The sequence below is a fragment of the Plectropomus leopardus genome, chromosome 11, assembly GCF_008729295.1.
Source record: "Plectropomus leopardus isolate mb chromosome 11, YSFRI_Pleo_2.0, whole genome shotgun sequence".
Lineage (NCBI taxonomy): Eukaryota > Metazoa > Chordata > Actinopteri > Perciformes > Serranidae > Plectropomus > Plectropomus leopardus.
The window spans coordinates 28,933,800-29,077,978 of record NC_056473.1 but is presented as its reverse complement, the minus strand read 5'-3'; the positions used below and the strand labels follow the sequence as shown (position 1 = coordinate 29,077,978).

General features: G+C 39.4%; 4 protein-coding genes across 5 annotated transcripts in view; all 4 read right to left on the bottom strand.

Annotated features, from left to right (window-relative positions):
- The window catches only part of tead1a (TEA domain family member 1a), a 52,231-nt gene extending 23,833 nt beyond the window's left edge, over positions 1 to 28,398 (bottom strand). Inside the window, exons 1-2 of the mRNA XM_042496097.1 lie at positions 28,230 to 28,398; positions 9,066 to 9,535 (exon numbers count right to left, since the gene is read on the bottom strand). Of these exons, the coding sequence (XP_042352031.1) occupies positions 9,066 to 9,270 (205 nt within the window). The 5' untranslated portion in view covers positions 9,271 to 9,535; positions 28,230 to 28,398. The remainder of the gene's footprint in view (positions 1 to 9,065; positions 9,536 to 28,229) is intronic.
- A 12,554-nt stretch (positions 28,399 to 40,952) lies between these two features.
- On the bottom strand, positions 40,953 to 64,850 carry parvaa (parvin, alpha a). The gene is made up of 13 exons (XM_042495973.1): positions 64,458 to 64,850; positions 58,176 to 58,265; positions 56,730 to 56,800; positions 55,424 to 55,526; positions 55,035 to 55,175; positions 51,493 to 51,608; positions 51,333 to 51,391; positions 48,456 to 48,475; positions 48,291 to 48,352; positions 47,086 to 47,154; positions 46,824 to 46,925; positions 42,410 to 42,482; positions 40,953 to 41,920 (listed from the first exon to the last, which is right to left on the bottom strand). Exons 1-13 carry the CDS (start codon positions 64,591 to 64,593, stop codon positions 41,844 to 41,846), a joined length of 1,119 nt encoding a protein of 372 aa, XP_042351907.1. The 5' UTR covers positions 64,594 to 64,850; the 3' UTR covers positions 40,953 to 41,843.
- Positions 64,851 to 67,441: 2,591 nt separating this feature from the next.
- On the bottom strand, positions 67,442 to 129,643 carry mical2b (microtubule associated monooxygenase, calponin and LIM domain containing 2b). Of its 2 annotated transcripts, XM_042495419.1 has the most exons (37): positions 129,469 to 129,643; positions 109,174 to 109,576; positions 106,116 to 106,323; positions 104,158 to 104,274; positions 103,405 to 103,506; positions 102,614 to 102,769; positions 102,355 to 102,455; positions 100,417 to 100,674; positions 100,189 to 100,304; positions 99,008 to 99,134; positions 98,272 to 98,362; positions 95,690 to 95,837; positions 93,770 to 93,969; positions 91,233 to 91,327; positions 90,746 to 90,814; positions 90,446 to 90,574; positions 88,992 to 89,183; positions 88,160 to 88,432; positions 87,917 to 88,051; positions 86,750 to 87,268; positions 86,327 to 86,428; positions 86,081 to 86,173; positions 84,989 to 85,175; positions 84,606 to 84,679; positions 83,395 to 83,476; positions 76,214 to 76,369; positions 75,240 to 75,290; positions 73,862 to 73,983; positions 73,418 to 73,651; positions 73,044 to 73,213; positions 72,562 to 72,929; positions 71,202 to 71,275; positions 70,994 to 71,083; positions 69,765 to 69,858; positions 69,193 to 69,301; positions 69,000 to 69,073; positions 67,442 to 68,361 (listed from the first exon to the last, which is right to left on the bottom strand). In XM_042495419.1, the coding sequence occupies exons 2-37, from the start codon at positions 109,435 to 109,437 to the stop codon at positions 68,141 to 68,143; spliced, it is 5,601 nt and encodes a 1,866-aa protein (XP_042351353.1). In that variant the 5' UTR covers positions 109,438 to 109,576; positions 129,469 to 129,643; the 3' UTR covers positions 67,442 to 68,140. The 2 variants fall into 2 exon arrangements, with proteins under 2 accessions (XP_042351353.1, XP_042351352.1); XM_042495418.1 differs by lacking the exons at positions 86,081 to 86,173; positions 86,327 to 86,428; positions 86,750 to 87,268; ... (1 more) ...; positions 88,160 to 88,432; positions 88,992 to 89,183.
- A 5,360-nt stretch (positions 129,644 to 135,003) lies between these two features.
- On the bottom strand, positions 135,004 to 142,396 carry ccnd1 (cyclin D1). The gene is made up of 5 exons (XM_042496186.1): positions 141,503 to 142,396; positions 139,098 to 139,313; positions 137,902 to 138,061; positions 136,495 to 136,643; positions 135,004 to 135,784 (listed from the first exon to the last, which is right to left on the bottom strand). Exons 1-5 carry the CDS (start codon positions 141,704 to 141,706, stop codon positions 135,623 to 135,625), a joined length of 891 nt encoding a protein of 296 aa, XP_042352120.1. The 5' UTR covers positions 141,707 to 142,396; the 3' UTR covers positions 135,004 to 135,622.
- Between the last annotated feature and the right edge of the window lie 1,783 nt (positions 142,397 to 144,179).

Genomic DNA, 144,179 nt, shown 5'->3' with positions numbered 1-144,179 from the left:
TGTGAAACTGTCTGATGTGATCCCATTTTGTGGTGACTGTGGCTTTAGGTGAGGTGTTCTCATCCAGTGAATGAACGACTCCCCGAAACCGAATTTGTGAAATGTGTTGAATAGGAAAGTCCAGTTAACTTGGTCAAATGCTTTTTCTGCATGTAATGATAAAATGATTGTTATTATTAATTTGTTGTGAGAGGTTAATGATATTAAATAATCTCCGTACATTACCGTATAATCCGTACACAGCATGTCTTTTTTAATGAAGCCTGTCTGATCGTTGTTTTAAAGTGGAGATGACTGTTTCTAACGGATGTATTGATGTGTGAAGGGATTTGTGTTTTTTGTATTTCTGTTGTTTGTTAGTAAAATTGTGGGGATAATATGTGCCAAATGTGTTTCCAGAATTTGGGAGGGAGGCCATCCTGTCCGGGTGATTTGGAGTAGGGCTGTGTGAAGTTCATCTGATGATAGTGGCGCATAAAGGATGTCTGCTTTTCGTTTAGATAATTTGGGTAAATTCAGGTTATTAAAGAAAGACTGGATTTGTGATAGGTCGGGGTCTGCATGGTGTATTAGGGGGATCTTTTTGTGTATTAAAACAGAGACACCTCTCTGTTCACTATTATAACTTGAAGAGAATAATTGATTTAATTGCAGAGATTTGAGGTTATGCAATTCTAATTGTGATTAATTAATTTCTTGGAGTAAACATGTGTGTGTGTGTGTGTGTGTGTGTTTTGGACAGCGTAACACTTTTTTTGTCAAGTGATACATAACTGCAAAGACACAGGATGACGGTGAGATTGTGTGATGACGAAAGATGGTGTGTGCGTGTGTGTGTGTGTGTGTGAGAGTGCGTGTGTATGTGTAGCTACACATGTAAGTGGTGCGACAGTTAGATTATGTATGTCATTATTTAGTCTTTGTTTTGTTTGTCATTATTTATTCTTTGTTTTGTTTTACCTGGCTGCAAAACAAATCTCCCTTAGGGGACAATAAAGTTGAAAGTTTAAAGTTGAAAAGTTGAAAAAGATTGGGTGTACTCGCGCATGGGCGAGGGATGAGAGGACACGAGAGGAAACGTGTAAACAGAAAATAGAAAAACCGGAAATCAAAAAGAAGAGCAGAGGGTGTTGGGAGGTTCATTATAGCTCTTTTTTTACACCGTTTCTACATTTAGAATAGCCATGAAGCTTACTTTGAGTTTCGGATGAGTTGTCCATCTGTGTAAAGTTTGTCTATCACCGGTAAACTCGGTCGTTATTTTTCCGGCTTCAGGATCGGGATTTATCGGCGTTCGTTTATTTTTCGTGGAAATCGTCCTTTGAGACCGTAATTAGTTACTACTTTAAATTTTAATTTTACTTTATTACTTTATTTTTTGTCTCTGCTTCGGGTTTGTAGGTCCAGGACAGTTTGCGCTGTTAACGTTTTCAATGACGAAAAGATGTGATGCGATTTCCAGGCGTGATTTTGTTATTTTTTCGTGTAGTGAGATGAGAAGGTCGAGTTTATTTATTGATACTGGAAAGATCACTGACCTCGATTTCGGTTGTCTGCTAGTCGTCTGTGTCTGTGGATCAATCTCGTTTTTCCTTTTGGCGGCGTCGGTTTGCACGTTGTGCTGCTGGTAGTAGTACCGGTCAACGAAAGCTACCAAGTCCGATAAATCCTCCACTGTGGCATCAATCCGTTTCGTGTGAAACGCGGGTGGAAAAAAAGGGAAAATGCAGTTTTTGTAGATGAAGTTTAACGTTTTACACTCCGAGCTGCTCTTTCTGTTTACACCGGGCGCCGCCATGTTCGAGCTCACCTCCCTCCGATTCTCGCGATACTTACTCCGCCATTCAATCTTACGTGCTTTACGTACTACAGGTCACAGTTTCTTCCTGTGATAAATGGTTAGATTTTGGAGATTTTTCCAAGAAAACGTGCCTCATCAATGGAAAACAGTGCCACAATCAATTCCCCGTCATATCACACATTTAGGTGTAATGTTAAAAAGTGATTTATTTACCAACGATGTCTGCACTGATTCTAGGCTGATTTTATCTCATTTTAAAATCACTGTACTTACATCATCTGCTATTTAGTTTTTATCCACTCATATTGTCTCTTTTTGCACCACTCCCTGCCCACTCATAAATAATGAACAGTCCCTTGTACATATTACTTGATAATGTTGCACTGCAGTGGCCTCCAAAATCTGACCAGATTGCAACTTTAGAGCCACCCAAACTCATATATGACAGTTAGCTTTAAATATTTTATGGAACTATGTAATTTGTCTGTTATTTAATTTGCTAACAAGCATAGTTTGGTTTGTCTCCTGTTGTGTTTTCTGTTCCGACCAAGTGGAAAACCAAAGTCAGGCCAGCTGGCCAACTGATGGTCAAGATCAGCACAAAGCCAAACCTCTCTACTCACTACCCAAATGGCACGCAACAATAGCCCTAACTAACTAGCAGATGGTGTGTGTGCATGTGTATATGTGCATATGTGTGTGTGAGTCTGTGTGTGTGTGTGTATGTGTGTGTTCTGACCAATCCCATTCTCACTGAGATAGGGAGCTTAGACTGATAACATCTACAGCTCCCCATGCAGGTGTTTTCCTTCTAGCAGTCAAAAGCTGCGACTGACGACAGCACACGCGCAAAAACACACACACACACACAAACACATGTATATACATGCATGAGTGCCAACACACACACACACACACACACACACAAAGACACACACACAAAGAGTCCTGGCTGCTGAGGCTGACATCTGACTCCAGAGGGGCCAGCTGGTCTTTCTAGGAGGCTTAACGGTGAATTATCATCCTTCACTAACCCTGCGGCACACATCCCTCGCCCTCCCTCTTTCTCAAAAACTCTCCAGCACACACACACACACACACACACACACACACACACACACACACACACACACACACACACACACACACACACACACACACACACACACACACACACACACACACACACACACACTTGCTCCGTCCATCCATCCATCCTCTGTTCTGGCTGCTCCCTTTCTCCCCTCCTTGTAGTGAATGGGCTTCCCTTCTGCTCCCTCCCTCTTCCTCTCCCTCCATCTCTCTCTTTCTCTCTCCACTTGCCCAGTGAAAGACTTCAAGGCCAAAGTCAGATGGTCATTAACCGTGACGAACAGAAGCAGCCACACATCGCCCCCCCCATCTATCTCCAGGCTGAAGCTGCTCTGTGTGCAGGCAGATATTAAGGGAGCAGACGCAATTGAAAAACACATAATTCACAGGTCCGCTATGTGATTTTTAACCACAAACAAACAAACAAAAACAGAAGGCAGACTTGTGGTAATATTATACAATCAAGTAAGGTGAAGTGAATATAAAGTCCAAATAAGGGGAGAACAAATCCAAAAGTCAAATAAAGTGACTGAAATGCAACCATGCAAACACCACACTAAAACAAAATGTTGACTGATTTGTCACTTGGCACTGAGAAAGCACAGAAGTACCTGTGAGGAAAAAGTACACAAAGTAAAAAGCTCTCAAGCTTCCCGTACATTTTTTGGACTTGAAAACATTTTCTTTTCAGGTCATCCAAAGAAGAACTCCTGCATTAGTTTACTGTAGCTCCCCACGCTCAGTTAGCAGAGTGATTAAGAGCTCAGCTGCTTTATGGAACAGCTCGAAAACTCCTTTCAGAGTAAGTTCAAAGCCTTGTTGACCGCGCTCGCTAACAAGGCTGCAGAGAAGTAGTGTGTATTGTTGTGTACCCTGGGAAGACCTCATAGACCACAGGGGCCGAACTCTGGCCCACAGCCTGGCTTCACTAACACGGAGAATCAGTTTGTGCTTGTTACACAACACCGGACAATTTAAGTGTTTTTAAGTTGCAAGTTGCATTTGTTGGGTCTCCATCTCGTACAGTGGTGCACCTTCCACAGACCAAACATACAGCATTCAGCAGTAAGAAGCTCAATTACAATAATTAGTGTTTCTCTAGGTGGCACTGTTTTATTGTCTTTTCAGGTACAATAGAAAGAAACATCAGTGCTCCTGATAACCACACAGTTCATCTTTCATTCACGGCAAACAAGATGCCAGTTTCTTTAAACAATTACCGAACCTGTTTAGACATGTTTGCTGCCCGATGACGTCACCTGCAACAGGTGGTGACATTACCTCACATTAAAGATCAGCTAAGTTTGCAGACACATTGGCTGCATATGTGAAGTCATCTGAAGTCCGAGAAATGTGACTTTGAGTTCACACTTTTGTCTGTTTCTAGGAGCAGCAGACAGCTAAGTTAGCAACTCTAGTGAAGCATACTGGAGCTAAAGAGACGGGTGTTTCTCTTTGTCGTTTGCGGAGCCCAAATTAGAGGTGACAGAGAAGTGAATATTAGACTTAATATGACTTCACGAAACTTGCAAAAAACTCTCAAATAAATGCTAATGTTGCTGGGTTTGTAGTGTATCCAGGCAACTGTTTCACCTCTCAGCCCTGATGAAAGATGTGAGGCAACTCGTCCAGTCAGAGGAAAATAAATTACATTTCATTGAAAGGGAATATAGGCATGTTTCATACAATATGACAACACTGGATAAAATATTTTAATAAGGCTGTACTGAAGATGTTTGGAGATTTCTGTGACCCGTGTCACTGTTGCAGCCTACACTTCCCCATTACTATTCACAGTATGTTACAGCCCTCTGTAATACATCTGTTATGAACATGTCCCTGATCCACAGCTTAAGAGACACACAAGGGTCAATACTAATTAAATTACTTTCATATCCATCCAGTAGATCCATACAATGTTTCTGTAGGGGACAAAGCCACTGCCCATTACATTGTACCTCTGCTATACCTTTGCTAAGGATAATAGCGCCATTATTCACCTTTTTATTCTTTCTCCCTTTTATACACATCCATTTATGATGTGTCAACACTTCTCTCCCACTAACTTCACCACTTTTGCACATTTCTTTTCAATTTCAGTCATTTTTCCTGCAGCCAGTGGGGGGTATTTTAGACCCACACACGTAGCTTCCCCACCATCAGATATCACCTCTTTCTTATCTGTTGGAATACTCACCTGCCACTCATTTTTCCATTAATGTAATGCTCAAGGAAACCACAAAACCACCACTAATAACACTTGGGTTTTCTTTGAATAGAGAAAAAAAACTACTTTTGATAACCCCAAGGTTATGTGCATTCACTATGTTGCTTTTGCATTTGTACAAAAACTAAATTCTGCTTTATTTCTTGCAAAAAAAAATCAATAAGGCCTCTAGTTTCTCAAAAAGTCAAGTTAAAAACATGCACGTATAAAAATGTGAGCTTGTCCTATTTTGTGAGCATCAGGAGCCAAAAATAAGAACAAACTAGATGCTATTCATGACTCTGGCTTGTTCTTATAACAATTAAACCATCTCTATGTCAAACGCTGCTCATCCCTTCTTGCCATTTCTCCTTTCATCCTCTGAAAACAGACAGTAGCCCTTTTTACACTGCTTGTTCAAGGCAGAAATGCTGCTGGGTTATTCTACCTCACCATTCTGTATAAAAGCCAATAACATGGACTGGTAGTACAGAGTTGCTCGACCATAACGGCAGTAGCAGAGGTGATAACAAAGCTGAATCTGCATCTTTGTAAAAGTGACAGCTGGCATGACGCTACATGCATGCTTACATTAGACGCTTGTGTTAAGGCCCTGACACACCAAGCTGACAGGTGGGCAGTCAGTGAGCTCTGGCCACCCTTGTGTGCGAGGTGTTACCCACATCTTTGGCCCTCACATGCCCTTATTGGCTGTTTTCAGCAGATTCAGTGCATTAAATCAGCATCAGAGGGAGTGGAGCCCATCAGTGAGTGAAATCACTCTGATATGCAGTTCAGCTCAGTGCACGAGAAGAGAAACTGAAGTGAGGAGAGTAAACAAATGACCAAAGCCTAGAGGGTTTGAGATCGACACAAACCTGTTTTAAAAGGTAAGATTGTTTTTCTTTAGCCATTGAGCTCCTCAGCAGAAACGTTTCCTGGTGGTTTGTGTTATTGCTCACTAAATATTCTTAGTTCTTTCAACATTGGATGGTGTTGATGTGTTTATTGGCTAACTAGTGTCATAAAGGTCTTCCAGTTTGCAGACGGCTGCCATCTGCTGGTATGGAGTTATTTCCTCACACGCAGGTGCAGAACATACATGCACGTTGGGCATTTGTTTTAGTCTTTGCAGTGTGTTCATGAGCAACTTTTTGGCTGAGTGACAGAGGAAACGAGGCGTCACTGCAATCGGCTTTCATCGCCACTAGTTCTTTGTTGATAGTTTGGTGCGTCTGGGCTTTTACACGTCAAGCCTCTTTTGCTTCCAGAACACCAACATGCTATCTAAAGTCCCACCAAACCTTGTTTGGTTCATTGTGGAAAAAAAAAAAATTTAAAAAGCAAAGCCGGCATAATGGCAGATCTTCTTTAAGGCAGTATTATGAAATCTCTGTGTAAAAGGGGCTTCTGTCCAACTCAAATGAACCTGCACTAATCTCTGCCCCTTTGCTGTAAACCACTGCTACTCCTTCAAGCTGTTGGAGCATGTGTGGAGCACACTGTCACTGACTGCACACCCTGAAGAAATATCTAATTTTTTCAGGAGAAAAAAGTGTTTTCAGAGAGAAGGAGACAGAGGAGTAAACATTATGCATTTAAAGGATATATCCAGGATGTCACACTGATTTAGCAGCATAAACTCGTTAGAAAGATGAAGATTCAGCAGCCTAGCATATAAGTGCTAACTCAGTAACGTGATGCACCAGAAAATAAACTGAACTGAAACAATAAAAACTAGACTTTTGAAAAAAGAAAAATAGTGTTTACTTACAAAACTGACTGAACTGCAAAAAATTAAAATATTGAAGAAATTGCTTTAGTTTTTGATTTAGAAAAACATGAGGAGGCACTGCTCATATGGTTATTGAGACTGGGATGTCTACATGACTGAATGTCAACTGCCTTCACAATGTTCTGTGTCTGTATCGTAATACCTGTTGTGAACTGACAAAAACCCCTAATGTTAGAAGAAAAAACTAAAACTAAACTAAAACAACACCGTTTTTAAACAATAAAAACTAAACTGAAATGAGCAAACCCATTCTGGAAACTACCTGAATTTAATTAACAAAATAAATAACTAAATGAAAAAATACAAAACTATGATTACTCCACTGCACAGACCCCTGATTTCAACCCAATCGAATGCCTTTACGATGAACTGAAGAGCTGACTGTGAGCCAACACAGACGGCGTCAGCGCCTGACCTCACTAATACAACCGTGGCTGAATGGAAAATGTTTGAAACAAACACATATGGTTGAAATCTTCAAGTGTCCAAAAACTTTTGTTCATCTGGTGTGTGTGTAAATCCATCAAAGTCCAGAGGCAAGACTTTATCAACAGGGAAAAAGCAACAAATATCTGGGTTCTAATTTAATACTCAGAAGCCTAAAACTCTGGAGGAATCATAAAGAAATCACTAAATCGCACTCTGCATACAAAGAGAGAGAGAGAAACGACAGAAAGAGAGAGGGGAGGGAGGCACAGCTGGTGGCAGCCAGAGGACCATCTGTTCATCACTCTATTAGTTCACACACACACAAATACAAACTCTCTTCTCTAGTGTCACGCTCATTCTAGTGTCATGCGCACTCACACATGATGCACCTATAGCACGCTTCTACTTCCTCTCTTTAACAGTTTATCTTTCTTTCCTGTGTCTCTGACACTCGGGGGCCTGTGAGACAGCCCTCCAACACACAGCCACCTCCCTAGTAATTCTCACATTCTGACACACCACAGCGAACGTTTTAACAGCTCGTCCAATCGCTGGATGTGTTTATAACACTGTGCAGAGATGTCACATTCAACCACAACACACCGTGTGAATTTGTGTTGAACAATCACAAATTATCCACATTCTTTAAATGGTGCAAAAAACACAAACAAGCGTCCTCTGCTATGCAATGTGATTGTCCTTCTGTATGAAATGTTAGCAACCAGAAATACATTAAACACAGAGTACATCACAATTGTGCTTTATGATGTCATTATTTAAGCAATTACATGAAATACTAAAACACTAAAACCCATTCTCTGAACCAAAAGCTCAGAGGCTAAAACCCATTTATTGAGATCCTTAAACAATTCTTACCTATTATATACAATTTGTAGACCTCATTCTTTTTTAATATATAGTCTCATTTACTAAATCACATTTTGCACTGCGATGCACTTTTGATGCATAACAGTAACTACAGGTGGCAAAAGTTGAAGACAATTACAGCACAAGTGTCAAAGCTTACACACAACTCTACACTGAAAACACTTAGTGCTAATGATGTGATGAAACCATATAAGCTGGTTCAGAGTGCACAAGTAAAGTTGTTATCGAAGATAGGTGGAAACAACCAGGCAGAGGAGGAGGAAAACCAAGAACAAGAGCAGTAACATCAACTGTGATAAAACCATGTTGTTGTTCATGGAAAGACAGTGATGGAGGCAGGACAAAGAGTATAAACCAATCTCAGCAGATTCTGCCTGTCTACTATAATCAGGTGACTCAGACAACTGTTTTTGTTTTGGGGTTTTTTTAAGGTCAAAATTTTACTGTATTCAGATTTCCATTAATGTTTTGACTGCATCTATATGTCTATAACTGCATGTAGATTTGCAAAACTGCCAGTTATGGGTGGAAGGACTCCTATATCCTTCAACAGCAAGAGGATCTCATTGTTGACATGGTCCTTCAAAACAAGCCATCAGACTGCAATAATGTCTGGCCAAACCCAGCAAAAAGACGCTGTGATACATCGTGACTAAGTTGTGAGTATATCTTTAAATTTAGAATCCATTTATTCGCATAAAATAATGAACTTAAGACTTTTACCTGGTTAAATAAAGGATATACTGTATATATGAAAATCTAAAACTCTTGGCCTTGTTCATTTCTTCGTATTTTCTGACAACACAAGTAAAGCTTCTCACAGCAGTTTACACCCGACATCTCCCATTACTCACCGTACATCTTTCCTTCATCTGACAGAATAATCTTCCTCCTTCCACAGGGCGGATAGATGGCCAGGGCCTCCTGGAAGCTTTGCTCGATGTCAGGGCTCCAGACCCCTTCAGGGTCCCCATCCATGGTCTTATCCCCCCCTGAGTCACTCAGTCTTTCCATGTCGTCCCCTGGACTCTCACTGCCGCTCCAGCTACTGCGTTCCATACTGGCAGCTAACTGTAACTAGCCACCAACACTAACGCTAATGGTTTGATGCTAAGTAGATGACGTGATAAAAAGCTAAAACAAACCCAAGCTGACTAATGCTGATGCCAATGATTAACTCCCAGTGGGGACAGCCAGCTGAGGACAACTAGAAACTAGATGCTAATGCTAGCTGCTGCTTCAACAAAAGTAATACCAAAAGTGGCAGGTGGACTGGAGACAACCCCGCAAACTGGTCCAAATCCAGCGTCAGACAGCAGGAACCCTGAAATACATAAAAGAAAAAAGAATTTTATTAGCTACAATTAAAGTTGTGCACAGCAGAGCATCTTGGTACAAGAGGTTACAGAACATGCCACATCATCACAGGTTCAATTGCAGCCTTGGGACCATTGTTGCATGTCATATCCTTTCCTCTTACCCAAAATATCATAATTGTAAAGAGTAACTAAATCCCAAAACCATTTTCAGTTCAGCAATATGTGTATTTATAAGTGTTGTTGATTGATTCAGATGAAACTCTTGACATTGGAGCACAAAGTATTAAAATTCCACATATTATGTATACATATGCACAGTGACTGCCCTCTAAAGGTTGAAACCTGGCAATTGCAACTGAGTTTTCATTATTGGCTTATCATTGTAGCAGGAGCCTGCTTTCGTCACAAACCAAGTCCTCTGTCACCACCCCATCAACCGCCCACTCACCAAGTCCTTTATGTGTATTGGAGGCAGGGAGGTGCTGTGGATCGAGAGGCGGCACACTTGATTGACTGGGCTATCTTAGTGCCCCTTCCTAGCCCTGCCCATTTTATTAGACTTTTTACACATTCCAGGGAGGAGGCATTCAAGCCAAAAATGGGGGTATTAGTTGCTCTTCAAGTTGTTCACATTGGTTGCTCCTTTATTAGCTCTGTGGTTCCTGGCTATTGAATATTGTTTCAGGATGAGGTATGATTGGTTAGCAAACTGCATTTCCTCGGACAGCAAATGTATGACCTATCCTACTCTATCTTACCCTGCTTATGATTGTCTTACCCTGACATTCTTACCCTGACACTAACCACCCTCACACCTGTTGCCGATAAGTGCTATTAGCTACTTTTTAAATCTCCTGTGATTGGCTGCTTAGTAACAAATCATCAAAATGTCACACCAGTCCAATGATCCCGTCCTGCCCGCTGTCCTGTTTACACAGCTCTGTTACAACCTCCTATTCCCACTCAAAGGCAAGACCACTCTGTCCCCCCATTCTGCAATCGTACCTTATATACAGAACGAAGACGTGGCATAACGGCATGAGATTCCCGCCCAGAATAGGCAGTGTAAAATGGGCTACTGACAGATGAGGCTTTAACATGCAAGTTGCAACAGTGTTAGTCACAAATACAGCATAAAGTTTTACTGTTCTATATAGTAGATTATGCCATTGTGATTTCCACTTGTGTCAAATAGATGCAATCACTGCACAGAATTTCATTTCAGAAAACAGGGACAAATACAATTGAAATGGGCCATTCCCCTTTATTTGGAGCCCACTCTGTGATTCATGCTGATATTAAGTCTGTATTTTTTACCAGGAAAATGTTTTCTAGTGCAGATTTAAGTTCTCAACAACACATTGTAGGCCTGCATCCCCGCTGCTAGAGGGCAATTATTGCTTCTTTTCATGTAGGAAATTGCCTATTTTGTTAAACTGCTGTGGTAGCCCAACATCAAATCCACATGCACTTAAGTGGAGCAAATGAATGAGGGACGGACAGACAGACTGGGACCTCTACTACACACAGCTACTAACAGACTTGGGAAGAAAAAAAAAAATCAGAAACTGAAGGGGCTTGCCAGCTGCCTACGATTCTTCTAAAATCCCCCACAGTAAACAGCAGGGTTGGCGAAGTACACCAACATATGCACACATGCACAAAAACTCACACACACAATTAGAGTGCCAGTTCCTTGGGCGAACACATGTCATTTTGTCTGGTCTTCTACTGTTCACACTTCCCATGCACTGTCCCTTGCCACAGCTTGCACAAGCCCGCAGTGTGAAGTGTATATCAGTTTGTGTACTGGGTGTGTGTGTGTGTGTGTGTGTGTGTGTGTGTGTGTGCCTGGCTAATTTTAACACAATTACACTTGACAGCGCACATGCACACACATGCAACTGAAGCCTATAAAGCAGCAGGCAACATTTTGGACACATTTTAACCCTGTACACTTGAGCCCAGCTTAGTTATTTTAACACCTGGGGCAAAACACTGCGAGGCCGCAAGAAAACATCCGTTGGCTTAGACTCCCAGTCATGTGTAATGAATGAGATCTGCTGGTTTTACTAGAGTTTGTCCTCTGGTTCTCTCTTCATGCTTATTCTATTCACCCTCATTTCCGTTTCCTCTCCAACTTCCCACCCTTGCTTTCTTCCCCTCCTGCCCTCCCCAAGTAGTTTTCCATTCAAACAAGGATTCATTCATCCAGCAGGCTGTATGGTTGTTGAGCACCAGCAGCAAGATTTGTTCCCTCTACAGCGAGTGTGAGTGTGTTTGCAAAAATGCAACTGAGTGCGCTAAAGTGAAGAATCCTTCTTCACAAGTAGCAGAGGCTTTGATTATCTTAGATTCATTTTACAATGACTCCACTGATGACAAGTTTTAATGGTGGAAATAAAGGCTTGCAGTGAAATCCAGTTCTTTGCTGTCTATTAGTATGCTCAGTATGTTCTCAACAATCAACATTTCATCAAAACAGTGGGGATGGTCTCCTAAAAAACGTGCATCATTCTAAATGGCGTTTGCTTTAATAACTCATGAACTGGTTGTCATAGGGAGGTATCATTGGAATTGTGACAAGTGTTTGATGTTTTATGTGTGTAAATGCATGTGTGGATGCATACATGGACATGGTCGCAGCTAATCCAAAATTGCACTTGTTTGCTAAAGGCCCAGATGGACCAAACTGACATCAAAGAACTAGCAGGAATGAAAACCGACTGTTCAGTCACCTCACTTCACCTGTGTCATGACCAAAAAGCTGCACTTGAATACACTGCAAAGACTACAAGCAACAACCAACCAGCATGTATGTTCTGCACCTGTGTGAGAGGAAGTAACTGTCCATACCATTAGATGGAGGTAGTCTGGAAACTGGGAGGGAAACAGGAGGTATTCATACTGTTTGTCATTTAAAAACAACATAAACCACCATACATGATCTGAGAATTTCTGCATCTTACTTCAGGAGCATTCACAAAACATCTGACCTCTTTGAGGCCTGTGCTGAAGCCATGACAATGAATCACAGGTCGCCAGTCAATCACAGGGCTTATTGAGACTGGCAACCATTCACACTCACATTCACACCTACAGACAATTTAGAGGAGCCAGTTAACCCTATTAATCGGGCCTTCGTGTCTTTGGACTGTGGGAGGAAGCCAGAGGACCCAGAGAAAATCCATCCTGACACAGGAACCCCCTGAGTCCTCTTGCTGTGAGGCAACAGTCACCGCCATGCTGCACCATGCAAATGTTATGATAAATTCCATTGTTGAGTTATTATACTCTTATATGTGTGCGGTTTGGGTGTTTAACGAGAGAGCTGATATCACACTCAAATAAACTGGGGCCTGTTGCACCAATTGTGTCCGTTCACTCTTTAGAAGTTCAAAAGTTTAACTGGTAAATGGCCTCCATTTATATATGGGTGACTGAGGGGTAAAATTGTTGGATAAATAAAAGCAGATGGTAGCATTGAGCTACTATCCACAGTGTTAGCCAACCAGTGTAAGTAAAATTGGGTTAAGGTGTGATCTCAGCCCTACATGTAATATTTTGACACTTGGGCAGTTGAATCTTGATGCAGAAGAGGTCTGCAGTTGGTCACGTGACTCAACTTCCATGACTAAGACAGAGTTAGCAGGTTTACTTCACTAGGGTTAGGAAAAGATTGTGGTTGATGAAAGTCACACAAGTCGAGTTGCAAGCAAGCAAAATAACAAAAGAAGTGAATAATGGCTTTTTCATAGGACAAAAACACCAGTCTCCTGGTTTTAAGTCCTGTGCTTGTTGGACACTGCCAAAACTGTTAGACCAGGCTGAAAGTTTAGTGTCTTGATTAAGAGCGCGTCCAAAATGTGGACAGGAGGACAGGTGGATCACTCAAAGCCTTGTTATATCTTAAGTAATAACTATGTGGAGATCAATGCATCACTTAATTAAAGGAGTTGCAAAACACAAACTAGTTCTTACTTAAGATAATGTGTTACTAAATTTAGTTACTAAATACATACCTTCACATCCAGCATGAAGCATTAGCATTCATTCAGACAATATTTGGACTTTGGTCCCAACTCTTGAGAGAAATATCTGCTTCTTTTCCTTCTGAACTGTGCTTACCAGCTATTTACTAACTTTGTTTGCTGTTTGGCTGGTGAGTACTGTGGATTTTTATAGCTTGTTCTCTGAAAACAGTAGTGTGCTAAATGCAACACATTACTATGAGAGCAGTTGGAGTGAGCTTGCTAAAGCTGCACGCCAGGAAATCTAAACAATGAGTTAAAAAGATTGAAAAAAGAAAAGAAAAATTGTGTTGGAGTTAGAGGCAACTGAAGAGCCAGATGATAATTGTATATCTGCTTTTACACAGAGACCACACTATAGGGCCGACATGAAGTCCCCGCTTTCGCTCCTATGCGTGATTATTCACTGCATCGCTGCATCACACAATCAAATTAAGCACGACCGCCGAGACCTTCAACACACAAGCATCCACCTTTAGTCTGATAAAACATATACGTCGGCAGCACTTTCTAAACATTAACAAAGTCATAACATCTCAATCACAATCATGTAGCGTCCCTGTCACAGTGGCTTATGTAATCCTCTGCTCGGAGGGTAAGGAGCTCCAAAATTGCATTGTTTTCCCAGTTTGCAGACATTTACCGCCATCTTTCTTCTTTTTTGAATTAGCCACTATGTCAACAGCTGCTTTTTAAATCTCCCGCAGTGGGTCCCACAAACATGTCGTCAAAATGTCACACATGTGCCACCCATGGTCACATCTTGTCAGCTTTATGTTTTAAACAGACCTCATTTCAGGGCGAGACCACTCTGGCTCCCCTTTCTGCAATTGGATGATTTATAGAGAATGGCAAGGCGGCAAGGCGTCATAGCAGCGTGATATTCCCGCCTTGAACTATCAGTGTAAATGCGGCTTATGCACATTTGTCAGATTTTTAACCTTAAACATAGTAATCTGATCTATCGTTATTACAAAAATATTGATAACTGCCACCTAACATTAAATTACTCCAAACTAACTGTTACTTAGAACTTAGGAAAGGACTTTTTTTAAGTTTATGCATAATCTTTGCAATGGATTTATGAAAAGCTGGTAAAACTGAATTCTGATTATTAATTAGACAGAAATGCCACTGCCATGAATGCACCTTGGGACTGCAGTGACTTTGAAGGTGCTTATAATGGTGAAAAGCAGGGCTGAGTAGGTGGAGGAGCAGAGGAGAGAAGAGGTTTCACGGTTAACAGAAGATTCACGATGAGGCGGAGGAGATGTGCACATGAGAGAGGCCCAGCAGCAGATGGACGCTGGAGAGAGACATTAGTCACACAACAATCAACTCTGACTGAGCGACTCCTCTGCACCCTGGGTGCCTCTCCTCTCTGTGTGTCTCTCTGTCACCAGGCAGGCCTGGGCCACTCCAGCCAGGACAGCAGGCTTCATGGTGTCAGTGCCAGCCTTCAGGAGAACACGCACAGGGCATACAGCCACAGCCCTGCAGCTGCCTTGGACTCTCATGCTCTCCCACTGTGTTGCCTTTCTTCCTCTCTCATTTCAGTCTTATAGCACTCACTGCAGGCTTCCACTACATGCCAGCTACATGTATGTGTTTGTGAGCATGCAATGTGCATGGCTCTCAGCCTCCTTGTTCTTAAAAGCAGGCCAGTGAGGTTGTAATGAAATGTAATACCATTGGTGTGAGAGAGCCTGAATTACCAAACAGGTCCTCAGTAATGAATGTGTGTTTGTCCAGTTATTCTTTCTAAAAGTGAGGACTGAAACACGATGACCACAGAGTGAGGACATTTTTGGAATGTGAGGACATTTTGGCAAGTCCTAACTTCTTCAAAGGCCTGTTTGAGAGTTGACTTGGTTTAAAGCTCCAGGTCAGACAGAGGTTAGGTAAGGGTTAGGCTGTTAGCTGTGATGGTTAGGGTATCAGGCTAGCACATAGATACTAAACTTGCTCTGCACAAAGGGACAATTCTGCAAAATTGCAGGGGGGGGGCAGGGGGTAAAAATAAACATTAATTGTTTTTGTTTTTTTAATTTATCAGGTAACACTAATATACATCAGGTTGTTTTTGGTTTTTTGTTTTTTGTTTTTTAAAAAAGCCTTTTCTGTTTACTGGCATCAATTTATATTCACTATAAATTAGCAAATGGTCAGCACCAAATTCACTGGGCTAGGCAATGCAGTATGTCAAAGGGTATACACAATGATATTCAATTCTTATTCTGAATTATTTAATATTTTGAATTTGATAAGACTCAAGTAAATGGCATACTTGTTTGGATGTAACAATTTAGGCCTTTCTTTTTGCAGAATGAGGTATTATTTGATTAAGCCATGTGGGATACATCAACATAATTGTTTTACATGTATTCTTTGCACATATATGCAGTGCATTAATTATTTGGGATTTTTAATGCAGTTTGTGACAAACGACATCTTGCCTGTTTATGGTCAGCTATGTGAATTTTCTAGTAAATGCTGGATACAAACCAATTCACCAACAAGGCTACCTACCTTAAACATAAAAGACTTGGATATTAAAAGCTTTTTCATTAAGTGGAAATATCGCAATGCTGGCCTTTGCAGAAAGGTAGCTGAAGGAATGACAGAGGAAGGTTGTGTTTACATATTTCAACAAGTCTGCCAATGGTGGAAAACTGTGAAAAATCATTTTTTTACAGGGAGAAGTAAAGTGACACAAGTAGCTCCAGCCATTGCACTTTTCCATATTTTGGCGTGATAAATTGTGCAATGCATGGCTGCATGTAAACGGGAGTATTAGTTGAGTATTCATTGTCATTCATCGTATAAACAGCTTAGTAGGAATATTGTCTTTTTGGGACTAGGGAAAAAAAAGAAATATTTCCTGCATGTAAACATAGTCAATGAGGGTCCTCACAAAGAGGCATGTAGTGTGTGTGTGTGTGTGTGTGTGTGTGTGTGTGTGTGCGTGTGTGTGTGTGTGTGTGTGTGTCAGCAGGGGGTCCTGTTGGTAGACAAGTTGAATGTGTTATCACAGGCTAGTCAGTTCCTTTCACTCATTCTTCTATTGGACCACTCAATGGCATCTGTTTTTACTGCTTCCAACATGTGCACACACACACACACACGCTTACACACACACACAGACACGTTTTATACAAGAGGATTTTCTCATAATCCTCAAAGCAAACATTGTTCCACTTTACAATGTTCTGCCATGTTTTAATGGTCCCTTACGGCCCAAAAAGAATTATTCAGCATCTGAGGTGATATTTCTTGTTAGCTGCTTATTTTTGTTTGTTTGTTTTTTCATCAAGGACCATCCAGGCCCAACAGTCATTTTTTACTCGTGTGAAAATGTGAATAAGTGTTAGATATTTCAAAAGATTCAGGGGTGCTTCATCTTGCCACTTTAACAGCCTCCACAGCGGACACATCATTTGCACCTCATGTTATTCAAACAGTTTGAATGTATTTAAGTATATGATTTCAGCCAGTGCTGATGTGCTGTGTGTCCCTGAGCTCCGCACTGGTCACTATGGGAACAAATCTACCATACACATACAAAAAAATTTTCCTCTTTCTTTTACTGCACTAATTTGTGCCACATTATGATGAATGAAGCTTTTCATATGTGAATAACTCTGTTACGTGTTTTTGACATTTACAACTATTTCAGCGTTGTTACCCATATATATAATAATTTGTTCTCTTGGGTCGGATTCTAAAGGGATTCACGCTACATAAGAGCCACAGTTTCAAAGCGTTAATGTGCAGTGATCAGCGGAAATAATCACTGTGTAAAAGAGGTTGTTAGTCCAAAACAGTTGTGGTTTTTCAGCAACTTTCAAGAGGAAAAAAAACGTGGTTATAGCATGTGTTATGACCAACTGGGAGCCAGGTCCTTCAAAATAACAGCACCAGCACTTTTATTTATTTAATTAGCACAGTACTTTAAAAAAAATATTATTTATTATAAAAATACTTTAACTTCCTTGTTACCACGATTAAATGCTATTATAACAATAGTTTATTCAGCCTTATTATATAACAGTTGCTACTTTATTTAACTTAATTGTAACTGCAATTCATTCATTTGCATTTTAGTAGTAAACATTAGTTTGAAGGACATTTTAAAAAATCAAGATATATATAACACATTGAGATATAGCCTTAAAATATTGTGATATTATTTTAAAGCCATATCGCCCAGCCCTAGCAAGTATCCAACAACCATTAGAAGAAGTGTAATTCAAAAATGAATTCAAGGGACCAAATCTAGTTCAGAGGCATCCACATTATGTCCACATGCAGTGAAGACAGAGTGCAGTTGAGCCACAGCATCCTGTTTGGATGGTTTACGACCGAGTGTTTGGAATTCCTACTCATGATCATTTTCTGCTTTCTTCCATTTGATTGTGTCTGTAGTAAACACAAACTACTGTTTAACACTTAATAAAATAAAGTCACATTTGTACTCCACTATAAAGCTAGAGAAGAGGATTGTAGATTTCTTTAGTGCACAAGCTCAAAAATTGTATGCAAATATTTTGGCATCAGCATATCAGCTGTTTCCAACACTTGCAGATGTTTTGCGCTTCACCGAAACTTGAGAAGCGATGCACCCATCGGTCATCCGGTGATCGGAATCAGACAATTTTCAGCTTGATCAGCCAAAAACACTGATCAACTGGTCATTCTCAGATATAGCTGATACTGTGTCAATCAAATTACACGCACATGCGGCATGATGGATGTCTAGCATGCAATGGCATAGACAGTAAGTGACTATTGTCACAGCCACTGCAACTTGTTCCAATTCTCAGGTCGTGCGTCGTACGCAGAGTGTGAGGCAGGCAGGAGGAGACGCTGCTCGCTGCAGCAGTGGGAGTAAAAATACAGCTTCTGTACACACACCTTTACATTCTTTAAAATAGATAGTGATTCACAAATAGCTATAGATAAACAAATACATCATTTTCAATAGATAATAAAGAGCTGACTGTCCATAATAGGTGTACACACACAGTAAAAAATCTGATTTTCTGATTCCTATTCTCTTGTGTGTTAATAGTAAGTATGAGTCTATATTGTTGCATCTGTTCTATTTTGGAAAGTAAAACATGTTAGATGAAGTTTGAAAGACTACAATTAATTTTGAGTTAAAAATTTATTAGTAGTTTATTAAAAGCACTGTCCAGTAACCTGGGGCACGTTTTATTTCGAGTTTGAGTCGGACTGATAGAAGTTCCTTTAACTTGCTGCAATATGAAAGAAGATGTTTTTATAAATTATTATAGCTTTAACAGTCATTATTTATTGAAAACATGTAACTAAATTTTCTATGAAGGAAAAGTTACAAAAATGTTTGTGCATGCTGTTAATTATTGCCCTTAGGAAGAAAGAAATTTGGAATAGGTCAAAAAAAAATCAGAATTGGCCAAGAAAATTTCATGTGATGCAACTCCACACCAGAGTCAACGTGGACATCTTTCAGTGGAGATGGGAAAGGTGATCTACACACATGAGCTCAGATGAAGACATGTGTCCTTGACCACCTCTGATAGTGGATTTTGTAATGCATCTGGGTGCGTTCACATCCGAACACAGCACTAATCTACTCATGATTCACAATGAGGTAAGAAGTGCTCATGGCCATGTACACAGAGGTCAAAAAGCTGAAAAAAGAAGAAATGCATTCTCACAAGGCTGCACAAGCATCAAACAGACCATTTTTGTTTCAGCTGGATTTTGACTCAACTGTGGGGGGTGATATGAGACGTGAACATTTAAAAAAAATAGATTTCAAGGAATAGCCGCATGAAAAGACATGCACTGAAAAACGAACAGGAAGCTTCTTACCACTTTAATTTAATATGGAATACATGTTTAACGTTATGTTTGTGATCATTATTGAACCTGGAGGGAGTTTGTTTTATGGATTATCTATATGATCAGTCAAATTGTACAATTACTTTCCATGCAAAATGAGCTATCTCTTGTGCCTCCATTTACATGGCAGACTTTAATCAGTTCTTTGCTCCACTACTCGGGATTTTTGTCTTGGCGCTGATGCACGCCGCCGCTTTCACCCTTTTATAGTTCAGATGGTCACGATTTCAATTAATCCATTACTGATAAATTCAACTTGCACAATGCCGGGGAAAAAATAATCACCTTTATGAGAGTCTCGAGTTGGTTTGATTAGTTCTGACCTGATTTTATGTTTAAAAAACAAAGACAGATATTCACTGGGCAGAATGAAAAAGCAGCATCAGTGAAACGAAACTAGCAGCGCTCCTTTTATTCTTCCCTCTGCGCTAATACACACTTGAGAAAGACAGAGAAAGTGAGAGAGAGACTTGCTTTATGAGTGGTGAAGAGGCAGTGATTCACAGCATGCACTCCTCATTATTTCACCATCTCCTCACAGAAGCATTACCATTTATGCACACACACAGTAATTGGTCACAGATTGCACACTGATACAGTGAAGTGCTTATTTCCTCCTGGAAATGTGATGGTAAAATGTTTAGTTAGCAGCTCCTCTCTCTGTTCTCCAACCCTCTCTGTTATTCTTCTTCTTCCACCACTTTTGCTGAGTCAGATTGAGCCATTATGTGGCCTCTTCCTGCAGGGGGGGGGGGGTTCACTGTCACACACTGACTGTCACACAAACACACACACACGCACAGAAGACAATATCCTCCACCAGTAGAAAGAGAGGCCTGGGGAGGCTGCAGTGATACCAACACCATTTAATAAGTGTGAACTCAGGAGCATTGTGCCAGCAGAAACCGAGTGTGTGTGTGTGTGTGAGAGAGTGTATGAGACTTATTCCACACCTAATACAGGAAGATTGTATGGCTGCATGACTGCAAAGGGAGTACGGTAAACTCCATCTATCCATCTCTCCACCACAATTACATCCTCTACAGCTAACATACGCTCTGCTCTCCTACCCGCTGCTCAAAACACACACACACACACACACACACACACACACACACACACACACACACACACACACACACACACACACACACACACACACACAACACACACACACACACACACACACACACACACACACACACACACACAGAAAACGAATTAGCCCCTGAACTGCGTTTTCCATCTGTGGTCCATTAAAACGTGGGTACTGCTTTATTTAGACAACGCAGGTTAAAAGGCAGAGAGTGCGGCTGCTGTGCATCCAGTGCTGGTGCTGTAGTAGGTTATTTAAAGGACATAACTAGCTTTAAGAGACTTAAAGTTCATAATTTGGGCTTTTTTCAGTAATGATAACATCTTACTCAACAAAGTAATTCAGAGCCAACAGGCTGGTCGGATTATCTTAACCTTTAAAATTTGAGGTGAAATCAAAAGAGAACGAAGCCAAAATGTTGGTCACAACCAAAGTGTGATAGGTGACAGCTTTACAATTAAATACTACAATTCTGTTGTTGATTTCTGGGATACCCTGGGGGCCAAAGGGTTAAAGCCTTGATCATACCTCAGTACAGACATGGACAGCGCACAGGCATGCACTTCTATACATACAACAATTGGGAATTATTAGGAAAAAGTACGTCACAAGAGTTCTGCCGTGCAGCAGACTGTTAAGTGTGACTGACAAAGATTCCCAGTATGAACAACCCTTACCAACTGGGCTTAACACTCACACTCTCACAGATAAAGCAACTGAAAAGCAGATTTGTTTGCACTAAAAATCTAAACTTCAAATGACATTAGAGTCCTTTAAAGATGAGACCCCGCAGTACTGCCGTGACAAAGACCCGAAGATCATTATGCCACCTTTGCTCATTTATACATAACCTTACAATGGAGGCACACTGCCGCCCCAATGTGTAATTTTTAGACAGCATGCCAGTGTACGAGAAGCAAAAGAGGTGTGATGTTTGACACCAGTATCGCTGCCTAGTGTGAGATGTAGCATATGCATTGGACAGCACTCATCATCAAAACACACGTCCAATCCTGCTGACTTACAAGCCGTATTCACACTGCCTGTACACGGCTGCCTCACTGTTCTGTATATATGCCCGATCATGGAAAGGTGGGACAGAGATGTCTTGCCTCTGGGCCAGGAGCAGAGGTAGTAGCGGCACTGTAATGAGGTCTGTGTAAAACGTAAAGCCAGAAAGATGTGACTGTGGTTTTGGCGGCATGTTTATGTGTGCAACCCACCGCAGAAGATTTAAAAAGCAGCTGTTAGCAGAGCGGGCAATTCAAACTAGGACAGCGGCCGCAAATGTCCACAAACTGGTAAACCAATGAGATTTCTGAAGGGAGCTCCTTACGCTCCGAGCAGAAGGCGAGATCAACTGCCATATAACAGAGAAGGTAAATGATTAAGACGACATGTTATGCCTTTGTTACTGTTTAGAGAGAGCAGATAAAGCATATATTATATGTTACACTTTATAAGTACCAAACAGGGTTAACAAACACGCCCATCATGCCTCTTGAGCAAATTTTCAAAATGTAGATAGAACAAAACTGCGAGAGGACTGCGTTTCAACTGAGTTATGTTTTGTGACGTCTCCTCTCGCAATAACGTTCCAAAAAGCATGGCGACGGATGTTCAAAACATTAGCAGGTTTATTTCTATTGCAGCCACCACACTAGCCATCATTATTTCCAGTCAAAGTCGACATAGGGGGGTTATGCAAGCGATAATGGAAAGGCAAACCTCTTATACATGGGAGCGGCCACATATGAGGGACTTCTGGGAGGTGATAGTCAACGAATTCACAGAGTAAATGTGGATTCAGAACTTCTGGATGATCCGCTCAACTTTTGAAGAGTTATGCAAGCAGTAACAGCTCTTGCTGCATCATGCCTGAGGGAGCCAGATCCTACCGACAAGTGCAGAGCCATAGTATCGTGTGACTTAAAAAAGCAAAAAAGTGTTTCCATTGCAGTTTCACCAAATATGTTTTTTTTTGGATTGCCTGATATATCAGCTCATGCGAGCGTAAAAATGTTTTTGCAATAAATGTATTTGGGGTTTTTTTTAATTGACGTGTTTCCATTAGGCATACTTTATATTTGCAATTTTAGTTTGCACAATTTGAGGTTTAATGGAAACCCGCCTAATGTTTAAAGTCAAAACAACTGTCCTGCCCACACATCTAAGGGCTATAGGCTGTAGGTGAGGGATTTTAATTTTGCTGAACCTGCTAACATCCATTGATCATTTGACTGACACAAAAACACTGCGGAGGATAAAAAACCCTTTGAAAGCTGTCCTGAATGAGTCATATTATGAGGATATTGAGCTAGGGAACATAGGACCCTGGGCATATAGATACGCTCCCATCTAAAGAACAAAAGGGCAAATCAGATCAGAGATGTTATCAGAGAACTACAGAACAAACAAACAGTGAGTAATCACTGTCCGCATGCTGAAGACAAAAACTGAGGTCGTGATCACAACAGCAGGGAGACATTTTTCCACTGTGAGAGTATCAGAGAGCAGAGAGAGCCGCTGTCCCGCTCTGCAGAGTGTTTATCGTGTCAATTCCTCCCACCGGAAAGTAAGCAGTAGTAGTTGAAATCTAGACTTCCAGCTCGCTTCCTGCTGAGGACAGGAAGCATGGGGTTGATTCAGACTTCCCATGATGGCTCAGTTGCTTTCCTCCATTTTTCTGCTTGGTGCTAAAATCCTCAACAACTAAGATTATGTCTTCTCTAATGAAGATAACCCTGAAAATGCTCTCAATGTGTTTTCTGTCCAAACTACCGGTTGATAGAAGCTGCTTCTAGAGGTGTGTCACCGAAATGAAAAGCAAAAAAAAAGATTGAAATCTTTCTCGTCATTTTAGTTTATTATTGCTTGGCAAAAAATAGTTTACTACCACTATGATCTGGTAGGAGTGTGGTCGAATGAAATGGCTAGACTTGGCAGGTGACAGACTCCACTGTCTTTTTGGGTAAAGCTTTATTTCCATTCACTCTCTCTGTATCTCTGTTGGTAGACAGTCACATAAATGATTTATCACATATATTTTTAATTTTACATAAGACTAGAGCTGTATCAAACTAAGAATTATGTCCATTTATAGAAGTTGGCTGTTGGATACATTTTTTTGACTATTTTTTCCTTTTTTTTGCATACAGAGTTAAAACAAGACTCGGCAGCACATTTAGGGTGAAAGCGACATTCACCTAATATAACAAACAAGCCAAATTAGTTGTCCAAGCTAATGCCTGCTAACTACACCGACAACAGATCAGAAATGTAAAACAATTGTTTTTCCAAACACTAAATATGATACAGTCTCTTGCTTTATATGAAGTAAACTGTAAATTCACCATTTCTAAGCAGAACATCGAAGATAACGTCACCTCAGAGCCTGACCGCTGCTCCTGTTTATGTTAAATATCTTTTTTTTTTTAAAATAACAAAGATCAGAGTGCTTTGAAGACAACAGAAAGCTGTTTGACTCCGGTGTGTGTGTGTGTGTGTGTGTGTGTGTGTGTGTGTGTGTGTGTGTGTGTGTGTGTGTGTGTGTGTGTGTGTGTGTGTGTGTTAGCAGCGTTTGTAGGAGGCTGAGATGCTGATAAACTACACTTTTAAAAAAAGTTCCTACAGCTGCAGTTTAAACATCTATTCACGCTCCATGTTCACTATTGTAAAAGTTAGCATGGATTAGAGAGGAGACATATATTGATATAGTCTCCTGTGATACTTTGTTGATATACTGAGGACAGCGTCCCATTTCGTCGAGATAATGTTTGTTCCTTTGCTGCAGAAATGTTCTGTCTCATCTGTTCAGCTTTTGGTAATTCGTGGCTGTTAAAACATTTGAGCGCTGTAAAGTGTAGGCTATTAATGTTGCAATGTGTTGTGTGCGTGTGTTTGTGTGTGTGTGATTTTGCACTTCATCTCAGCATTTAGAAAACTTGAAAAGTCTGTTAAATGCAGAGAATGAAAGCACCAGATCCTGCTTTGTAAAAAAAAAAAATTAATCCTTTTAGGATTTTTCTCTTCACTTATTCAATTAATAATAGCATAGATGACTATCTTGCAATATGTTGCAGAATCACCTGTGTGATGACACCGTTCCTATCCTCGGCCAAATACACTGTCAGTAACATACTGTAGCTGATATGATTCTCAGTTCAGAAAAAAAACAAAGCAAAAGAAGCATTTTGAGATGTGTTTGTATTATTGTGGACAAGCGAGAGAGAGAGGGGGACAGACGGGGACGAGGAGAGGAGGGACACGGAGCCCAGGCAGTCAGACAAGCCAGCACAGGCTCCACAGCCTCCTGCAGCCAGAAACCAGCCCCCCCCTGCGCCCCTGTACCCCCCACCCAGGAGGATGCCTATTGTTCCCCCATCCCCTAAACAAAGCCTACACCCCCACCTCACCCCACACCCCAAAACCCACCCTCCCTTTCCCCAACCCACCCCTCACCCCCCACACACTCAGCATTGTTGTTCTAATAAACCGGCTCCGCTCCCTAAATTTCATTACATACGAGCTCAGCTCCCCATTTTTCATCCTCTTTAAAAACCCAGTGACCAAATTTTTTCCTCCATCATCCTGCAGCTTGCTAAATGTATGTAGAAGTCACAAAGTTTATGAGCGAATACAGATAAATTGCAGGAGCTGTTACAGTCAGGGATGTTCAAAAGACAGGAGACCAAAACAACACTGCAGGTACACTGAAGGATTGATTTTAATTAGCCTCAAAGGAAACTCTGGGTTATTTTCTAATAAAAAACTAAAAATTTTCCAATTGACACCTAAACAACAACACAGCCAGAGACACCACGTAATTCCCAAGATTCACTGTATCACCTGTTGATTCATCCGACCGTTAAACTGACAATTTCCACCTCAAACTCTCAACTCACTCTGCTAAAGAAAACTTCATTATTGGAATAAAAATGAACAAAGTGGGACTACATCTGCACATCACAAGACATCATTTCATGCCAGGAAGATTACTCCTCCTAATCCAGAAATCTGTGCGCCGGATTGTGTACTCTGTCTAGAAATGAGACAACAGATGAAATAACAAGGAGGACGGCGGCGAGCAGCCCGCCGCTCACAACTCCACCATACTGTAACAGCATTGGTGAAGTACGTGAACACACACACAAACATGCGCACGTACACAGAGGTTGTGGCTAAAGCACACAGAGGCCATATGGTGCGTCCTCATCCACCAACGCCTGTTGCTGCCGCAACAATAGGCCCGCCTGGCCTGGACAGCAAGAGGCAAACACACAAATGTGCACACATACACACACACACACACACACACACACCAAATGGTCGTTAGTCAGTCAGTCTGCTTAGGCCCAGAACAAACGCCTGGATTTGCATTCTGCGCCTCCCTCCGCCCCCCCCCCCTTCTCACACACACACACACACACACACTTCCACGTCTCTACAGGTGCACGAAGCACTCAAAACAGATGTCAACGGACTGGAGAGGGAGAGGCACAGAGGGGGAGAGGGGAGGAAAGTGGAGGGACGACGGGAGGCTGTTTGCCCAGGGTGAATGACAAAGCTTTGTACACTCGCAGCCCTAGACACAGCAAAGACAATGACACACACACACTTTTAGGACTGCCTCATTTATCATTCTGAAACACATTAAGGGGGAAAAAAAACATAATAATAATAAGAGCAATGTGCTGCCAAATCAAGATTCAAACTTTTTTTCAAGAAGGTTTAAAAATTAAAAACTAATTTATATCACTTGTTAAAACACACATTTTCAGGAAAAATGGCATCATTGATATTGTTGCCTGTGTAGAGCATCACTACATCAAATTTATGAAGATTTTACAGCATTGCCAGCTGTGACACACGGGCCAAAACTCACTCTACAAACACCTTCAAAAAGTCAGAAATGAAACAAAACCCTTAAAATACTATTTTTTCTGTTTGGTGTTCATGTTGTTTTAAATTCAGTTTCATGTCATCTTTATCTCATATATGGACCGGCTTGTACAAGTGGAAGACCTGATATCAGATAGTTGATTGACAGTAAATCACAAATATATTGGACACAGACTAATTGTTTAATTTTGTTTATGTAAAGCAAAAATACTCTGTGGTTAGTTCTGATGGTTACAGCCTTGGATGTGTGAATTTGCTGCTTTTTTTTCTAGTTTATGTCACTGTAAAGTGAATATATTTGAGTTTGGTTTTTTTTTACTGTTTACTGAACAATACTTAAGGACGCTGCATTAGGCTCGGAGCAATTCTAACAGGCAGATTTGATTATTTACTGACATTTTTTAGGGAGAAAAACACAATTTATTGATAAATTGGAAAAATAATCTGCGGACTAGGTTGATAATGACAAAAAAAGATTAGTTTACATTTCACTTAAGTCACAAACGGACTATGACCGTGGTTATTCCTCTGGGTGTACTTCTTCTCATCTACAAAACAAAATCAGTTATCTCCATTTGACATTGATACTCAGCCACATCAAATCTATCAACAAAAACAAGCCAAAAACTACTCTGAACTCAAATCCTTTCATCTAACATCCCCCTTCCCTCATCTGACAGATGGATTACTGTTACAGAAGTGAAGCATCTACTATGTTTCATCCTACAGGCTGTAATTTTCTCCAATAATTACATTGTGGTTTGGCCTGCATCGCCGCAGATCTCTTGCTATAAAGGACAAGAGCAATCCTTTAATCAATATTTAAAAAGGAAATACACAACACGACTAGAGGCCCATATGGGGGTATAATAGGGTGGTGAGGGGGATTTAAAAAGCTGGAAGGTCTCTAACTAACACCAGATACATAAAACATACATGATGCGAGCCGGTGTCAATGGAAATGGTGTTGAACGTGTGGAATCAAAAAGAAAATGTAAATTATGTTTTCAGAAAAGCATCAAAGCTTAAATCAGTCTACAATGTTGTAAAAGGTTAATTTACACAGTGAGATATGAGACAGACTGGAAAAGGAGGGAAAACTCAAATTAAGCTTTAAAAAAAAGGTATTCTATCTGCTTCATATTTGTCATTTTTAATTTAAGAAGAAAAAAAAACCACCGGCAGCCTTTCTGATCGTGTTCTCATTGGGCATATAATGTGCTCTGTCCACTGGGTAAACACTGGCTGTGTGCACGTTATCAGCCTATGGCCTGTTCCTGTGACTGGGGCCTGCCTGTGTCGGAAAAGAGAAAACCCCGCCGATGCAACAAGTCCCCCATTCACTCCCAGCTTTGTTAAGCTGCCTCCCAGCGCTACAGCGAAAAAATGTTTTCATCTCTTTCGCGTTACATGTAGGTCAATTCAAAAGCCTAACTCTGATGGAGAAATCCCTCACAGCGTGTATTTTAGTACACGAGTGAAATAAGTGATAGAAACCCAGGTTTGTTTTTTGGTGTCGGGAGAGAAAGGGGGATAGAAAACTGAAGTGAAAGCGACATCCCTCGCTTTGAAGCTCACACGGCAAAGCATTTATAAGCTTGTTGGACTTGTTTAACATCAATAAAGGGTTTCGGTGTGCCGATTGAGCTCGCGATGTCGCCGAAATTGTTTGAATTTCAGCTTGAGTGACCACTTCGGGGTTTCAGAAACAAGCGAAACGTCCGAGGGCTTTCAGACGCGCAGGCTACAGGCTGAGGGGGGGACTCCTCCTTGGGAACTTACCTCGATTCATACGCCTCTTTATGGATTAATTCCCACACTTTTCCACGGATCGGAGTCGCTACAGCATCGGGAAGCACTCCGCCGACTCCACAGTCTCCTCACGGTTTTGGTTTGATGAAGGGATCGGGCGCGCTGAGTGCGTAAAATGCGCAGCGTCTCTCCAAGGATGCGAAATATGCGCGGAATGGGAGCAGGAATGAAATGAACGCAGTGGACTGAGTTGAACGGGGCGGGGTGAGAGGGACTGGCGTCACCCTGGATGGATGAGTGAGTGAGAGATGGGAGGATGGGTGGAGAAAAAAAAGAAAAAGAAAGAGCGAGGGGGAAGGGGCCGGACTGTATGGGCTGCGTTCAACAACAAAAGAAAAGAGTGGAGCGCCCAAACTCTATTCAGTGGTGGAGGAGAATGGGTCGAGATAAAAAAAAATAATAAAAAAAAAAAACACGGACTGCTCTGCAAAGATGAGCAGCTGACAACGAATCAAACGAGTCCTCTCAAAAATACTGCGATAACAGAAAAACTTTAAACTTTAAATGTTATTTCTCAAAAACTTTAAGTGAAAAAGTTACGTTTTGAACCATTTAAACGCCATTTAAGCCCTTTAAACGGGGCTATGAGACTTCCTTTTTTCCCACAAAAAGAAAAAAAAAAATTTTTCTTTTAAAAAAAAAAGGTTTAAATTATAGGCAATAAAGTGAACGTTTGCTCAGTTCAATAGAACCTTACTTGGTGTGGTAAGTTACTTCTTGTGTTAGGTATTTTGTGCAACTGACATAGGCATACTATATATATGCAACAGTCTCACATTTAAATTTGTTGTGTTAATTGAATAAACATTTTTTTCTTATTTCATTTATGCATGATCTAGTTTATTGTTGTCAAAATAGGTCCAGCTCTTGCACATAAACATCTATATTTATAGGCACAATAATCATTCACTGCAAATAGGAATCATTGCTCACTTCAATTTATACTTGAAATTGCTGCTTGTGTGTGTTCATGTGTGCCTTCATTTAACAGTAATTGTATTAGTTTTATTTAGCACTCACCTATATTTTATACTTTTTCTACTCTTTTATTTGCGTATTTGCATATTTACACTGGGGGTCTGGGAGAAACAGCATACCATCCTGTTCATGTCTTATATATACAGCAGAACTTGTAATAAAGCTGACTTTAATTTCTGATGTTACAAATCTTTAAACATACCACTGAAATTAGGCTAATAGTCTGCTGTCTTTTACTTTTTTTCTGTTGGCAAAAATGTAGCAAGATTAACCAGACTCACTGTAATAATCATATTCCTAAATAAAACATACCTCTGTGCGGGACCACATATAATATACCAACCATTATACTTACCTGCAATATGTAAATAAGAAAAACATTCTTTAGCCAAAACGTCTTCAATTTTGTTTAAAAATATATTAAAAAGGTCTTAAAAATCATTACATGTTAATTATGATATCTGTAGACACCCTGACTAGCTTATATTTTAGTACGGTATTTATTGTTATCCTGTCATGTGTGAATATCTGTTAACTGGGTCAGGGTGGCTGCTGTTTAGTCAAAATTAGAACTATAATTAGAATTAGAACTTTCTCATTTGTATTTGTTTTGTTTTAACAAAACCCCCGCTTAACAGAAACTAGAAAATTCAGTCATGCTATGTCTTTACGAGCTGGCTAATGATTCTTTTAGAAGTAAATATGCCACAGATTTGTGGACTTAATTTATTCCCAAAACCCACCAAAAAATGGACAAGAAATAGCAACAATAAAGCTGGGACAAACCACGAAACAGTGAGGGCAACACACCAAAATTTAAGCTAGTATATCAAGGGCTAATGTAATTGTAACTTTAAGTTGGCCGTCTTTTTTTTATTTAGATGGGAATGCACATGAAAAAATAGGCTCTTGGTTGTCCATATTCCCCTATAGATGATAAAAATTCACATATTGTCTGCAAACGGTTCTCAACACAGAGGTGGCTGAGCTAGTGGCTGGCAGCTAACAGTGCTAACAGTGCTAAACAATAGCAACAGTGCTGCAGAGCTAACAGTGTTAACCGCAGGGAACCGAAGCGTGGGTGCAACACAAGCAGTGACAATAAGCTGGCCAGTGGGACACTTACATGCACTAACATGCATGCGCAGCTGGACCGGCTTATCACAACAAAGGACAGAGAAGCTCAGGTTACAACACACACACACAAAGGTGTGTGTTAATTTTCTGTTCAGGAGACCATGGTTTGCATAAATAAATGCTCTGAACATCACATTCAGAAACTTGAACCCTTTAAACCTGGATTCAGATGCCTTTCACAAGTTTTAAGCAAGTATTAAGTAAATATAGGCCTATATATACTGTAAATACATAAAGTAAATATATGTAAACCTTTGAATGCTGAGCAACTTGGCAAAAAATTAAATTTAAAAATTAAAAAAAAAAAAAAGTCAATTTGCCCAAGTTTCAAAGGATAATACCTGAACACATTATTAAATTTAAAAATAATGGAATAAAAAGTAATGAGCAACTTGACATGAAATGTTCCACAACTTTCAAGAAATAAATATACAGAAAATTATTTTTTAAAAACCTAAAGAAAAATGTCTAGAGGGAAAAAGAAAAAAGCTTACTTATAATGATCTTAATTTCATATTTTGAAATGATGTTAGGTAATTCTTATAATTTTGAAGCACTTTTTCCATGTCATTTTCTGTTTGTTATTATTTGCTTTTTCTTGATTGTGTTTTAAAATACATTTTCAGGTAATTTTCTTGAATATTTTTACTAATTTCTTGCAAATTATGGGGTCCTCTTTTGTTGCTCATTGCCTTGTTGCCATTTTTTGATAGAAATCAATCAAATTTGCTCAAGTTTTAAAGGGTTAAGAAACATCACTGCATTAAGGGTGTGTCTCGATTCAAATCAACAGGCAGTGTAATTTAACTTGTTTTGCTGTGGCCACCCCGGACCGCCCTGAAGGACCCCCAGGGCGGCTGAGGACCCCGGATTTTAGCAGCCACTGCCCTAACCAGAAAATCTTTGTCTCTCTCTCAGATCTTTGAATGCAGACGGCAGCCGCCTCTGCCTCATAAAGGAGTTGTTGTTTACTACTAAGCTCTGCCTGTCTCAGGTTTCATCCCCTCTGGCACTGCTGGACTGTCATCTCCCCAGAGGGAGGGGCTGTGACATAAAACAAACACAGATATGCCAGGGTCACAGCCTGGAACACCTACTGCAACCCGACACTGCAGCCAGGCCAGCCAGCCAATAGACCGACAGTCCACATGGCAGCGTGTCTGTGTTTGTGTGTGCAAGCAAAATTCTCACAGATGCATACAAACACACCCACACAGCTGACTCACATGTGGATCGCACAGAATGCCTTTCTGTGACATCTTTGCAGAGGCATGTGTGTTTCATTTTCAGACTCAGAGCCGTGCAAACACAGAACAGGCGAGTAAAACATTCAGGGCGGTGACCTTAAGGTCAACAGTCTGACCTCCAATCTGACCTCACCTGGTTTCCTGATGTGTTATTAATGCTGTCTGTGCCCGGCAACCAAACACTATGAAATTACATTTATTATTTAGAAATGTGTCAAGTCAGCATTAGTTTGCCCAGATTTATGGTGTTGTTTTGTGTGACATAAAAAGATCAAAATTACTGCACAGATCTTGTCAGAATAGCACAGCCATAAAATCCAAATAGTGACTGTCACAACCCGAGAAACTCTTTGAGGTGCTAAAAATAACTTTGTGGAGGGTTGAATTTGTCCAGTAAACTCTACTTTGGGCAACGCTGCTTTGACTGGAACCTTCTAATCTGTGCATTCATCTCAATCTGTGTATAATTTAATATTTTGGTCTCCTCTGTGCTTGAAATGACAGAGGGGAAATAAAGATGGAGAATGTCAGAGTTGATGGACGCTAAATGTCAGCAAGAGCCCTCTTGTGGTCTGTGGGGAGCGATCTAAACAATAAGGGTGTGGAGTCTCCACATGGGTTTGATTCATACTAGATGAGTTTAGGATGACATTTATGCAGAGGCTGAAATGAGCACGGCTCTCAGTCCCACAACAACCATCAAACTTGTCACAGTGCCCTCAAGCAAGAGAGCGACGCTGCCGGCTCACTCACTGAGGGCAATTCCTCGAAATCATGTGTGAAAAACCTTTTCAGACATGCATGTTACATGCACCATAAAGACATGTCTGACACAACATATTACATACAGCATTTTTACACGTCGGTCCCCTATTTAACTATTTGAAACTTGGACAAATTGGCTGATTTCTTCCAAACGAGAAAAAGGATATTGGCAATTTAAGAAGAACTGAAAATTAGCAAGAAATTAGGAAGAGAATTACCCAAAAAATTAGTTTAAACAAATTTGTTGAAAGTTGTTGCGTCTCTGTCTGAAATTTTCTACCTGCACATTTTTCATACAGTAATTTTTTTTAATTTGTTTTTTTACCACTGCATGTTTTTGTATGCAAACAAAATTATCTTTCGTATCATTTTTTCCAGCTGCTGCTCAGGAACATAATATTAGTTCTTCATGGTTCTCTGCTTCACTTAATTGGATGCTGTTCGATTGGTTCAAACAAGGTGGATCTGAGGAATTAAGTATCGACTTGCAGCATCGCATTGATACAAGCTGATTCAGAAAATTAAAGGAAATGAATTCATTTGTGGCATGCTTTTTGTGTTTTTTAATCTTTGAGCTTGAGAGAAGGCAGCAAGTCAATGAAGTCACGAGTCGATGAGCTAAGTTGAAAGTCTTTTTCAAGTCTTAAGTCTTCAAATTTGTGAGTCGACAATTCATTTCACTAAAGTCCACACCTCTGATCATTGTCAGGCACAAAGAAAATAAAATCCGTTAAATAAACCAAACAATTAAAGTGAATGCGTTCATTTTAAATAAACCCTGTGGAGTTTCTGATCAGCTATGATGCGATGCTTTATCATGTTTTTTTTTTTCTTTTGTAACATGCGTTTGTCAAGGGATGCAAGGACTTCTGACCATTCACAGCGCTTTTGCACTATACATGACATCCAGTTACACACCCACTCACACGTCCATCCATTCACTGCTGGCAGAGGCTGCCATACAGAGATCTGCTCATCAGTTAAATATTCACAAGCACTTAAAGTATCTTACCCAAGGATACGTCAACATGTGGACAGGAGGAGCCTGGATTGAACCACCAATCTTCCAACTGGTGGCCAACCTGCTCTGTCTCCTGAGCCAAAGTCAGTCACCTACGATGGGCCAGAAATATCCCCTGATTGGCCAACAAATATAGCAATGTGCCAGTGAAAGCAGTCAAAAAGAAGACTGCTAAGCATCAATGTTACATGTCTATCTATTTTGCAGATCTGTAACTAATCCAAGGATGTATGAGTTCCTTGACCTTTCCTGTGGGATGAACTGCTGGACGACAGGGTTAAAAGCAGATGAACAGCTGTGTTTGCGTTCATTAATTCAGGCTGGTTAGAAGCAGACTTTGACAAGGATACACCTCGTCTGCCCTCCTGTTTGTGGCTTTATGGAGAGTATATCAAGGAGAAAAAGAGAGCGAACATTTTGGAAACTAACACAAGTGTGTCATTAATACAAGTAGACAAAGTGATTAAAAATTACAGTAAAATGTATTGAACTCTGGCCTTGACGCTATGGTAATACAAGAGCAAGCCGCATTGAATGGATCTGAAACTGAAAGAGGAATAATTAAAGTAATACTTGAGTGCATAAATTAATCAGAGTTTCACCTGATGGAATGTATTTTATTGCAAGTCGAGCCTCGGCGAAAGAAACTGAAGCACAGCATTCAGCGCTGCGGCGATGTATTCTGACACTTCACTGAAACCTTGGGCTTTGTGACTGTAGCTCCCCTTTATCATCCCACATATGAGTAACCACAGTTTGTTTATGCTGGTTTCAATCTAACCTTCAGTAAAGTGTGTTTACATGTGTGTCTGTATGTTTTGTCAGAGTAACATTTATAATAAAAGCAACAAGGTGAGTGCATCCTCACAGTATGAAGACAGCAAGTTTTTAAATGTATGTCAGTGGCAAAGCGAATCAGGGAACGTGTTAAACACCTAATGATATTCTGCTTATTTTTTTATTTACTTATTGCTTTCTTTACTTAGTTATTTTATCAGTGCCAGCCTTGAATCTGTCTGACTATAAAACGCATTCTGCAACTTCAGTGGGTGAGAAGTTTTCACAAGTTAAAACAGTTTTACTTTGTAGGCCACAGTTTCCTGTCCCTTTCTGCTGTATTTTCCCCTACATTATCTTTCTACATTAGAACTAAGCCATTTTGCGCCCCTAATAATATTGCTTTTATGTGATTATGGTGGTAAATATAGAAGAAATATTGGTGACAATACCAGGGAGTAAGTAAAGGAGTCACGAGTTAACATGTTGAGATGGAAACATGATTAAGCACAGTGATACATCGTGTTATCTCAACAAGGAAAATCAGCCTAATCAGGCCAGCAGTATTGATATAATGAAGACCTTTGAAATGACGAGCTGGTCCTGCTGATTGTCCTCCTGAGCCCTCTTTAGATTCCATACCAGGTTCTTCATAGATAATGCAGTCCCATGAGCCTGCTGCTCAGGGCTTGTTATTATCTGCAGAGGACAGAAAACACTGTGAAAATTCACCAAATGCTGCCGTTCCAGTCTGATTTATGAAGCATTTTATCGTCTTTCAGCTCATTGTTGGGTATTGCTGCAACTTCACTATTTTGGTTCACTCTCAACGTTCTCATCAATCTTGTTTCCAGACACTAGTTTGAATAAAATACCTCTGACAAACCCACCAAACACACACAGGCAAAGGAAGCATCTTGTTGTTGATGAACATAGTGGAGAATTTCTCTGCAAAAGGGTCAGCCATACTGGTTACCTGCGAGTTTCGAGGGTCGATCACACCAAGATGTGTCGCTAGAAAAGCGAGGCCAGCAAAACCTAGTCTCCCTATTGGTACAGCGCGCCTGTCAGACGCTCCTCTCCTGCTGATGCTTGACTCATTTTTCTGGCGGTCTTTGAGCGCACATAAAAGTGTAAAAATTTTCAACTTTTCAGCTCCTGGCGCAGAGTCGCAGCACACATCAGTGTCACTTTTGGCCATTTGAACACAGCCTCGCTCCACAGGCGCTCCCAGCTGTTTCTCCAGCTGCGCTTCCAAGGCGTTTTTGTAGCATCCACGCCTGCACGACGTGTCTCTGTGTGATCAGCCCCTTAGAATTATGAGTGTTTCTTCTTCTTCAAGTCCCTGCAGAAACATGTGGAGCAGATGAATCTCCTGCTCAAATTCCTGTTTGAGAACAATTTCTTCTTTAAAGCAGAAATGGCATTTCATGTCCACAAGATCTTCTTCCTCAGCTTAGTGGTGGCTGCTGGCAGCTTTCAGATGCACGTCGCCTGGCCCGTTCTGTCATCACAGAACAAGCTGCAGTGGTTCTTGCTTTTACCAGAGATTTATCCAGAATTACTACCTCTTGTGATTCGTCCTGTCAGTTCATGGACACTTCAGATTCCAGGTTTTGGGGCCGTCCTTTTCCAGATTTCCACCTAGAAACTCCAACCCTGGAGCCTCTTCTCCTGCAATCTCAACGCAACTACGTTTTGGACTGGCTCTTACCCTGTTGCTTCTCGAGTTGCGCTTTTGGGTTTTTTTATCTGTTCTGTGCCAGCCACAGTTACAATATCTATGTTTGTTTACTGACTGTCTTTGTCTGTACTGCCTTTTTTGGTATTTTGCTATTATTCTTTGCACACCACTGGGTAGATTTAACTAAAAATTCTAAGGGTACTCATTTTGTACATGCAAATTTAGAATTAAACATAATTTAAACAGTAGTTTTCAGAACATACAGGTTGTTAACACTATCATAAAGCAAGGACATTGTATACAGGGAGCCTGCCTGACTTACTGCTCCACTTTTACTTAAACACAATACACTCACAATGCACCCTCAAAAGCGTATACTGCAGTAAAAAAAAAAAAAAGCTGTAGATGGAACTCTCCTTTTGTGTTTTAAAATACTCCCTTTTTTAGAACGGGGGAGGAGACCGGCCTCCTTTTGAATTTTTGACATTTGTTTGGCGCATGGATAGAGAGAGCCATGCAGACATGAAAGGTAGCAGTTACAGGACTGAGGTTAAGGGTCTCAATTTCCATGATCGGCATTGATCATGCTGCTCGGAGACGGAGAGGGAATGAATGAACCAGTCAAAAGAGGTCACGAGCGCCTTCACTCTTCTGCTGCCTCTCAGAATAGGGAGTGCTGATCTAATCAGTTTTACCTTTTGTGGTCATTATGGGCATGATAAGTGGTCTAAAGACTGCACTGTCCTGCCTGAAAGGACTGCAGGACATATGTTCCAAGGATGGACTACAGATCATACACAAGACGCTTAAAATGCTAGATATGGCGTATCTATCCTATACACGCTCTAGTTTTCTAGGGCTGTCGAGAGGGTTGGTTACTATCCAACTACGTGTAAAAGCGGAACAAACACATTTAAAGCAGTTTATAACTTTTTGTGATCTTTACTGACAAATGAACTATTTCTAGCATCCCATTAATATGATCCCACTGATAAGATGTAAGTCAGTGTGCAAACACATGGCAGCCAATAGATAAGGAGTTGTTGAAAATTAATTATTTTTTTTATAAAATTGAAAAAAAAGGGTAGGGTTGGATAAGTATTCTTTTGGACATTAAATACATACGTTTGTTTACTGACATTCTGGTGTTGTTTTTCTTACTTATATTTAATTTTGTTCTCATACTTTATTCGGCATGTTTGAAATAAAGATCTAACTACTGAATGGAGTCGTTCCAACAGACAAGATTTGATATCAGTAGTTAAATATTTAGAGAAATATGCTTAGTTGCTTTTTTCAGGAAGTTATTTAAGACGACTGAAGTGGAATTCAGTATGTACAGCAGCCAGGGATCAAACAGCAGCTGAGCGGACTGACCCAGTGTGTTTACACGCGCACTCGTATCCCAGTTATTATCGGTTGTTTGGTATCTCATTTATACAGTATGTTTACACATGTAAGATTATATCATATCATGGTTTCTGGAACCTGGGTGAGCCCTTATGCCGACATAGAGAAACCTAGTTGGAGTGGATAGAAACCTGGGTACTGGGGTATGTAAACATCCTGTCTAGCCTTTTACCTACGTGAGCAACAATACTTTGGTCCAGAACAAAATATTTCAAAAACTACTGGGTGGATTGCCATGACATTTCTTACAGACATTCATGGTCCCCAGAGGATGATTCATGATGACTTTTGCAATCCCGTGATGTTTCCTCTAGCGCCACCATGAGTCTCGTCTATTATTGGATAAATAAACTTTCTTATAAACATCCTAAGGATACCCACTTTGGTGACCACTTAACTTTCCAAACACATAGCACACTCACTAGATCTAAATTATAATTTGTTCAATACTTTGGTTTATGGTCAAATATCTGTAAATCTAATGACATTTCTATCAGCCTCAGCTCTACTGAGTGATTAGTGATAATGCTGCATTCATGTGCTCCTCGGAAATATTGTATTTACCGTATTTCCAAGTTACGAGCACAGGAACGGCCCTCTAAAGTCGTTATTACGAGTGGGAAATTGTGAAATTTTGATGACGAAGCATGGTAACAATGTCAGCAATTGACAGTAAAAAAATATTCATTCATTCATTCATTTATCGTTTGTAACAGCTTGTCCTCGGGGTCCACCCTGGACAGGTCGCCAGACCATCACAGGGATGATACATACAGACAAACACTCACGATCACATTCACACCTACGGGCAATTTAGAGTCAATTAACCTGCATGTCTTTGGAATGTGGGAGGAAGCCGGAGAACCCAGAGAGAACCCACACTGACACGGGGAGAACATGCAATCTACGCACAGAAGGGCCCCCCCACCCGAGGTCCGAACCACGCCCCAACCCGATTCGAACCGGGGACCCTCATGCTGTGAGGCATCAGTGCTAACCACCACACCACTGTCGTCCACAGTAAACATTAGCATTAAATATCTGCTAAACATCATCATGTTGGCATTGTCAGGAACAAGTAAGCATGCTGACATTAGCATTTAACACTTTGTGTTCCACTCGGTTACAAAGTACATTTACACAGTGAATTGTACACTAAATGTACACTATACAGGTAAAACTATCAAACACTTTTAACAATTTAGTGCTTAATTTGGCCACAGCAAAACTACAACCTCATCTGATCCTGGATCAGGACTTTATAGCTTCTATATTTAACTTTCAGCAGCAACAACTTCAGCAAGATAAAAGTCTCAAAAAAAAGAAAGTCTGATATTTTCATGGTTGAGTCTCCCATGAGGCACCAATGCTAACTGGATCACAACACAGAGGCTCCAGCAGCTGGCATTGACCTCTGACCTCTTTATGAACCAGGGCAAGACAAAAGGACTATTTTCCTTGTGAGGATCAATAAAGTATCACATTATTATATTATGTGGCATTAGATAAAAGGTTCGGCCATGCAGCCCAATAATGGCTGGCACTCCACTTAGGTAATGTTACAAAGTAGAGCGGGATTGCTTCACTGCTCATAAGCGTATTGATGTTATATGTTTATGCTCTGACATGTCTCCTTTTTGTTTCTCAGAATCTCGCCTCCGGTCTTTAGGATGAATATGACAATATCACTTTGCTGTTCTGAGAAGAAACAGCGTGAGCAACAGGAACAGAGAGACAGGGAGGAGGTATTATTTCTCGTTATGGGATCATCTACCTGTAAAGACCTCACACAGCTTGTTACTGCAGCTACGTGAAAATGTAAAATGTATGGACAACAATCTAATGTAAGTGTAAATTATCATTACTTGGGCAATAACATATTAATTATTATGTTATTGCCCAAGTTTAGAGTCTTGGGTTTGATCTGACATTTACACAGTTTGAACAGAAAACCGGGTTTTTCATCCCCATGTCTAACGTTACCTCATTTTTCTAAATTCAACTTAAAGCCAAACAACCAGCCAAACAACCAGTGGGACACAATCCTCCAAATTGTGTCTCATTGTCACAGAATTAGTGTTCTTTTTCTTTTATTAAATATTTAAAACAATAGTTTTTTTACCCATCTGTAAATTTTCTGAAGTTACTGTAATACTGTAACTTAATTATTAATTCTTCTTCTTCTTCTTCTTCTTCTTATTATTATTATTATTATTATTATTATATCACATGCACAAATAAAGAACAGTCTGGCACAAAACCCCTTTAAAATGGCAAATTGTTTTTACTCTTTAGTTTTCATATAAATTAAACAAGTTGAGTACGTACACTGTTTAACTAGTGAGCTTCATCGGTGTTGTTGACAGACACAGCCAGAATCGCTGTTTGCAGTTTAGACATTGTGCTAAGCTTAACATCTGTCATCTCCAGCTGTTTTTACTGTAGACAGAGTGGTAGAAATCTTCTCATCTGACTCTACAAATGTCATTAAGTGGTATTACACCCTTTTGTTAACACAGTAACTTAAAAGCAAGCTAATTGTCTTAACTTTTTCATCAGTAAATAGTGAATTTACTCTGAAACTTTTTAATTTGTCATTCCCATTTGTGAAGCAGCTCTCCATCTCTGCGTTACTGTGGTGTCTTCAATCAGAGGAATGCGGCTCCGTGCCCCCATGTGACCCACGGATAGAACGACAATGTAACAATAATGCAATAACAATAATGTAACAAGGTAATAACTAGAGCAGCTGATTGTTCCCTGGGCGAGGGAGCGGAGAGGAAATGATCATAACATGGTTTCAGATCCCTGAGGATCTGTTGCAACTGACATGAGCGCGTCTGAGAGGGCAATCATTGCCGGATGCTGTTACTCGTACCAAATGTTGCGTTTTGCTCCAGGCATTAAGTTGACATACACATACAGTAAATGTGCCTATAGCTCTTTTCTGTCTATACGTACTAAAATGTGGAGGTTTTAGGAGCTCCTTGAAGGAGAAATTTAGGAAATCCGCAACTCAGGCTTCACATCAGAGGCCCTTTCTTACAAACTCCCAACTTAAGATTACATTATAGCCTAAACAGTGCTCTCACCTTGAAATATGTTACAGTCAAAAAGGATTACTCACCTAAGATTTAGGGACTCTCACTTCCCATGTTATGGACTACACACACACACACACACACTCACACACACACAAGCAGGATTTTCTGAGTTCATAAAATAGTAGCACAGGCTGGCAAAACTGGAAATTAATTAAAAAGCAACTTGGAATCAAAACCATCTGAATCTTTGCGATGTTCATGTGTATCAGCAGATTATTGAAACCGCACAGCATAATTAACAATGCATCAATACACACACACAAACAGCATACACACCCATTTCCCCCGTTTTCTTTCTAAAAGCTATTGTGGAATGTGCGAGGAAAAAACCTTTTCATCCATTCGGTAACTGTCCTATCTATTTCAGTCTATGTTGGGGTCAGCTCCAATTCAGAAAGCTTTTACACAGCTTTTCTGACAGTCTATCTCAATTTAGCAAAAAGAAAATTGTTGTGCAGGTCCACTTGGCTTTCTGTGTGGGCAAAATTGGAACCAATCTGACCCCAATATTTGTTTTGTTGGAAAAGCATTTCTCTTTGCTTCCTTTGAGGGGCAAAAAAAGCAGCTGCATCCAGGTACTGAGTGATTTATTGAATATAATGCATTAAAACATAAATAGATACATGATAGAGAATGTGTAGGTAGCTTGAGCTACAGATGACTGCTGCATTTGAAAAAGTGAAAAGTATATATATTCAGTTTTCATTCGTCTTGCCGAAAGGAGTGCATTTGTATTAGAATATGATGTATATAATGTATTAAACCACAAAAAGCAGATTATGTAACGCTGATGTACCTCAATACTAAAAAGCAAGCGGCTGTTCAGTGAAGCCTCTATACTGCATGTTTTACAGTGTGAATACAGCAGAGCTTTGGTCAAATATTTCAGACGTTCCTCCACATTTGCAAAGGAAATCTGGAACGTTAAGACAACTGTGGAGCACATGCACCCCAATATTAATTGTTGGGATCTTATAGTGTTCACATGTTTAAATAAAGGCACTTATGAATGACATAAACAAGAAAATGAAGTAGCTGGAAAAGTAAGAGTGGACGAGTGTAACAAAATGTACAATAAATATAGTTAAACAATTTTTTTTCGGAATTCAAGTTCATCTAAAATCTCCCCTTCATGAGGTGAAAAAAATATTACAGAGCAACCTCTATTGCTTAACTAAACATTAACTACTTAATTTAGTTCACAGTCGCCTGTCTGGTGATGCCCAATTTGCAATAGAAAGTCAAACACTTTGTGGCACACAAGCCAAATGTCTGCAGTAGAATAAAAAAAAATCCAGATTAGTGTGTGGTACATTATTCAACAGGGGCGAAATGTGATACATGCATTCAGATAAAGCAACAGACTTCTACGTTGAATAGAAGGAAAAAATATATTTTTTTAGGCTTTAATAATATGTGGTCCATGGTATAAAGTGTTCCCTCTTCAGCCTCTCATGGTGCTTAGTCTACATTCCTGTACCTGGTGAAGAGATTGTAGAGGACGCGGAGTGTCGATTTAAGGTCACAGTTCACTATATCTGGATAAAAGAAGAAAGAAAAAAGAATTAAAGGGTTTTACACTGAAAAAAATAAAGTGAGAGTATCAAGCTCGTCTGTAGAATATAGTCCAATAATAAGACTGGCTGTAAGCTGCACTGTCTGTGCACAGCTTAATGTAAAGTCCCGTATCCATCAGACAAATCTCGTCTTTAGCAAACCAGGTTCTGCAGATGCCTGCAAGATGCTTTGGTTGCCACAACCACAAGGCCCAAACCTCTCCGCTTTGTGATCATGTCCAGGGATTGAGCGTCCTAATTCTTGCTGTGAGAGATGGGTGGAGTGAAGTGGGGTACATGACCACACTGAGGTTTTTCAAAGGCGCACTCTAAAACGAGTGTTATGAGAAATCATCGGCAAAAATGGCTGCATAAAAAAAGGAACCCAAAAATGTCCTTTCTTTGTAAATAAATATTTACCGTTCCTTTTCTGCCATAAAAAAGTGGCTGGGACATTTTTGTGAGTCTTACCCTCTGGTCGGGGCTTTGGTCTCTCCAGACCTCCGTCCTGCATCAGCTCAAAGGAGAAAGACACATTGTGGACCTGCGGAGAGACAATGGAGACTGTTAGGATGCAGTTAGCTCAACAGGAAGCATGCTGACAACCATGTGTAGATGCAAACACCACACTCGCACACCCAATCTAAAGAGGGAGAGAACAAATCACAGGACTCCACACAGCTTCTCGCTGATAACGGAAAACAGACACTAGTTGCTAAATCCCACAATACACTCTGGGTCGATTCAATCGTGCTACGGCAGCTTCCTGCGTTGGCAAACACAACACTGCTCTGTTCTGTAAGACCATAAGCCTTCAGCAGCTGCACAAACACTCTGCTGCCTCAGTTATCAATGGACACATGTCGGCAGTGTCACTCAAAACGCTCCAAACTCCAAGAAATTGATACTGTCACTGAAAGCCAGGCTTTTCATGCCATTACAAGTGTGTGAGTAACAATGACAATGCATGCAGGGAAATAATACACAGAACAGAGCATTTTAGTACATCATTATATTTTTTAAATGTAGCTGATTTGGAGAAGCATGCTGGAGATTTTGCTTGTATAGCTGCTAATTACGATAGACATGATGAGTTCACACGTTCTCCTACTCCTTTTCAAACACGTAAGATGCAGTTTCTTGTTGCTCATTTGAATATAGTCATCTGTCTATCCATCTATCTCTATTAAAATGTAATTTAGGGTCTCACATGCATAATAAAACGCATCAGAAATGATCAGACATTAGCCTCAAATCCAAATTTGAAATATTGTCATTTTAGTTTTTCCACAGTTTTCTGAAGCTGGGTTGATTTGGGCGTGTTTATCCCCGATCCATATCATGTAATATGGATAAAGTTAATCAAAAATTCAAAGTCAGGTGTCACTTGATACTGATTTAACATGTCAAATTGAAATCCCTCAACGCTTCTTTCAATAGGCTGCGTTTGGAAACGCTCACTCTGAGTGCCGGAGCGCACTCTGGCACAAACTGGACCGTTTGTAAATTCGGAGCGCTGTTGAAATGTAAGGTTCGGTTATCCAGAGCAACGTACTCTAGAGTGTCAGAGCGCACTCTGGGCACTCTGTCTTGGGAGAAGAAGCAGCAAAGCGTCGAATGGAGTGAATGTGTAATGATGTTCGTTAATTTATGGAGAAAAAGAGGCTCCGTGGCTTCAAACAACAGCTCTCTCATTTTAGTGTAGAGCGTCAGATTGGATTTACAAACGCGGCCACAGTCAGGAACAGACAGGGCTGTACCACACCAACTCTGCTTTGCGCCGTGGTTGTCGCGGAGACGGAAGACAGTTACAAAGGTGGGATCCAAGGAGGTGTCAATCAAAAAATGATCTGCCACGCCCACATAGTCTGAAGAAATGCTATTATCCTCAAAATGAGCTGTTCTGAACCAGGCTACCATTCTTTAGCAGTTTCTTCATATTTAATTCACAGATGCATTCATATGACTATAACATATACATATATATATATATATATATATATCCATCCTTTACACTTTGTATTGTGCTCCATTTAATTCTTGGTTTTTATTGGATCAATGTTGACTCACTGGTTACTTTTTTCTTCTTTTTTGTCATTTATATTTTATTGTAGTTTTCTGTAAAATGTTAATAAAGAGGGTTTTGTTTTTTGTTTGATTTTTCTTCGCTTTAGTTATTGTTTGTTGTTTTCAAGTTGAGGGGGGCTGTTTGTATAAGCCTCTGCTTCTTGACCTCTCCTGACACTTTTTGTTTTGTCTGTTTGTTATTTTGTTTTATGTTTTCTTATTTTATGCAGTTTTAATTATGTAGAAATAAACTAGGACCATGTTTTCTTATAGTTGGGATATCAGATGAAGATGATCAAGATGAAATGATGTCGATTTTTAATACAACTGCATTTGGAGAAGCACAGATTCAGTTCTGCGGGGGAAACCAGCAAGACGTCTAAGCCGATCTGACTTGTGAGCAATAAAGAAAACTGAAGAGAGGAGGAAACCCAATCAGAGGGAAGAGATAGAAAGAGTTGAAAGATGTTTTCTATTCTCTGCCCATTGCATCTGTGTGTGTGTGTGTGTGTGTGTGTGTGTGTGTGTGTGTGTGTGTGTGTGTGTTGTGTGTGTGTGTGTTCGCCCGCTGTGATGTACTAAAAGCTTTACCCAACAAGGGCTTATTGTGTGAAAAGTGTGACCTTAGCCATCTAATACAGTCAAAGAGAAAAGAGGAGAATGAGCCTTAAGTAGAGATCTACTGAGCAGAGGCAGGAGTGCTGTCTTGATGCCTCGTGCTACTTTTCACAGCCCACCCCGGGTGTATCATCGATAGGCCCTCGAGGCCTTCACACACACATACACATACACACACACACACACACACACACACACACAGTAATAGAGCTGAGCCCCTAAGCCACTCCAGTGTTTCCCTGTGCAAAAGGAGATTACAGATGCTGTGGGGCTGGTGCCTGTTCTTCCGGGGCCAGGAGTGTCTGTGTGTGTGTGTGTGTGTGTGTGTGTGCAGTTGTGTACATTGTAGCACTGATGCCCATTCTGCTTCGCAGCTTGGCAGGGGCCGCTGGCCAAAACCCAAACAAAAGGCTACTGTGGTGTCTCCGCAGATTGCCTGTTCAGAATACCGTAGTACTACGGAGGCCAATGGAGAGGAGAGATGGCTCAGCACTGAATGGGCTGTGGGGAAAACGGATGGCATTTATCGGGCTATTGAGAGGAGAGTCCTGGCTCCGAGTGCACAGGCTCCTCAGAAATGAAGTATTGATTTGAAAGTGTTTCTTAAACTATAGGTCAAGACCAAAGATGCGTCTCCGGCCCTGTTTTTCACGGATCTTGAAAAGGAAGGATTGGATAAACTGATATGGTGGCGCTTACCACTAGTCTACATGCCTGTTTGTCCAAAGTACTGAAAAAATGGTGCATTTGTACAATTTGTGGAGTCCTTGATGTCCAGTTACGAGTTAACCAGAGCCACTCCACAAAAATCAGTTTTCCTTATTTGTTGGGAATAACAGCAGATGTTACACAATCGGCAAAGAAAAGAATAATGAAGAGCAGGCGGCTCACATTCAGATACTTGGATTGGCTCTCATCTAAATGACACTGGATTATAAATTAAATAATTTCTAGAAACAGATTTGACGACGGGACAAGATTTAGGTATCGAAAGTGTTCTGCTTTCCATTTGTGGTCCAAGTAGTATTGAACAACCATGTCTGAAAGGCGGGTAAAAGCTGGAAATTATTATTGAAACAATTATTGTCCGATGACTATTTAGCTTGATATATTTTTTTTAATGATCTGATTTAAGAAATGAGCAGAAATGACCAAAGCACGGAAGAGGAAGTCTCAGTCACCATCTCAGCCCGAAATATTTTCCCTTTATCGCTTTATCGCTGTTAGACGACTGCTGATGGGTTCTGAGATTGGAAATAAAGCAATGGTAATGAGGTTTAAGTGCCAGCTCTAAGCTTTAATTTAAAGGCAGAAATATCCAACTGTTATAGCCTTTATCTGCAAACCTTGGGAGGATAAAAGGGCTGTGATTTCTACTCTGTTCAACCAATAGAAATGAACACTGCCAAAGACTACTGATCTGAAAATCACCACTTTAATCAGAAAGTTTTATTCTAAATCCAGTGAGCTAAATTAGACAAATGTTTTTGCTAAAAACAGCTAAAAACAAAGCTTTAGTTCGTGGCTAGCATGATTAGATGTTTACTTTTGTCATTCTCCACAAAAGTGATCAAAATTAATATCATGCGCCAACATTAAACAGCTCGCCAACAAACCGAAAATGTGCATCCAGTCATATTTTGGTGCAAAGTGATTTAGCTAAATAGTGACCATGTGAACAGACGCAGTAGCAGATTGTGTTGAAGTTATGAAGTGAGAGGTGTTAAAACCCCTTTATTCAAAAGGTTTAACAAGATCGCTGTTGGAATCTGTTGTAACATGTAAATTTGAGACTACAGCTGCCGTTCTCCATGACAACGCTAACGACAAACATGTAGTTTGCTCATGACATTTAAGAATATATGGGTGCATCTGTGAAAAAAAAATGTCTGCACCATTATAGACTGTCTCTCTGCTCCTGTTTTGTTTTGGGGTTTTTTATAAGTCATATGTTTTTGTGTAAAATGTCTGATTGAAAGGAAATGAAAAAAAAAATCCCACATAGGTTGCTCAATGTAGGTTTTTGGTGGAGTATTTCTATAACAGTTTAGCAAGTCTTGTGTAGACAGATCTCTATGTTCGATGGTGCTAAACGCTAAAATAGTTGGCCAATGGCAGGCTTATACACACAGTCTACTATCTGTTGAGTAAGATTTAAGTCCAGCTCACTGGTGAATGCAGAAAAATAATCAAACTTTACCTTTTGGTCGAAATTCTCTGGTGTGAGGAAAAAGTTGTAGAGTGGCACAAAATATCCCTCCAGCAGCCCCATCAGCAGAACCAGATAAACACCGTCTGCAAACTGAGACAGAAACGCAGTCAGATGAACAGACCAACTTACTGTTAAAGATGTTTTTAAAAAGACATTTTCATATAAACATCACTATAGTATACAATGTGCATGAACATCTGTGAACATTTGACAGTGTTTTCCTGTGTGTGTACGTAGGTGTGTGACCTACCTGTGTGTCCAATTCAGAAACCTCCAGGTTGAGCTTGTTGAGGTGTTTGTTCACAAATGTGATCAATGTCTGAGAAAACACAAAGGATTGCATCTGTCACATAAGTTGGCCACTTTTTAAAGATAGTGGATGCAGGTTTAAAGAGAAAGCTGCGCCAAAACGAGCAGGTGAAGTTATAAAACAAGGCAGAATACTGATTAGTCGTCGCTAGAATCCACCTTATTTAAATAGCCAAGTTACTGTCAATATCAACCCAGATTTTAACGCTGGCGTTCCTCTGTTTTGGTAGCCAATGAAAGGATTTAGTGAGTTTCACATTGCGTCGCTATGGCGATCAGCTAAGAATCTACACCGTGGGGTTACGAAATAGAGAAAAGAATCTGGTACCAAAAGTGAGTTGAAAGTCGAAATTATTTCTCCAAGGTCGACAATGAACTGTCACACTGAAGAATTTAATGCTAGTGTCTCGTAACTGCATAATGCTTTACTGGATTAAAAGGCTGTCTCCTTCGCTGCTGAGACAGTAAAAATAAAAACACTCTTTTCATGCTAAACTCCCCAAACTCCTTTATTCCAACTGCAATAAACATCTTGAATAAAAGGTTATGATTCACACATCTCCATAAACACTATGCCACTTTGCTCACAGTAGTACATTGTAATTTTTATTCTGTCAAATTTATAGTATTATGTATTTATTCTGGGTTTTTTTTAGGAACACATGCTGTATGGTTATTGTCCCAGTATGCTGAGCCACGTCTAAGACGAATTTCTGTCTTGACAGACAATAAAGTTCTCTGAATCTGAATCTAAAAAGCAGAGTCTTTTTCCCTGACAGCGATTACATTGAGCCCCATTTGTTTTGTAATAGAGACGATTGTGTTCCCAAAATCACAGCAACACGAAAAAGAGAAAAAACATTTTATTATCTGCATTTTTAAACAGAGGTAGACTGATCTATACTCACACAAAAACAATCTGTCATCAGCTTTTGATGTCTATATATTCTTGTCAAGGGCTTAGCTTGAAAAATTTACAGATAAAAACCTGCACCATTGGCTGGAGTACAAAGCACAATTTGGGGTTTTAAATACCTAAAGATTGTTTTTAATGCATTTATGTTATTTGCAAATTCTAAACCAGACTTCCAAGATGGTGCCATATATGGCCGATAAATTTGAGAGAGCCACTGCGAGCTTCAATACCTTTTTGACAACATTCAGTTTGTCTGGAGCGTGGTCAAACAGGGTGTCGAAAGCATCGCGCTCTGTGAAAGATAAAATAAGTGAATTATTTATCAAAAACAATAATATGTGAACATTCCTGAAAAAGTATTGTTCAACAATGCACTCGTCTTTATGAGGACATACCGTGTCTGCCAGAGAAAGCCCTGTGAGAAAGGAGAGAGGAAAAGGAACAAAGAGAGGGAAAAAAAGAGAAGGCAAAATATGTCAAACACACCAATAAGAGGCAGTATATGTGCTTATTAACAATTTCACACTTGCATATTCATAGAAAACGAGGCAAAATGAAAAAGGACAAGTGCTTCCAGTTCAATCACAGAGGAATGTAGAGAATGGAGGGATTATGTGTCAGAAATGACAATACAATAATGTAGCTAGGGTATCATAATTTGATTAACAATAAACGCAGGTGCACCTTGGGTATTTAAATAACCTGGGCATCATCACTGGGACGTTCACAATGACGCATAGTATAGCACAATGTAATAATCTCACCAGCAGGACAATGGTGTTTGATACAATGGATGAAGACGCGCCTGTGTGTACATGCAGGTTTTCTATGGGAATGGAGGGCCTCTCTTGTCTATTATTACAATGTTAGCACTTTGGAGGATGTTGTTGTTGGAAAGGGTCAGGTGGTTTTGGAGAGAAGGGAACACTGCAGTGTGAGTGTCCCCGAGGAAGAGATATCGCAGTGGGCAGGCCAGCAAGAAATGGCAGGAACACACACACACACACACACACACACACACACACACACAGAGGCACTCACACACATGTTCATGGTGTAATCTGTGATGGCAAAGGCAGGCAGGTCTGGGCAATGGTCCTGGTGGTGTGGTAATAACCGTATTTCCACTGTGACCATGCAAGTGTGTGTGTGTGTGTGTGTGTGTGTGTGTGTGTGTGTGTGTGTTATTATTAACAGTGTATCCATCCACCATGACAAAATGTGTGTGCTTGTGTGTGTTGGCCTGCTGTTATCTCCCCCGTTGCTGCCGTCAGGCTGCAGGACAGCCTCACAGGGAGACAATAAGTGTGTGTGAGACTGTGTGTGCTTGTATGAGAAAGTGTGTGTGTGTGTTTTAAATTGTCTAATTCTTCAGCTAAGGGTGCCATCACATATCTTGTTGAGATACAATGGTTGTCTACTCACTGATGCACAATATTTCTTCAAAGTCTAAGTCTAAAACACAGCGTGCTGCACAGTTTTGTTTGCAGCAAAGAAAAATATTCAAGATTCAACACAGCTGTGAATTCTACTGAAAGTCTTTGTAGAAAATAAAAATATGTATATACAAATAATTTTATGATAGTGATCGTAATGTGTCCGTTGCATCAAAGGTCAAAAACTGTCAAGGTCCAAAAGGAGGATCTGAATTCTTGTTTCGATCAGTAGTTTTAAATTATATTACTAGTATTATCAAGTGGATTTTATCCATTTGAAGATGTATTCTGTTCGGATTTTTTTTTATTTTTACATGCAGGTTTTATTGTCTTTTTGTCTTTTATGTGTTTCAGATGTGAAGATGTTAATTTATTTCTTGTAAAGCACATTGTGCTGCATTTCTTGTATGAAAGGTGCTATACAAATAAATTTTATTATTATTAAATTATTATTTGATTGGACATTTTCTGATTTAAATTTTAATTTATCTATTTTTTTTTGGCAAAAAGTGAGTTGAGGTGACAAAATCCAAAATGTTACATTAGTAAACAGTTTACAGTTTATGGATTGAATTGATGCCAAACTGACAAGAAATGTCATCAAATGACATATATATATAGTTGTAGTCTTGCAAATAGAGATCCTAAAAAAAATAGAAAAAAAAGAAAGAAAGAAAGAATTATAATTGTGAACTTTCATACGGAAATGTTTATATACTTTTGACAAGTCAAAAGAGTTCTCAAGAGTTTCAGCCTCAACTGTCACTGCAGCGTAGAGAAATATCCATTCCTCTTAACCTGTTTTACGCCGCCTGTTCATTGCAGAAAAATGATTTATTCTGGTTCGCTGTTCTGTAAAAAAGACTACAGAGTGGCAAACGGGGGCAGAGTTGTCTCAGGTCCATGTATCATCTGGCAAACTAAAAGACAAAAAAACAGTTTGTTTGTTTTTCTGTATAAACCAAATATGGAAAAACACATTTGTTTTCTCGTTTTCTGCTTAAAAGGTAAAAAAATAATAATAAAAATGAGGAAATAAAAACAAAATAATACATCAAATTTACGTTGTTCTTTATTTTGTTTTATTTTCTTATTTCCCATGGTGTCATTCTGCTGTGGCTCCATGCTTTGTACATGCCATCCGCAACAAAATGACACCATGGGAAATAAGAAAATAAATAAAGAAAGACATAAATTTGACTTGTTATTTTGTTTTCGTTTCCTTATTTCTATTTGTAATTTTTTTTTCCCTTAAAGCAGAAAATAAGAAAACAAATGTCTTTTTCAACACAGGCTGGGACCATGGATGGGACGGGCTTGACGTTTTAAAGTCGTGTTATGCTGTTGTTATTGATTATAAAGTGCTGCCGAGTCGTATACTATGTCACACTAGAGGCCGACGCTGTTGTGTTAAACATCATGCCCACCATGTTCTCTTTTACTTCCACGATGCCAGCATGCTGTCTAAAATCACACTCTGGGGGCAGATCTGTGTAAAAATTCAGACCTGGCATGAAGAAGGGGCTTCGCAGAGGCCATAGAGCGCAACCTCTGTGTAAAAATTCATGGTTCGGCAAGTGAAACGTATTTACACAATCACAACAGGGGGAGAAGTACAGTATGTTCCTTCTGGTAAAAATACTCAGAAAGACCATTAAAGTAGCATTAAGTCCAGCAAGCCTTTTTGATAACGAAGTAATAATATCAATCAGTGAAATAGTGAGTTATTACCAGCAGGGCTATAGTCTGTACCAGCACTTCTGTCTTTCAACACTGCATCTAAAAGCTGCACATGTATGAGGTGTAAAAATGAGTCAGATGGCAGAGCGTACTTACTCTGTGTTGCCTGTGATTTCCTCTTGAATTTGTCTAGACTGAAGGATGCCCTCTCTTTTCTGCAAGACATAAATGAAAGACACTTTTTGAATGTAGGATCAAAAAATATACCGGCTAATGGAAAAAAAGTAGAAAAAGCTAAAGATGAATGCAGACCCACCTGGACGACCACTACTTGAATAGAAACGTGGTCAGGCAATCTGATTGGTGCTCTGAAATGTTGCGACAGCGCCACCAACAGGTGCAGGATGGCAACTATACTCTTAGCATGAACCGCTAACGTGAAGCAAAGAGGATCAATAGAATCACAAACAAGCATTAGTTATGGAAAAAATAATGTAAATATTTCATGCATTCAGTCTTTCCAATTTACCCAAGAGTGAAATTTAATGATTTTAATGAATAAAAACAATAATAAGACATGAAAAAATTAATGACAAAGATGCTTGCAATTAACAGGTAGACATGTTACCCATTTACCAATGTTTTTTCTGATCTTTATCTTTAATGTGTTTTAATGAAGAGTCTGTGTAAATACCTCGCTGTTAGGCAAGCCACATATTTTCTTTTATTTTTAATCCTTCCAGGAATTTAGAATTAAAAGTTTTATGGTGCAAGGTCATGTAGCTTTAGCGGTAAATACAAACACGAGGTGCCAAAAGTTGCCTTGAAGAGATATGAAAAAATAAGGTCACACAAATACAACCTTTTGTTCAGGAAGAAAAGACACAACAACTCGACAACTCTGGTGAGTGGCTGCATCCAAAAAGCCTGTTCAGTCACACATTTAGAGCAACATGTCTTTAGTCAACCGAACAAATAAGATTTACCTCTGAATACAGAACCAGGATCAATTAAAGTGTCTGAAACAAGCCTTTGACTGAACCTCACAGCAACGACAAAACACAGACAGCGAGCTAAAAGCCTTCATAAAACCTTTTAGATCCAAACTACATAAGAGGGTCCAAACACAAAACTGATCAGGAACAGGTTGGGAATCCAGAACTGGTTCCAAATTTGTAATTTCAAAAGAATCATCAAGAAATTTCACTTTCAGTTTTGCTCCTAAATGGACGATGCAGCGCAAAGTCAAACGATTTGTTAAACAAGACATTTCATCACAGGAATTGATGAGAAGATTCAGGCTCATGAAATGATAGCAAACCTTGCTTCAAGAACAAATGTTTTTCTAAAGCTTCTGAATGGGGAATAAAAGGAGGGACAAACAAAAGTGAATTGATTCAAAAAAGAGCTCCTCAAATAAAAGCACTGCAAAATCAATTACACTGCACGCCTTTAAAACGGTCCTTCTGCAATTTTTAAGACACCCCACACAAATAGCTTTCAAGGACAAACTTCTACCAGCGGCGCCTTTAAGGATGTCAGATTATTTCGTTTGAAATAAACTAATATGATATGGCTTTTTCTAGTGCACTCAAAAAATCTATTCTGCTCCGTATCTTAAAGCTTTTCTCCAATTTTATCCGCTCTTTAGCCATGTGCATCACATCCATTTTCACCTCCCTCCCGCTTAAATCTCATGTACATATTGCACCTAATGACATAAGTAGATGGCAGTGTGCTGAGAGCCTGATAGTAATTATTACTCCCTGTGGCAGATAAAAGAGTGCCATCAAAGGAGAGGTGGAGAGCTCTACTGACATGCATGGCTACATCCCCTGTTGTTCTCAATCCAAAGCTGACAGCTCAATAAAAGGGATATTAATCCAACGGTAAGACAGGTCCATTCAGACATAAATCCTTTAAGTGGGGTTCTTAAAACAACCCTGCATGTAGCTACTACTCTCCACACATGACGGGAACAATGACAGTCACGCTATGAGCTTTTATTCCTTATTCTTCAATGAGATGTCAAGGATAGGTGTCATTAAAACCTGTCATTATGAATGTCATTTAGTGTGGAAATTATAATATCAACGAAAGACAAAGCCAACTTTGCTGCAGAAAAGTCCAGGTGGAGATTCATAATGATAATGTGAGCATGGCGCTCTTTTTTATTCCGTTTTCACAGACATGCAGGGGGCGTCAAATGGCCATGACTCCCTTGAAAAAGAGATTTTTAATCTCAGTAGGATGTACAATGGTTGAAGAGACCAGTATTTATTTTTAAAGGCCCATCTAAGGACGGGCATTGCAAACTAGCTGAGGCTATATACGTCTATTAATAATATTTTTAATTACAATTTGTATAAACAAAAATATGAATATCAGTCTGAGGGCCCTATCTTCTATCTAATCCTCTCTATCTTAATTTTGCAAGTGTTGCGATTTGTGCAAAAGTACGGGGCGAAGAGCAATATAGATCAGTGGGTGTGGCTATCAGTAAATGTAATACTCCTTTTTTCTGAATAGAGCTTAAACGCAATTGATGTAACTCAACGCAGCCTCCGTTAGCTGTTAGCTGCGGCCACCAGCTGCTCGGAGCTAAAATTCATTTCAACACAGATTTGTGTTCACATTGTAGCATTAAGGTAAGTTCGTCATAACACTACTGTGAGAGATTCTTACCACGCAGGCAGACAAAAAAATGACCTCATTTACTCCCCATGACTCTACCCTCGCAGATCCATCACCACCCTCATTTTCAAAAACTCACTGGATCTACGCAGATCTCACAAATGACCTATTTTGGATTTAAAACTGATTTTCACAAAAAAGGTAAATGTTCACATCTTATTGTAAAATATTTCCAAAATTTCACCATGAATCACCAACTTTCCAAAAAAAAGCTATGCAGAAAAGGAATCAGTGACACACAGCACGGATGGGCTGCTGTAAGCCAACGTATCCTGCATCAACAGCAGAATACAGAGACGTATGTGGTTATTCTGTGGCAGCCATGTGTCATTTGCACATGATTTAATGAACACAGTGGACAGCTGTATGTAATGGCACTGTGCTCTCAAATCAGAGGCTGCAGATTTATCAACACACTGTATCTCTGCTGCTGCCTCCACATGGCTGCAGGGATTTAATGAACAGCAGAAGAAGCTTTTAATACAGCATGAAGCAGATGTGGCCGACATATTGTAAGAATCACTCAAAGCTCCTGCTCATTTGACAACATTTTGATGCCGATTTAAATGCATCTACTGGTTGGAGAATGTTTAATTAAAATGTTTTGTTTCGCATTTTAAGCATCTCTGCTGCACATTTGCTCCAAGGATTTCATTTGTGCTGCTAAATAATACAACCAGACTGGCAGTGAAGTGACTTTTCACCAGAAATACAATTTCCACTAAAATACCCAACTGTTAGAGAGCTACGTGCGCTGGTGCCACCATGAAAATAGAGCCATAAGGCTTGATGTGCTTCCCCGGGTCCAGACATTATAATCCACATACTGTACGGAGTTTACTGATTCGTCTTGGATTGTGAAATAAAACAGCGGTTTCTCGATTAAAATAAAAAACAACCAATGAATGCCGCATTCAAGCTGCATTCAATTTCAGCCGTACATAAAACGATGTATTTGCCCATTGAACTTTTGAATCTAAAAAGAATAAAACCTGTTTGGCTACCTATTGTTGCACAGTTATATATTATATAAACAAGCTTCAAACTTCAATTGAAAAAACGTGCTGCTAAAAAATGTAGGAAATAATAATAAAAAAAAAGTACAGATCACAACATGACAGTTGTATAGAAAGTAAGAAGTAAAGTATCTGAAATTATTCTTACAGTCCACATTCCAGCGAATATTCCTGGTGGAGAGTTTGAGCGAGTCGTTGATGCGCTCTAGGACAGTCTGCAGTTTTTGTTTCTGGGCGATCTCCGACTGGGTCACCTCCGCCACGTTCAATTTTTCACCTTCCAGCTTTTCTGAAGCACAAGACACAAGCAGAGACACACAAAAATGAATTTCTACCAGCTTAATATTCACCAACATATTCAGTTTTCAGTGATGAAACATTTAGTTTTAGATTTTAAGTCAAAACAGCTAGGGCATCTTATAATTATGATTCCGTACATTTTTGTACAACTACAATACTACAATAACAGCACAAAATGCAAAGTTTAGTTTGGTGTCTCAGTGGCATTTACTCCACATGTTTAATTCAACTCCTCACCGAACAGTTTCTGCAGGACCTGTCCGTCATACAGATCTTCAGCCAGATCCTTCACAATGATCCTCTCCCCGACCAGAACATCATTTATCCAGTCGATCAGTACCTACACGAGCAGAATAAAAGACTTATTACTTAGAACATGTTCAATTATTTTCAAACGTTACCTTTGAATGTGATGATGTTATAACAAGAATTTCTTATTCAGTAATTAATTCGACGTCCACAGAAAATACTTAAACCTAATACAATTTAGCAGTTGTAGCTCTAGATTTACTAACATGGTCTGCTCTGTCCACCTGCTGAATTCAGGGATGTCTTTTGTTGTTTTTATTGCATATGTACCATCAGTGCAACTGCATGCTGATGAACTGCTGGTTTCAAGCTGTTTTACAGATTTTCAATGAGATTTCAATGTGAGCTTTCGCTCAGTCACTCAAGGACTTGGTGATTATCACTGAAGCCAGACCAGAGCTAATTATGCTGCTAAATATGCTGAGGATGTTCGACCTGCTGCAACATAAACTTTTTAAAACCTTTTTTAATCTAACAAAAGTACCATTTCACTCATCACCACAGTACAGTTCAGTTCAGTACACTTTTTTTGCGTTTCCATGGTAAAAAGTTGTGGATGGTATCTTCAGTACCTTTGGAACCGACCCCATATTTTGGTCACCCCTCGTCTTGTGGTACCTTCATACATTAGTAAACTATAACTATAAAATGAAAGGATGTTTGCAGCTTCTAGCAGCAGCTGGAGAAAAAAAATATCTCACTCAATTGGGTTGACTGCCAGCAACTTTTTAGGTGAAATCTAATCCTCACTTGGAGAAAAAAAACGTGTCGGACTGTCGGAGCTTCGTTCTGTGTGCTAGGGCAGAATAAACCTCAGCTCTTGCCTGACATAGAGTCAGTGCAATAACACACTATTTATAGATATATCCCAACAAAAGAAACACTCACTGCAGCCTGCTGTTTTTTTGTGCAGCCCAGTTCTGTGGAAAATACACCCCACAGACAACCTGCAGACTTCACTCTGTATCATCGGTGAACAAGGAACTACAGCGAGTGACAACAGCCCCGTCACATCTAAGAGTAATGTCTGCGGTGGAAATGCTACACAGATTTACGATCTCGGTACCTCTTTGTGGGTGATACTTTTGGTTCCAAAGGTACTATACCGATAGCCTTTGATGGAAACGCTCTTAGCTCTTTATTTTTAATTACTTGTTCCCCTTGTTGTTAAGAGATGCTGCTAACTTTATAATGTATCCAAGATAAATGGTGGATTAAGTCATTTGAACTTTACCTTCATGAGCTCCTGCAGCTTGCGGTCATTCTTGGAGTTGGGGTCCACCATGGTGCGGACTTCATTTTCCTCTAAAGGACGAGCAGAAACAGGATGCATGTTAGAGCTAAGAACATATCATTCTAAAGTGAAAGAGGAATGCAACAGAAATCACACAAAGATAGCATTTAATCGCTTCTTAAACTTAATTAACTATGCTTTTTCAAAAAGTTTTTAACCCCCCCCGAAGTCATCAAATCACAGAGCTGCTGTTTGAGCTCAAGTCTCAGCATGTCCACTGTTGCTGTCCTCACACATTTCCTCCGATGACTCGTGTGATCTGAGTACACAATGCTGGCCAAATTTGAAGAAAGCACATATTGCACAGATAGATGTATGTGCACGTGTAAAAACATCCTCTTGCCAGCATCACTGGCCAGTTTCTTTCGCTAAATAAGCACAGAACTTTAAATGTTATTATAGCATCATTGAAAAATGTTGCCTGAGAACCAGACAAGCTCATGTTGTAGAGAGAAAGTCAGTGATGAGCCCTAAAACCCGGGATTGGTTCCCTCGTTTCAAAGCTGAAGAGACTACGACATAAATTTCATCAGTAAATACCCCGCTTGCAAACTTTGAAGCTTTTATGTGTCTTAAAAAAGGCAGTTGCTAACAAGTGACTAAATGAGCCCACAGACTGTCATCACATTAAGCCTTACGCTTTACAGCCTTGTAGTGGTGGCGACGCGAGCGTAGTGATGCTCGTTTATAGCCTGACAATGGCTTTTTACTTCTGATGATCACATTTAGGCTCCAAAAATCCTTAAGGTGATGTTCATTATTGAAGATTATCTGATGGGACAAAGCGTGTAAGTATCATAAACGTTTGTTTACCACAGAGATTATTTCTGCAGTAATCCAACGTAAAAATCCTACAGGCATTTTGACGAGGGAACTAGGGCGATGTTAGCTTCCTGGTTGGCCTAGAGAAAAATGTCCTCCCTGGGACGCTCTATTATAATAATATTATAATTAATAATGCCCCCTTGGAAATAAAAACTGAGAGGCTCTAGACTAAAGCACATTTTCTGGCTTGGTCCGGTGATTTCAGACTACTAATGCATACTAATGGCGTAAATCTCATTGCCATTTAAGGCAGGTGCTAGACCAATAAAAGACGGCAATGAAACACACAAAGAACTGCAAACTGGAGCTCCCTAAAGTGCAAATTATTTGCCACATTTTCGTACGTGGTGTCCCAAGCAAGTGGTCTTCAAATCTAAACAAGTGACAAAGTTAGCTGGGCTCAGCTCAATAAGATACTTATTTAAATGTCTTTTGATTTACTAAATGTTTGACCCTTTTTGTAATCGTGGTCCAAGGGCTTCACCTTTTGCCATTTGAAGTGAACATTTTTAAGAACATATTTCAATGTGTGTAATAGGGACTGTGAGTGCAGCGGTTTACCCAACATGGTGTCCTCAGGGTCCAGCTCATAGTGGGAGGGGCTGAGAGGAAGGTTGATGGCATTTATCCCTTCCTCCTGAAGCTCAGACACTATGAGAAAGAAGCACAAACATTATCATCACATTATCTTGTGCATGTTTTGTGCAATTTGCATGTTATATGTGAACTTGAATTGTTGTTGACTTTCGTGTTATTTTCCACTTCTCCTCTGTTTCACATAAATGTAAATAAATAACAAACTTCTTAAAGATAAGGAAGGCATTTTTACAATTGTAAACAAAATTCCTATTAAAGATAAAAACCAAAATGTAAACGCCTGTCTCATTTCTGACTTCCCTAAACACCCGGGCACTTCAGTGTTCAGCAGATCAGCTGAGACAAAGACAGAGCACCTCCCTGGATAATTATCAGTTGCGCTGCTGTTCAGCAGCAGTTTGGACGGCTCTCTGAATCTTCTCACAAACAGCCGTTAGCAGACCCTCCGCCGAGAGCTCCTTGACGTCAGACAAACACAGAGCGGTGTCACTTCCTGCTTCTCAGCGGGCTTTACAGAAGCCCAGCATGCAATTCTTCTCAGTGTGTCAGATACCTGAAGAGGCTTGATCTCTGCTGATCTCTGTGTGCGAGACTCTGTGTGTGTGTGTGTGTGTGTGTGTGTGTGCGCACGCTGAAAGCATGGAGTGAACATCCTGTGCATTTCTCTGTGCTCACGTGAACAACATCCTCTCAATCAACACATCCACAAGTGCTTGCATGTGCAGTATGTGAGCGGGAACATGCTGAGATATATCACACCGCACAGGAGTGTATGAGAATATTCCTGCATGAGTGAGTGACAGGTGCTTTACTCTTTTCAGTCTTGTCGATTAGATCTTGCATGGAAAGTAAAACATTGCATGGATGTTGCATTTACTTTTTTATAATTGCGTTAATCACCAGCCAACCATGTCGAGCTAGCTTCTCAGTAAGTGGGGACGTGATAACGCTGTAAATTCAGGCAACGGAAAAACAGTATGGCCATTTCGCAGGTGACCTCTGACCTTAAAAATCTGAATGAAAATGGGTTAAGCGGTTATCCATGAGTGTCTCCTTTACAGACATGTCCACTTTCTGCTTGTTGCATGCACTTTTCTGTTGCCATTTGATTCCTAAAAAAACAGTTTGGTAAGAATTGCTTCACTTTTTCAACATGGACTTCATAACTGTTTTGAAACGTAAAATAATGGTATTGAAAACGTGATTAAAAAGGCGATTAACTGCGATTGACTATAGCAAGTCTGTGATTAATCGCGACTCTGAAAAATAATCATGATAACATACCAAGCATAATTAATGTTACTAATGTTCTGTTGAGTATGACAGTGTCAACCCCAGAGTTAACTTCTACGGTGTCCAGTTTGTCAGATTTTTCTCATCACTTATGTTCATCTGTTCTGTGGTGATGAGAGACTCATGCAAAAATGTCCACTTCAGTGATACAGTATAAACTTTTATGCAGAATTTTCTTGAAATTTAACGAGTTACTGTTTAATGGGTGTCGGAGTGTCGGAAGCAGAAAAAAAAAATATTTAGGATCAGCCTGGGACATCTCTCTCATCACCTTCAAAAACACTTAAGAAAACACAGTAAAGTAAAGCTGCAGCAGGATTAGCATTACCTAATTTGAGAGACTGTTTCTATGCAGCCCTGTTGACATTCATTTGTTGCTTGTTGCTGATGCCAAAGTTGCCTTATGAGATGGAGAGATATAAAGAATCGTTCCAAACTGAAGCTGTATTGGGCAACCAAGCGAAAAAACACTTTGAAAGTGGGGAAAATCAGAATCACAGAAACACTGAAAACCAAGCTACAACTCCTCACCTGACCCTGAAACTAAAAACTAACAAGTTTCTTTATCGAATTCTTACAGCAGAGTTGAATTTAAAAAAGGAATGTGAAAAAAAGTATTTAGATAGGTGCTATTATGTTAATTAAATTAATTAATTTTTAAAATGATCTATCCGATGAGGGCTGGAGTAAACAAAAAGCACGACTCAAGATCAGGGATTGGCATTCAGCGTATGAGGACAACGCACATCTACGGATTCCAGGACATGGATGGAATTTGGTTTAAAGAATTTAATTAGGTTTTTTTTCCCCTCACGCCTCATATTAAAGACAAGTGTCATTCTCAAACAGCGGCGTTGCACATCATGCTGGCACATAACTCAGGGTTCATACACACTTTTACCAATAACTTTCAATGACATTTCCATGACTTTGAGGCAAACTTTCAAGACCACACATCCTCTGAAACAACCAACGGTTCTTTTTAATTACTGTATAATAGTTTTAAAATATATGTATATATTTTAGAGAAAATATGAATTCAGAACAGGATTAGAACTGAATATTTAAATATAATGAAGGGAAGGTTCAACGAGGTGTGGCGTGCCAAATTACTTTTTCAAGCACTGGGGAGGGACTTTTGGAGGGTGGGGGGTGGTTAGCTTGGGAAAGGGGCATAAAACTTTAAATACTCATATGAGGTATGGCTGTGATGCCTAACATTTTACCAATTAGCACAATCTCATATTACTGTAATTATGACTTGTGCTATTTCAGGTATGCAGAACCCAAAGGGGCGTCACGTGGTGTGTGGTGGGTAGATTTACATGCAATATCAGTTGTACCAGACAACTGTCTTTTGTAGGTCACATTCCCCCACATATACAACATGCTAGTGATGTTAGCATAAGCCTATGGCATTTTACATTGCATAAATTAGCTTAGTGGCTAGTGGACTTTTCCTCTACTCCTAACTTAACCATTTTACTATTATTTATGCTTTGACTCACTCATCATTTAATCGATATAATGATGCAGATCTATGGATCGTTACACCTCTAGGTATTACCAGCTGTGTTTCCATCCTGTTATGTCAAGAAAGCCTACAGTACTTTTGTTTTGGTTTTTTTTCTATCATAATTTCATGCAGGGGTTGACCGATATTGGTTTCTCAGGGCTGATACCAATACTGATTATTAGTAGTCAATGAGACCGATAAACAATATTTAAACCAATATGCATTTACAATAAAAATGAAAATCTTTCCATCAATATTTAGAATTTAAAACATAAAAAACCCCAACACAAAACTTTGTTTAAATGCCTTTAGCAAATGTTTAATCAGAACTGAGACTTTTTGACATAACTAACATAGCAACTTTCATATACGGCAAGTTTCCAGCAACTTTCTTTTATAAAGTTCAGTGAAAATTTAAAAAAATGAATAAATAAAATGATCTCCCTGAGGATAAACAGAATAAAAATTCCTGCCATGCTGGCACTTTCTTTGCATGTATTGCATGTACTGCCTTCCCAAAGTGTACTTTTGAATTTTTACTTCAGTGCAGATACAGATGTGGGTGGGACATTGGACGAGACAGCCACAGAAGCACACTTTTTTATAATGAATTTTATCATCAGTCATTCAAATAAAACGCTGATACAGATAATCTGCAAAATGCCAAATATCATCTTAAATAATCATCCAGGACGATAATCCGTTGACCCCTAGTTAAAACACACTTGCTCCCCTCTATTAACACATCGAATATGTTCAGTACAGGCTTTATTTTTGTTAGTATCACAAGCAGACTGAAAAGGAAACACAGGTGTCCTCAGTGTCTTCACTGTGCATCACTCCTCCCCCTTTGGGCCAGAGTCATAAACTGAGAGTATGTATCTATATGCTTGGTTCAATAAGGTTACCAATAAAAAGCCACATCATTCAGGAACACGTCCTCTGTGCGATGCCTACATGTACAGAAAGAACGCATGCTGATGTCCTACCTGGAGGGCAGAGCGCTCCACAGCCCATGTCTGTCTGCCTCCGTCCCCCAGTTTCAAGCATCCTCTCCTGGCTAGCAGGACCAGGTCTCTCCCCTGCAGCTCATCCTCGACACCTGATCCCAATATTAATTCTGTATTTGCTCTATTTCCACACGGGAATAGCACTGTCTTTCCTGATTTATGTGTACTTTCAATTTGCACTACATCCACCCTGCACAGTTTATATCCGTCTGCATGCAATGCACAGCCCTGACCTTCTCCTCTCCTTTCATACTGCCTCGTCCCCATCCTATAGCTCTTATTCTCTTCCCTTTCCCCCCTTATCCTTTTTCTCATCCTGTCCTCTCTCGCCGGCACACACAGCGACTGCCATAAACGTCACCAGGACTTAAATCTAATCAATGATCTCCACAAGAGCGGCCAGCCCACGTTTCCCATCAAATCATAGTACACTCGGTGTATATGTGCAGCGAACACGAGCCAGCATGAATGTAATGTGATTGCATGCTTGTCTCGTAGACAAAGGAGACATAAAATGGGGCTCAGCTGTGCAACAGTGCCCTAAATGACACAAAGTAATCATGCAATTGAAAGGGACCTTTCTCATTTGATGATAAAACCTGGCCGTTTACAATTAATGCCTCTGAATTTATAAACTGAACTTCTGGAGTTTTCTTATTTACAGCACCTCCTTGGTAATGAAAGACCAACATAGCGAGGTTTATATGAAGTAAAGTGAGCTAAACTCAAGTGTGCTTAAGCAAGAATGAATCATTTCGAGCTGCAGAGCTGATCATGACCTTTGACCGTGCTCTGGGAATCAACCATGCAGTGTTTTTACTCTCTCCTTTGGCTCCCTGTTCATTTTAAAATTGATTTTAAGATTTCACTGATCACTTTTAAAGCTCGTCTGTGTCTGGCCCCAAGTTACATAACAGAAATGTTGACATCGTGTAAGCCTTAGATCCTCAGGTGGGGCCTTTCTGGCCATTAAAAGTCGAAGCTTAAATCTAAAGGAGGAGATAAGACTTGCAGAATCAGAGACTTTTTTTAAATCACTTTTTAAAAACCTATTTTTAAAGACTTGCTTTCATGGGAAGTCGTCCTTTCTTTTCATTTATTTTATTTACATTTTATTTATTTTATTTCCTTTTATTTGTGGTTTTGTTGCTTCTGGTCTTTTTATATTTTATATTGACATTTTGCGTCCTGCATCTTGCATTATTTGTCCTATAGTATTTTAAGTTTAACCCAGCTCTACCTTAGTTTTGTCTCGCTTGTGTTCAGTAGGACTGTTTGGCTTTCTGTTGTAAGGTCTTCTATGTATCCCATTTCTGCTTTTGCTTTGCTTGTCAAAGCACTTTGTGAACTCTAAACTATTTGGCATTTTGCTGATTATCTGTATCAGCGCTTTATTTTAATGATAAAATTAATTAATCACATTACACTCAACAAACACCAGGGAAGGCTTTCTAAAATACATGCAAAAAGTGTCAGCATGAGAAGAACCTTTGCTTTGTAAAACCTCAGAGAGGTATTTTTATTTGTTCATTTTTTATTTACATTTTCACTGAACTTTATTAAAAAAACATTACTGGGAACTTGCTGTATATGATCTTGAAAATTTTGATTAGTTTAGATTAAACATTTGCTAAAGGCATTTAAACAACTTTTGTGTTGGACTTATTCCAAATCCTAAATTTTGACAGAAATATTTCTTTTCTTTTTTTTTTGTAAATGCATATCAGTTCCAAATATTGGTTATCGGTCTCATTAAACACTAATAATCTGTATCGTATTGGCCCTGGAAAAACAATATTGATCAACCTCTACTATATCAATAAAGTTATTATTACTCATAACTTGTTTATTATTAAATATGGGGAGGGATTAAATAAGTGCCTACTTCTCACTCCTTTTTTATTTTCTTCATTGTCTATATATAATACTTTTTTCCCTCTGTCTACCTGTTTACATGTTAGAAATAAATCCATTTTTATTATTATTATTATTATTATTACTTATGTCTGTGAGAGGAGGGGAGTCTTCAGGAGCCCTCTGTGTGTCACGGGCCTGTGTTTACTCGTGCCTCATTCCTCACTTATTACAGTAGTAGCGGATTCAATACCTTACATGGATACAGACACAGCCCGCGGCCATGAAAACACGCACAAGTAACCACACGTTGTACTTTATGGTGTTTCTACCTGATAAATATATGTTCAAAGCAGAACTAAAGGTATAAATTGGTGTTAAACGTGTCTGCTCTCTGAAATGCAGCTGCGTAGTGAGTTAGTGTTACTTTTGTCGGACTTCCACGCGCACTGCAGTACTGTCTGTGGTATAAAATACTGCTATAATTCAAATTTATCTTCACTGCTTAATACTATGCAGTACAAAGCGTCGACACAGCTTCGTTTCCGAGTCGTTATTTCGCGAGTTGTTTACCTTCTTTCGCCTTTTTCCTTCTCGCCAAAGTTCCTCCAAGTTTTCCCAGGAAAGAGTCGTCTTTCTTTCTGGAGGACGGAGATTTGGGCGTCGGAGATTTCGGAGAGGACGGGGACTTCTGAGGCGAAGAAGCCATCGTCGTGACGATAATTTAATCCGAGACAGTTAACCAAAAAAACTGTGCGAGTTGTGGTGGAAATGAAAGTTGGATGGAAAGTCAAGTAAAAGAAAAAAAATCACCGTCCACTCCCTAAAGCGGAAACGGAATTCCAGACATTTTCTCCCGAAGTTGCAGTGAGTGGCCCCTCCTCTGCGGAGGAGGGCCAGTACCGCAGGCGGAGAGGGCCGCCGGGCGCGGGAAGAGGAGGCTCCACAGCCGGCGGGTTCAGCTGCTGGCCGGAGGGGCACCTGCAGGAGCCGAGGGGTCCAAAAGTAGACGTAAGTATATATTTAAGCCACAAGAGGCCGTGCTTCACAGCAGGGCTGTGGTGGTGTTGGGCCTGGACGTCCGAGGCTTCAGCCCCAAATGTTTTATAAACTGTCTTTTGATGGTCTAATCTTGTTTTTGTTGTTGTTTGTTTGTTTTGTGTTGCATTTTTTAAATTCTGAAGCACTTTGACCTGCATTCTTTGAAAAGTGCTCTATAAATAAAGTTTGTTAATATTATTATTATGAATAGCCACGGGTCTAAATATAGGCTACAGGCTATATATGTTTTTGTGGTTGTTTTTTTTATAAGAATTGGCCTAATAAGAATTTTTTAAAAAAATTTAAAAAATCATGGATCACATAATCTATCAAGCTTGTACTTGTATAAATATGCTAAGTTAGCCTCCACCTCTGATGTAAACTGATAGGCCTCATTTAACTATTTTTCCATATCTAGTCAGTTAATGTTTAATGATACAATTTGTAAAGTATTCTGTATTCAATACTAATTATGATCAACTACTGATATTTTTCTCACCCCAATTCATAATTAACCCCTTTTAAGCCAAGCAGATTGGATTGATTTATTTTAAAACATGGAAAAAAGGCAATAAGCAGACCTAAGAAGAAACAACCCGGAAATTAGAAAGAAATTCGTTTTTTTTTTTTTTTTTAAAAGTACAAGAAAAGTAACTGAAAATTAGCACACACAAAAAGTGGGAAAGTAAAACAAAAACAATAAGGAAATTACCTGAAAAATGCTTAAAATTAAAGTAATTCTCTAATATATATATACAGTTATGGTAATTATTTTGAGTAGTAATTTTCGAAATATACTAATTTCTTGCTGGTTGCAGGACATTTCTTGCGAAGTTGCTTATTGCCTTTTTTCCATTCCTTTCAAAACAAATCAAACCAATTAGCTCAGGGGTCAAAGGTCTAAATACCTGTGAAGGGCATCAGAACGCAGCACAAGAAAAGTGATGTTGATCCAGGTTCAAAGGGTTAATCTGAAAAGTAAAAAACAGGTTTTTAATGTAAATAAGGTTCCACAGTGCATTTTTAAAAAGTAACAAAATAGAGCTTGTTAATAAAAAAAAAACCTGGGAAGGATCCCTCAGGACCCCCCAATGTCTTCAAATCCCAAAAATGCACCTGGCTAAATTCCATTGGTGAAACACCATTATGAAATTTGACACTTATTCATGAATGTTAATTCTGATGGAAATATTTCTGCGTACTTTTCAGCTCTTAAACTGACACGAGGCTATCATGCTATCATGTCATAGTAAATGTTGTGCATGTTAGCGTGTATCATTAGTACCTCAATTAAATGTAAATTACCATCAGTCAAAATGTTCCAACTGAATTTTGAAAAACTGTCTATCCTGACTTACTGATACAGTTTATATTAGAACACTTTCATATCAAAAGACACATTATTACAGCGAGTTTATGTTACAATAAAAATGGACGAAGCACAAATTCCCCAAACTAAAAAAAAATATATATATGTAGCCATTATAAAAGTAGTCAAAATTCATTTTTATTTAAGATTTTTCTCCATTTAAAAGACTTAAAGCAGCATAAAACGAGAACAAAGGGAAAAAAATACAGTTTTTTATAAAGAAAACATAACTTACTCTGAATTTAGTGTTAATTCACAATATAAACAAACTTTACATTTAAACCCCAGAGACCAAATGACAAGTGCGGGTCCTTGTCCTGGGATTAAAACTCATGTAAACACATTATTCATTTTCTCATGCGGGAGGTGAGCCTGTCATTGTGACTCACAGCCCAAACACTCAGTTAAAAACCAGCAGAACAAAACAGTCACAGTTTAACTGACAGCAGTTAGTCACAAGATTAATTTGAATTACACAGAGCATCAAAATATGCAGGTATGTCACATCTCGGGCTACATCCCAATTCACAGTGACATCTCTGACCAGGGGCGTGTTTAATCTCAAAACATAGATCAGATGAGCAACATGTATGTATATGTGTATAACATGTTAGTTTCGCCCTGTGCACATGGTGTTTTCTGCCTGTTGACGCAGTTCTGACTTATGGTGCAATAAGGGCTGCACAAAAAAATCATATTGAGATTATTTGACAGATATTGCAACTGTGATACAAAGCGCAATTTTAGTTTAAACTGTAATTTTTGCATTTCATTTTCACTGGGTTGAAAAAACAAAAGTTACGATGTGATACTTTTTGCCCAAACAAGCATGTTCTCTCACATCTGGAATATGATTTGTAGACCAGCATCTCTACAGCACCATAATGATTCATTTGTCACGGTATGCTGTGACACATTTCAGTTTAATCAAAGTATTGCAGTGATTTGGATATTGACTTTGGCTATATTGCGGTTTCGATGATACGTCGATTAATTGTGCAGCCAGAGTCACAATGGAGTAAAAAAAGTGACTTTAAGCCCCCTGGCAGAGGTAGATCTCACCAGCTGGCTACAAATATGTGCTTTTCATTTCTCTTGTGTTCAACAGTGTCTGTGTGTAAAAACAGTTTTATTTGACAGTGTTCCAGCTCAAAGTGAAAAAAAAACAAACAAAAACTATTAAAACACACACAATAGACCTTACACTCACACACATAGCTACAAAGTGACTAACAGTGAGTTACATGAAGCTCTGCACTTCTGACACACATTAAAGACAAACACGCTGTGCAAAACACAAGAAACATCAGGGGAAGTGTTGAGTCGCTCCATGTGCTATCCAGTGAGGGTATACAGTGTTACAACAACAACAAATCAGTCAAACAACTCCACTCGTAAGGCGAGCAAACCACATGACGTGGCTGTGAGAGGGCCGTCAGTTTTGGTTTATGTGTGTTAAAGTGTTAGCGGTCAGTCACGTTATTAGAAGTGGTTAAACATATTGTACGTCCAGTTTCAGGTCAGTGTCAGCCGGGGCCATGACAGATTACACTTCAGAGCACAGAGGTCTAATAACCTTAAAGGCAGAGATGTTATTAGCCTTTACGGCTGTTAGGGAAGTCATTACCTCAGGCTCCATTTGTCTTCAATCTGTGAGCTCAGCACATAATAACACGTAGATGGAGCCTCGCTGTCATCTTTGGTGTGAATAAACACATGACATTTCCATCCTCAAATCATCTTCATTTGTAGCTTCATGAGCAAGATGCAAAGTAGCCTAGTAAAATTCCACTGTTTCTGTAAAATAGTGAAACTCTTTACCACTGAGGTGCTTAAAATTCAACCGTCACTCCAGCTTCTCCTGCCCCCAGCTGTCGTCCGCTTGGGTCCAATGAAACTCGTAGCCCCTGGACAGCACGAGGCTCTCCAGGTCCCTGTCCTCGGCCCTCTCCTTCAGCCTCTGCTCCTCCAGCACAGAGACCAACATGTCTCGTTTCTCCACCGTCCTCATGATCTCTGCCAGGATCGCCTGCTCCTCCTGCAGCTCAGAGGCGCTTTTCTTTGTATCTGGAGTGAGGTGGAAGAGAGTGGAGGAAGCAAATTTGCTTGATTTCTTTCCAAAACAAAGGAAGAAGGCAATGAACAACTTAACAAAGCCGGTCCCAAAATATCGCAAGAAACTGGTAAAAAGTTACAAAAAAATAGAAATAAGCAAAAGGCAAAAAAAGACCAAAAGGAAACTGCTTATATGCATATATATATATATATATATATATATAATTCTATTTTATTTTATTTTTTTTGTGTAACAAAATTTTAAATATATAATCAGAAGAATTTAAAATTCTGAAATTATTAGATGTTTTATACAGTAAAACGGCTTCTGAGGCACTAATTTTTTAAAAAAGTTTTTCATTTGAAAAGAGGTTACTTTAAAGGTTGTTTCATAAATGAGTGTAATTTAATTTGTGGTTTTTCAAAGGTAGTGTAATAAAGGACTGAATTACTTTTGAAAAGTTTGCTTATTATCTGATAATGAAGATTTTTTCCCTCGCACAAAAGGGAGAATAAATAGCAACAAAAACAACCTAAACAACAACAAAAACATGGTATGGTATCGGCTTTTGGCCAAATTGTTCTTTCAGACATTGTTATCGGCCCAGAATAGTGTGTGTTCAGTGTGTTTGTGTCTGTTTAATCCTTACCTTCTGTTGCCATCCTGTGCCGGAGATCTTGCTGCAGGCGGCTCTGCGTGTCCTCCAGTTCGAGCTCCTGAGCGCTAAGAAAGAGGAGAAAATCCAGTGACCTCTACAGTAGAGAAATTAGGATCGCAACAACATTTACGTTTTCCTTTACACTTCATTATTCATCCATGTGTGATTTCATGCGGTCACTTACAAGATCATGAGTTCAGACTCGTAGCGCGCCAGTCTGTTCTTCTCCAGAACGAGTTTAAACCAGGACTGATAGAGCTGGGCCTCGTCGGTGTCATCTGTCGGGGATGCTTCTGAGGATGCAAAGAGGGAGGAAGAGGAGAGGGAGATCGACAAAATATGTCTCAGAATTTTACATCAATTACCAGAGCCATTAAAATGGAATCAAACACACTCACGCACACACACACATGGGGCATCTGCTGTGCGTCAGCCTGACAAGACCGCACTATTCTACCACTATAAACAAAGCCCCGTACTGTAAAAGGATGAAGCAACAATGAAGTCTCACTGTCCATTGAGAGTACAGCCATTAACTGTTAGCAGGATTACAAGGCAATGTTTTTCTGAATGGTCTGAAATGTACGGGCACATCAATTACAAGAGAAGAAGAAGAATGAGGCTTTTACAGTGGAATTCCATTGAGCTGTATTGTAGACTGAGACTGAACTAAGGTGTTATGAGTCCCGTCATTAACAGTAGCTTTATAATGGACCCGTTTAAGCCACCAGACTGTGAGTGAAAGTTGTTCAGTACCTGTTTCTCCTCTTATGATCTTTTCTATAGCAACTCCTCTCTCCTCTAGATCTCTCTGTTTCTCTGCAACCTCCTCCAGTTGTCTCTGGATGGCCTGGACAATGCACAAATAGGACATAATATGACACACATGTTAATAGGAAATGCTTATTTATCTCTCCAGAGAGTGTCCATACTTTGTATAATCCAGAGAACACACTGCTCACAGCTTTTTGAAGCTATAGATTTATTGGTAGAGACAATGAATGCATTTTTAAGAGCGTTCTGCTGTTGCTTTTTTTTTTGCCTTAAACATGGAGAATTACCATGAAAAATAAAAATGATTTTCTCTTTTGCAGCACAAAGGTAAAATTTAGATTAGTGCTTAGTGCAACTTTATCCCTTTGAAACCTGATCAAATTTATCAAATTTATTGGATTTCTTTCAAAAACATGGGGAGCAGACAATGAGCAACTTAACAAGAGTAAGAAATTAGTAAAAAGTTACAAAGCACAAAAAACAAAAGCAAAAACAAAAACAAAATGAATATATATATATCAGTTATTTGGTTATTAATGTTGCTTGTTGTGTGTAGGATCTATGCCATGTCTGTGATGGCGCTAACGTTATCTCATTGTTTTTTCATAGCAATGACAATAAACTATTGATTGATCTTCTATTTCTTTTTTAAATTCCCCTTTAAACTAATTTTTTAGGGCATTTTCTTGTCACCTTTTACAAATATCTTGTAATTGGTGGGACCTTCTTTTTGCGACGTTGAAGAAATCAAACTAGTTTGGTCAGGTTTCAAAGGGTTAAATAGCTTGTGAAAGTCGTCTCATCGCAGCAGAAAAAAACTAATGCTGATCCAGATATCAAAGGGTTAATGTGTACACACAGCCATAAAAAATAATCACTCCCTACTCAGCATCAGAATCCAGCAGGGAGGTGGAGAATAATGACACCACTCTGTTAAATCTGAAGAAACTGAACCAGACATAGTAAGAGTCTGAGTCAAACTTCATTTATCCAAACCCAGAGCAGCAGTGCACCTGTTCTTAAAAAGCAGCACGTTAATGCTGAAAATGTAAAATGTATCATGATCACTGGCGTCAGAAAGCCCTTTGGTCAGACAGATAGTGGGTAATTTCAGGTCAGGCTAATAAATGCCGTTTGCTGAGACTACCTACAGCTCTGCGGTTTAAACCAGCACTTTAAAAATAAGTGAATCTACAAGGAAAGAAAAGCACCTGAGCTCTGTGAAGCCTCTTCAGCAGTTCTCTTTTAGCCTGCTGGGCAACCGTCTTCTCCTGCTTCCTCCTCTGTCTCTCTGGATGCAGCTGGGACAGGAAGTACAGATCATTTCAGAACAAAAGCACCCAAGTGCAAAAACAATATCTGTATAACAATTCCCTGCATTTTGCCATCTTTCAATCCACAGAAATGGTTTGTACAAACCTTCTGATTGGATGTCAGGTTTTCATTTTCATCCTCACTGGAAGAAGGCTCTTGAAGATTCTGTTGACTGGAGGCTGAATTAAAAGAGAGGAAATACTAAAATGTGAAGTAAATGACAACTTATGTTTGTACAAAAAAGTACAAAACAACAGTTTCCATATTCAACTTGTAAAACGGATAAAATTTCAGATCTATAAAAATAAGTCACAACGTGCTTTACTTATGATTAGACGTTGAAGACTGAAAGCTTGTTCCTTAATATAGTTAATTGCATAAGTAAGGACTAGGACAGTGCCTAATTTGACTTTTAATATTGCCACACAGACGTTTCAGGCTAAGCACCCTTCTTCAACATGTGTTCTGGCAATTTCATAAACAATGTATTCAGATGGGGTTAATTATAGATGACTGCAACCAGCACAGCAAGTAAATCCCAGCAGGTATAGCCACAACCTTTCAGTAACATGATATAGAATACAAAAACATGAATTGACAAGCAAACAAAATAAATTATATTTACTTTATAAGAAACAAATGAAATCTCCTCATTTATCCCATTGGGTCTGTGGGAATCAAGAAAATGCATCCAATATTTGAGAGAGATTGGTGTGAATCTATCCATGATATTTATGGAAACATCAGTGTTTGGTCAGACATATGCAGCCTGTTACACGGCGTCACATACATGCACTAAGTCGTTTTGAGAAACGTTACTGGCGGCATGTTTTTAGCCGTGTTGTAGCCTGCAGCTCCTAGTGTGGGAGCCGCATTCACATATGTGCGCTTACACAAGAGCTCATGGTATCTGCACACCAGTGTTATCATGCAATCCAGAAGTCTCATATGTGGCCGTTCCCACATATAAGAGGCTTGCCTTTTCATTAGCGCTCTCATAACACGCCTACGTCGCCCTCAATTGGAACCAAGGACGGTTAGTGTGGTGGCTGCAATAGAAATAAACCTTCTGATGTTTCAACATCATCACCATGACTCTTGGAATATTATCACCAGAGGAGACGTTGCGTAACATCACTCTATGGAAACACAATCTTCTCACAATTGTATTTTATCGACATTTTGAAAATATCGCTCAAGTTTTGCGCAAATCTATATTCACTTATAGTGGAGCATTTAGCAGTTAAAGAGGCAGAAATTTCTCTCAGGAATTACATTTATGTTCATCAGATCGCCTGAAACATGACTCCAAACAATTGTTCATGTTGCTCTACGTGAGCTGGATGTGTTAAGCAACTGCTTACTTGTTAACCATAACAACTTCTTAGTGTTTACAGTTTGCTGCTCGGCGCCCAAAAAATCCATTCATGCAGGTTAAAGAAATGTTGGGAGTCACTGTCCTAACCTTTGTTTCTGAGGTTGGTGAGTATCGTCCTGATTTCCTTCTGCACCTCCTGCCCCTTACTCTCTGACGCCTCCCTCTTCTTCAGCCTCAGGGATGAGAACAAGTTGACCCTCCTGCTGGGCAACGGGGCCATGTCATCAGAGAAAACCCCTCCAGAGTCTCTACGGCCCTTAAAGGACACCTGCTGCAACAGAGAGGGCAGGTCCCGCCCGCCCCCCCACGGATTGGCCTCTACAGATGCCCACTGATCTTCACACTTGCCGGCTGTTTTCTCATCTCTGCATATCTCAGAGCTGAAGAAGGAGCTGAAGCTTATCGCTCCTTCTGATATGGGCCTCTGTTTGCGGGTGCTGTCAGGTTTGGTCCTCCTGGTAAAGCGAAAGACAAATCATAAATCAGTTTGAATTTAATCAAGGAAAGGAGGCAGTTTAGACTGATTGGATTTTTAAAGAAAAGCAGGGAACTAAGTCTTCAATACAAACATTGTGACTGCAGTGCTGGTCCTGTTGGAGGGATTGGTCACGCTAAATGTCCTCCTGAAGGCGTCCGCAATAAGCTGGAAGGTTGAGGGGGCCGAGGCGGAGCTTTGGCTCTGGGATGGTTCCCCGTCCTGGCCCGAGTCTGTCTGAGGCTTATCGGCTTCTGCTTGTACCTGATAAAACATCAGAGGACAGGAAAAATGTGGTTAACATAATGTGGAATTAACTTCTCTTATCTCTCTCACATCGCTCTCTTTGGACCGCGGCCTTCTACTGAAAGGAGTAAAGAAAGATAAAGAGCAGGAAAAATAAAATGCAGGCGCATTATTCTCCAAAACCACTGATTATTGCTGCCTTATAAAAATAACTAACTCCACCTGGTCTTTATGTTGATGTGCTTTTTTGGTGTTTGTGTCTATCAGAGTTTCCTCCGGTACGAGCACGTCCCAGTTTAGAAGCTTCTCTTTCTCAGCATGAGACAACATCAAGCGTTTCTTGGGGTTGGACGAGCTGCCGGTTGTCTTTATCGAAGCTGAGAGCTCTTCACTCTTCTCCGTTGCCTCTGAGGGATTCTGGGTATCTGCTGAAGTCTTGGAGTCGCCATCCGAGTTCTGAGAAAACAGGAATCTTGTCACTAAATTACACAGAGCACAAAAAGTCTTCTTGCTCACGCAAGGTTATTAAACACATTTATGCAATGTCACTAAATTACACAGAGCTTTTACTTTTTTTATATAACTCTAAATGACATGACTGTTGTAAATATATACGATATATGTTGTTTATCCAGTAAATGTGGAATAGATGTACATGTAACATACAGTTTGTTTCTCTGCTGAAGCGATCTCCTCAAAGTCAGAGTCTGCTTCAGGGACGGTCTCTGGTCCATCTGTGTCCTGCGGCCAGCTTCTCTGGAAGTGCTTGATGAAGATCAGAGGGAAGGCTGTACGACGGCAGAAAGTCAGTTAGTCTCAGTAGAAAAGCACAAATGCAAGAAGATAAAATGAACAATGGCTTGATTCCATTTAGCTTTATTTTCAGGGTCTTTTTATTGTGCATGCTGGCTCAGTGTCACAGTCACAGCTTACTGGGACACCTGCGCTTTTCGTACAATGACAAGTGAAAATGTTTTCTGCGAAAAAGGCTTTATATCATAAAAGGCCGTTTTATATTATGCCTTCAACAGCTTAAGGCAAAGTTTAACACTTTATAATAATTACAACAATAATGATAATAAACTTTATTTTTAGAGCACTTTTAAAACGAAAGCACAAAGTGTTGTCCAAGATGAAGAGAATACAAACCAAAAGCAATACTAATAGAAAATATGCAAAATACATACACCGACATAAAGACATACATACTCTATATGTATATATGCCAATGCGTGCACACACACACACACACACACACACACACACACAGACACACACAAAATAATTAAATTAGAAGAAATAGTAATAATAAGTACGTAAAATACAATGTAAGTCTAACAATTATTAGGAAAAGCCTTGCTGTAAAATTTCAGATGTGAATTAAAAGCGTGAACAGTCAGCAGATCGGACTCTCAGTGGGACGTTGTACCAGAGCTGAGGAGCCAGTACTGCAAAGGCTTGATCGCCTTTATGACATTTTTTTTTTTTTTACTACCTTTTTTTGATTACGGCTAAAGAGCAAAATTGATGATAAGAAAAAGAGCTTTTGGCAATGACTTCTGTCAGAACAACAATACTGACCTCTAGTGTTGTGCATGCTGCATTACAACAGTATTCAGATCTGTATCGACCTAAAACTCTGTCACTGAACAATACCATTTTTTGTCTGTTAAGACACCTTCCCACTGACAGAAATATGATAACACTGCATGCTTGTATTATTTACATGTTTACACGTCTCAGAAACACAAGAATCTGATTTTTATTCAGCCTTCTGCTTGGAACTGCGTTTTCTGTATCAACCATAGCTGAGGTTGTAATAAATACCCATACGGTTTAATCAAAAATTACTTTAGATGGCAAAGCGGGCAAAAGAAATCCAAAGAAACCAAATAACACTCAGCCCAACTGTTTCAGCAGAAACCGAGCAGGGACATGCTTTAGTGCTCAATCAAACCTAAATGAAGATACAGTTAAGAAACAGAAACACTGATTTGAAGAAAGGAGCAATGCACAGACAGACAAAGTAATCTGAGGTACTCACTTGCTCTGATCTTACGTTTCCATCGGTTATTCTGTTTTGTGTTAGAGTGATCTGCAGAGACAGAAGACAAAATGAGACAAAAAGAAAACGACCCGTTACATGATAACAGCACAGAGACCAAATCCTCCACAGTGTGTTTTTACAGGAAAGAACATTTTATCACATTTTTCCTCCACTGAAAAGGTACCAACAAACACACACACACAGACACTCACGGAGAGAGGTCACTGGTCAAAGGTCAGACAGTTCAGAGAATATCATGTTTTCAAGTAATAGCAGGGGCTAAAAACCCATTTATGTAGCACAGTATCTCTGTTAGTTTACAAGCTAAGACAGAAGTACCTATAGGATGGAAAGATGTGAACAAACTGAGTTTAAAGCAATATATTAAGGATTTATCAACATGCGTTGCTTTGGAAAAAGAAACATATATTACAAAAGGAAAGCTGACCTTTTTTAAAATATTTGGGGGAGCTTAATTGACTTTATGAAACAAAACATTGATTAAAGACCAATAACACCAAAGACAGCAGTGGGTCGGGGCAAGAAGACCAAGAATAAGAATATTAAGTATTAGAATATATAACATAATAAGAATATTAAGTGTTATGGCCCATGTAATCTTTAAGACTTCTGTACATTGCAACTACTGTAACAACATCACCGCATTTTCACCTCTGCAATAATTATTTTTTCTTTTTGTTGCTGTTTTTGTTTTGGGGGTTTTGTCTTTGTTTTCTTTTGTTTGGTTTTTGGTTTGCCTTGTTATTTTATGATAGACAATATTTGCTGCCCAGACTATTTTATTTATGCATAATATCTGTTATAATTGAAAATAATTGAAAACCCCAATAATGAATAAAAAAATCTCAATTAGTTGCTTTGAGGGACAGAAAATAACTTTCTTCCAAGTACTGCATTTTTGGGGAGCTTGAAAATACGACTTCATACAGTACTATAGGAGCAACACTGACCTTTGGTACTGTCCTGGCTTTGGCCCTTGGCCCCTGTAGTATCTTGTGCTGCGACTATACAGGAAGCATCCAGAGCTTCAACAGCCATCTCTGTGTCTTCAGCAAGTCTGCTCTGACCTTTATCAAGCTGCTCTGAATACAAGCTGGATGGCCCACCTGTGAATAAAAACAGCACGAGGACATTAAGTTTTAACTAACTTTGTATTATTACAGTAAATGACAGTGAACATTTGATAACATGTAGCTCATTTCATGCATAATGTCTAACTAGAATAATTTCAGAGCAACAGGTTAGTGGTTACTACACTTTTATGTACGATAATATCTAAAACAATCTATGTAGCATGTTAAAGAATTGTTACCAGGTACCACACAAATATACTCATTAGACAGAAAACACATCCTAATGTACTTTTTATATCGTAAAAGCAAAATAATGAATACAGTCTCTGCTTCTGAAAGTGACACATGCCTTATAAAAATGTACTCCAATACAATTTTTTTAACTTCACAGTAAAATATTAATTGCTTCTTGCAACACAAGCACTGATAAAATACATGACATGCTCATTACAGTACTCACAGAGTAACGAAGTCAACATACAGAATCTTTCCAAAGGTGAATCCACTTGGTCACAGCACAGAAACGAGAATATCTTGATACAATCTTTGTATGCAATGTGCCTATCAGCCAATAAAGGAACAATATGGGTTTTTTGTAGTGGGGTTGTTTGAGCTTCTTATCAATCGTCAGTATATTATAGTAGATGTCAGTCAGCACGGTTTGGAGCAGAAGGCTGGAGTCTGACATGGAAACTAAGCAATTTACTGCTGTGGATGGAGGTCAGCTACAAAATGAATTATAGCCACCTAAAAAAATCAACATCAGATTGCACTGTATTGAGAGTATTTTCACCACTTTACCTTTCCTTCAGACAGGGGAAGCCATTAATGGCTTTAGTTCCCCATCTATGCTCCTGTCAGAACCACCAGACTCCATTGAAAAAAACTGTAATTTTAGCTTGCAGAACACATGACTGCTGGTCTACTGCTGGCTCAGTTAATGAGTTAGTTTGTGTTATTGTGTGACTTTGGTGAATCTGAACTGACCCTTTTAAATGCCCAAGTCACGCAAAAACACAAACAAACCAACTAATCAAGACAGCAGTGGACCAGCAAGTCCTGCGCTCAGCAATGTTAAATTACTGTTTTTTTTAATGGAGTCTGGCTTTGAAGAAAGTGCTATAATGTCTTCATTTTCCAGTTGGAAACCTCTGTCTCACAGAAAGGTATAGCAGTGAAAATATCTTAAATAAAGTGCATACTTAAAATGATTTTTTTTCTTTAGGTGGCTAAAATACATTTTGTTATTGCCCCCCATCCACCGCAGTACATCGCTTGGCTTCCATGTCGACTCCAGCCTGCTTCTCCAAACTAAGGCCATGCCCACCACCATCAACTGTATGCAATAAACTCACTATTGATAAGTACCTCATACAACCTCACTTCAAAAAGTCTGAACTATCCCTTTAGTGTGACTCTTTCACTTGTACACATTGATGTTCTCACATTAGTTTGGCTAAATATTGGTCAGAAGGAGAAAAACACTCTACCAAATGATACACAGATACCAAACCCAGAGGAGAGGATAGAGCAGACCCAGTAGCAGAGCCCATGAGGAAGCTGACAGGAAGAACCGACAAATGATTCACTTCAGTTCTGTTCAGGTTAGCACAGGTTTAACTTGGCTCCACTGTATTTAATGGCAATGTTTTTGTACATGGCTTTAAACTTTTTTTTTTTTTTTACATAACATTAAAAATGATGTCTTTTTTCTTTAGCAGCAGAAGCTTTTAAAGGCATCTGATTATGTTGCATCTGCTCCCTCTGAACCTGCTGCAAACCTAAAGGTTGTTGAGCGTTTTCATCAGATGTTACAAAGCGCATGTTATTTGCAGAGTTAACAAAAGCTGTGACTGTGACTACAATTTGTGTGGGAGATGTTAAGTCATCTTAGCACAGAGGTGGAGAAAGGATTTGCTTTTTTGATGAAGTTGTTAAATTAGTGGTTAAAAGACATGGAAATAATTAAAATTTGACTTTTTGATTGGTTTTGTTTCTTGGAATTTGGCAATTCAACTAATTGGCAACAAACCACGAAGCAAATTATTAATGTAATCAAATCGATTTATTTTGAGAATATATTTACAGCTTATAAATATCATAAATTAAGCAATTTTACAGTAATTGTCAACGTGGAAAACAAATAACAAAGTTTGTAGGCTGCTTCAAGAGAACTACGAAACATACAGAATAAAGCCAACAAAAGTGAATCTGGCAGTGTGCAAAAAGCTGCTCTGCTGATCTCCTGAACAAAGTCTAGGAGGTACAAGAGAGAGATCTGGAGAGGGGCTCTGAGGGGGAGAGGCCTCCTTCTGAAACAGAGGGAACCACAGACAGACCACAGACATGTGGACACAGCTGTTACTGTCAAACGGCCTGACAAGAAGGGAGGCTGCTGCCGATGATACAGCAGAGTGAGAAGAGATGTGCAGGGGCGTTTAGATGGATGTTTGGTGTTAGGGATGTTAGGGAGGAACACAGCACCTCATGAGTGTTAGTGGGGTTAGCTGGAGTGATTTGACACCAAACAGAAGTGACAAAGCAACTAAAGGTGCTATGCGTGCATCGATTTACCATTACCACAAGTTTCCAAAAGCCTCTACACTAGTTTTTTTGCTGTATGTGACCAGATCTGACTTAAAAATCTGCCTGTTATAATCCGTTTAATGGCACTTAAGGCCAGTATCGTTGCCAGACAACTATCAGCAGGGGGGCACAGGGTGAGATATAACACTCTGACAGCTTCGATTATATTCTAAATATAGTGTACATTTAAACAGATATTTTAAAAAGCCTTCATAGGTACTTGGGGAGTATTAGAGTAATTTCTGACAACAGGGAGGTAAGCTGATGCCGGCTGATAGGTTTGGGCGGTATCATGATATTATACCAACGTATTTAGAATTCCTGCAGTAATGTTTTTTAATACCGTCATAAATATAGAACTGTAAACAGCCGGCAGCCAGCAGCTGCAGAAAGAAACCACTTAACTTACTGAATTAAGGATTTATTTTGACCAAATCAGAGCTGGTGATTATTGGAACACATTATTTTGTTTTTGTCGATTTTGACTGAAGATTGTTTTAAGATGAGTGAATGAGGCGATGGAGCCCCGTTAGTCTTCCGTGAATAAGAGAAAATTGAATGCACAATGTGTACAGTTGTATTTCTGTGTTTAATAAGGAAAATAGGTTTTGAGATTATTACTTATGTATGTATGCAAAATACAAGTTTATACGAGTTATAACAAAAATTCGTCCCCTGTACAGTTTTTATGAATGTTAAATTTAGTTGTAGAGACCAAAACCTTTTTTTTTTGTACCAGGCTGTAAACAGGTTTATTTTTGCTGTGAAGTTTTTAACATGTGGGTCTACTGGGATTTCTCTGTTTTGGAGCCAGCCTAAAGCGGCCATTTGATGAACTGCAGTTTTTGGCATTTCTGCATCTGCTTCCTTTTTTTAAACCTTGGAGGCTGCTACTTAAAAAAGATCAAATAAACATCAATGATCGATTATCCTAACAGGTATTTCTAGTTGCCAGAGCCTTCCTCGTCTTTGCCACAGAGCTCCACTGTATTTTATACAGACACTGCATCGCGGCCAGAACCAAGCGGGAGACTTAAAGAGTCTATTGTCACGCTACTGCTAATGTCAGCAGGCTGATGTTTGGAAGACAGTGACACGTGCATATGCAAGGAAGGGTACGTAAAGTTTGATCTTTGCACGTATAAGACAACGTTATAATCGTTCATGTCATAACTTTACCTAAATATAATTGTAATTCAACTGATGTATTTAATTTGGAATTATATTTAATATATCACAAAGTTTCACATTACACCTTTTATGACTACCGCCTACCGTACTCTAGACTCATGCAGGCCTGTGATTGGTTAATCTTGGTTAGGTGAAGGGGCGGAGCTATAGAGGCAGCCAATGCAAAAGCGACATAACAAGATCTCATGACCAAAGCCGGCCAATCATCACCTTCCCCGCTGGCAGGAATCAGCCAATCAGAGGGTGCAGCATTGGAAACTTGAAACAGACTGAACAAAATGAAGTGAACAAAACAGAAAAATGAATTTTGGAAAAAAATTAAAATGGAAATGGAGGATGGAAAGAAAACACAGTGTGAAAAATTACAAATAAACATACTGTTGGCAATAATTTCATATCAATAATTACATCGGAATGTGAGAACTGTCCAAAATAAGGTCAGTGCGTCAACAGTGCATTTTAAGAATTACCCCTTATTCTGCACAATTAAACCAAATGTTCAGAGCTAACTTCATCATAGGCATCATTTATAACATAAAATATGCAACAACAAAAAAGATTAAAAAATTACAAAAGAAAAGAACTGCAAAACTGAAAATAAAAAGAAAACAAAAACATACTGACTCAGTCAGAAAAATACCATCTTTTGTGAATTCTTTTTTTAAACATTTGTGTTCACTTCTGAGGGATAAAATAGCCCCGAAAGAAGATAAGGCTCATTGTTTTTGATTTTTAACGATTTTCATCAAAATTACCCAGACTTACCCAACAAAACATATATATATATATATATATATATGAAATTTAATTGATATTACAACCAAATGCAAACAAAAAAAGCTGAGTTTCCTGTTGTAAAAAAATATTCCAATTTTTATCTATTTATTTATTTTTGTGCTTATGTTAGCATATACAAATCCTTGCCACGGTTTGTGACAACCAAAACTAAGTCTTTAGTAACACAAAGAAGGAAAAATTAGGAAACTCAAATAAATTGGTAAATTTGTCAATTGCAAAGTAGGTATAGTATAAGATCATTTGTTGAAATTTCACTTTTGTATTTTATCTTTCTATCATTTTATTTTCACCCAGATTTTCATATTATTGATGTAACTTTCACAATTTTAAAAATATTCTAAATAAATTACCAGATTTTATCTCTTGAAAAAAAAAAAAGAAAACCATAAACAAAGAGCCCTAGTGAAATCAGTCAATTATATCTAACAAAAACATAAAGTAAAATACTATCTACCAGAAAAAAAAATCATTTCAATGACAAAAGCATTTCCTGAAATTATATTTTGAAATAATAATACTGTTTTGGCATTTCCATTGCACATCTCTGTGGTGGCAAAGTTAAGGTGCAACAGGCAATGTGCAGTCAGAGTAAAGTCAAATACTATGTGGATTATAACACTGTAACCAAACCACACTGTCCAGATGGCTGTCAAGGTTAGTCAGAGGGCATGTTCCAGGTTACTCAGATACTACAAAGCTTGTCTAAAGTGCAGAATGAAAAGCTTTTTTTGTGGCAATCCAATTGGTTTCTTTAAGATCACTGCACCATGACTGGAGCAGATTCCACATGGTGAAAAGGGAACTTCACAAACACCAAAATCTCAACATTTAACTGTCTGTTACTTATCACCCAGTAACGCTGTGCGATGTAGATGTCATTAATAGTACCTTTAGGTGATGTTTACAGTCTGCTTCAGCAGCCTGGAACAAACCCATGTGAGTCAGATTCATTCAGCAGGGAACAACACCGGGAGACCCTGACAGTCAACAAACACGTACCAGGAACTGTGAGCTTATTACCAACAGAGTCAGATGTGCATGAGGGCTGCAGCATTTCAGAAATGCATCACCCCTGAAGTCTGCTCAGCATGTACGATTTAATACTTATTCAACACTTAAATACACAGCATAGTCAGAGTACCTATATAACAGTTTGCTTAAAGGGATAGTTTGAATTTTAGATACTTATCTACAGTAAATGTATTACATAAGGTCTGTTGACAGAAGCAAGAGTGCCAACACAGAGGCTAAGCAATGTACTGCTGTGGACAGAGGCAGCAGAAAAATGTATTTTAGCCACCTAAAAAAAAAGTCTATAAAGGTTTATATATAAACTTGCTCTCGTCAAAGCCACTAGACTCCATTGATGAAAACGGTCATTTTAGCTTGCTTTACACAGGAGCTGCTGGTCACTGCTGCCTCGATCAGTTAGTTAGTTTGTCTTATCGTGTGACTTTGGTGCATCCAAACTAACCATTTTAAATGACAAAGTCACACAATAACACAAACAAAGTTACTGTTCGAGGCAGCGCTAGACAAGCTGCTCCTGTGTTCAGGGGATGTTAAATTATTGTTTTTTTCAATGCAGTCTGGTTGTCAATGAAAAGAACAATGTATCAGCTTCTGTTACCCATCAGAAATCTCTGTCTGACATTGAGGTAAAGCAGTTAAATATTTTAAATATAGCGTAGATATAAAACTGTTTGATTTTTTATGTTGTTGAAATATGTTTTGTGTTGCTGCTGACCCATTCAAAGCAGTACATTTCTTAGCTTCTGTGTCAGACTCAAGCCTGCCTCTCCAAACTGGGAGCATGCCAACCAACATCTACTTCATGTAATACTCTGACTATGGATAAGTACACCATAGAGGATACAAACCATCTCTTTAAGATGCCTTTTAGTTGTGCTGTCTGCTGTAAGTGCAGGCAAAACTCACACCAGGCACTTAATACAAGCAGCAGAAGCTCATCAAGTGAAGCCTTTTTATAGCAAGTGTTTAAGTCGCTTAATAAAGCACTTTTGGCTTCAAAAACAAAAGACTAAAATAATCATAAACACTTGGAATGTAAGAAGTACAGATTATTTGGTTTCAAAATTATTACAGTAATTAACCCTGATTCATTCATTGTGGGCAGAACGAGAGCACAAACTCAAAACCATCTGGGTTCCTATCAGGTCAACTGGCCCAGAAAGGTTACTCCCCTGTCTATGTGAGCTGGAGGCCGATGAGCTGCTGCTGGGCCAGCTGGGGCTCCTGGTAGATCTGTCCCAGCACCTCGTGCATCATGCAGAGCAGAGGACAGCCCAGGCTCAGCAGCTCATACAGGAACACATAGTCATGTGAGTAGCTCCTGACGTGGGACCCCACAGCTGTGAAAGACTCACACACACTTCCCAACAGCTGTCGAGGCAACACACACACAGCCCGGCTAGCACGCCTCGGCCAGCTCAGGCCTCGCCTAAGCAAGGAAACCAGGGTACCTGGGGGCTGGATCTGGACGCTGCCTGTCGCTGAGTAGCTCCCACCATCCAGCGCAGAGGACGTGACGCGGCTTTGGTCTTCCTGCACGAATCAAGAAACACAGGAGGAAAATGATGAAATACATCTTCTGTTATACATCATAGGAACAAGTACAGCTTTTGTAACGCAGTGTGATTATTTTCATTATTATTTCATTGATGTGCAACTATTTCTAGAGCTTTGGAGCGACATACACAAAAGCGACATCAAACTGATGTCCACGATAACAACGCCTGTCATCTGACATTTGGTTTTCATTCAAAAAGTTTTAAAAAATCCAATTATCATCCCCCTTCTTAAAAAGAAATGTGGTCACATTTCACGTGAAATGCTATACATGCACTAAGACATATTACTTGGTTCACAAATTCCCTATAATTTTAAGTTGCACATATTCGAAAGAGTGTCAAATAAGCTAGTGATAGAGCATTTTGGGTTTTAGACCAATAATATCTGAAAATAAATATCTTGTATTGGTGGATTTCTTGAACTAAGAAAATGCAACATTTTATATTTTGCTAAATACTTTTTTTCATTTCTGATTTTCTCTAACTCCTCCTGTCTTCAATTGAAAAAGTCCAAAAACATTTTGCTTTTGGATTTATTTCACTGGTTATTAAAGGTTTGGAGCAGAGGCCCATTGACCTGAGGCACCTCAACTCTGCAATGTAAACGATGTATCTTCAGATATGGAAAAACAATCAATTCCCTAAAATGTCATATTTGTATTTCATCTATTGGTAATGCGATGGTAAAAAAAACATTAATGAAATTACCACAATTAAAACATCAAATATGGTACAGAGGTGCCTGTAGAGCATTTGTTTCACAAATTGTAACAAGTTAATCATAAGCATTTTGTGTTTCTGACGAGTACCTTAAACTCTGACAAGATGAATATTTCTTCTCTGAATTCCATGAATCAGACAAACCAAAAAGCACAGGCTAATAATACAGAATAATACCATCTGTCTGTAGAGGTCACTCAAGTTTGCAAAAAATATCACACCTTTTTCATTTCAACAACTCCCAAATCTGCAAATAACTAGCAGCACATCAGCTAATCATGTAGCACACACAACAACAGCAAGCGAGTAAAGGAGTGATGGCATGTGCTGCAAACACACATGCATTTTTTTAGTTTGTATGTAACCACTGCAGTGTTTCTTACCATTCTCCTTCTGAACCTCCCCGTGTGAGTGCTGGACTGACGCTGGGCGTAATGCATCTTGCAGTAGAACTTCACTGTAAAGGAAGCGAACAAAATCACAAATCCATACAGCTCCAGCACAATTAAAAATCTGCTTAAAATGACATATTGACACAAAACATTTCCAACTTTGTAATGATTCATAAAAACCACACACACAAAATAAACTAAAGTGAGAGGTCATGTGTATTATATTTTTGTGTAACACCAGGGCTAAAGGATAATAAGTCAGGTTTCTAGAGTTTCATTGGATAAAGCGAGTAAAACTTCCCAACTTTATGCTTTACAGACCCTCCTGAAAGGTGAGGTGAAAGCATTCAGAGTTTACAGCGAGTCAAACATACCCTCCTGCGAGTCAAAGATGTGACCTCCGAGACGAAGTGTGCTCTTACAGACTTCACAGCGGAAACACTCGCGGTGGAAGAAGTAGCCTTCAGCACTCAGTCTCTCCATCACGTACACTCGCTTGGTGCAGAAGTGGCAGATATCGCTGCCGCCGAGCCCAGGAGGGAAGTCCTTACGCCCCACACACTGAGAGAAACAAGGCCGAGACATTGTTACAGAGATGCTACATGATGCCTTCCAAAAAGCCTTTTTAGGGTTGTCGATTTTTTTCCGAAAGATGCCTGCAAAAACATACGAATCAGTCACATCAGTTAGAAGGCAAACTGTTAACAACAGTCATCACAGGAAAACGTTGGAAATATGTGCCTGAAAGCAGCGAGGAATGACAAGAGATACAATCTTTTAATTAGTATGGTTTTTTTTTCGATGAATGCGTTCAATGCGGGAATAAAAGGCGGTGTTCCCAGGCTGAATTATGGCAATAACAAGGTAGCACATGTGCCACAAAACTAATATGTAAATGTTTTTTTTTTTTAAGACTTCAAGGGCTGCCTGCTTCCTTCTGCTCTGCAGTTGGCTCGCAAAAAAGTTAGATAACACACAGCAAGAGTGTGTGACTTGACTGGTTCAAACCATGTGACTTAAATCCACACTGCCACCTTTAGCAATGTTGTGTGAGCATCACACATACATACACTGTAAATAATAAACTCTTCAAACCCGTGGGTGGTTTGGGGCAAGCAGTGGTAAAAACCAAAGTTAGCAATAATTGCATGCAGATGTACAAGCGGTCAATATGCAGACACACAGGCAGTCCTCTGAAGCTTTATCTCATTTCTCTGTGGTGTGAAACCATCTCACACTGCTGCAAACACATTAGCAGCTTCGCTCTCATGAAGGCAAAGCAGAACCCATTCACCACTTCAGCCATAGGAGCCCAAAAATGCATTATAATCACACTGGGTAATGACACTTCTTTGTAAAGATGCTGTTGCTAGTTTAGCATGTAAGCTGCATTGAGTTTCCATTAAAAAACAACAACAAATAGACCACAGGTTAGATTATCTCTGCAACATCTGCATGCATCTTACCGGTGTGGCATTGGGCCTGTGATCTGTCTCATACAGGACGGCCAGTAACTGAGCTTTAGCATCTATGGCTGATGAAACCTTTCCGACTGTACGCTAACATTAACGCCAAGGAAACACAGGCGCAGAGGGTTGAAGGGAAAAAAAGGAATTGGAAACCACAGACAGGAGTTAGAAAGAAGATGGAGGGAAAAGCAGGAAATGCATGATTTACTTTGAATTAATGGAACTGCAGGTATCGACTAGTACCTCTTTATTGTAACTAGCGGCTCCAGTCGGACAACTCTCAGAGCGAACAATTGACTTTTGAGTGATTCTTCTAGGTTTCTCAAGAGTGCAGCTCCCATTGCACTAAATGAACATCAGAATGAACATCAGTTGTGCAATATTACATATTTCATACATGTCAAATGACAAAAAAAAGTGCCAAGAATGTTTTTAAAAAATCTGAGTTCTTTCTACATCTCTATGAATTTACTGTTTTTAACCCCTTGAGTCTGACATCAGTTTTCTTGTGCTGCGTTTAGACATCTTCACTAGACTAATGGTGCCCTTACTGCTGTATATTTCCAAAAAATGACTGTGGTCTAAAATGAACTGGTGTCTGCATGTTATTAGTACTGGACTAGAAGGCTGAATTCAGTCAGGCTGTTATGAATAAAGAGATGTTACCTTCATCTGATAATTTTTGGCTAATTTCTTATTGTCAATCATCTCCTGAGCAGTTTTGTGGACCTTCTCTTGCTTTTTTTCCAGATTTTTCCAGGACTTCTCCTGTGTCCTCTCACAGCTCCCCTTGTGCAGTACAGTATTTGAGTGGGAAGATGAGCTGCTGAGTGTCTTTTCACAGTTAGTGTCAGCGAGGGGAGAGGAGAGCTCCTGGCTCTTATCATAGCGAGTCAAAGAGCGGGCAGCAGGTGTTTTGTTGTTGCACGTGGAGGAATCGACAAGAAGAGAAGAGACCGGCTCTGTTTTTTCAGCAGCAGAGTAAGACGAGGAGTCTTTCTGGATCTTGTCCTTGTGTCCAGCAGTGCATTGGGAGACAGAGGAGAAGCCAGCCTGAGCAGCAGGGTCAGGGACAGGGTGGACTACAGGGTAGACTGTGGAGCTCTTAGATACAGAGGCAGAAGGAGGAGGAGGAGGAGGAGGAGGAGGAGACGAGGAGGGAGGGGAAGAGGTAGATAGTTCCGCCTACAGAAGAAGACAAAATTAAAAACTGAATAGAACAGAAGGATGAAAGAGAGAAAATATCCTGATCACAGTAAATTAAAAGCTAAGTGAAGCTCTCACGGACAGCTCAGCTGTTGTTTTTTTTTGCACATGTTGTCGCTGCAACCTTCCACCTTTTTCCTTTTCTTTTTTATTTCTTTCTTTCTTTTATCTTTTTCCTTCTCATCTATTAAATGTGTAACAGCAAAAGTGCAGTTCTTCACAAAATGTTAGATCAACATGCAGATGTCTGTGTGCAGGGTTACATATTTTTTGTACTCTTATTTTCGTTATGCTGATACATATGTTTATGTTGCACAAAAATCACAAAGTAAACATTATTAAAAAAGAAAAAATATTGTGGTTCGGATACTAAAAGTCTAAATGGAGAATTTAAGATTAGACCATTCAGCATGCAAAGGATAACCGCCAAGTGTAACACCTAATAAACATAAAACTTACAGACAATGCAAATCTGAAAGTCTTAATCCGACCAAGGACAACAGCAGCTTACTGTAACACGTGGAACTACGATGCATTGTTTTATAAGTCTAAAATGCGCGCTGTTATACAAACATGCAGTGATCTCAACTAGTCAAGCATGAAAAAGTGGTTGGTGAAATACACAACCTGTGATTCAGAAAGAGGAGAAAGAGGAGCAGGAGGAGGTTTGTGGGACCCAGGAAACATGGAGGAGAGGAGGGCCGCTCTCTCCTTTATACTCCTCACACTAAATTCTTTTGTAGAGAGTCGCTGGGCCTTAATCTGCACGCACAGAAGGTGGTGGTGACAATCAGAAGAGAACAAAGCTGTAAGCATATTTTGGTAAAAGTTGTGATGAATAATACTGGACATCAGCGGCTTGAAATTCACCTGCTGTGTTGACTCCTCTGAGCTGTCAGGAAGATAATCGATACCCGAAACAGACAGAGAAGAAGCAGAGAAATGTCTGGCTGTCGGGTCAGGAGAGGAGCGGTCTGGGTCGTAATGTTCAGTAAAGAGGTTTGGTGAGTGACGGGGACTCTGAGAGGGTGTGGGCGAAGGCGAGCGACTGTAGCCGCTCTGAGAAGATTTGGGGGAATAGAGGAAAGAGGTTTGCTGAGCCACAGCGCTGGGATTCTCGAGCAAACGAAGGTAGATGGAGGGCTGGAAACAAGAAAAAGATGTGAGAAGCAGGAGGGAAACAAGAGAGTGTGGATTTGCAGTTTTACACATTAATGTGCTTCTTATTTGTAACACTTAAATGAAATTCTCAGCTTCTTTAAATATAAATAATGCAATACTATGGATGTGTTCTTTTAAATCATGTCTTAAAACCCATTTTAATAGATTTAGTTTTATGTGTTGTCTTTTTATTTGTTTTTAGTTTGTCTTCTAACTTATCTTTTAACTTGGCTTTTTATTCTGTCTTGATCCTGTGTATTATTATCATTATTATTAATGTTCTGTGTCTACTGCCTTTATTTTGTTGATATATTTTCGTAGCATTTTTCCAGCTCTAATATTCTGTCTAATTCTGCCTTAACTCTTGTCTGGCCTTTGTTTGTCATTACTGACTGACTTCAACTGTTTTATTAATTCTGGATTTGTTGCCTCGACTTTGTAAAGTGTGTTTTAAAGGTGCTATATAAATAATGTTATTATTATTATTATTAATATTACATTCAAAACAGGAAGAGCTGAGAGTATTTGGACGGAGGCGTACCTGCCATTTCGGGCGAGAGGGAGGCAGAGGAGGAGGAGGAGGAGGGGGGACATTCTTGGGCTTTGCAAAGCGGGGGTTTTCAGACTCCTCCAGGTCCTCCTCCTCCTCCTCGTCCTCGTCTGAGAGAGGAGGTGGGGTTGTGACAGGAGACAGAGGAGGAGAAAAGGAGGGATCGGATGTGTCCTCATCAGACTGACGCAAGCAGCAGAGGAAAGGTTAAAGGGACAGAAAAGGAAATTTAAAAAGTCTTGAGAGATCGCAGACACATAGCACACAATTTGACAATAAAATACAGGCAGTCAACAAAATTTGCAACATAATATGAGTCAATAGAGTGGCAGTGGCTGGATGTAAATAGATGTAAAGCATCGAGACAGCCAAAAGGCCATAAAACAGACTGCTGTCAGCTTCAGCACATTTTTTACACCTTATAACAGATAACAGATAACCACTTTGTGTTTACTGTATGTGTAGATATGCATTTCATATCATATAATGCTGCATTTTTTCTGCCATGTCTGTCTTAGAGCAGGATTTCTATTTAGGGAACATGTACACCTTGGGTTTCTTAGGAGTACTGCAGAGATTATGTGTTACATTTTTAAAATGCTAATTTAAAAAACTAGAATTACCACCCACCACCCTATTAAAAAAAAAGTTGGAGAACCACCCTCTTAGCACACTGGAGTATTGTTATGGCGCCCTGTGATCCCTTATAGGCCTTTATATTTAAACTACTTGTGTAAATTTGTGGAAATGAGGTTTAACATTGTGGAAAAATTTTGAAAATTCACTGATTTTGGATTCTCAAATATTTACTCATCAGAAAGCCACAGTGACACACCTGTAAGCAGTGAGCTTTGAGTACGGTTTTATAATTACGTCTACTCTATACTGAAACTTCAGTATGGAAGCAAACAATAATAATGTAAATCTTATGAACAATTTAATATATCATTATGATATTGAACTATTACTGAATACTCAACATTTAAATTCAAATGTCACTGAATTTATAGCATTTAAATTACATATTTATTTTATTTTATTTTATTTGTATATATTTTACTTTAAAAGAAACATCTCTCTGAATCTATAGCATACTGAATTCCCCTTTTTTAAAAAATGCTATTCAGTTTTCAGTAGCTTGTATATTCATATTAACTGAAATAAGAAAATTCAAAACAATCACTCTTCCTGTAAACTCAACACAGGGGAACCCAAACCTTACACTTTAAGATGGATAAATACTGTATTCAGTTGCTTATATTAAAATACGTTTCTTTGCTTCTGTAATAAAGCTATTAAGCCAACAGCAGTGAGAGTGGATTTTTCAATTCAGAAAAAAAAACAAGAACAAAGGGCAAAATGTTTTATCCTGAAAAAAAATGCCTTTAAAATAATATAATACCCCAATATGATAGGAGACAGTATTCAGTGTGTCCGCCTCTCACCTTCCCACGCATCTTTGCAGTCGAGGAGTTCTCCTCAAACTTGGCCAGCAGCTGAGTTGCCATGGAGCGGACTTTGTTCTCCCGCAGCTCCCCGTCCTCACCAGCAGGAGGCGCACTGTGACAAGACAACTGATGGTATCCCAGGGTCACAGAGGGAGTAAAGAAAGAGCAGCAGAGAGTGGGATCAGTGAGAGCCACAAACTGTATCACACACAGCAAAGTGTCACTTATGTTGTTTTGGAAAATAATTACATCGAATGTTTAGAAATCTGAGTATTTGAGATCTCCAGCTGAACAAACCTCTGTGAGGTAATGGTTGCCCTTTCGCTGTCTTTTGTTTGCAGAGTCCTCTTCCAGTTTCTTGTCATCCTGTGACAGCAGACGTTACAATAAAGATTCGCTCACAGAGACGTTAAATCTCATAAGTTTTCATCTGGATCACCCTCCACCAAGACTGTGATTAATGTAAAAGCTTCAACTGCACGCTAATCGAGCAACAAACTGTCCATGTGACAACATCAAGAATCCCTCTAATCATCGTGCAGTTTGCCGCTCGCGTTCATGATTAGATAACACGCCTGTTACAAACCATGCTTTGATCTCTATGTTAGCTTTAGTTTATCTAATCAAGATTTTAATGACTGAATGCTGTATGGTGATGAATGAAAAAGGCCTTGAGGAGGCTGAGAGGAGTTTGACTTTAAATTCTCAACAAAAGCATCAAATGAATGACAGAAAAAGACAAACAGAAAGAGGAGAACTGAGACTGTGACAGCATTTCGTTTACCCTGGGCATCCTTTTCTTGGGCTGCGGCTGGTTCAGCAGTCTGTGGTTGGTTTTAGATGGATATCCTTCACTATTCTCATCTGGTTCTCTTGAAACTGGAATATAAACACAGTATTTATTTTCAGAACAATGTATTTCAAACAAATTAATCACACATCAACATACTAAATAGTGAAAATGTTTTTAGTTGGATATTTTTGAAAATGAAGACAGGTTTCCCATTGACAAACAATCAAGGACACGCTCACAGCAGGGGGCTTGAAAAAGCATTGTCATAATTTCATGACAATGTAATTTTGCAGATGACCAAGACTCAAAGAAATAAAGCACGTTGCTGGTAACTAGTAACATGATTTTTTTCTGTCCAAGTGGACGTTTGTGCTAAATTTGAAGAAATTCCCATAATGTGTTCTTGAGATATCGCAGTCACAAAAATAGGACAAATGCAAGCTCATCTTGACCTTTGGAAACCAAAATCTAATCAGTTCATCATTGAGTACATGAAGATGTTTGTGCCAAATTTAAAGACATTTTCTCAAGGCATTCTTGAGATGTCATGTTCAACGTAAAAACACAATGCCTCCAGTCACGGCTATCGCTGACGCAGAGGCATAAAAGCAAAAGCTTTAACCTACAGAGCAATCTAAAAGATGCAACTGAGAGAAACAACTGATCTGTGGGGGCTTTAAATGTCAAAATAACGCATTTTTTGCACACAAAAAAGCCAATTCGAGACCAGACTAACACAGTTAGCTGAACTGCTCTCTGCATAAGAGCAGTGGACATAAATAAAGTTATACAATCATTACAGTGTGAGGAGAGGCTCCTTCTTGGAGTCTAAAAGTAAAAAAAAACATTATAAATAGACCAAAACCCATTAAAGCAAACTTTGCATAACATCTTCCATTTCTAAAGGCCATTTTTAGCACAATGGCACTCAGTGTAGACCAAAGCGTACACTTAAGCTCCTGGTCTGCGAGGAAATTCCCATCAAATGGACTGTGAAAATGGTACACTGGAGGTAAATTATTTTCCCAGCCTTTCAGGGGTGTGGATTGCTCCGTGGTGACAGCAGTGTGGGTGACACAGAGGTCCGCAGGACTTTAACATTAAAGCACGAGAAGAGAAACGTGTCTGAAGCTTACAGTGGTGGTGTGACGGGAGCCGAGGGCCTCCAGAGTTACGTGGAGCGACTGGATATGGCTTCCACGGACATAGCAAACATACCAGGCATGTCTCTGGCAGGGATGAACCTGACCACTGCTGTGTGAGGTGCAACTCTAGCTCACAGACAGGTCAAATAGTCCCTTAGTCTAAGTTATTTCGAATACAACAGGGTCAACACTTAAGCAGAATGTACTGTCCTGACTTTAGGAGCTAATATAACCTCTGCTCGCTTGTCTTTAATCTCTAGGAATAAACTAAAACTATTTGTCCTCTCCGTCAGGGAATAAAGGAATGGAGATCCTGTTTTTAAGCTTTTTTTTGGTTGGGTATATAGTATTACACATTTTCTTTGCGGTGAAAATGTCCAACTGTGCACTGCATAGCTGTCCCACGCACTTCCACATTCACATGTTGTGAAGGGCTGGATCCCTTTTTCATACGCTGGAGTGAATATGCAAACTAATCATTTCCTTTTGTCAAACTGGGGTTGAGAAGTCAGGGAGGCATTTACACTCTGAGTTTTGTGGTGGATACGGTTAAATTATTGGGTTCAAAAATAAAAAGTCGAGTCTGGAGCTGGAACCGTGACCACAAGTTTTGGATTCAAAAATAAAAAATTGGCATTGAAAAAGGAAACATACTGAGAGAAAGTTCCACTGAAAATTAAATGCATGTATTAAAAAACATATTTTATTCTCTTTTGATATTTTTTGCATTTTAACAATTTTGAGATTTTTTCCTTTGTGCCACTATCAGAGGACTGTGGTTCAAATGAGCCACTCTCCAAGAATTAAATACAAATTATCCTTGTCACCTTCACACTAAAACAGTGACAGAAAGTTAAAACGCAAAAAATAGGCGTAAAACTTGCAGAATAACAAGAAAAAACTGACTGAAAAAAGAGTGACACGAATAAAAATCAGAAGATTGTCAATGGAAACATCAGAATGAAAAATAAAAAAAAAATAATCCATCATGCCTGTGTTTTATTTTTGAAGTGGATCTTTTTCAGTGTCAATATTCCCTTTAAATCGAACTTTCTCATATATGCAGACTCATGATGCAACACTAACTTTATGTTTTAAAACAAATCAATAAACTATTTCGTGTTCGTTAAAACGGCAACAACCAGCATCTATTTTATGAATTATTTCATCTAAGAGAAGACGACGTCATTCACTCCACAGAAATTATGACTTCTCCACTGACACTTCGACCAGAAAGTAGACCTCACGCTAAAATTTACACTGGAATTGATGATTATTTTTCACATTATAACTCAGTTTGGGGTATAAAAGCTTCAAAGCAGCTAGCAAAATAAGTTCGACTGTGTTTCGATACTCTGTGACAGCAGCAGGAAGAAGTCTGACCGTTGTTGTTTCCTGGGGAGTTCCTGAAGGCCTCGTAGAATTTGGAGAGATAGAGAACCATCAGCAGCTTGTCTGGCTCAGCCTCCGCAGCCATCTCCTTACCCGTCGTCACCGGCTGGATGCCAAACTCTCGCTCAGCCAAGTCAAACGCCATTTGGTTGTTCCCTGCCACGTCCTCTTCGTTAAGAGAGTCATAATCACTGAGGAGGAGCAAAAGTGAGAAGAGGTTAGCATATGAGTTTTGTATTGTGAAAGTTCATCCAAAAATGAAAATTCAGTCATTATCTGCTCACCCTCATGTCAATGGAAAATCAGGTTAAGTTTTATAGTCCACAAAACACTGCTGGAGGTTCACGGGAAAAAGGCGTTGCATTCATCTCCCAAACAATTGAATCAAATGGTGACAAGGATTCAAACGTTAAAAAAAATACATAATAAAACCCTGAAATGTCTCCACACTGCTTGTCCAAAGTAATCTAAGTGTCCTGAACACACAGCAAGTTGTTTTAGAAACCTCACTGGCATCAAGTTTTATGCTTGTTGTAGCCTGTAGCATCACCACAGGAGGCTTCCAGGTAGCATGTAAACACTGGCGTGCCGATACCGCCGGCTCTCATTGGTCTTCAGCCTGCGGCTCCTGTGAACGCAGCTCTCACACTAGGAGCGACAAGCTACAACAAAGCTAGAAACATGACGCCAGTGACATTTTACAAACAACTTGGCACGTTTGTTTTTAGTCTTGTTATAACCTGTAGCTCCTAATGTGGGAGCCACCACCACGTATGTGCGCCCGCAGAAGACCAAAGAGAGCGTGCAGTATCTGCACGCCAGTGTTTACATGCTACCCTGAAGCCTCCTCTACACACAGCAGATTTAAATCTGACAAAGGGACTTGCTGCTAACTCCACAAGTCTGTGTGTGTGTGTGTGTGTGTGTGGGGGGGGGGGGGGGGGGGGGGGCTTCCGGGTTGCATGTAAACAATGGCGTGTGAGCATGCATACGTGAACATGGCGCCAATGACATTTTTCAAAACAACTTGGCATGTCGGGACTTCAGGACACTTGAATTTCTTCTGACAAGCAGTATGGAGACATTTGGGGGTTTTATTAGGTTTTTCTTTAACATTTGAATCCTGGTCACCATGTGCGTCAATTGTTTGGGAGATGAGTGCAACACCTTTTCCCCGTGACATTCAGTCTTTTGTGGACTATAAAATTTCACCTGACTTTCCATCGACATGAGGATGAGTAGATAATTACTGAATTTTCATTTTTCTGTGAACTATCCCTTTAACATTTTTGTATTTTAGCAGTGTACAGTAGTTAAAAGGGGATCTCAAAATATCAAGATATATATCGTTTGTTGTAATACAGCCCAAAAATATTGCAATATTATTTAAAGCCATATGACCCAGCCCTACATAAAAATCTGATCTCTTTAGGAATACAGATAACACATACGTGTAAAACCACAGCTACGTGCCATGACAAGATTAAGATGTGTTTGAGGCCACGCAATGAGACCTCCTCAAAGATATGATGTCATTCCAACTGATCACTTTGACACTTTTATTTGCTTTCCCAATTGTGTGTGAGCAGACCAGATAAAGTAGGTCAGTGTTGACTTATGATAGCCTGTTACAGAAGGAGATTATTCAGTTACATTCAGCAGAATCACTCGGATGCAGTGTCTGTAAAATCATGTGTGACTTAAAAGAGGAGCATTGAACAAGTGAATTAAATATTGCCTTTCATGATTCAGACATTCATTTTGTCCTTTTCATTTATTATATTAAACTGCTCAGTTCAAACAATGCCAGTCTGGACAAGTGACTCTTCACAAAAACCACCAAGACCTTAATAACCAACATTTCCACGTGTTTCCCGAGTGGATTATGAGTGCTTTCATGTGTGTTCTTACATGAGCTCAGGCCTCTGGCAGTGTATGAGCGCGCAGAGGGCCAGGCCGCTCCTCCAGGAAGATGTGAGGTTGGTGACATCAACTCCTCTGTAGCCCTGAGTCTGCTTCTGACACCAGGTCATCAGCCTGCCAGGACGCACCTCGGACTCTGCATGAGACAATGAAATCAGCAGTACTGTCAGCAAGCTCCTGTCAAGCTGGTGTACGGTGAATTTGCTCTCTGACATTTAGCACTGATTCAATAAAACTTTGTTAGTTTGTTTCACTTGTGACTTGAAAGACTTGAATCACCTCCCAGGCCTAAAGCACAGCAGCCTTGGCAGCAAACTCAAAACAGAGCAGACATTCAGGTCAGGGCACAAACTGGCCTATTTAAAAAATCTGCAGCATTTGCTGTAATGTGCTTTAAAATGCATAACTGTAACTTCACGGCAGGATTGCAGGGTTGATCTGCGGAGTGAAGGAATGGAAATTTGCTTCATGGTAGATTTAACTCATGATCAGTTTGGAGGCTCCAGTTTGCAGAGCTGTTTTGTGTTATAATGTTCCTAATATTTAGCCTAACTCACTGATGAGATGGACAAAATATTAGAAAAACCTCTCACAATACACACAAAAGCACGACAAACTGCAGCCTCTCCAACCACCATAAAGTTCAATCAACATCTCTTTAAAACAACTAATAACAGAAAATGAGTTCACAGCCCCACCAACAATAGTGTGATGATGAACAGACAGACAGAAAAAGAGGGAGAGCGACAGCAGGGCAAGGGGGCGCTGAGTAAAGTAATAAGCTATGTGCAGCTTTAAACAGAAATAACATTTTATCCACTTTAAATTAAAAAAAATGAGTCACGCACATTTATCAGTTATCCCTCTGAAGCCTGAGGAAATCGGCTTGAAAATGAGCAGCAAAAGAAGAAAAGTACAGGAAAATTACCTGAAAATTAATTTTTAAAATGACATTTTTCCTTTGCCTTTTTTAAAATAATTTTCTAAATGTACTAATTTCTTGCAATTTGCAAAACATTTCTTATGAAGTTGCTCAATGCCTTCTTTTCCCGTGTTTTTTGTTTGGGTTTTTTTTTTTTGGAAAGAGATTGTACCAATTTTCTTACTGTTTAAAGGTTTAAATACGAAAAGGAATGGAGATCCTGTTTTTAAGAAAAGAAAAGCGAAGCCACTCCAGGTTTCAAAGGGTTAATGAGGGTCGGCTATTGGTCACAACAAAAATAATAATAATAAAAAATCGAAATTAGCATCCTTAAGCTGGAGCACAAATATGGCAGAGGGTCTCTCTAGGTTTAAAAAAAAAAAAAAAGAACCTGGTTTTGATTACAATGAAAAAAAAGTCTGACAGAAAGGGTCTTCTGGCAGAAAGCCCTGAAGGCAAACATCTCAAAACAGCAGCTGGGGCAGCAGTCACAGTTAAAGATCCAGATATTTTTCTGAGGATGGAGTTAAATATTGGACCATCATTCATCAGATAGCTGGATACACAACTACAAATGAATGCTGATATTATTTTGGATGTTTAAATTAACCACCATTCATTCACAACTTTACCATGACATCATAATATTAAGTATAAATATGTCTAAGTTTGTGCATAAATATCTTCTGCTGCCCCCAAGAGGCATAAAAAAATCTGTTAACACAGCTTAAACTTGTGACTAAACTGTGACTCGTTCCTCTCAGGGAGAAACTTTCATCATAGGGAAGACGGCTGTATCAGCCCCATATTGTTTGGGTCTACCCTGCTGCAGCACAGTGGAGCAGGTCAGCACATGTTTGCGAGAGGCATCATGTTTGACCCTCATGTGGGTGTAATGTTATCCAGCTGTATTGTCTGTGATGAGGTGTGTCAGCCTGTGACTGAGGTAAGGCTAAAGTTTCCCCTCAGTGAGGCCTTCGCTATGATGTCAGCCTTCTTAAAGCCAGTAAACATCATGCAGGTTCACTCTTGTTAGTTGTATAGAGCGTGTTTAAATAGCACAGCCTTTGTTAAAGCCGTTAAGCTGTCATGCGACATTGACTGGCTGAGTCACTGTTGAGACAGTTTTATAAACAGTTGCTGAGTGTCTTAATTTCACTTAGAAAGGTATCAACGAAAGCTTCCATGCAGTGTTAACGGGGCTGTGGGCGCATCTAATCTCAGCGGTGTCTCACAGGATGATCAGATTACCATTACAACATGACAGAGAGCTTTGAAAGTAGAATACGGTCCCATCTGAGCAGTTGGCAGCAATCCTCAGTGTCACTACTTTGTCTAAGTATATTGCATCTATAGTGTTAATATAGCAGCATGAACACAAATCATACCATCACTGTAATGAGATTATACATGCTCAACACTGTCTTAAATCACAATGAACCCAAAAAGCATTTTGATACTTGATTCTGGCAAATTTTACTGTTTATTTTTTTATTATTTTACTGAGCTAGTCACTGACTGACTCCCTGATGGCTCATTTTCTTAACTAGTTCAGTGCCTTTGACACTCGTCACTGGGCTTCCTTGGATCCTGAGCATAATCCCGGGGGGTTAGGTTTGGGGACATAGATAATCATTTTCCATCTCACCTCTCCTGGACAAGTTCACTGATCTTCGTGTGGGTCCTCCTCTTTCCAGGTAACATGAGTCCTGTTGGCCATCAATGAACAGGTGACGGACCTGATGAAGAAGAAGAGAAAGATTGGAAAATTTGTGTAATACTCAGGCCAAATATTTAATTCATATTGTAAAATCATTTCAAGCATGATCAGATAATCAGATTTAACACAGACATGGGGACACTAAGTCACTGTGAAAGCAAACAATAGGGATTTGAAGGATTTGCAGTCAAAACAAATTTCTTTGGAGCCCCTTCAGGGAGAACCGAAGTGGGACAAAAAATGGCAATGTGTATTGATCAAAAAATAGCTGGTGCAGTATCAGCTGTATATGGCTGTTGATTGGCAGAGCAAATAAAGAAAATACTCACTGTTAACAACTTTTAAATGTACAAAAACAAGTCTGGGTCATGTTTGGCACAAAAATGAATGCTTACCGCAGTCCAAATATTTCTAACACGTAGGCAGGAACTCAGAGATGTAAATATTAGCATGCACAGCTACAACTGTATTTCTATTCTGGGTTGTAGTTTGCTGTTATCATGGGGGAACCATCAGGGGGGCCACATGGACCCACTCCTTAATGCCATTTCCAGAACTGCAAGAGCGCAGGTGTGGTTGGGGACACTAAACATATACGCTGACGACCTACTTCTTTCAGTGCTTTCCTTAGTTTCTTGTCTTATTCTAAGAGTGTTGGACTGACCTGATGTGGGCGCACACAGCTGGAGTTGAGGTTGGGGTAGCGGGAGGCGGGGTCGATGGTGTATTGTTCAAAGTTTTTACTGATGTTCTCTGTTGTGGTCTGAGGCAGCAGCCGGTAGATGCTCTCCCTGAGGATCAACAGGGCAGATATAAACGGCAGATTCAAGACGGTTAACCTTCAAAGATCTGAGAGCTAGAGAACAAGCATCTGTCTACAGACCGTAAACACAGAGGCCTCCACACAACGTTGCTTTCAAAACTATAAATAACTACTTTTAATATGTAATTTACATCAGCTTTGTGTTCAAGTTTAGTGTCCAAGTTATTTTTTAAAATAAAGTCAAAGGGTAAAAAAGAAAGTATCCCCTGGGGAACTTGAATGTGCTTTTTTTTATGCCAATCTGCCCATTAGATTATGAGACATCTGTGAGAACATTTTAGATTTTATCTTGAAAATGATGCTTGGACAAAGCTCAAGAGTTCCCAAAATAGATACGGCACATCCTCTGGAAACCTCGAATGTGGTCAGTTAACAGTAAGCCTTTCACACTATTATATTTCTTGTATAAACGTTTAAAAGCGGCGCATGAGGAAAAATCATAAAGTCAGATTATCATTCATAATTTGAGGAATAGTAAATGCCACCTGCTACTCAGCTTTTTACCAATTATACAAATTCATAAACCAATGAAACAGCTATAATCCCATGGATACTTCAACATGCTGACAAGAGGAGCTGGGGATCGAACCGCCAACTTTCCCATTAGAGAAGGACGCCGCTCTACCACCTGAGCCACAGAGGAACATCAAATTCCAATATAAGGGCATGGAGGAGCTACAAGAAACCACATGTATGTGGCTCATCCTCTGTAGAGTATGCTCAGTAAATTTTATGGTAACCTGTCCATTTGACAATTAATAATTTAATAAATTATATTAAATGTACACAAGTTGTAAAATGTGACCTGAAAGTGGTAAAAAAGGGAATGGTCAACTAGAATTTTTTTCTTCCTCTGAGGAACTTGAATACTCATTAACATGTGTCTGTTCAATAGTTGCCAAGTTATCGTGCTTTGTTTTTATTACAAGATACTGAACCACAAATAGCTCCCAATGGCGCAGCCATCGACATGTTTTCAACAGAAAATCCATCTCGCTTATCTAAAGTTACAGACCACACACCTCTCCGCCAGTATTTCCAGAGGACTCCTGCCCTGCGCCCAGCCCCTCACCATCCAAGCACTGTCAAACGCTGCCAGAAAACCCCGAGCACAACCCGTACCCATCGGCCAGAAAGGCTGCAAACAGAGAACATGATGTCAGCTTGAACACACACAAACTAAGCCTCAGTCAGGATGGAGGCCAGAGTATCAAGCAACACACAAACAAACCCCCGCTGTCACCTCGTACCTCAAGCAAACTGTCTCCCACCAGTGCCACCACTAGCTGATGTCCATGTTTCTCCCTGATCAAGGCGGCGTTCTCTGAGGCGTACATGCTGGTGAAGTCGAACATGGCTACATCCGGCTGTCCATAGTGATTGATGGCGTAGTCAAGAGACGGCAGCTGGTAGTTTGTGCCAAAGTCGGCCGCCTCGCGGGCGTAGGAGAGCAACGATTCCTGGTTGACATTGTCAGCGCTCAGCAGGCGCTCCGTTTCTATGTAGTCCTGCGTGAAGATGAGAGGAGAAAGGTTTAAGGAAGACATTATTTACATAAACTAAATGATTTAAAGCTGCATGAATCAACACTGTCATATCAACAATGGCTCAAATGACAAAGTGAAACATTAAAACAGTCACTTGCAGTGAAAACCCAGAGATATATCACCTAATCCCGATTAACGGCATTTTCTAGTTACATGTTTTCAGTTCCATTATTTTGATTACAAGGTAAAGCAATTCTTACCAGATTGTCTTGATTAGGAATCAAATGACAGCAAAAAGCTGCATGGGACTAGCATGAAGTGAAAGTCTGTAAAGGGGAGACTCATGGGCACCCAGAACCAATTTTCAGTCAGATATCTTAAGGTCAGAGGTCAAAGGACCCCTGTAAAATGGTCATGCCATTTTGCAGTTTCAAAAATTTCGCCCAACTTTTGAATTTTATTTTGCCCCCTCAGTGACAAGCGTGCATGCCCTTAGATTCTCTGGTTTCATTTGATAAGATAAGATAAGATAATCCTTTATTTGTCCCACAGTGGGGAAATTCACAAGGTCACAGCAGCTATGAGGTACGAAGAAGTATAACCAGCGAAAGAACAATACCATAGAGAAAAAAAAAAATATATATATATATATATATATATATGTACACTAATTGTACATGGAGATAACTGCAATTGTGATACCAGTATCATCACGTGGTTTTTAAAGTCAGTCCAGTACAGCCTCTTAAAGACAGAAATGTTGACTGGTGACTAACGGGATTACAAAAAAAACAAAAAAAACACACTGTTTGTATCTTAATCACATCATGATAAATGCGTTAACGCTGACAGCCATACTCATTTCTTTTGGTTTTCTAGCCTCTAAACTCTGTTGTTATCAACCTCTGCTTCCAGCAGCAGCAGCAGGCAGTTGTTTCTACTTCAGACAAACAACAGACAGAGAAAACTAGCATCTCGCTCATTATTAAATGTTTTTATCATTATAAAATCAGGATTGAATTTGGGCTGGATAAAGAAACATGGTTGATATTTCTCAAGAAATGACATGAGAAATACATTTAGACTGATGTGTTTCACTGCAAGGGAAGGAAAATGACAAAATCAAGTTAGTCAGTTTGTTGAATCAGAGCTATTATCAGTGATGAAGCCTCTGAGGCTTTGGCCACATGTGTGCATGCTGCCGCACAGCTGACGCATTGAGATATCACTCTGCACTAATGGGCAATGTAAGATGAGATGGAGACCACTGAGGGCACAGCGAGGCAGGGTTTTAACACCTGTGTGTGTGTGTGTGCGCACGTGTGTGTGTGTGTGTGTGTGTGTGTGTGTGTGTGTGTGTGTGTGTGTGTGTGTGTGAGTAGAGAAAGACTGTTGGAAAATAATAGGCAGTCTGCATGTGTATGCCACTGAAACTCCAGTTTATTTGAGAGCTTTCCTGCATGTGTGTGTTAATAATAATAACCTCTTCCACCCTCATCCTCAGCACCAGAGTTCCCCAAGGCTGCGTTTTGAGCCCACTGCTATAACCACTTCAGACTCCCACACCAATATCACATTTGCTGACGGTACAGCTGCGATGGGCTTGATCACAAATAACTACAAAAAGGACGACCTATACTATATACTATACGAATATACTTCTTTGTCAAGGAATAAACCATAATAATTGCATATACTCACATTTATGATGACCCCTTTGTCCAGCAGACTCTGCTTCTTTGCCGTCATGACAAAGTAGTGGGTGTTGTCTTTGTAGTAAACTATGTTCTCCAGGTCAATTCCTGGAAACAGGAGCAGATTTACTCAACAAATGGTACTTAAAAGCCTGTAAGGAGAAGCAATTAGAGTGGGAGAAGCAAACAGACTGTGTACAACTCAAACAGAGAAAATGAGGATTTGCAGCACAGATTGCTGGTGCCACTTGTTTTTTCTACTTCACCTGTCTCCTCCCTGAGTTCCAGAAAGAACTTCTGGTTAAAGATGAAGGCCACGCCACTGATCTCCTCCACTTTGGCCTCTGCTGTGGTGTTCCTGTTGACAAAGTTGGCCGTGATAGCAATGGCCAACTTCCCTCGAAACTCTTTGCGTGCAAATCCTGCAGAGAGGGAAAGAACAGCATTTAATCAAACCTACGTTAAAAATAATTCATTAATGGTCGATTGTTAAACAATATAATGATAAATGCACAGCCAAACTTGGATTGAAGCATCAAGAACAATATTCAAAAAATAGCTGACCCTGCTTGCTCCAGTGGAAATACACAAAAGGGAGTTTCCCAGCAGTCAAGGGAACACAATACTTATGGAGGTGACCACTTATGGAGGAGGATGTTTACTCTTTCTGTAACCACTTATTTTATGTGTCCACAAACATATACACAACACATATACCACACACACACACACACACACAACCATGTAACAAAGCTCTCACACAGTTCTTAAACCAGCACACACACTCACCCACACCACTGACCCCTAAACAAACTATTAAGCTTTCAGTTGAAACTATGTCAACAGGAAATGCTTGACCCACTGACTAAAAGCAGCTTTGCGACACCCCACCTCTTTTTCAGTAAAAACAACAAACGGTGCTTTGACTACGGCGTAAATTTGTCAGACAAATGTGGGTCAAGAACAAACTTTTTCTAATTTTGAACCATGGCAACCGCCATAGTTTACCCCACAACGTTACTCTCGTCTTTGCGTTCAGATTTTCCTGCTGTCTCACCGTCTAACGTGTTTTTGCGTCCGTCTGCTCCGATCACCACATCGATATCAAACTCCGAGACAGGATGGCTGGAGGGTCGGACTTCTGCTCGCCACCCAGGACCTGAAAATGGAAAAAAACAAACCAGCTGGGCCAATGTCTATCATGTTTTCAGACCACGTGAGGTTTATGTGACTGTGTCGTAGTCGTCAGATTTAGATTTATTTGTCATTTTCATAATACACTTCCATACATAACAAAAAACAAAATTACGTTTCCCATAAAAGACAAAAACAGTGCAAGTCAGTACTAGGCAATAATAAACAGCAGAAAAAAATAAGTCAGCTTTTTTCAGTTTTGGTTTAACACTGATTTTTCGTTATTTCTCAACCGTCACATAGCAACTACGGTAAGTCACTCAGAACTCTAAGTAGGAAAATGGTTGTGTCATGGACCATAGAGTGCCGAAGTGTTAGAAGAGTCCCCATATGCCATATTTAGGACACTTGGCATATTTTGAGACCCCCAGAAAGGCAAACTCAGAGTAGAACTAAAATGTGACGATCAGCAGACTCTATCAATAGTTGCGTTATTTTCCACAGAGTTTGCTATAAATGCTGCTGCCTCTCTGGGAAACTTTCTGATCACTTTAACACATGCATTTTGTGAGCAGCGAGTTTTCCAAATATAGCTGAGATATGTAAGAGAGTCCCTGTGTGTCACTGCCACTCATGACCCCTGAACATACGGATAACAGCACACACGCGGACTTACTGTCATCAGTCTGCTCTGCTGGCGGCTCCACGAGTTTGACAAACTCCACGTTGACATGAATTTCCACTCCCAGAATGAGAGACACTTTCAGCAGCATCAGCTGGAGCTGGCGGATACCTGGAGTAAACGCACACACATGTACACATGCAGATATTGTATATCCAAAAAGCAGCTTTGTATAAGGAAATACGAAGCTGTTAAATTTTAGAGTGGTACTGACAGAAAAAAGTGTATTCAGTGTAGATCTGTCACATCATTTCTAATAGCAGATCTGTATGATCAGTATCACTGAATACCGTCCACACCGAGCCGAGAAAAAAACGTCACAAATCAACTATATCCTGATTGTATAATGATGCACAATGAATAAATAATAAAACAAAAAAGCAATTTATTTCTAGGGTGTGCAAAAGGTTGGATTTTGAAAAAAAGTTTGGTATTTTTCAGCTTGGACCCTGTTTTCTAATGTTTCTGAGTTTGAGTGACGAGTGGGAACCACATCTTTTTAAACTGATCCAGTATTGAAGTAGAGACCTGCAGCCACTGAAGTGGCCACTAAAAGTGTTTGTCCTCCAACTGACATGTTCAGATTATTATTTTAAGTGTATGCCAACTTTATAGAAAGGATTCCTACAGGGACCTTTTTGATAAAGAGTAAGATCCTTTTTGTTTAACCAGAAAAAAGCCCAGGAATTGCAGTAATTTTATTATTGTAAATCAGATTCAAAGTTGACAGAAATGACATAAAACTCATAAAAACCATTGTGGTTCAGGGTTTTTTGGTTTTGTTTTTTCTAGTCCATGTGCTATTCAGTGTACTTCAGGGAATATTTTGGTCCCCGGATTTTGCAGTGGAGTGAGCACTCTTGACTTTCATGCTAGTCTTTGGTAAAAGCAGCTGTGGATATGCAGGCATCAGCAAGGAGGAGGGGAGAAAGAGCGCACAGTGAGGTGAAGAAGTGCTGAATTTACAGCTCACAGCAAGTTCATACGATACAGTAAGCTTGTTGACTATATTACACAAATACCGCTGTCGCGCTGAGCCCTGTTCAAACTGCAAAACTTTGTATGGAAATAAAAAAAGCAAACAGTCAAATACATGTATTGAAATCCGAAAACTAATTCGACTGGCATAATTCAGAGTTCGGTACAGCCCTAGATTTTGTGGCTTTTTCTGGTTAAACAAAAAGAATCTTACTCTTTAACGAAAAGGTCTATCTTTGAAGGGATTTTTTCCATAAGTTGTCAGACACTTAGGGTAATACTCTGAGCTTGTCACTGGCACAAAAGGTACTTTTATTGGATATACATTGAAAGTGTAAACATGCCCGGAGTAACTTGCAGCGTGTTTTGCCACTGCCGGCTGCAGCGCCCTGGCTCAAGACTGGACCCATTTCAAAAACTGATGTTCCCGTTAATACAGTGTATACTGTATCTCAGCAGCTGGTATTTACAAGTGCTACCTCAGCAGCTGTTATCAGAAGATGTGGCTTCACTTACAGAGAAGAAGTCATGGTTATTAGACGTACAGTCAGAAGATATCATCTTTGAGAGAAGATATTAATACATGACACCGTTACTAAAGCTGGAGAGGAAGAAACGCCAGTGGAAACTTCCCACCAGGGAGAGACTGAAGAAACAAACTGCAGCAAACTAGGCTACTGGAAAATCTCTTCTCACAGGTTGCAGAGTCACACAGCCAGCAAACACCGCCCCTGTCACGCCACAATGTTAAATATAGACAGCAGCATTTCAAGAGACTTTAAAAAGGGCCCTGACCCTGAGGCTGAGGAAATTGTTTTTCCGAAACTATTTGACTTAACCGAAGAACAATTTATCTTCCTTCTTAGAGCAATATGAGGGAAAATAACGAGGTTTAAAAGTTAAGCTTCAGTCGACTCTCTCACTTCATGCTAGAAATAAATGAGAGGACAAACACATGATGGGTTTTCACTCACTGATGTGGTCGATGGAGCCAGCGCAGAACTTGCCGTAGAACTTCTTGGCTCCGAGGCCCCTGAGGTCGTGGATGGTGAAGGGCCAGAGGTGGAGCACGTTGTTCCTGGAAAAGGTGTCCCTCTTCTCGATCACCACCACCTTACAGCCCAAAAGCGCCAGCTCGATGGCTGTCCGCAGACCACAGGGACCGCCACCGATGATCAGGCACTGAAAAAAAGAGGCAGATGGAGGCAAAAGGGGGAAGATAGAGTTCGTGTAAAGAAAGAGGTAACGAGAGAGTATTAGGGAGAGAGATGGAGAGAGGGTCATCAAAGATACTCTATAACATAAGATTCCTTGTTTTCAATTATGGTCTCCTAAGTGGGCGTGGTCGTCTCTTCCCCGTACACCCTCAGCTCGTTTGGAGGTTTAGACAGTACAAATTTAATGTTTGTTCCTTATTTTACCGCTCATTTTTATCTGCTAGTTTAATTTCTGATGTCAATTGACATCAATTGTTACCAAATCTCATAAGAGTAAAAACAGACATGTCTCAAACAACGTTAATTTCTGTCAGAATATTTAGGAGGGCCGGGGTTTGTGACAAATGGATCCAATATTTACTTCAGTGACTGTGGGTCTCAAGCAACGGTCATAATTTGTGCTCTCCAACACCCACTGGTTGAGAATTGCTAGTTTATAGTATTAAAATATGGTGTTCACAGCTTAAAGTAGGTATGACAGAAACTCCTAGCTATATTTACAGTAACTTTCACTGTTTGCTTTTTGAAAATAAAGGATGAGAGACAGCACTGTGTCAAATTGGGAGCAGAGGAAGAAAAAAAACTTCCTCTGGAAAGTCTCAAAGGTCCTGTGTGATTACAGTTGACGTCTCATTTCCAGGTCATTATGCGGTGCGCTAGTTTACAGTTACAGAGAAAAGTAACTGGTAAAAACAATTATCACAGCCACTGGGGAAAGGTTAGTTTCCAGTATAAGCTCAGGCATCTTCCACTGAAGAACAAAATCTACCAAAAACTGAAAAAAGGCATTTTGAATCCAGACACAGAGTCGCAGAAAACTGAGAACCCACACAGCTAGAGGCCACCGTCTTTCTCCAAATAGCAGTTTCTCCCACAAAAATGTCTACGATAATAATTAGTTGTTATTTTTGGCCAACTTTCAGCCCAGCCCGTCTCTGCTTATCTCCCCGCCGCGAGTCTCTGGCCTCTTTCCCCTGCGGATGTCTTATCTTTCCCTTCAGATATGAAGTCATCCAACACTATGCTAAACATGCTGCTTATAATACTTAGACACACAATGTCCAACAGTTAGACAGATCAACAACAGCACATAAAATAACAAAAATGAAACACTTATCACATGAAATATGTATCTGAACTTCTATCCAGTCTTTAGGCCTCAGTGTGAGTTTCCCCTTTAAACAGGTTATATTATAATATCCACCTGAATTTCCTCATGTTTTATGCACTAAATCCAGTTATTTCAGCCTCTCAAAGTTAAGATTACTTTGGTCCAATTAATTATTTGTATATAATTACAGAAATAATCTACTTAAATAATCTATTTCCCCAACAATCCACACTGGAAAAGGTCCTAATTGGGTACTTGAACAAATAAACTGTAATTCCTCAGGGTTTTTTTTAGGTTTAGGGTTTTTAGGTTGGTAAAAAAAGAGCACATATGTTCTACTCAACAGAACAGAGGACACAGGGAAAGAAAAAAGAAAAGATAAAATCAAAAGTCAAAATACATAATGTTGTAAATGAAGAGAAGGGACTTTTGTAACCTTCAACATCACACTACAATCTATTTATACTTATCAGTTCCTTTCTGATTGATTGACACTAGAAATAATGCTATACAGACTGTCCGATTGGTCAATGCATTTCAAGCACCAAGGCCGTTTCTCTGTGGGCACAGTTTAGCCGTGAGCACGTGCATTTCCTCTGCGGCTTCACAATGTTGATCTGCATCATCTTCTCCCTCAAACCAAAGTTGTGTCTTGCACATGAGTGATAATTCAACATATATCAATTGAACTATGCTGATAAACAGACAAAAAAATCTCTTTTTTGTTTCACTCTTACATTACTGTTTATACTTACAGATATCCGCCATATTTCAGTGACTATGTTTACATTTAATATTCGAATATTATTGGGAATATAACAATATTTTGAATTTGATACAGTGTCGTGTAAAAAGCTTCTGTCTTGATATTCTGAATTAGGCCTTTTCAGAATGCAAAACTTTCAGGATAAGACATTGGATATTCTGATGTTATTCAGGTTTTAGGAGCATCCTCTGAACATACAATAATTCAGAATATGCGTCTCAATTGGGTTTTTTTTACCACAGTTTGCAGCACATGGCCTCTTGCTTTTTTACTGTCAACTCTGTGCATTGTACACAAACCAATGAGACAAAAGTTTGCAGGGCTGTGGGGGAGAGCTGTGGTCTGTTTTCCTGCTCATATTAGTTACCGCTAATTCTACTGGTTTACATTAAAAGCTTCTACCACCAGGGAACCAGCGGGAGGCTTTTATTTTGAAGCAGCTAAAGCAAACAGAACGTATAGATTGCAGAGCCTGCAGAACTTCTACCACTTCCACTCTACAATAAAAAATAATAGTCTACAGAACAAAATATGACATATTTGGCATTATTTGGACAGTGGATACTTTCTACAGCACAGTGTAGTGAAAAACTATTTCCTAAAGATACAAAGATTAATTTAACTGTGCCATTTTCTTGTGTAATGACACCTTCACTGCTTTTTTTTTTCTTAAAAAAAACATTATTTCGTGGGGGATTTTGCCTTTATTGGAAAGCACAGCTTTAGCATGAAAGGGGGGAGAGAGAGGGGATGACAAACCTGCGGCTGCTGCAGCAAGGACACAACAGTTTAAATATTTGTGGTGGCTCAGATGGGCATGAATACCCTCCCATTATCAAAACACAGCACTAGCCTGCTAAGATAATGAACCAGACTTTGCTATGTCTATACGTAACTTCAAACTCCCGTGCATGTCACCTCCAGTTGGTCTCTCTTACCCTGGTGCCCTGGCAGACTTTATTCTGGTTGTAGACCTTATGCTGTGCCCTTTTGTCCAGTTTGGTCCACAGGGCCTTGACCTTCCAGGTGCTGATGGCGGCCTTCAGGGAACTGTAGAAGTTTGTGTAGTCCAGAGGGTCCAGCTCCAGCTGCCTGCAGAGGATGCTGAAAGCCTGCAGCGTCCCTTTACAGGTGGACGATTGGACAAAGTTCTCAAAGAGCACGCTGGCCTGCGCCGTCCGCTCATCCTCCGTCTCACCCATCTGCTCTGATGAAAAAAAAAGTGTCCAATCTCCTCTTAGACGCTGTCCTCTTCCTCTCCTGCTTCCTTTTCCTGTTCACTCCTTCCGCACTGTCACTGGACTCCTATGACGTGGTGTGTGCAGTCATGATCAGCCAGGTCTGAAAGAAAGAAACAACAGAGAAAAATTTTTAGACAGAGACACAAAATCCTGGAAATCAAATCAAATCAAGAACCGATGATCACTCCTGCATTGTGTGCTGTAGTTGTTCACATAGTGTTGACTTTATTGACCTGCCTCCTGCACATTTTCCTCTTTTTAACACTGTTTCCTATTACTATTTTTTTGTGTAAACTAGGTTTTATAGGAGATGTGAAAATCTCTTTAAAAAATACTGCATTTATGAAGCTTGTGATGTTTGTTAATACCATTTTGCTCACCTGGGGGGCAAATTCACATATTAATACCTGCTTACATTACATTTGTCAGGGGATGTCTGTCTAACAGTGGTTATATAAACCTGCAGTCGGGAGACCACTGGGAGTTGATGCATGAGTAGACATGATTAACATTTCAAATAGAAAAAAAATATCATGTTTAAAATATATCAACATTTTCAACCCCAAACCTATTTGCATCAGTTTCAAAGCTCTTCAAAACACGTGACAACATGACAAAAGAATTTTCCGACCCAAGTAAAAGGTTAAGAGACTGTGCACCAGGATATCCATCAACAGATGGGGTTTGTTTTTGCTTTCGAAGATTTGTCAAACCAAATACCATGAAAGTCAGAATATTGCATTACATAATTAAATAGACCATAAAACAGTTTCCACAACGACCTGAAAAAAATCTGCTGATATATATATATATATACTATAATTTTTTTTGGGTTTTGATTGATTTAATAAAATTTTATGTAATTTAATATTATGTATTTATTTATTTAATTTATAGTTTTTACTTTTGCAGTAACAATGTATCCTGATACAACGGTTGGTATGATATTTAATGAATTAGCACCTCATGAATGATCGTTAAAACATTGCCAAGTTACATACTTAATGTAAAGTTATGTAGGATAGGTTAAAGTAAAGTAAGTTACGTAGTTTAGAAGTAGGGAAAGAAACCTGGCTGGGCGCCATCACGTCACGTTACATAAGTAACGTAAAGTTTAACCTTTACATAAGACAGATTTAGGCAAGTTAAGTTTGATAGGTTAAGTTTAGGGAATGAAACATGGTGGAAATATACCTTAAAATAACTCAAAGTTTACTTGGTTTCACACAGGACACAAACACTGGTCTCCTGGGGGAAAGTCCTGTGCTGTTTCCTTAGTTTCTGTATTTCATTCTTTACTCCCATCATTTGTCAAGTGACTACAGCCTTCCCAATTACGTAGGTTATATACATTCTGGTGCCTTCCTTTTTGTAGGTATGCGTACGAACAGTGCATGAGAGCAGCCTGACAATAATAATGTTTGTTACTCCCTGCAAAACAACGGGACACAATATGAGATGGAAAACTTTGAATTAATAAAGGAGAGCTCACATTCCAAAAGTGAGGAATGTCTGCAGCTCGCACTGAAAATAAACTGCAGAGGTCAACGTGTTGCCTCATATAGCCAGAGTGTCATGTCCTGCGCTCTGTATGAGGTGTCCAGGGACACACACTGCTCAGACCATACGTCCCTGAACAGGACTAATATTTCTATCCAACAACAACAACCCTGCAGAGTTCAAACAGTCATTAATTAAGCTGCACATATTTTTCTCTACAACAAAGATATTTTCCCCCTCCAGCTCCACTGAATGCCTGATGGGATTATGACTGAGAGTGCGCTCGGAGGGGTTCAGCTGAGCAGTCATGGGAGAAGCTCAAACTCTGTGGCTGCAGGAGCACAAAAGTCACACAGTCACATCACACGCAAGCGGTAACTCGGTGAGGCACAAGATACAGAAGAAACGACCCTAAAATACAGCAGATGCACACAGCAGACTACATACTTTGTCCCCCTGCTGAACAAACTGTTCCAGACTTAGAGCCCACAGCACACGAGGCAGTTCACCCGCTATCAGTGATCATCACCTCATCACTCAACCGCAGTGCTGAGGTATGAGGAGTGTCCCGATTCCTGGTTAAATTCTGTGATCTTATCTGATTTGAAAGGCCAAGGACATCTGATGACAGTTTTCGAGTTCACAGCTGAAATAACTCCTCTTTCATGTCTTCCAATGAGTTTTCAAAGATCCACAATCTGTACAAGCCACGGTTATCTGCTATTTCTACTCCCTACAGACTGTGAGATTTCAGCAATCTTGTTATTTAAGTGCAAGTTTGATGTACGCAGACGATCACAACGCCAACTGATTCGCAGGCTACGACCTACGTCCATCGACGTCAGTACACAAGAACTAAACTCCATCAGCATGCGTCATCCTTCTACGCCGCTGTAGTTGTACGAGAAAGAGAAAAATGGAAACAAACGTGAATCGAGCCCTTTATAGTGGCATTTATATATTTCGAAAAAAAAATACATTTTATCCATGCAATGATTTTTTTTCTCATCTCTCATATTGTATAACCTCCAGGTCTCAAGCCATAATACCACTAACATCACTTTACAACCAAACTATCCAAGTTCATCTGGATGGTCTAAATCACTAAGATGTTATCATCTAAATAGCAATAGGAGCATTTTCTTCTCAGTTTTGACCATTTTATTTGCTCTTCCAACCCCACACTTACATTTCTCCACCATCTAAGTCCACCTATTTTACTCCATTTTATTTTTTTTAAAGTAGCCTTTTCTGGTCTGAATATCATGCTTTAGTATTAACCAATGGATTCATTCTAAATCCCAAACTCTACCCAACAACAGACTCTCAACTTATCTGGAGCGGATTCTGAACATGTCAGAGATAACAGCTTTTCAAAGTTAAGTATCAGATCCCGATCGCTGGACGCCTCACAGCATTATTCTCACTATTACAGCCATGGAATCTGCTATCCTGAAGGAGCCCAGAGACGGATACTGTTTCTCAAAAACACACACACACACACACACACACACACACACACACACACACACACACACACACACACACACACACACGCACACACACACTGTCCAACCTGCCTGAAACAAAATCACCTGAAAACCTGTGGATGTACTCTGTATGCAAGCAAGTGTGCGTCATGGCAAGTGACAGTGCATGCTACACAAGAATGACACCTCACTGGCCCTTTAGTTTGTGCCAGTCGTCTATCCAACTGCGCGCATGCACACACACACACACACACATATCCTACTCTCAAAGAAACACACACTTTCCCTTTAAGTCCTTGAGTGGCCCCGAGGGGGTCTCAGATCTCTGCTACCTTACATTCTGGCAGCAGACAGTAGCCTCTCAATTACAATTACCCTCTCCACACACACACACACACACACACACACGAAATTGTGACCCTTCGACCTCTCATGCTATTTCATGCCTTGCCCAGATTAAAAGTTTCCAAAGCTTTCAAATTAAAGACTGGACTTCACCTCAGCCATTAAGCTGATCATATCTGCTTCAGTGGGAATATCAATAAATCAGTGTGTTTGGCTCGTAGAGTGTAACCATTTACTCAAGACTGCCTCAGTAAAATAACCCCGAATACCAGTCTCAGATGATTCACTCCTTTTGATCTCATCCATATACCTCAAGTAAAGGGAACAATCAAACACAATGAGCTGGAAAGGCTGCTGTGTGTCATTCCTATCAAGGCAATTCAAAGAATTCGTTTAAGCATTTCTGTCTTGTTAGTTTCAATGTGTCTCCTTTCTTTTTTTTTTATCTTACTCTCCTACTCTGTCCATCCGTTTTAACCCCTCAAAAATAATGGGCAATGAGCAACTTAACTAGAAATGGATGGAAGAAATTAGTAAAAACTTATAAAAAAAAGTTACCTGAAAATGAGGAGGAAAAAAAGTTTAAAATAAATAAATAAATAAATAAAAAGCAACGAGAAAATTACCTTAAGTGCTAAAAATAAAATGACAAAAAATAAACATTTCTGTGACATATTTTTTAATATATGATAATAAGTAGCTAATTTTCAAGTCATTCTCTTGTCAATGCTTAGTATTTATTTTATTCTATTTTTTTGTGGCAATTTTTCAGGTGTTTCCTGCCAAGTTGCTATTTGCCTTTTTCCCATGTTTTCACGGCCAGTCATAATAAAGGACCAAAATGATCCATTCTATACTTAATAACATCCTGATATCAGCTCAGAGACCGGCTGACCTACTTGTGTCTGACTCTAAGGATCAGAAATGATGTACTGCATCTCCCTCTGACCCGTCAGGTCAAGAGAAAAATACAGTAAAGTGTGCGCAGACAAACATACAGCAAGAAAGCTATGGGAAAGATCACAATCTCTGGAAGCTGCACTGAATATAACCACATCTGGTTGGGTGCATTCTGGGAGTCTTGGCACAGGAAATGATCAGCTCTTCCCAAATTTTTGTGTGCATGTGTGTGTGCGTGCCTGTGAATGTGTGTGCACGTTTTTGAGGAAGATCAGCACAGCTCGAGTTCATGGATGTTTCTATTCCGATCTGATTTATGTTAATATTTTTTTCTGTTTACACATCAAATGCTCACAAATCCAAAGACAATCTTTGAAGACTGAAGAAGAGGTTTTTAATCTTCAAATAAAAGTTTGAATATTTAAAATTAGAATTCTTTTAATGACCTAAATATTTATTATATATAACATATTTTAAATGATTTTACAGAAAAAAAGAAAAAATATATTAAATCATTAAAAAAGTTTTAGCACTTTCTTGAGGTCATAGTCTTGTTTTTTGTGTGTTAGTGTTTTACTTCTTTTTTTTTTCTTACTTTCAGATAATTTTCTTTTAACTTTTTACAAATTTTTGGCAAATGTTTTGGTCCAATTCCTGTTAAAGTTGCTCGTCACCCTCTTCCCCTGTTTTTTGAAGAAAAAGATAACAATAATCAAGCCCATTCATTTAGGTTTCAAAGAGTTAATGTCTTTTTACTGTTTTATTTCTTATCTATAAAATCGTGACAAATGTTCTCATTTAACAAAAATTTTGACTATTCTGTATTGTGATTGTGAACTCTCAGCCAGTGTGTACAGTCTGATCATTAGAGCGTCCATGACTGTAATGACCCAACAAGTGATTATACAACATCTCATTTTACAGCTTCCTACTCATAACGCCACAGGACCTTTTCGGTGCACTATACATAGATGTCCATATATGTTACGCAGGCTCGCCAATTAACACGGATCATTCATATGATGTATATCAATTTCCGAAGACTAAATGGATGATGTGTTAATAAAGTCAGCTATCTAAATAGCATTAAGGGTCCATAATAGAGGTGTAACCTGCAATTCAAGAACATTTCAAAAGCAACAGGATACTAACAGTGCTTAAGGATTTATTTATAACTGTATGTGAGCGTCTAGTAAGACGTTGAGGTCAGGTGTCACTGTGAAGATCAGTGCACCTGCCCACCCACTGATACAGAAACGTGTTCAAACTGAAAGCAAATTATTACTTTAGAGTAGGGTTGCAGCGGTTTACCGGTGTCAAGGTATACCGTGGTATGAAAATTGACGGTTATCCTTCTATGTACATTTGGCTATTGTACCATGAAAATCTCACAGCATAGCAGCCATACTTTAGAGGCAGCACAAACTGATACAAGGTGGATGGGAAAGATGCAAGTAGATATCAAAAAAAAGGGCGGTGAGAACTGCAGCTACGAAGTTGTGTGTGGTTTGATGTTTTAAACTTATCTTAGCATAAGACAAGGAATTTTTGCTTGATAAATTAACTGTCTGATCAGTTTATCTCAGCTCTTTGCTTAGTGCTGCACGAATTAACCTGGCCATTGTGGATGCAGCAGTCTGTAGCTCCTCAAATCCTTGCTACTTTTTGCTATTTTTCTATTTTTTTTTACTCCACGGCCCCTTTTGCTGAAGCACTACTTTTCTACGATAGAGACGGACCTAACAACATCAGGCCGGCGACATCAACGACATACGCCAGGCAGCCAGTCACACCAAATGGGAGAAACAAAACCAAAAGCACTGTATCAAGAGAGGGAGGAGAGCCGGCATCAAGGCGAGGCTAACCCAACTTGGACCGGTTCTTCTCCGAAGCCTTCATCTGGCTGAAGTCTGGTTGCAAGAGAATAAAGTGGATACGATGTGATTGGGGCTCACTCAGCAATGGGCAATTAGAGACTGCTCTACGCACATCTTCACATCATGGTTAATCCTTAACATCAATCAACATCACACTGTTGCACTGGATGGGGAAACCTTGTTCAGAGCCAAAAGGACACAAGACTCTGATGCAATTAATTTCAAAAAAGGCACTGCAGGAATTGAATGATGCCACCAGCAGCAACATGTCCGAGCAACAGGATGGACTCTTCATAGTAGCTGCTGATTTCAATCAACTCATCCTTCAACTCCAAAGATGTAGCAGGATCAAGGACAAATGAAATTTCGTTTCTAAATCTACCTTTGTGTCACTGCCAGTATTTCCAGTCTATCACAAACAAACTGTGAGAAAAGTCTCACATGATTGTTTTAGATACAGAATTAGTCCATGGCATTACCTGAATGCACTATATGGTTCCATCACAGTGAATGAATTCAACAAAAACTTATCTGACATTTACAGTGTTGGGATTGATCGGGCTAAAAGCAGAACTCAGCAACCAGAAACAGACTTTGAAAAAAGTTTTGCTGTGATTACTTTTTGCAAGATGTAGCAGCTTGGATCTCCAACGGGAAACTAACTCCTCTTTCCATAAAAGCTGGTACACCACAGTTAATCTTAACAGTGAGACACATCAGCTGTGGTCAAAGTGAGAAGGCCCGGTTCATATTCAAAATCCCAAAAATCTCTAAAGCTCTAAAGCTTGAATTAGAGATATCTATATCCTGTATTTTACAGAGGAAACACACAATATCTGAAGCCAAGCGTCCAGGAACTCAAAGTAGATTTTATCTTACGCTCAAGATCACTGAGGACGTCTGACGTCACACAAGTCATGTCAGGAAGTTAAGGGCTACGTAACATTACACAGTATAGAATCAGGTTACAAAAGTGCCTGAGGTACAAGGAACTGGAGCGTACAGGTGACAAGTAGAGCAGGAGAATTGTGTCACTGGGCTTCAGACAAAGAGATGCTTTATTCACAATGAAGACACAAAATTACCTCATTTTACTACACATGCAGCCTGTCAGTATATCCTGTGTTAACTGTGACAACTGATCATTTTAGAGGCCAAGGGTGAGGGAAAAATGATTCATTTAAGTACTAATTTTTTTAAATCAATCTTTAATCTCTAAAAAAGATATCATTCAAACGCAGTGGTGGAAAGAGGTTGCTTCTTTTATTGTGGTAATGTATGAGTAACATGATATCCTATCTGTTTCAATAAAAATGACACCTAAGCTTGGAGGTAAATCAAAATCTTTCATATACCATGTCAATTAAAAACTAAAATGAATAATAATAATAGATTTCAAAACTTCAAAGACAGTCTGATTTACCCCCCTGTAAGCTAGTACTTTTTACAGTGGAATACTTTAATTATCACAATAACTGATTTATTGATGATTTTTTGTATTATTGCATTAGTAAACCTACAGTTAATTTTTTTTTGTCAATTAGAGCCTATTTTAATGAATGCTGTTTTAACATGATAAATATTTCATTTAGTTAATGCTATGCATTTATTTTTGTTTAGTTTAGGTGTGTTGTTATATTTTTTAAGACAGCCTGGTCTTTTAGTGCGTGTACATGGTCTGAGGTAGCTGCAAATTTGTTTGCAAAGTACAAAATATACAGATGAATCCTGGATTGTTACTGAACTGTGCGTACAAACAGTTTGTGAATGAGGCCCATTGTGAACAGTGCAACTTAAAGGCGCAGAAAGGGTGCTGAGGAAGGATCGTGTGAGTCTCAGTCGCTGCCCAGCCTAACTGTTTCTGGCATTTCCCAAACTGAGTCCAGCAATATTAGAGGTGCCTCTGCAAGTTCTCCTGCAGGAGCCAAACAGAGAATTATATTCTATTATGATTTTTTTTCTTTCCCAACTGCATTTTTGAAACTGACCTCAAAATGAATGCAGGCGGGTCGTGGAAGCCCTGTTAGGTCGAGTCAGTCATATGAAACTGGACGTGCACTTCACTCTCACACAGCAAGCAGAGATCATTGACAAAAATCTGTAATATCTGTAACCCCCAGAGACTAATGAGGTGTTAAAAGCATTTTTAAGACACAGCTATAAAAAAGAGACAAAAGAATTTTTTTTAGGATATTTTGACATATCGTGCAGCATAGAAAGATGGTCTGTCAGTCACAAGATTTGTTTTATAAGTTATGTAAAGTCAATAGGCTTGTGTGTGTGTGTGTGTTGTGTGTGTGTGTGTGTGTGTGTGTGTGTGTGTGTGTGTGTGTGTGTGTGAGACTGTCTGAGAGAGGGATCAAAGCTGAGTCAACAAGTTCCTGCCCAGACAGACTCGGTGCCGAGAGAGCGGGAGAGAGAGACGGAGAGCACAGAGCGAGAAAGAAAATGTGAGGGCTCCACGGACAGAAAGACGGACAGGGAGTGTTGGGAGCAGAGAACATGGTTGCAGATTCTTTAGTTTCGAAATGTATGGAATTTAAATCGGGCCGAAGAGAGTGCATACTTGGCCGGGCGTCGCGGCGCTCCTGAATGTGATGCTGATTAGCTCCAGCAGCAGTGATTTCTTCTGAAAACAGGAAATGTGAACAGCTGGAATGTCAGAGAGCTGAAGTGTGGACCTGCTGCCTCAAACACACCACAGAAAAGTCTAATGCATCAGAGATCAAATGACTGATCAGCACACATCAAATGCCCATTAAATCCTGAGCGTTTTGGTTTAGAAATGACTAAGGAACAATATCTGCTAACGAATAAACTGACAATTAAAATAGTTTGCAATGAGTGCCACAAAATGCGTCCAAATGATCAAACAATGTTGTTTGATTATGTTTGCTTGAGAACAAAATAATAATTTAATCAGTAAGATTCAATTTCAGCTGCCAAAATCAAGCATCTGTTCAAATAATGACTCCTCCAATTTCCACGGTTGCATGACAAGCTGTGTGTGCATTTCAGAAGTCAGAGGATCTTCAAACCATTAATATATTTATATAAATACATGTTAATCCACTGTGGCGTATCTAATAAACTGGCATCTAAGTGTAGAAAAAGGTAAGACGGACGTCTCCTGATCACATAACCCTGAACTCAAGCCTCTCCAAACATGAGGGTTTCAGGATAATTTCACTAAAAAAGCAATTTTCTTTCCTTCTCTATAGTCTGGGAACCAGAAGAATATGTGAGCTCGCATTTTATTTGCTCTGGCAGACGTTTCTGGTCCACCTCCTGTTCAAACAGAGTTACAGCCGACCGGAGTCAGACCCTCAGCAGGCCAATCACAACCATTTATCTCATATGGGGAAGGTATGATATAATAACTGACAACTTGCAGGGCCTTTGTGCTTTACGTGAAATACCTTACAACGTCACTTTTGACTTATGCACCCCTTGCACTGGGGACACTATGGCGAGCATAAACCTAGTTCAGCAAAGAGGAGCACGGTCGAGGCATTTCTGAAAATAACGAAGACCGCTGCAGCTCGGGAATCAATCTAGCAGATTCAAATCATCAGTCAGAGACCCCTCATTCAACTGAAATGGGTTCAAGTTGAGCAGTCATTTTTGGGGTTTTTTTTGTTGACTTTTTGGTCCCCAGATTTTGCTGCAGCGTGAGCGCTCTTGACTTTCACACTACTCTTTGGTACAATCAGCTGCAGACACCCTGCACCTTCAGGCTCTATGATAATATCTTTCTTCTGCTTAGAAGTGGCAAAAAAATGTACATTTCAATCTGTTGTTAGCAAAGTTAGCCACTATATTACACAAATGCCGCTGTCACACTTAACGCCCTGCTGTGCCCCGATCAAACTATGAAAACTTTATATGGAGAAAAAAAAACGTTGTCCAATATTCATACTGAACAGCAGAGCCTGATTGGACTGACATTATTCTTAATCAGGTACAGCCCTAAAGTCTATCAAATTGCATCTAGAGGCATTTTATATATATATATATATTTTTCCCTTTATTGTGAAATACTGTGATAACAAAACAAGTAAAGGCAAGTGAAGGTACATATAAACAGACAAAAGAGTTATCTAAGGTAACACAAAGACATACAATAAAAGTAAAGATAGTAGAGAGGCAATTTAGTCAGTGAATGTTAATAACCTGTCAGAATTAGTCTGGCAATTTCATGATAAAAAATCCATTTAAAAGCTAAATCGTCTCTGTACGCTGTACTTTGTCTACATTTATCTGACTGGTTGCAGGTCTATCCTGCTGCGTCCATAGCCAATCTACGACCGTTGAAAAACACCCCTTAAAAAACTGAAAATGAACTCGGAGGTTCAATGCTGATTCACATTTTCGAACTGGCCCGGCAGTGCCAGGCTGACTTCCTCCAATGACTCCACTCAGCATCCTGTATTTTACCATCATCCTTAGTTTTGATTACAGTTATAACAACAACAAATCTAAGTCATCTCTATACCGAGAATTACTTTAGTATCAGAATCCACAAACAAACATCCATGACCCATGGTGATTACCGACCCAGAAATAACAGAAAGCTTATATTGTTTAATAGTAACTTAACAAAAAGTTTTCAACATTTTTTTTTGTTACACTAACAAGTTTTTAATTAGTCTGTTTTTTCTGAATAAAACCTTTTAAACCTTTTAAAGTAAAGAAACATTTAAAAACATACAAACAAAGTGACTAACTGCTCACAACCTTTTCCGGAGAGGAAACTTCTGCGTGAATATCTACAAGTTGCATCAGAGTGGTCCACGGCTGAGAGCAACACACCCACAGATAAGAGGGAGCAAATACTCATCAGCCACATATTTGTAATTCCCTGACGGAGCGCAGTGGAGAGAGGAGACGCAAGAATGCACATTTGAACGTGTGTGTATTCACAGGGAAGCTGGTAAATTTGATGTTCAATAGCAAAAAAGTTAAATGTCTATAAAGACTGCAACCATAATGGTCACATATGCAACCTTTTTTTGCGTGTGAACATTTCACGTGGTCATATTCATTCAAGTGCATGATGATCATTATCACTGGTGCCCCCGCCGGCACCTGATGTCCTACACACAGCACATGATGTGTGTGTTCATCATGTTACTGTGTACTGGACTACACTGCAAACAGGTCTGGATTCTCTACTGACAACCCGGTCTGAAAACACGTCGGCAGGTCAGAGTTATTTGCATCTGGTGTATAAAATGTCTGTGTCATCAATGAGCTGCATTTTCATCCAGGCGCCATCTCTCTCCCTCTTCCTCCTATCGCAGTTCTCGTACTCATACACCTAAAGTTAGCCTAAATCCAGCAATTACTATAACTAATGAAACAATGCTACCAACAAAAACGTTTCAAGTCTCAAGTCAAGTCCCAAGTCCCAAGGTTTCAAGTCCTTATCAAGTCCTAATGCGCTCTGCACCAAACTGGATGCAATTTTGCAGGAGTAATAATATATTTAATTTAGAAAAATCAAAAATGCTTTTCTAAAATGTTTAGAAAAGCGATAAATAGGTTTTAATTCATATTTTTTATTCTGTCTTGATCCTGTGTATAATAATAATAATAATAATAATAATAATTATTATTATTATTATTATTATTATTATTATTATTATTATTATTATTATTATTATTATTATTATTATTATTATTTATTAATTAATAATTCATTTATTCATTTATTTATTTCTATAATAATTGTTATTGTGCTGTATTTTTTTTTATTTTTGCCTCTAATCTCTTGCATTGTCCAGTCTTAGTCTGGCATTATTGTCTGGTCTCTGCCCAGTCTCGTGCATCTTATATTGAAAAAATCTCTTTTAATTTTTCTTCCCAAATTGACTTTGGGGAGGTTGTCAAGTATTTTCAACTCAAAGGGCTTAAGTCCGAGTGAAATCACATCACTGCATGGGTTTATGTATGAGTTGAGATAGAAGCCTTTTTTGGATTTTGCTAATTCAAGTCTAAAGTTATCAAATTTGTGACCCAGGTCTGACTTGAGTCCACATCTTTGGTGAATAGTAAAACTATCCATGACATTCAAGTTGAAATGTTCCAATGACAACCAACAGATTTGTGCTCTTTCAGCTCAGAAATGTTAAATGTGTATAAAATTCTAGGCAGACTGATTCAGACAACATAACTCACCAAATATTAAGTTCTCTAGTAGAAAAATCCACAAGTGCTTTGCATAATTGAAGAATCAAAGCCCTGCAGATATCCACGATAACAACGATACTGAACATGAGGGCAGCATGAAACAGAGCCACGAGGAAACAGCTGAGTTTTATGACAAAACTTCCCAGAGGGTAAAGCAGATTCATATCCTGTTCCCGGTGAACTCCAGTTCGCAGCAAGGTTACGACCTGTTCTCTTCTGACAAAGCACTAAAATCAATCGTGACTTCAACATACTGTTAGCTCATAACTGTGTTTTAGTGAGCTCACAACTACTTTTATTTATTACACTGACTGACTCAAACAGCCTCACCTAAAAAAAATACAAACTATCCCTTTAACACTCTGCTAAACGGCAAAAATCAGCTCTATCTGGAGAGAAAAAGGCGGAAAACATCCTGAACGTCTGACTGGTGCTTGTCCCCTGACCAGCAGTTCATAAGAGGAAAAAGGAAGAAAGATTTGCATCTCTTGTCTGGCTTATCACATGTAAATATCAGGGAGCAGCCTAATTGAATCATCCAAACAGCTGAAATTCAAATGCATGAAAATCACTTTGGATTCACACACAAATGAAAAGCAATGTCAAAGCAAGTCTAAAAATCTGGTGCTGACAACATCTGCTCTCAAATCAAAGCGTTTAGGAATAGTTTGACATTTCAGGAAATACATTTATTCACATTTTTTTGCGCAGAGTTACATGAAGAAAGTGATCAGCTTGCATTTTTGAGTTTGTGGTGTGTTTGGTGTCGTAGACTAAGCGTCTTAAAACAACTGTGTGTTTGAGATTTCTCAGACCTTTTACAAGCCAATACCGACAAACTAACACTTGCAAACAATATGCTGTGAAATAATTTACTTTCATATTTACTTTAATGTGAAAGAGAGAAAAATAATCAATAAAAAATAAAATGTGGTTACTAAGCTACATAAAATATGACACAACTAGACATCATAGTTAAATAATTTAGTCTCCAGGTTCTTGACCAAATATGAATCTTACCATCTATTTGCACATTTGTTCTTTTTTATTGCTATTTTTTGCTTGTTTGTTCTCAGTACATACATTTATTATTATTATTATTTTTATTCTATTCTATGTTAAGTGCCTTCCTTTGTATATATTTTTGCATTATTTTGTCTTTTTAACGAATATTTAATTTAGTTGCTGCTCTCTTATTTGCTGCTGTAACGAAATAATTTCTCTCACGGGATTAATAAAGTATTTCTATTTTTTTTTATTCTATTCTATCTTTAATCTTTGAAGTTGGGACTAAAACACTAACCAAAAAACTACCATTACTGCTGAGAGGAAACAAGCCTAACTGGTGTTGTAGTACAGTCAATGACAGTACTGCGTGTACGTACCATGAGGTGAGGAATGATGTCTCCAGGAGCTCGTGTTGTGGTTTGAACAGCGGTTTGTAATCTCAGATATATATAAGGAGCCGGATAACAATGTCCGTGTTTAACAGCTCGTCAGATGTTTGATTTGGGATTGAAGATTCCTTTTAAGGTTTTACCTAACCGCACTTGGTGTGTTTCTTTGAATACAGTTTAACTAATAAGGGCATCGTGTTGATTCTTTGGTACAAAGGTTGTAGTTAAGCATGGGGGGAGTGTCCAAACATGTGGTAAACACCAATAAAACCAATATGACTGTAAAAGGAAAGGTTGAGTAACGAGGCCTAAATGGTCCTGCTGACATCAGAAGCGTCACAACATGTTTTCAAATGATATCAGTTGTTTGCATTGAAAGGAAACTACAGAAAAATATTGCAAAAGGTCCTTGACTGAATAGTTAGCTGCATTTGCTCGCTGGCCTCAGTCCAAATAAGCATCTATTGAAGATTTGAGCAGCTTTAATACAGTAGGTGGTCCAACATATTGGTATCATTTGCATTAACTGGCTGCCATCTGCCGTGAGTAGATTTTGCTTTATGTTGAAATGCTCCTCCTTTTATTGAAGATTAAGGGTTTAGGGTCTGCATGTTGGAGTCGCAGTCTGGAAACACTGAGACCCTTGTGGACAGCGGCCGGGCTAACATGTTGCACACCAGCAGTCCAAGGGTTGAAAACTTATAAGCCTACAAAATCCTGTACTTCTCGAGGACACATGGGTCCAAATCCCACCCTATAAGATGGGGTCTTAAATTTAATCTACACAAACATAAAGTCTGGGCAGTCTATTGCATTGCAGGGTGCAACCACTGATTAGGACTGTGCTTTTAAAATGTATAGTTAAGCACATTTTTTTGTACAATTGTTCATTAAAATATCAGCAAAATCTGAACTTTATAGAGAAGGATTTACAGCAGAGCTGGTGTATCTGCAGATGTTGACTTGAGGCACATGTTCAGTGGTTCACTGCTTCATTTAAGACACCATTACACTTCATGTTATTGTGTCGTCCAGTTACTGTGCAGGGATATAGTCTAATGTCACAACCGGTAGTAAACTGTGGAACTAATCCAGCCCCAAACTGCTACAATGTGCGGTGCTAATACTGTGAGGATTAAGGTTTGATTTCAGGGCTCACATGCACCAATTAAAGCCAATCGTACAAGCAAACATATGGCCCTGTGCTGTTCAAGCTACAGTAGTGTTATCCGTGAGGTCAGGTTGGGTCGCCGCAAACAGCATCCAATCTTTGGTCGCAGTTGCTCTGAACCCGAGCCTGTAGCTTCTCTGACGTGCACCGAAGGTGCTGTAAATGTATGTTAGCACGACTAAAAATATTTATTTATTGACTCATTTAGACTACTGTCTTGTCCCAGTATACGAGCACCAGGGAAGAATCGATTTATTGATGGAAGTATGTCTTAGTTCAAGAAATGTGATTTAGCATGATTTCAGTCTAACATGTTGAAATGCATTTAAGAAGTCCACTTTTAGTCAGACTAAAACAATAATTCAAAATTTTCTAACATCACGTAAATGTACTGAGTGAAGCAGCCGTATCGATAAATGAACTTTTTTCTCTAAGCCAGCCAAAAGTTGTCTTTAACAGATCACTGTAAGCACTGGTAAAACGCTGTAAATATCACTAAATGGGAAGTTAACTAGTTGACTCGAAAGTATAGTATTTAAATATGATATGCATCACAGACAACATAATCAAGGACCCATTGCACTCATCATATCACTCAAATTTTGGCTCTCCACCCAACCTTTGGAAAATCCTCTGACGTAGCAGAGCTCAACTTTGCCTTTCTCATCTGACAGCAGCCCGCTGGTCGGTTAGTGACAGTGACACTCGGCTCCCTGGTGTATTTTTGTCTTGCTGCTTTCCCCGCTGGGCTGATATATGCAGTGACACCCCCTTATAAGTCAACCACTCATTCCAGGAAGTGACAGCTTGTGCACAGGCTTGTTTTTTTCCTCTCAAAGGCATCATGGTGCAGATTAGTAAGGAACGGCAACATGAAATGGTCAGATTAACATCTTGAGGGTGAGTAGGAAGTGAGGATCAAAGCACAAATGAAAAAAAAACGCAAAAAATCCTTTACAAAATTATTATAATATTGAGCTATGTTATTATTTTTAAACACAGGAAAGTTTCTATTAAAACACAAAAGTCAAGATGATGAGACACAAAATGTGGCACCACTCAAACACCGACTATGCCGTCAGCACTCCGAACATTAGTTTCAATCATATAGCAGCCTATATAAACTTTAAAGGGATAGTTCACCCGACTTTCCATCGGCATGACGGCGATAGGAAATAACCTCATTTTCATTGTCGGGTGAAATATCCCTTTAAGGGAAGCATCAACGGTAAGGCAGTTTCACTGGCATTTTCAAATGCGTTCACTTTAAGTGTCCCTCGTGTTTGAAACAGTTTTTGATTCCATGTAATCCCTCACATCCACTTAGAGATAAGCAATTTCCCTTTTTCTTTGTCCCCAGATGATTCAAAGAAGTTGGACGTACGTCATCCAAATACAAAGAAAGCGCCATCTGACTGGAATAATCTTTTCTTGAGATCGGTTACCTCCTTCTACAGCTTCAGGACGCCTTTATATCCTCATCTCGAAACAGCTTGCTCATGTTTTTAAGTCAGTGTACTGAAAACTGTTACGAAACTATCCGAGGTCACAGTACGAAAATTTCATTCTGATTTATTTATTTTTTAATATACGACAGCTGAGGGTAGGGGGTGTGGCTGGGAGATGGTGGATGAGATGTCTGTATCTGTGTATATGTGGCGTTTGTTTGTTTTTTGTTTTGTATTTGTGTCGAGTGGACTCCCTTGAAAATGAGATGCTGCCTCAAGGGGCTACCCTCTCAATAAAGTCAAAAGTTTTCATTATGTCGGATCACGAAAAACTCTTTACAGATAAAACCTGCTGCTGGAATCATATAAAAAACAATATTTTGATTTCCCCCTGAGGCTGGCGTTAGGGGAAGTTTTAAAAATGCACGCAGTCTAGTGCAGAAACAGCAGCAACTCTGTAACACAAGCTTTTTCCTCTGCAGCTGTATACAAGCAGCATTTAACAAGGATTTGTCCAAGTCCTGGACCTCTGACCCGTCAGTCCTTTACGCTGACCAAGCTGCTTCTCACCAACACTCACATTCAGCAACTATAAGCTACTTGCAACAATTGCCTCCTAATGCTTATTCACATTAAGTCCATAATCCATATGTACGAATGGAGCCATAAAAACTCCCTCACTCAGTGCATGATCGGCTCCCCTAAAGACTTAAAGAAGTAAGTCACCGATATGAAGAAAACCATCATATAAAACCAGACCGTCACCGCAGTAAAGAGACACAAACACTTTTCATGTTGGTGCTACAAGACCAAAGAAAACGGAGAAAAGGGATGCTTTTGCTCGAGAAGTAGAAACAGACTACAAACAACTGAGGGGGCAAATATGTAACCAAATAACAGAATCTCGGTTTATATTTGATCAGCGCTGCTTAGTTTTACCCTTTGATCTCTGTTTTTCGGGCCTCGGATTTCACTGTGCAGGAAGCAAGATGGCGCCTACTTCCTGTTAACTAACTTTCGCCATTACGGCTAAACGGGGCATTAAAATACATTTCTGAAAACATTTTAGGTGAGAAATAGGCAGTGCAGTAACGTAACTTATATTTGATCAGCACTTCCTAGGTAGCTGGTGGTGGGCAATCATGAGCAATACGGAAATGCTGAGGTACAACCTGTGGTTTCCAAACCCCCCAGGAAGTGCACCACGCTCTGACGCAACTTTTATTTATCTTTTTGTGAGCGTCAAAAACCCAGCGAAAAGACTCATTTCACTATCTAGATTTAAATCATCCAGTTTGATAACATTTGGAAAGTCTAAAAGAACCGCAAGATTACATTTCTTTAGACAGCCGTTCAAGCTAGCGAGGCGCTAATCTGGAAGTGAGCCGCTCCACCAGCCGAAGTTATCCGCTCGGGAACACGAAAGTCTCTAAAGCGAAAGCCTCATGAGCCCGTAGATGCAGCTATTCTATACCTGGAAAAACTAGCTTTTTTTGCTTCGTGCACCAACGAGCAGCTCTGATCGGACTGAGCGGGGCCCCGCCTCCACAGCTGTATCCAGACTTTCTTTATTACATCCACGTGTAGCTCCAGCGACAGCCCAAAGAGCCAGCAAAACTCCTCAAAATGACATAAATAACACCGTTAGGAACAAGTTTTGCCGGGGGATGAAGAGGATCTAAGCACTGGTTAGATGGCGGAAAGTTTACCACAGTTCATCAGCGCACACTGCCCACATGGTTTTGATACAAAGCTGGCTGAAAATCGGCAAAATTTCCCTCTAAGACAAACAGCGGCCTGATGTGCTGACCTCTGCGCTGCTTGGCAGCGTTATGTAAAAATGGGGGAAGCGCTCATTACGTTTGAACGCATCCAGTTCTAATGAAGACTAATCCATTATATCACTCGAGTGCAAATTGAGTGAAAGTTTATCCCACTAATGAAACATCAATCCACAACAACTGCGAGAGTCTGAAATGACACGAGCCTTCTCGCCTGACTGGATTTCAGGTCTCTGCGGACGTGAAGCCACCTGCTGCTGCACACAGAAATCATCTGGAAGACGAGAGGAGGGCCACCATACTTGTATCACTATATCAAACTACAAGTCCACATCCGAGACTCGGATTGCACGTCTGAAGTCGGCAGACAAATGCGGCTGCCCACTGTGAAACAGGCTTTTCTGCAAATTCATCTCCTCTTTGATGTCTTTCTGTCTGCATAAAGTTGCAGCGTGTGGTGCTTAAGAGCGTCAATTAGGGGGTGATAGCCTATCATTAGCAACTCCTCTCGTTTTATATCCTTTCAGGCATTGGTGTAGGTTTCAGGGGGGATGCAGGAAACACGTCTGCCTCAATATTTAGAGTGGTTCTTCCTAACTTGTCCAGCCACGGGGTCCAGATTTCTCCTTAGTCATTAATTTAATGTCCATACATCAGATACATGACAGCATATTCAATTTTTCCCCCGAAATGTCAACAGTATGTTGTCTGAGAACACAAAGAAATAAAAGATCTTGCAAGACAAAGAAAACAGAAACAGCACTTCAAAATAAAAGCTCTGTTCAGGAAATTCACTGTACTTATAAAAGTAAGCATGCTTTTTACAAACTCAGGAGTCACTTGTGGTCCATTCAGAATGGACCCATGACCCACTTTTAGACCACCACCCACCAGTTGGGAACCACCAATTTAAAAGAATGTGCATTTGCCCTCCCTGCAATAAAACTAATAAAGTAGCGGAGGAATTTCATTTTTGACATAATTTTAACACATTAATTGCATAAAATTGTGTACAAAAGGAAAGATTTGGTTCATAAAAACTGCTGAAAGCAGACAATTAAAATACTGTACTTTGTATTTAGTGTGTCCTCTATTTCCACTTAGCATGTGTTGAACTCTCTTGGACAGACAATATGATTGAAACCAGAGGAACCTGGTGAGATTTCTTTCTAAAAAAAAAATGGGGTAAAAAGGCAAGGAGCCACACGAAATGTTCCACAAATTACAAGAAATTAGTACAAGAAAATGACCTAAAAATTAGTTTTAAAAAAATAGACTATTAGAAAAACATTTTTTTAAATAGGGGAAAATGCCCCAGAAACTTTATTTATGATTATAATTTAATATATTCAATATGGCCGTTACAGAAAAAAATAATAAAATACATTTTTAAAATAATTTTAATGATTTTTAGCACTTTTTAATGGTCATTTTGTTTGATTTTGACTTTTTCTTTTCCAGATAATTTTCGTTTGGGCCATGAGATATCATGCTGCTCGTTGCCTTCTCCACATGTTTTTGATAAAAAACCAAACCAATTTTCTCAGGTTTCAAAGGGCTAATAAAACTGAGAAGTAAATACACAGCACAGCACTGTTCAGTGCAGTTAAAATCAAGATTAATATCTAATTCTCATCACAGACTTAAACTGATTTTGCAGCTGACCACTGCAGCTTTTGTTTGGGGCCTCCACACGTCACCTGTTGCACCGTCTATTAAGTTACAGCCCGGGATAAATTATTCACCAGCAGCTGCATCCCCAACACAGCAGCTTCACACAAACACTGCACACACGCAACACTGAGAAAACATGATTTCCGTGAGTGTGTGAGCTGAATGTGTCAGATATGAACCATTTCAGCATTCCTGATAAGCTCAGTCGTTCACTCACGCTCTCAGAGAAGTGCGGCTGTCAGCTGCTCACGCCGAGTCCATGAGAAACAAGCAGCAGTCCCCCCCGGCTTTTATCCACAGTGTGTCCTCAGTGGAAGTCCAAAAGTGTCCTCACAGGTGGGTTAAAACATGAATGTCGGCGCTGTGGTCCTCTGCAGAGACCTGTTCCTCACATGACAGCCGCCGTGTGTCTGCCGCCCCCCGTGTTGTAGACTGGCGTCAAGTGCGACAGCAGCACGCAGAGGGCACATCCGGTTAGTCATTTTCCAGAATAAAACTTTAATTGCGGTTTTTCGCCATTGCTAAAACACCACACAAGAAACTGGGATTCACTTGATCTTCATCATTATCTTCTTAACTCAGCAGAAGTCTTCTCTTGTGCTGACACTTTTTTTATTGGTTTCACACATTTTTTTCAAAATTTAACAATTGACAAACATTTTTTTAAAAAATACAGAAACAAATAGGAGTACAATTAGACAAAATGATTATAAGGACAATGAAATAAATGAGAAAACTGTTTAAAAATAAAATCAATCAATCAATCAATAAAATGACAAAATAATAGCTACAAATAAATAGAAATAAAACATACTTAAATAGTTCAGCTACAGTAATAAAAAATATGTCTCCTTTACACGCAGAATCAGATTAGCTGGCTAGGGTGTGGTAAGAGGTCCATACAAATTTTTTAAAAAATAAATAAATAAGAAAATGACATTAAAATAAGCTTTATAAAAAATAATAATTCAGCAACAGATTATATTTTAAATATATTATTATGATAATTATAAATACAGTTTTTTGGACATTTTTCCCCAATTTTTAATAAATTATTTTCTAAATCGACTTATTTTTTGCAGTATTTGGGAAACGTCTTTTGATGTTCTATGTTGATGTTGTTGGGTTTTTTTTTCAAAAGAAATTTTTATACCCACCACTTTTTTCTCTTTTTTTTTTGATCCTATGCAGTACCTTTCAGCCTAAAAGCAGTTGAAGGCTTCTACTAATAAATCTTATTATTTATTTAATGTCTGTTAGGAAGACATTGTGTAAAGCATGTAGTTCCTGCTAATAGCCATCGAAAACTATGATCTAATAAAATATTCGGTTTGATGGTAGGAGTCACACGTGTAGACCTACATTACACTTGTGTCTAATGTTGATACTTTTATTTTGAAAGTAAACTTGCCACATGTCCGGTAGAGATGTGTGGCTGACTTGACACAGCTGGTGCAGGATGAGAAAAAACTGCGCTTCCCAGAGCCCCCAAAAAGACATCCAATAAGAACCAAGCCTTAAAACGTGTGTTTTGTGTAAATGTTTTATTTTTTTTCTGTCTGCATTCAATTCACAGAGTCAAAGATTCAGTAAATCAAACATAAAATGAGTCACTATCATAGCTCTATTTGAATTATCTGCTTTACTACTGCAATTTGAATGTTAATTTTAAATAAAAAATGTTTTCTAAGGCGGTAATGATGTGGAAAATGATGCGTTTCAAGTCCATGTAGGCTAATAAACGGATAAATGCAGCACATAACACTGAACAGCAAAAGCAGGAAAGCCTGGGAGGAGAAATGTAAAAAATACACTGGGAAAACATTTCAAATGCATCCTTGCACTTTAAAATGCCCCCTCCATACCAACACCACCCCACACATCCTTCTTACTGCACCAGCTGCAGAGTGCATGAACCTTTTATTACTCCCTGACAGCTGTCCTCTGAAATCTGAAGAAAACTGCACTTGTGTTGAACATGCTCTCTGTATCTCAGAGAGAGAGACACACAGAGAGAGAGACAGACAGACACAGAGAGAGAAAGACAGAGAAAGAGACAGAGGGTGGCATTTAAATTATGGCCTGCAAACCAGATCCTCCTGACAACCATTTTGCATTTAATAATAAAAATAATAATAATATTAATAATAATAAGTGATTCACATATTTTTAGTATCCATAAGGTGCCAGAGTGCAAAAAACAGCATCAAAATATAACTTGTTTATCAGGATTCCCCACAAACCCCTGACAGAAGTCTTAGCTAAGCCCTTGATTTCCTAACATCTTAGAAACATCCTAACATCCTATAAATGTCCTAAAATCTTATAAATGTCTTAAAATCCCAGAAATGTCCTAAAAATCCTAGAACCATCCAAAATCCTATAAATGTCCTAACTGTAAGAAACATCCTGAAATGCTAGAAACAACCTAAAATCCTGAAAAATGCCTTAAATCTAAGAAACGTGTGGCCATTGTGTACTTTTGGAGAGCCTGAATTGTAACAGCACATATCTCAAAACCTGGACTAATGAAACTCAAACTGGTAACCACAACTTACTAACAATACGAACAGTACGTTTTATATAGTGTTATATTATATACCTAATTGACCCAATTTCAGTCATGAGTTGAGATAACTTTTTATTTCACCTTGTGGAAAGTATTGGGGGAACTTGACCTCGGAGTAATAAATTTGTTGAGCCGACGTAAATGCTTGAATAGAAAAATGTAATGTCAGCTAAACATTTTAAGCTGTGTGCGCGTTGTGTCAACTAAATTCCAGTTTAAGATTTTAGACTTGGGCAGCAATTGTTCTTAAAGTTGAGAAAACTAAGCAGAAAAAGAAAAACAGTGCAGTATATCTTCTGTAAGAGTCCACTCAGATCACAAGAAACATCCAGATACGACATACACACACGTTCATGCATGTATGCAAACATTCAAATCAATTTCTTCCAGTTTTTTACTATGCTTTTGCTTATTTTATTTTAATTTAATTAATTTTATTAATTTCTAATTTTGTCCTGTTCTGCCCTCAAGTGGTGGATGACTGTTATAACAGTATGAAGGCGCACAAGCACTGTGACGGTGAGGTCTGGATTATCCAAAATTAAAACCTGTGATTGTGAAAAAATATTGTGAAATTAACTAATTAATTTGTATTAGGTTACATGTATAGTAAGCTTGTGTCAAAATCTGAGGCCTTGATTGGTGTGGTTATCATAATCACACACTGTAATTTTATTAAATCCTACACAGCAAACCTAAAACTAACCTCTGTAATATTTCTTATGCACAGTTTAATAAAGGCCGCAGGTACCTTAAAGTGACCATGTGCCCAGTGACCAAATTTTAAAATCATGTTCAGCAAATTATATCTTCAACAGACTTCTCACTGGTTGCTCTTCTTGCTTTTATGCTCCTATTTATGACTTTTAATATGCTTTTATTTTAATTGTTTAGTTTTTTTTATGTTATTTTGGTTGTTTTTTATATCAGTTTTTATGCTAATCAGTTTATCATGTAGCACTTTGAGATTTGTTTCAAATGTAAAGTACATTACAAACAAACTATTATTATTATTATCATTATTATTATTATTATTCCACCAGTTTGCATTGCCCTCACACACTGTTCACAGCAGGGGTGTTAAGTCATTTAAGTTCATTGGCCACTTGCAGCTCAACAGACCGGATTTTTGGGGGATTTTAGGACATTTCTCAGATTTTACATCATTTCTAGGATTTTAAAACATTTCTAAGACTTGAAGACATTTCTCAGCTTTTAGGATATTTCCAGTATTTTAGGACACAGGGGACTCTAGACCTCTGTCAGTGGGATTTGGGGATCATTTTTGGATAAACAAGCCCTATTCTGATGCTGTTTTATGCACTGTCACCTTACATACATGCTAAAAGTATAAGAACTTTCCCCAGCACCCTATTGGGGGACGGATTTGGCCTGTGGGGCGTAAATAAAGTATCACTGTTTTGAGGTATAATCACACAACGTTTCTGTACGATGAATATCGGCTCCATCTCCCACTCACATCTACTGAAGTCCCAACACCTGACACATTCACGTCATATTTCGACGTGTTCTCCAGTTGGCTCCAGAGGGTTTGCAGGTCAGTGTTTTAACTTTGACCGCGTGGACGTGCTCGCACAGCAAACAGAAACACAGAGTTTAGAAATAATGTGAAATGATGTCAACATCAGTTTTCCTTTAATTCATCTTTACACTCTGTCCCGTGACAGACAACAAAAGCACCAACACCGTGCTTCACCGGATACAAGCTTATGTCATGAGGGCAGAAAACCCTTAAAAAAAGAAGTTCATCACATCACTATGCAGGTTTATCAATTTGATGTAGCTTCTCTGTTCAAGCAGCAAAATAATAGAACCTACAACGACCACCGTGTGGTAACGTTAACAGAGCAGCTGAATGCAGAGACGATTTTCTCTTTCCGAACAACTCAACTTTTAGCTATAAAGTCAAGTGATATGAAATAATAAATATAGAAGCAAATCGAGCAGTACACTGGATGTCTAACTTCAGTAAATGAGTACAGCTTAATCCCTTTTCTTTGACAACAGAAAGACTTGCAGAGTTTGGATAAAAAAACCAACATTCCCATCTGACAAACAGTATAATGATAATCAAATAACCAGGGAGAATACCCAGATTACACCGGGAATTATTACATTTTTTAACCTTATCTTGAGGTGGAAAGCAATACGTTTCTTATATTGTTACAGTCTTCTTTAACCGTAACGGTTACTGTGCCCGTTTTGCATCCAATGCATACAGAAAAATGCAATGTAAAGTGTTGCAAAGGTGAAATTCATGTCTGAAAACGTGAATCTTAAATGCTGCAGTTGGATACATGTTGATCTGCTGACAACCCAAAACTGAGAATAGTTTGGTTGCTATGGCATCCCAAAGGACTGACTTCCCTCTAGTGGTAAACGATGCACATTACACTGTATCACATGACAACAGTTTGTGTTCAGTAATCACATCCTGTGATGGTTTCCATTTAATATTGTATATTTTATCTGACAAACATCATTGTATCCTTTTCAGGTGACAATTCAGGAACTTAAACCTCACAGTTACAGTTCATATTACGTTCATACTTAATTTTTTTCCGTCTTCATCACGTCATGAAGCAAAACTTAACAGCTCATACTGTAAACTATATCTCAATATATTTTTTTTAACCAGTGTTTTCCGTGAGAGGGCAACTGTCAATCACTGAAACGTGTTTATCAAACTGCCAAAAGTGATAAATGAAAACGTCCTTCACCTTTACTCCTAAATTTCATACTTAAAAATTTAAGCCATTTTATCCCTTTAAAACCCAGATCAACATCCCTTTTCTTTCAGGAGTATTTAAAACTTTAAAGCAAATTGGTGTAATTTCTTTCAAAAACATGGGAAAAAAGGCAACGAGCAACTTGGCAAGAAATGTTTCACACATTGCAAGAAATCTGCAGATTCAGAAAATTATTCTTAAAAAAAGCTAGGCGAAATTTAAAGGGAATACGAAGGGGGAAAACTATATTTATAAATCTAATTATATATTTAAAATTATGTTTCAAATTTATCATATTTTTAAAACACCTTTCTGGATTATTTTCAGGTAATATTTTATACCTTTTAGTAATTTCTTGATAAATTTTGGGTCAGTTCTTTCGTTGCTCATTGCCTTCTTCCGTGTTTTTGAAAGAAATCAAGCCAGTGTGCTCAGGTTTCAAAGGGTTAAATATTACGACTTAAAAATGCTCTTAAATTTAAGAAAGGTCTCTTAAACTGGCTCACACCTTCTGGTGTTTAAAATGAGAGAATGAATATGTTCGACATGTAATGTGAAAGGAGGATTTTGTTTCTATTTAGTCACTTGAAAAAAAATTTGCTCCAAAAGCGTCACCGTCAGGAGGAGTGGGTCGCGTGAGAAATCTGTCTCATGTGTATCCCAAATTACTTTTCTTAGAGTCATTCTTAAACTTTTGATAAATACAGGCCCGGGGACGCCTGAATGCATCAGCTGGTTTCAGTCTTTTCGGCGACACAGTGTCAGTTTGGGAGGAGACAGAAAGGACTTCAAAGTCTTAAGAAAAGGCCAACAGACATCAGACATCAGTCTTCAGCCGTTTCTTCAGCTGAATTACAGTCTTGAGGTTGTCGATGAACCGGATGTGATGGTTTCCACATCGCCCTCCAGTCGTCGCCACAGTTCATCCCGGACTCCAAAATACAACATGTCAAACACAGCCGCGTGTGTTTTTGTATTTGTCAAAGATGACCGTCCGCTTTACCAGTTGGACCTGCTCCTCTTTTCTCGCCCGGCAGCACGACCGGCGACACTCAGATGTTTACGTCCCGCACATCTGTGGGTGTAGTCGAGAGGTCCTGCCCCTCACTGAGGTTCTTAGTTTCCATGGTAACGGAGTACTGTGGCTGTTGTGCCTGTCTGAGACTGGTTTCCAGCAGCGACTCGATTTGTTCCTGACACGCCCTGAGACAGTCCTGCAGAGTGAGAGTCCAGGTTAGGTTGAAAATCTGAGGTTCACCGAGTGTCAACAGCTCCAACACTGAGGCGCACACAAAAACACGGCGGCAAAACGTCACACCCGTGCCACCTATGGTCACGTCCTCCCTCCTTTATGTTTAACACAGATGTCATTTCGGCACTGTTACGACCTCCTGTCCTGGCTCAGAGGCGAGACCACTCTGTCCGCCTTTTCTGCGATCGGACGTTACATACAGGATGGCGAGGCGGCAGGACGGCATGATATTCCCGCCTTGAACAGGCGCCGTAAATGTGGCTAACAGTCAATGAAAATATTTAATTCTAATTCACATACATGCTTAAAAAATTAATCTAGCTACTCAGCAATAAGGTACATGCTGTAATTAAATTAATTTACTGTAATTTAATTGTTATTTAAGGCATCTATTGCACATTTGTCCGTCGCTCTTCCTGAGGTTTCTACCATTTTTTCCCCCATTACAGTTTTTTTTGGGAATTTTTTCCTTAGTCGATGTGAGGGTCTAAGGACAGATGGATGTCGCACGCTGTAAAGCCGTACTGGGCAAAATAAATCAAATAGACTTGACTTGATGCAGAGATTTATATCATACTGTGACATGCTATTTACAGTAATTTAAATGGATTTGAGTATCACCATATTGCTGCTGGTGTTTGTGGCTGTGTGTTCATGGAGAGATGTACCCACCGGGTCACTTCTGATGGTCTGCGCCAGCTGCTCCGTCAGTTTCTGCGACATCGTGGCATTGCCCGCCATTCTCATCTGAAGACCCTCCACAGCTGCCACCATGCTGCCCGCTGCGACCATCGACGGAGGGCTGGCAATAAATTTAACATCTGTGGAGCATCAGAATGAGACTTTCAGGTTAATATGGCACATTTTAAACAGAGAGTGACAAACTTCAGGCTCCAGATCCATTTTTAAAGAACGGGAAAAAAAGTATTGCTGCAGGCAGCCCCTCCCCCCAGTTTCCCCTCAACCCGTGCCGAGCTCTCATTGCTTTTAGAGCCAGATATTCAGCTTGAAATATATTTCAGATATATCTGCATAAGTGAGCCTCTTGGCTTGTGTCTTTGAGCAGCTCAAATGCAGATTTGCAAGTGAAAAGCCGACACCAATTTTCTTTAAGCATTTTTTTCCAGAAAGTTCCAAAAACTGTTAATAAGTGTATAATGTGAACAAGGCACAGGATGTTATATTGCTGTATTTTCCCTGTTGTGGTGGACCACTCTGCCTCCCCAGCTGCAAGACACAGATACTCTGTCCCTGATAAATGGCCGTGTCTGCACTGCAATCCTCAACTATGATTAAAAACGAACTTTATCATATCAACCCACAGCATATATAAGAGTATTCCACATTTATTCACCTTATTTATTGTTTTAATTAAAACTGCTGCTGCATGTATCTGTCAGACTGTAAATCAGGACGGCCACACCAAGAGCCTCAGCTGAAGAGACACTCAGTGATGTTAGAAAAAGTCAAATTATTTTGTTAGTCCGACTTAAACTGGACTTTGGAAATACAAGTTGACATGTTAGTCTGACTCAGATCGTACCAAATCGATTTCTCCAAGTCAGACACATAGATAATTAACTGAAAGTCAAGTTGCTGAGTCATGTTAACACCTCAGTTGGACGTAAGTCACCACAGCTTTGTGTGTGTGCTCCTTGTCCCCACAGTGGTTATGGATCGGGACCGTTTGTTATTTATGAGGGGTGTGGCAAAACAGCTCAGGCATTTTTTTTTTAATTAAGCACTGAGGGGGGGCTTATGTTTTTAATTTTGGCTTAGGAGAGGGACATTTAACTTTAAATGGTAGCACTTTGTGTTTATTTTAAATAAAAAAGTCACACCCCAGCCACCCCCTCATCTGATATATAAAGTACAGTCTCACAATACGGGCATGGAAGACAATGTCCTGCTGTGAATATATATATAGATATATATGTAAATATAAAATATATAGGCATACACGCAGCATAGCTTGACTTATCTGTGCATGTAAATATAGGGACTGTCTGCGTAAACGTAACTAATGAGAACTGTCTTCTATCAAAGACAGTCGTGTATGTAAGGTGTTTTCGGTCGTACCTGTGGCACACAGAGCCACAAACGTCTGAGCGTGCTTTCTGAGGATGGGCCGGTTCTCTCTCCGGACAGGCAGCTGAGACAGAAAGTGGTCGATGAAGTCCAGAGGGGTTACTGAAGCCAGGTCCCACTTCAGCTTGTTCAAAACCAGCAGCTCCATTTGCTGTGTGGACAGAGAGGGACAGAAGGACAGGTTCAAGTGGGATCCTGACAGACAGATGTAGGGATTAACAAAGACGGTGGAGGAGGGTTTTTTTTGTCTTCTTGTGGGGATTTTGGGCTTTAAGGAGGCACTGCAGGAAAGGTCTGGGGCTCATACAAACAAAGAAATCCTCCTCTGGGGACCACAAATGTCCACAGTGAACTCTGATAATGCAGCCATTTTTTCAAGGTACTTCGTTATGACCTAAAGTGTTTTTGGGGGGATACAAGATCATATGTGATCCACTGGGGACAATAAAATCCATACCAATCTGTCTGTAAGCTGCTGAGATCCCCCAAACTGAACTTAAGTGTTCAGACAGACATGCAAGCTGAATACTAGACGTACTCAGACCGTTTCATGCTCATGACCTTGGATTACAGTATCCCCACTAAGACAAAACCCGCATTTTCACTGCATGTTCAAAGTGGGAATATCACGCCGTTACGCCGCCTCATCGTTCTGTACATCACGTCTGATCGCAGAAAGCGGGACTGAGTTGTCTCACCTCTGAGCTAGGACAGGAGGCGCCGAAAACAAGGTCTGTGTAAAACTTAAAGCCAGAAAGACGTGACCGTGGGTGGCACAGGTGCGACGTTTTGACGACGTGTTTATGTGTGCGCCCCAGCGTGGGATGTTTAACAAGCAGCTGTTAGGACAGCGACTGATTTAAATAAGAAGAACGGCGGTTTTAAAAGTCCGCAAACTGGGAAAAACGAGATTCAGGAGCTTCCTTATCCTCCGAGCAGAGGACGAGATCAGCCGCCATAAAACAGAGACAGTAAAAGACTGTTAGTGACTTTTAATATTCAGAAGAAGCTGATATTATATGTCACACTGCAGGCAGACGCTCGTGTTTTACATCATGCCTTTTTTGACTGCTGGATGCCGTGATGCGGTGAATAATCACACGGCGGAGCGGGATGATGCCGCCGTTGTTTCTGTGTAAAAATGCATGGCAGTATAAAGACGGGGCGTCATTGCGGTGGTGACCTACCAGCAGCTGTGAAGGCGTGATGGAGTTGTCTGTGTAGATGCAGAGTTTCTCAGCAGTCAGCGGGATCGTTTCCTTCAGTTTGGACGCCAGGAACATACAGGCAGCTCCCAGCAGCTGCAGGTGGCTCTTCCTGGTGGGCTCCACAGACAGGAAGCGGTCCATGTAGTTCATAGCCAGAGGGAACACCTCTTCCTCACATTTCTGCTCCTCACACACCTGCACACACACAGACCAGACTGCCATTAACCCTTTGAAACCTGAGCAAACTGGCTTGATTTCTTTCAAATACATGGGAAGAAGGCAATGATCAACTTATCGGAAAATGGCCTAAAAATGAGCAAGAAGTTAGTTATTAAATATATGACCATAAGAATATTAAGCAGTGTACATACAAATGCATTAATTGCACAAACAGAAGAATTTAATTGGTTGACAAAAAAATCAAAAGACAATTTTGATAATTAACAATGTAAGCCAATTACCAAATAAAATCAACTATTGCTGTTGCAGCCTCAATCATATGGGATTTGTTGCTTTTCTTGGTTCATGTGATCACCCTCAAAACATTTAGCCAAACAAAAGTCACACAACAAACTCAAAGATAACACCATTAACCCTTTGAAATCTGGAGCACTTCTCTTGTGCTGCTTTCAGAAGGGGAAGTATTTAAACCTTCGACCCAGAGCGAACAGGTTTGATTTCCTTCAAAAAAATTGGGGGAAAAAGGCAATGAGCAAGTTGATAAGATATGTTCCATAAATTGAGAAAAATCAGTAGATGTAGCAAATTATTTTTCTAAAAAAGGGAAAAAAGAAAGGAAAAAAGCAAGGGAAAAACTATGTAATTATCTTCATCATATAATATATAATATAATTATTATCATATAACATATCTGAAATCATGTTAATAACAATAAATTTTATTTATATAGCACTTATCAATACAAATATACAGAATATAGAATAAAAGCAATTTTCCAGATAATTTCCCTTTTTCATTTATTTACTGTTATATTTTTAGGTAATGCCCTGCTTTTATATTTTCTTTTTTTTGTTTTTTCTTTTGTGTTTGTTTGTTTTTATTTTTTTTTATGTTTATAAATTTTACTAATTTCAGGTACTTTTCTAGTTTTAAAATTTTACACTATTTTTTTCTGTCTTTTTTTTTTTTTCTTTTTTTTTTTTTTTTTTACTCATTGCCTTCTTACCATGTTTTTGAAAGGAATCAAGCCATTTTGCTTAGGGGGTTAATTCCAGTGATGCATTTACATTTTTTTAAATCCGGATGCATTTCTTGCAGCCTGACCTAAAAGTGACACGAAATGCATGTTTTAATAGTGGGAGGGCAAATAAAAAAGTAGTCAGTCAAGAAAGCACAAGAAACAGTGTTACCTCATGGTGCTTTCGTTTTTTTCATTACCTCACAAACATCTGGGCTGAGCAGCTTTATGCAAATAGACGACTAACACAAGAGTGCAATAAAAAAAGAAAAAATGCATGCTCATATGTGTCCCTGTAACTGAAGCTTATTGAGATGAAGAAATGTCAGTTGTAGTTTAATGTAAAAAACATGGAGCCTTCATAGAGGTTAACCGTTTAAACTGAGAACTCTCGAGTTCCTCACGAGCCCCCAACACAAAGGCATCGCGTGGTCCTCTGTATGGCATCTCGCTACATTTTCCAAAAATGTTTTAAAATATTTTTGAAGTCGTTCAATCCCACATTACGTCAAGATTTCACTGTATCTTTTAATATTCTTATCACATGGCTTAAATTAACTGGCATGTGAGCGAATGGAAATAAGTTTGTCGTTAAAAAAGGCGTCAATAAGCGTTTGATGAAGCCAGGCGTACTTTTAAACTCCAGAAACTTAAAAAAATCACCTTAGACACACGACATCGTCATGTTTAACATCTAAACAGGTTATATGTTCTTACAAAATACACATAATGGACCACTGTCATATCTATGTGAACCTGTATTATGCATTTTATAGCAATTCCAGTAATGCAGAATTCCAAACTCCATTAAAAAACACCAGTTAAAATACCCAAATGTTGTTTCTATATCATAAATAATGCATCAATGTCAACTTTTTTTTTTGCTGCTGAGTCTTTAAGACTACAACTTCAATTCGGCGTAAGTTTGGTTCACCTTTAAAAAAATGCATACACATTTTTTCCCCCTTTCTTTCCCTTTCCACAACAGCAGTGGTGCTGTTGAGCAGTCTGAATCTACTAAAGTTGTGATTTGATAAGCTTTTAGCTTTTAACATATCACGTTATTATAGCTTAAATGCCGAATTCACCAGCGGCTCTATATACTGCACATGTACCAAACATATAACTTAATAGACAAGAAGAGAAACTTTAAAATCCCAATTTTGTGTATTTGGTTTTAACTCACCTCTAACATCCAGGTAGCCACTATCCTCCTCATGTACGGAGCTATCTCTCTCTGGACGCATTTGAAGTAGTTGGCAGCGGGCAGGTACTTGTCTTCTGCCCGCAGCAGAGCGTGCAGGACCCGGTCAGTCAACAGGTTGGAGTCCCGGTAGGCCCTCCGGATGGCAGGCCTGTCCCCCTCACAGCACAACAACTGGGGCTCCATTTAACTGTGCCTGAAGCACTTTGTGTCTCTTTCAGCTACTTTTCTTCGCGTCAATGTGGTGAAAAACCTTAAAACTAGCTTCGTTTTAACGTTAGATAACGCGTCTTTCAGCCGCTCCGCATTTTGTGTCTCCCAGCTTTCTTTTTCAGCCGTGGGAGAATATTATAAACTTTAGTTACCTGTTGAAAAGTTTGTGTAAAATGTGGTATATTAAATTATTTCTCGTTTCTCTCCGTTGTTTCACTGCGATGGTTTATTCCTTTTTTCTTCGGGTTTTGAGTTACTTTCTTTTGTTGCACAGGACTCACTCGCAAGACAATCCGGGGTGGTTGTGCGCTTCCCACCGGCCATGTGGGGAAAGTTTACCTTCATCTCCGCTGCTGCGCCGCTTTATTGCACCGCGTCAACGCAATTAGCATAAACGACGACACATCCGGCCAAATATGTCAAAATAAAATAGCTTCAAAAAGTCATCAATTAGTTGAAAATCAAATCAATACACAGTGTTGAGTATTTGAAAATGCAATCGGTGGTGAAAAAAGCAATCTCATTCTTTACTCGATTAAAAGTAATAATACCACCCTGTGAAAATATTCTGTTTCAAGTAAAAGCTCGGCAGTGAAAATAGCACTTTAATATCTGGAAAATAGAGTATAACAAGTAAAAGTACCCAGTGCAGACAAATCTTAAAAACACACACGCATAAAAAAAACCTCATAATTATTAAAAACACAAAAATAAAAAAGAAGAAAAAATATCCAAAAGTCACATTTAAAAAAAAAGAAAGAAAGAAAAACACCCCAAACCTAAAAAAAAACAACATACCCCAGATTTAAAAATATTTTAAAGTAAAAACTACACCAAACCTAAAAATATTACAAAAAGAAAATAAAAAACTCAAAATTATAAACAAAATTGAAAATACCAGCAAAAACTCAAAATCACTTTTAAAAAAAAGCAAAAAACACTTAAATGTTTATCCAAATAGTTGGCAATTCATTTTCTGCTATTGATTAATGAGCTAATTGTTTCAGTTGTACATGTATGTACCCTTTGTTATACTGAATGTATAACATAATATTTTATAAACTCTTCTTATGTTCTTATGCAAAAAACTTAATTTGTATTTGTAAAGTAACTAAAGCTGTCAGATGAATGAAGTAAAAAATACAACACTCAACTTACTGAAGTAAAGTAAAAGTACCTCAAATTCTTACTTTCTTCATTCTAACTTATTTCATCCGATTCCATTTTGATGACTTTTCTGACAAATGTTTTAAACAGGGCAGTGTTTTTTGGTGACCCGCTTTGTCCAAAAATCTGGCAAAAAAATGTAAAGCAACAGAATGAATGTTTTAGTCAACACAATAACTTTTCCTATTTTTTTTTTTTTTACCCCAAAAGTAACCCCCAAAAACGTGAGGATGACGACAACAACATCAACAACAACAAAAAAAAACACTTAAAGGAAAACAGTTCATTCAGGTAACTCGGACATAGGCTGTCTGGGACAGACACTCTCCTGAGACAGGCCAAAAAGATGGAAGGGAGGGTTTGTCATTTCATACTTTATTTCATAAAATCGATAAATAATAATAAATTAAAAATGGCAAATGTATTGCAGAAATATCCATTTATTCATATTATCAAGCAGAAGCTATAGATTGGATTGATTTTAATTTTAAAGAAGCTCACGTAAGGTGAGCACTGTGCAGCTGTATTATCTAAAAAAACAGAAGTATCGGATCAGGACTCAGTATTGGCAGATGCTCAATATTAAATTACTTCATATCAGGGATCAGGGACAAAAAAAATGATCGGGATATCCCTACATCTGTATATACCTTTACCTTTACCTCAGTGTTAAGTCAGTACTGAGAGATGGACTAACACACGGCTGGTAATGGTCTTTTTAAGTAATTTGTATACACTAACAAAAATACAGAATATCACAAACCTTATCCGGTAACGTTGGGCATATTTAACAATTAAACACTCAGCGATCAAATTCTGCAAGCAGTGCAAGGCAGTTTGTTTTACGCTCAGTCTGAACGCACCTCCTAAACGAGGTGTCAGTGTAAATGTATTGTTTGTCTACGTTTGTTAGATCGGCAACCTTCCCAGGATGGACAATTCCTCTCATGCAATGCACCCTGGGATGTGCGCCAGTGATCCACAGGTGTTATTTAGATAGAAAAGGATAGAAAATTCTCAGACTTTTCCTGAGACTGATGCAGTGTGCAGTGCACACTGAAGTTTTACTGTAAAATCTGTCCCTCCTCGTCCCACATAATGATCTACAGTCTGTGGACCACGAATGAATGAGAAGGTCTTGGGAGAGAGACGGAGACAGAGATCTATGTAGCCATGTCTCTCTCTGTCTGTGTGTGTGACCTCTAACCTCAGTTTCTCAGGGTGGCCGGGTCCAGGGTCATACTCTGGACACCGTATACAATAGCAGTCTATAGATTCT

Excerpts from the sequence above, each read along its gene's own strand:
- parvaa (XM_042495973.1), bottom strand. The coding sequence starts at position 64,593 with ATGGCTTCTTCGCCTCAGAAGTCCCCGTCCTCTCCGAAATCTCCGACG. Across the intron at positions 51,392-51,492 it reads TTCAAGTAGTGGTCGTCCAG|AAAAGAGAGGGCATCCTTCA; the intron begins GTGGGTCTGCAT and ends TATGTCTTGCAG. Across the intron at positions 42,483-46,823 it reads CAGAGAATTTCGACCAAAAG|GTCCACAATGTGTCTTTCTC; the intron begins GTAAAGTTTGAT and ends GTCTCTCCGCAG.
- mical2b (XM_042495419.1), bottom strand. The coding sequence starts at position 109,437 with ATGGGTGAGACGGAGGATGAGCGGACGGCGCAGGCCAGCGTGCTCTTT. Across the intron at positions 104,275-106,115 it reads TGGCTCCATCGACCACATCA|GTATCCGCCAGCTCCAGCTG; the intron begins GTGAGTGAAAAC and ends CGTTTACTCCAG. Across the intron at positions 76,370-83,394 it reads CGTCCAGATCCAGCCCCCAG|GTGGGCCATCCAGCTTGTAT; the intron begins GTACCCTGGTTT and ends TTTTATTCACAG.
- ccnd1 (XM_042496186.1), bottom strand. The coding sequence starts at position 141,706 with ATGGAGCCCCAGTTGTTGTGCTGTGAGGGGGACAGGCCTGCCATCCGG. Across the intron at positions 139,314-141,502 it reads TGGCTACCTGGATGTTAGAG|GTGTGTGAGGAGCAGAAATG; the intron begins GTGAGTTAAAAC and ends GTGTGTGTGCAG. Across the intron at positions 138,062-139,097 it reads TCACGCCTTCACAGCTGCTG|CAAATGGAGCTGCTGGTTTT; the intron begins GTAGGTCACCAC and ends CTGTCCACACAG.